The 144,179-nt window shown below is 40.8% G+C and overlaps 1 protein-coding gene across 4 annotated transcripts; it reads right to left on the bottom strand.

The window, feature by feature from the left end:
- Positions 1-36,123: 36,123 nt before the first annotated feature.
- On the bottom strand, positions 36,124-107,516 carry SLC1A3 (solute carrier family 1 member 3). Of its 4 annotated transcripts, XM_061187716.1 has the most exons (9): positions 107,336-107,516; positions 88,583-88,720; positions 51,809-52,013; positions 48,388-48,430; positions 45,291-45,583; positions 42,549-42,782; positions 41,805-41,999; positions 38,538-38,672; positions 36,124-36,558 (listed from the first exon to the last, which is right to left on the bottom strand). In XM_061187716.1, exons 1-9 carry the CDS (start codon positions 107,514-107,516, stop codon positions 36,354-36,356), a joined length of 1,629 nt encoding a protein of 542 aa, XP_061043699.1. In that variant the 3' UTR covers positions 36,124-36,353. The 4 variants fall into 4 exon arrangements, with proteins under 4 accessions (XP_061043699.1, XP_061043701.1, XP_061043700.1 ...); XM_061187718.1 differs by lacking the exon at positions 38,538-38,672; XM_061187717.1 differs by lacking the exon at positions 88,583-88,720.
- Between the last annotated feature and the right edge of the window lie 36,663 nt (positions 107,517-144,179).

The raw sequence follows: 144,179 nt of genomic DNA, 5'->3' as shown, positions 1-144,179 counted from the left end.
TTCTTCCCTTTTTAAGAATAAAAAGGAGTAGAAATGGCATCTAAATGTCCATGATTCCTTTTAAAAATAATAGCATATTAAATACCTTCCTTTGGAGCCATAAACCTCCATCCTAGCCAATAGCCCCTGGGTCCTGATGCTACTTGATAGACAAGATTTGAGAATTTTGGGTTAGACAGGAAAGTTTGGATTTGAGTGTATTTAAGGAGAGAAAGTGGAGGGTGGTTATATGTACATTGCCCAGGAACACGAAGTTTGCAGTAGGAATGTGGAAATGGGAGACTCCTCCACCTTGAAGAAGTCTCTTAAGGTCCAAGCCAGAGCAGCTACTAAGCAATAATTTAGTTTCCACTAAAGACTGAGGCAATTATTCCAGTGATTTAGAAGGAAGGGGAGCTATTGAATTACTAGAATAATTATCTCCATTTCCTTTCTTTTTTGTTCACGGAGAGAGATCTGGTCTGCTCGTGTCAATGTGTGCCACCTTGCTGGGTGAGGGCGGCCTCCTAAATCCTTCACTGTTTAGTAAAACACAGTAATCATTGAAATATCATTTTCTTGGGCCTTTATGGGCCTTGGCGAGGTCTCCTGGGTGCTTCAGAGACAAAACCTTTCCACCTTTCATTAGTTACATTTCTCTTTCAATCAGTAGCTTAGGAAGTAACAGGGGATACTTGACTTGAGAAGAAAATGGCTATTTAGTATCTCATATCATTTCCGAGTCACAGTGGGGTTCTTGTAGGTCGGGAGTGATTTTGCAAAGTTCTGACTGAAGGCAGGGGAAGGACGGGGGTGATCCTTGCTCTCCCAAATTCTGAGCAGGCTGGTGGGCTGTGCGAGGTGTGGGTTCTGGCCAGTACTTGGCACACTGTGTGACATGGGGATTTATACATCCAAATCAGTAGGTCTTGGTGCTGAGAGCAGTATTTGAAGGACGGTCAGTTGTTCCTCTGAGAAACACTCACAAAGATGTTCTCTGTTTCAGGCACAATGATTACTCCAGAGACTTGAGGAGTTTCAAGACAACTGAATGCAAGATAAGAAAGGAGATAGCTTGGGGAAGATAGACTGCTTATCCCTACTGGGACTCTTCTGGAAGGCACATTATTGATTTCAAGGCAAGAGGCTATGAAAGTGTGCCTTTCCTTAAGACAGTAAGCTCTCTGTTTTCTGAAGCGAATGGAAAAAAAGGGGTGTTTTGGTTCCCTATATCAGTTTCCAGAAATGAGTGTATTGTAAAATGTACTTGAATCTACAATGCTACCGAATATAACTTACTGTTACTCAGATGATTCAGAAGACCCTCTGGGATCTTATTAAGATAAACAGCAAATATTTTGTGCTGCAGCTGTATGGACAAGCCATTTCCCAGTGACTTCTAGCAATGAGTCAGAAAAATAAAAATAAATGCCTTTCTCTATTGTCACATATTCTAAGCCAATCATTCAATCAATTGGAATTTATAGTTTACCTCTTAACTGTCAGGGATTATACAGGTATGTGAGGAATATAAAGAAATGTCAGTGGAGGATTCATTGGTTGCAAATAGAGTTACATCTACATAGGTTCTTTGTCAGAGCTTAAGACTAGAACTCAGTATCGGGGTTTTGTGATGGGTTTGGTAGATCTGCCCCCAGTGTCCACTCCACCTGCCTTCTGCCACTTACTGCACTGTAGTGGCTGGAGAGCCAAACACCCCATTTCCCAGACTCCCCTGACCTCAGGATGTGCTCTGGATGTGATTTAAGTCCAGCTATTACTTTGCACTAGTGTAAGGTTTGGAAGGCAGAAATGAGCAGAGGCCATGCCTTTGCTGCTTCCGCTTTTTCTTTTAAAAGTCTGGTTGTAGAGGCATTTGCATTTTCTGCGGCAGCATTAGCAGAAGTTTGTGGGTGACAAGAGCCAGATCACAGGGACCCCATCCTGCAGGTGAGGATTAAAGCATGTCTGGTTTGGTGGGGAGCCAGCTTCCTGTCCCTGAGGGCCTTCACATTGCGGTGGCTTCCTGGCTTTGGCTGTCATACTGTGTAGAAGGTGGCAGGTTCCTAATCTTGGGATAACCAAGAGCTCCCTTGGTGACCCAGTTTGACTACATGGTCTGGGGAGTCATTTCTGAAATCTCAACCTCAGTCTGTTTCGCCACCTCTCCCAATGACTCAGTGAGCTTTTTAATGCCCTATGATAAACCTTTCCATGCTTCAATTTGCTAGGATGGCTTATGTTCTCTGCAGTTAAACCCTGCCCATGACTGTGATTGGTAGAGGAGAGTTACAGGCAACAGACTCTAAAGAAATTGGAAATCTGGATTTGTTTTTTCTGACTTGATTACGTTTGAGAGGAGCAACAGTGACATTAGCATTAGAATATGGAATACTGGTAGTGCGTGACATGGAGCGGTGAAATCGTTACTTAAAATATGGGTCACCTGGAATGAAGTGTACAGTGCAGGCAAGGCTTTGGTGCACTGGGTGCCTGCTGACCACTATGGTGAGAATGAGGCATACAAGCACTGTGGAGCTGGGTGGCTGTTTTCACCTACCTTAGAGAACTTAAAGAAAAAATGATCTGCTTAGGATTTTAACGTTACTGTCGTAAGGCATGATCAGAGGACAAGAAGTGCCTATGAATTTCTAGAAGAATCATTTATTTCATGTAGCTGCAGGGCTGATACATTCTAACATCAAATGCCATCTGATCCTGTGGGTTGATGATTAAAAGATAATCTGAACCCACAGAATCACTAGGTCTCTTATGCGAAAGTTTGAGTATTGATTGGGAGAGAGTGAGACCATATGAACTGGGACCATTTGGGTGGGTTCAGCTGAACCTGAGTACAAAGATCCCCAAAGCTCCATTGAACCTCTGTTGCCAGTAGAAGCATCTCCTCTTCCTCTGTTTGATGAGGCTGGTCCAGCCTTTCTTAGAGACTCTGTATTGACCTTGCTGAAGGAGTTCCTTTGCAAGGGGATGCCAGTTTTCCTCTTACCCCAATTCCTATCACTCATTGTTCTAGATCTATTACTAGAGTCAAACGCCATCATGAACTCAGAAGAACAAGTACAATGTCTATCTTAGGAGACAAAAGTTTACACACCTAGGGAATGGCAGGATTTTCTCACTTATATCAGCAAAAACCTAGGGAATATATGTGGGAATAGATTATGAGAATCTAGGCTAGAAAATAAGAAACAAATTTTAAATCTGGCTTACTTTATTGGTGTGGTTGCATTTTCTAGAGATTCTGGATTGTTCTAGTTGGAGCAGCTGGGAATGGTTGTAATTCTTGGCCTGACTGACTGGAAATGGGACTCAATGGTGGCCTAGTCGAAGGAAATTGAGGTATCAGAAACCTGTGGTATAACATAGGGGGAGGAATCCAAACACTTAGGAGAAAGGACTATCGGGGTAGGTATTTCACATATAATCCAGTAACCCAGTAAGAGGGCCAGGGGACTGACTTTTCACCAGAGCATTGAGAAACAAAACTGTGAGAAGTACATCCTTGAGAAGTGTTGCAGTGAAGTCATCTGTAAGTCAGGAATGTGAGAGATGCTGCTTTTGAAATGGACATTTTGATTGCAGTGGGTCTGCTGAGAACCTGGAGAGGCAGAGAACAAGTAGCAATACTTAAATGTTAGAAGCAAGGTGGAAACATCTTCTGGCAGCACAGCCAGAGCGGCAATCTGATCTTTGCTGGTAGTTAATTGATCATCTGCCTTCTAGGAATGAAGAGATGGCCGTTCTATCAGAATCCACTTGTTGATATATATAATCAAAAATACTGTGCATCTGGAAAGTCATAGGCCTTCACAATTTCCAGACCAGTTTATAAACCTAAAGCCATTGAATGAAGGGGAAACCAGAACCCTGAGATCCTATCAAGAAAATGTACCATAAATATTTCTCCTCTTCTTCCTCAAAGAAACCTGTAGCTATTTAATAACTTAACTCTGCACTGGGAAAAGAGAACCACCAAAACTGATGAGGGCTGATTGGATTCTAGCTTTCATTAACATGAATCCGCTAAGACTCCAAATACTACTGTGGTTCTTTAGAGGTGATAAATGAAATTTGGGTCTGAGCTTATCTCTCAGTGGTCCCACTGAATTTGTGAAGCCCTCTTGTAATTATTTCCCTTACTCTTAAATGTGTAGTTGGAGTATACATTTCAGCAACTGAAGAGTAGCCACGTTGGTTTTGTGGAGTAAAAGCTATTAACTATGAAGTGTCCAGTGGAAGCCGGAGTAACCCCTACCCATCAAAACAGTAAACCAAACCAAACCCCTGCCCCCCCCCCCAAAAAAACTACTGCAATCTTGAGGAAATCACAGAGATTAGTGTCATCATAGAAGGCTTAAAATAGTGCAGGGATGATGATTCTTCTCATATCTACATTTAACTCATAGTAGATATACAAGAAAACTATGGGTCTTGGAGAATGACAGTGGATTACTGTAAACTTAATCAGTTGGTGATTCCAATTGTATTTGCTGTTCGCCATGTCAAATTAACATAATTTCTAGCACCTGGAAGGGACCTATACATTTAGCAAATAGTATTTTTTCCTTCTAGTTCTCTACCAACAGTTATATTTTACCTCACAGAGATAGTAGTATACTTTCCCTGTTTATCTCTGGGCTGGGTCATGTATCAGATGCTCAGACATATTTTAGTTTTCAGGGAAGTTGATCATCACACCATGCTATGGAACATCATACAGGTCCACTATGTTGATGACATCATTCAATTGAGCCTGGTGAAAAAGAAGTAGCATGTGTTCTTGGTAAGATGCAGACATGACAGGATGTTTAAAAGATCATAAAAATACAAGGGTCTGTCACTTCAGTAAAATTTATGGAAGGCCAATAGTCTGGAGCATTTTGAGATATCCCATCCAAAGTGAAAGACTAACTGTTGTACCTTCTGCTAAGAAAGAGGCTCAAGCTTGGAAGCTTTCTTTTGGCTTTTGGAGACAGCACATACCACATCTGCATGTGCTACCTGGACTCATCTACTGAGTAACCTTAAGCTTCCAGCTTTATGGGGGGCCCAGAGCATAAAAAGGAATAGAAGCAGGCTACCACTTGGCCTAATAATCCAGCCGATCTAGTGGTGACTTGTAAAGGAAAAAATTCAGCTTTTTTCTAACTGCTTAGGAAAAACCCAGTTCTTCCTGACTGTGCGTTTCTTCCCTGAGAGTTTCCTTTTCTTTTACATAGACACTTCAATTCTGACACTTCTCATCACCAAATGTGTGGAAGTTTCCCCCACACCAATCAATTCTCTGCAACACCAGCTGCGTATCCTACAATTTAACTCAATTCTTACACTATCTCAGTTCCATAAGACCACCCCTCCCTTCAGATGTCAGTTATCACCTGTGCTTCTGACCAACTGGCTATAGATCAGAGGCTCCAAAAACCTCCCTTGGGTTTGATTAATTTGCTAGAGCATCTCACAGAACTCAGGAAAACACTTAATGACTACTAGTTTATTAAAGGATATGATAAAGGATACAGATGAACACCCAGATGAAGAGATACACAGGAGGAGGTCTGGGAGGGTCCTCAGGAGAAGACCTCGGGGACATAAGCTCTGGCGCTGGAATCGGGGTGCGTCACCCTTCCAGTGCGCGCGCGTGTGTGTGTGTGTGTGTGTGTGTGTTCATCAACCCGGGAGCTCTCTGAACCTTGTACTATTGGGATTTTTGGAGACTTCCTCACATAGGCACAATCAATTATTAACTCCATTTCCAGCCCCTCTCCCCATTTTGGAGAAGTGTTGGAGGGGGAGAGGTGCTGAAAATTCCAAGCTTCTAATCATGACTTGGTCTTTGTGGTGACTGGCCCCCACCCAAGAGTCATCAGAAGCCCACCCAGAGTTGCCTCATTAGAACAGAAGATACTCCTACTGTTCTTATCACTTAGGAAGTTACAAGGGCTTTAGGAGCCCTGTGTCAGGGACTGGGTCAGATATAAATACTAGAACACGAGATGATCCTAGTGTTCTTATCACTTAGGAAGTTACAAGGGCTTTAGGAGCCCTGTGTCAGGGACTGGGTCAGATATAAATACTAGAACATGAGATGATCCTAGTGTTCTTATCACTTAGGAAGTTACAAGGGTTTTAGGAGCCCTGTGTCAGGGACCCAGGGCAGAGACCAGTATATATATTTTCAACTATCTCACGTGACTGGAGTGTCTATCAGTTGAGGATGGTGCATGGAACCTATAGGAGTATGGAGCTTCTACAGGAGTGAGTGATACGGTACACATCCCTAGAGTTTGGAGCAAAGTTGTCCTCTATTTGTCAATTGATTACTCTCCCTTTGAGAAATAGGCCTGGCTTGCTTCTCATGGTCAACTGACCACGTGACCTGAGCTGTCCGTCATGGGCTGGGTGTTATCTGACTAACCAAGCTATAGGAATGGGTCTTCTCATTCTTCATTCTCCAACACTTTATGATTAAGTGGTCTTGAAGGATGAGTACATTGCATGAACAGAGGGGTCACACTGCCAGGGCATCACCCACTGCTGCATTGCCCTCTCCCTCAATCAATACCTGTAGATCCTTGGGGTGAGCCCAATATAGAGTTACCCTAGAAAGAAAAAAAGTCAAGCCTGGTTTATGAATGCATCCATATGATGTGCTTGCGTCAGCTTAAAATCAGCTTCTGTAACATTACAGCCCCACTCAGCAGTGACCTTGAAAAACAGTAGGGAAAGAAAATCTCTCTGTGGGAAGAACTTGTCAATGTTGCTTGAAAATAAAGATGTCCAGGTCAACACAGATTCATTGGTAATGGCTAATGGGCTCTGGATTAGCTGGATGGCCAGAGATTTGGAAGGAAAAAGATTGGAGGACTGGTATCAGAGGTGTGCAAATGGAACTCTTAGGATGGGTACAAAGTAGGAAGATATGTGTGACTCACATGTTTGTTCAAAATAGGGCATATTTTGAGGAGAAGTTGCTGAAAAATAAATTGGACACATTGACCTGTTTTGTGGATGTCTGTAAGCCTCTTTCCTCGGTCTGATGGATTGTTTCCTCATGATTAGATTCAGGTTATGCATTTTCAGCAGGAATACTATGTAACTAATGTTGTATCCTTCTCAAAATATCAGGAAGCACGTGATATCAATTTGTTCTGTTAAATTGGAACTTGAGATTGCTATTCACCATTTTGGCCACCACGTGAAAATGAACCAACAGGCAAAAGAGGGGTCAGTACTATGTCAAAGGAGTGTTTCAGCCCAGTTATCAAGAGGAAATAGTGTTGCTGCTTTACTATGGGAGCAGGGAGAGGTATTTTTGGAATCTGGAAGATCCTCTGGGACACTTCATAGAAGTGCCATGCCCAGTGGTAAAAGTTAAATTAAATTATATATTCAATATGTATTTTAATTTAATTTATATATTTAACAATAACTTTTAGTGGAAGACTACAGAAATCTAGTATAGTCAGGATCCCTGAGGGTTTAGATCCACTAAGAATGAAGATCCGGGTCACTCTACCAGCTAAATAACTTGGCCCAGCTGTTATGCTGACTGAGGACAAAAGTAACTTATAACAGGCTGTGGAGGAAATAAGTTGTAAATACCAACTGTAGACTTCCAGCTACCTCTGGAACTATCATGACCACAAATGATTTCTTCCTTGTTCTGTTATGTGTTTTTATATACATTAACCATTTTCCCTCCTCCCTTTCCATTTTTCTCAAAACTTTATAAATGGTCTACTGATGGTGGTTAATTTTACAAGTTAATTTATATAGCATGGAATATCATGATGGAATTGTTACTGAACTAGAGAAGGAATAAATATCGCCCAAAGATAGATACAGAGACTTATGGAACATTGGGTGTTCCCTTTTGAGGGGAGGTGAGTACATTTGTTTTTTGTTTTTTGTTTTTTTTTGGTACAGGGACAATTATGTTATTGTTTGGAAGTTTAAATATGGAGAGAGGGTAAGTATGGATGTTGAATAGCCAGAGGAAGGGTCTATGGCATTTATGGTGGATTGGTGCTCAATATCCATTCAAGTTTTCTTCTGTGAACTTTCCCAATCTGCAGAAGTTAGAAAGTTTAAAAAAAAAAAAAATTCTGTTTTATTTATTTTTTAACCTGGACTCTCTTGCAGCTAAGGTTTTGGAATTTGTTAGGCTGGGCCAATCAAATACACTTGTGCAAGATTTGGAAGGCAGAGTGGAATGGAGGCTGTATTTCTGCTGTACTTGCTTTTTTTTCTAAAAAGTACAGGAATGGAGGGATTTTTTTCCCGCTGAGGCAGCATTAACATAGATACCAGTGTCTAGGAACTCAGTTGGTTTGAGTACTAAAAGGCAGAGCATGAGGCCTCCCTGCTGGTGTGTATCAGAGCAGGGATGGTGCAACTTCCTGATGTGGCAGGTTCCTCATTGTAGCAGCTTCCTGCCACAATTCTGGAGCCAGCTTCTTCCTGACCACAGAAGAGGTAGAAGCTCCTTTGGTGACCCATTTCTGCACTGAGACTTTCTGTTCTTGAAAGCTTGTCGTGGAAGCTGTTTCTTCAGCTTTCCCAATGATTCAGTAAGCCTTTACAGTAAGCCTGTAATAAGTATTTTTCCTGCTTAAACCAGCTACAATGGATTCTGTTTTTTGCAAGTAAACCCTGATCAATATAGGGGCTTAGGAGCCCACTGTCCTGTGCCAATAGTTTACATGAGGAGCAAGCAAGGTTCAGGTGTAGCTTCTCCACTACTGCTTGTTATGCTTCTATTCTGGAGAGAAATCTATCACACCCTCTACGACAGCAATTCTTAAACTCAGCACATTAGAATTATCTGGGGAGTTTGAAAAATTCCTGGTTCATGAACTGTCCCCAGACTAATAAAAGCAGAAATCTCTATGTGTGGGACCCAGCATTCAGTGCTTTTTTTTTTTTTTAAGGTTTAATTTTATTTATTTTTGGCTGTGTTGGGTCTTCGTTGCTGCGCGTGGGCTTTCTCTGGTTGTGGCGAGCAGGGGCTACTCTTCATTGCGGTGCACAGGCTTCTCATTGCTGTGGCTTCTCTTGTTGTGGAGCATGGGCTCTAGGCACACAGGCTTCAGTAGTTGTGGCTCGCAGGCTCTAGAGCACGGGCTCAGTAGTTGTGGTGCATGGGCTTAGTTGCTCCGTGACATGTGGGATCTTCCCGGACCAGAGCTCGAACCCGTGTCCCCTGCCTTGGCAGGTGGATTCTTATCCACTGTGCCACCAGGGAAGTTCAGCATTCAGTATTTTAAAAGCTGCCCAGGTGATTCCAATGTGTGTCCAAGTTTGGAGAACCACTGCAGTCTGGGAGAGGGAGGTGAATTCTCAGGTTATGTATGAGTTGCAGTGGAGGAGAAAGAAAACACTAGTAAAGTAGCAAATTTACCATCTCACAGTCACAATACTGAAATAGGTCTTACTGGGCTAAAATCAAGGTGTCTGCAGGGTTTGTTCCTTTCTGAGTACTCTAGGGGAGAATCTGTTTCCTTGCCTTTTCCAGCTTCTAGAGGTTGCCTGCATCCCTTGTTTCTTGGCCCCCTTCCATCTTCAAAGCCAGCAAAGGCTGGCTGAGTCTTTTTCACGATGCTGTCTCCCTGGTTTTGACTTTCTGCCATCCTCTTCCGTTTTTAAGGTCCCTGTGATGACACTGGGCCCACTGAGACAATCCAGGTTAAACTTCCCATCTCAAGGTTAGTTGATTAGCGGCTTAATTCCACCTTCAATCTTAATTCCATCTTGCTATGTAACTTAACATAGTCACAGGATCTGGGGGTTAGGATCTGGATATCTTTGAGGGGACATTATCCTGCTTTTCCTAAGGAAATAAGGGACAAGATCACTGGAGAAGAGACACCCCAGGGATTCCTTCCCCACACTTTTTGAATCAGAAGAGGCAACTGGAGAGGCCAAGGAATTCAAAAGCTATTATACTATTAATTTCGACATAAGTGGGAGCCTGGTACACTGTATATTCATACTTCTGTAAGAAGCATGGTTAGCCAGAATGGACTGCTAAGACGTTAGATTATAATTTGAGATTGTTTAGTCTTGCCACTTTTCTCCTATTTGCAAAATTATATTTCAATGATTTGAAGCTTCTTTGCAATCCCCTGGTTGCCCAGCTATAGATAATGGGAAAATACAAACAGGTAAGCCTTACAGTTTGCTGACCTCTGGTTAGGAACCAAGAGGCTTACCACAAACAGGTGGTCCTGCTAGCTAATTGTTTTCCCCTCTTTAAGAGCCATTCTATAGTAACCATTCTAAAATAAAAATTATGCTTTTGGCAGATGTCCTTCAAAATTATTGCTTCATATCTGGCAACCGCTGCTGCAGGCGAATTCATCTAGTTCCTCCAGCGGCACGCTGTGCAGCTAATTCATCCAGGCAGGTTCGCTGGGAAGCTGACAGTATTTCTGATACGGTTTTTCTTTTTTTTGACCTTGCTGAATGATTGGTCACACTTTTTTAAGCGTAGTCCATGCCAAGAGCATTGGAGCCACGATCCGTAGTATAGAATGCCACAACCTTAGCCTTTGCTTGTTGCCGTGCTAGAGTAGACCCTGGTTCTCAGGAAAATTCCTGGCTTGGTCCTTGGTACCCTGCAGGTGCTGCCTTAACCATTTGCTCGTCTGATCTCAAAAGCACCTGGATCCACTTTTAACCAGCATCTTGAATTATCTGCACACTGGGTCCTTGACTGAAAACACATAATCTGTGCTTCCCTGGGGCCACACTAAATAGGAATGAGCGTGGAGTGAGGTTGCAAAAATGCAAACAAAGTTGGGCATCTCTGGCTCACCGGTTGCCCCCCATCCAGACTGGCAGGCCCGACAGCCTCACCCTTGCCTACAATGCTCTTTGTAATTCCAGCGGGCCCTGCCATTCCCTCCTCTCTGGGCCTGAGGTTGGCCTCATGGGCCCCGGCTCCTAGGTAGCTGCTCTGGCTCCCTGGAAACTTCTCTCTCAAGCTAAATTTGAGGCACAATTATAGGCCCTATATAAGCTGTCATGGGCTTTCCTCAGTCTCGACTTTCTATTTTTATTTATATTGCCTCTGCTGCTGATTCTTTATTCTAACTTTTATTACATCACAATGTTATTGTACGGGTTTTGGTGAAAAGCTCTTCAAATCCTCCACGGACTAATACAGAATACAAATTAGTATACAGAATAGTAACACTGATGTCCCTGTCCCCATCGAGAGACTGGGGATGGTGTCAGCCGTGTATTTGATGTCTCTACATTGAAAGGGCAGAGGGGATGGTGCCAATGTCGCCTATTCCACTATGTGGATCAAGGAGGTCTTGGTTGCCTGGGTCAGAAAAGGGGAGCTTTACCCAATCAGGCACTTTTTCCAGATATTCCAGATAGACAATGATCAATGAAACTATAACCCACCAGGATTTAATCTCGGGACTGAGTAGGTAGGAAAAATGATCACCTGGGCTTTTCATTTTTGTGAAACAAACACACAAACCACCCTCCGCCCTCAACAAAAACAAAAACAAAAACAAATACCACCTAAATATAGCTAACTGAATTTCAATCTTGGGAAAATGTTTTTCATAAATAAAAAGCATAAAATTTTGGCTCATTTGGCAGCATCTAATAATCAAATTTAGGAAAAGGTCATTTTGGATGGTGCATCTAGGGTAGAAGCTATCCTGAGGAAAACTTGGAAAACTTGTCTGTCTGACTCTTGGTCTCTCCTGGTCTCTCCCCTTTCTCTCCCTCCCCACCTCTTACTGCACGTTCCTCCTCACTTCTCCTCCCTTTGCCTGACACTGGATGGAGTTTCCATGCGGGCCCCACTGTGGTGCTAATAATAGCGATAGCTGCTGTTTATCAAGCCTTTACCACTTGCCAGGCGCTGTGCGAAGCGCCCTAGATACATTACCTCACTCATTCCTCCCGCGGTCCTCCCAGAGGATGGGCATACTTGTGTAATGAGCCCGGACAGACATGGTGCCTAATAGCTCCATTATATCCTTTGTCAGCACTCCAAATAACAAAGTTATTGGTATTCTTGACTTTTTCATGCTTGGTTTAAAATATATTGGTAAATATCATGCTGGCTACAGAAAGGAACTAGCAGGCGGGCTATAGGAAATTGGGGTTAGGCTTTACATATTTTTTAATCCTTTCTCTGAGCAGTAATTACTGGCGGTAGATGAGAGTACTGGGAGCTGTTGTTTCATATTGAAATTTAACTGCTTCCTTCCCTGCAGTAAAAAAAAAAAAAAAAAAAAAAAAATACTCGTACAGATGATTAAGAGCCTAAGATGTAGGAAAGTGCTAAGTTTTGAACTCAACCTCTCCTGACAGGCTCAGTATTAACCATTATTTTCAACGCTTCATCATATGAGAACAAAAAGTACCAGGTCTCCGTGCTGTATATTTTGCAGGCAAGATGTTCCAGGCTGTCTTTGGAGGGTCTGACCTTTTGGATTGGAGCAAATGAGTCTGGAGAGGATGGTAGGTCAGTAGAGGCTGAGATTTCTGTTTTTGTTTTTTCCTCCTCCTGGACCGTATATCACCTTCCTACCTTCCTCCTGTCCTAGTGATCCCACCAGAGTACAGAGTTTTCCAGAGTTCCTCTGCTTCACAGGTAGAGCCCTACAGATTGCTTTTAAAGTCAGAATCTTTGCGACTTCAGGGACTGGCAAATGTTCCCCAGTCAGGCAGCCCTGTTCTCACACAGGGGCACAGAGCCAACTTGTTGGGGCATGAGGACACCAAGGGAGCACAGTCTTGCATCAGATGCTGAAGATCTTTCATCATATTGCTCTCACAGTGAGGCTAGAAAACCACAGTTGAAAACTGATGCAACAGGATAGAAGGGGCTGGTAGCACTGAGAGTTAAGTTACCCTTGCTAAAGGGAAGACAGAAAGGAAAATTAAAAACAATATCTTGAGGCACTGAATTTAAATGACCAGCTGCATATTACCTGAGACCATTCCACATCTTTTAGGATGACCTAAGGGAATATAATTATGTCACTTAGAGGGAAAGTGATGAGTTATGTTAGAGAGTCATCAGAATGTCAGTTTTATTAACATGAATAAGATGTAGACAGCAGTTTTGTTCTTGTACTTGTCATTAATTTGTGAGTGAAAACTTCAATTAAAAAAATAAATTACTGTAGTGGGCTGAATAATAGCTCCCAAAGATATCATGTCCTAGTCCCTGGAACATGTAAATGTTTCCCTATTTCGAAAAATTCTTTGCAGGTGTGGCTGAGTTAAGAAACTTGAAATGGAGGAATTATCCTGAATTATCCAATGGGCCCTATGTAATCACAGTGTAATCCTTTTAAGAGGGAAATAAAGGGAGACTTGACATATAAGGAAGAAGAGGAGAAGGCAATGTGACCACGGAGGCAGAGATTGGAGGGATGTGGTCACAAGCCAAGGAATGCTGACAGCCACCAGAAGCTAGAAGAGGCAAGGAACAGAATCTCCCCTAGAGCCTCTGCTGACCCCTTGATATTGACTCAGTGATGCTGATTTGGATATCTCATCTCCAGAACTGTGAGAAAATAAATCTCATTGTTATAAGCCCTCAAGCTTGTGGTAATTTGTTACACCTGTCGTAGGAAACTAATACACTTAACTTGAACCTAGGGAGTTAGATTCTTAAGTCATGAACATAGGTCTCTCTACTGAAAAATATGTCTGTACCTGTATGTGCTTGTAGAGAAGGAGACACAAGAAATTGGCAGCAATGTTTGCTTCTTGGAAGGGGAACCAAGAGAGTAAGTGTCTAAAGTAAGAGACAGACTTACTGTTCATTTTATATACTCTGATTCTATTTGAATTTTTTCAAATGCATATATTTCTTTTTTAAAAAAATAAACTTTTAATTTTAGGATAGTCTTAGATTTACAGAAAAATTGCCAATATCGTACAGAGAGTTCCCATATACCTAAACCCAGTTTCCCCTATGATTAGCATCTTACATTAGTACGTTTCATTTTTCACAATTTGTCACAGTGAATCCATATTGATACATTATTATTAAGTAAACTCCATACTTTACTCAAATTTCCTTAGTTTTTACCTACTGTCCTTTTTCTGTTCCAAGATGCCACACAGAACACCACATTACATTTAATTGTCATGTCTCCTTGGGCTCATCTTGGCTGGAACAGTTTCTCAGACTTGCTTTTGATGACCTTTCAAGAGTACTGGTCAGTACTGGCTACTAGTCAGTAGAATGTCTCTTAATTGGAATTTGTCTGATGTTTTTGTCATGATTAGACTGGGGCATGTATTTCTTTTCTTTTTCAATTAAAAACTAGTTAATAAAAAAGGAAATATATTATTAGCACACTAAAAATACTTATGTAGATTACTGTGAGGATTAAAATAGTATGTGTGTGTGTGCATGTATCTTATGTAGGATAATATATACAAATATATATATTTTGGGTAGGATAATGTTGTAAAGTCAGAAGGATCAAGGTTATACTCTTAGCCCTGTCACTTCCTAGTTCTGTGATCTGGGGCAAATAACCTCTCTGAGCCTCAGTTTTGAAATCTGTAAAATGGTGATAATAATATATGCTTAATAGAGTGGTGATACATATTTAAAAATATGTGTAAAACTCAAATGCAGCTATAGTAAATTTTGTATTGTTCTTAAGTATAATATTGGAAGATAAACTATATGCAAGGAATTGTGACTAATTTGCTTGTAATACAGGGAGTGTATAAATAAAGCAGCCAAGTTATTGCTTTAAGTTAGCTGTACGTAGCTGTATAAACATCTGTGCCTTTCTCTGTTAGCTGTATAAACATCTCTGCCTTTCTAATTGTGATGTTTTATCCATGAAATACTTATTTAGTGTCTACTAGAGGTGAAATTTTGTGCAACACAGAATTATACAAGACACAGTGCTTGCTTACAATCTAACCGGGGCAGGAAAAAAATGACCCATGAGTGCAGAAGGAGAAGGGGTATTCCTGTCAACTGGGACAACTTTGTCTTGAAATATAGGTGGCTAGAATTTTATACTGTATCTTCTCTTGATTATCAACATATTGGATGTGCACTGCAGAAAATTTGGAAGAGTATAGAGAAGTAGAAGAAAAATATCCAAACATAATTCTATTTTGGCATAGTTCCTTCCAGTATTTTTAACCATGAATTTTTTTAAAAAATTGCTGAGATAATATCATATATATATATATATATATATATATATAATTTAATATCCAGTTTTTTTCCACCTAATATATGATAAACATTCTTTTGTGACATTCAAACTGCTTCTTAAAGCATCGTTTTAAATAGTTGCATACTATTTCCTTCTGCTAATAGGAAGTAGGTTTGGCTGTTGTGAAAGAGACATGGAACAATAGTGGCTTAAACAAGGTAGAAATGTGTTTCTCTGTTGTGGCATTCTGAGCTGGTGCGAAGCCCTGTGAAGTTGTCAGAGGCTCAGACTCTTTTATTGAATTGCTCTGCCATCCGGAGGTGTAGCCCTTGTCTGCATGGTCCAAGATGTCTCACCACCATGTTTATGTGAAAATCAAAAAGAGGAGGTAAAAAGGTAAAAAGAAGCATGCCTCTCGTCTTTAAGGACACAACCCAGAAAGTATGCCCATCACTTCTGCTCATATTCCATTGGCCAGATCTAGTCATATGGCTATAACCAGTTTCAAGGAAGGATGGGAATCATAGTATTCATTCTAGGTGATCATATGCCCAACTAAAATCCAGGGTTTCTACTACTTTAGAAGGAGAAGACAGATATTGAGTGTCAACTAGCAGTTTCTGCCACACTTGGCCTGGCTGTCCTCTGCTTATATAAACCACATACTATTGCTAGAGATTTTTGATATCTCCATTTTCTTTTGCTTTAATGATAAATCTTTATATTTTTGTGCTTACCAAGTTTCAAATGTTTGACATATCAGTTCATTTAAGCCTCACAATAATCTTATATATAAATACTATTATCCCTATTTTAAATTGAAGAGAGTAAAGTTAAGGAATTTGCTCAAGGTAATGTAATTAGTTAGTGGAGTGGCCAGGATTTGAACTGAGAGTCCATATTCTATAACTACCACTATGCTTCTCATTTTTTACCACGTACTGATGATCTCCTTAGAGAAGACTTCTAGAAGAGGAATTAGTGGGTCAAAGGGTATGGACTTGTTTTTTTTCGGGCTGTGTTGAGTGGCTTGTGGGATTCTAGTTCCCTGACCAGGGATTCCCTGAACCTGGACCCTCAGCAGTGAGAGCGCAGAGTCCTAACTACTGGACCACCAGGGAATTCCCAAAGGGCATGGACATTTTAAAGGCTTGTGATATATTTTTCCCAATTATTTTATACTAACTGGCCATTCCCTCCAATGAGAAGAAAAGATGTCCTCCCACTGGTCCAAAATAAATCTTCCTACTTGGTCACATAAGTCATCCTCCTAGCATTTTCCTAGAACTGGCCCCATGAATCAACTCTTCTCTGCACTTTTGCTTCAAACGTGGTAGTGGTGCTCGCAAATGGGCAGTGGTTATTTTACACACACTTATACACCCACAGTGTCCAGCCAAATGTGAAGGAGCTCATTGCATGCTTATTGAGTGGACACGGGTGACACATACTCCTGTGGAAGGTAAGCCCAGTGCCTGGCCATGGTAGGTGTTCCAAAATACTTCTTACATGAATTTACAGCCTCTTCCCATGTTAAAACGAATCTTTCCTTTTGCCCCCAGTACTTCTGTAAGCTATTACCTCATCACAACCTTTCTTTCACAGCTAAATTTCACAAAACCACAACAGTACAGCTTTCAGTCCTCCTTCCCATCTACCCTCCAACTTCCTGACATCTAGCTTCCATCCCAGTGCCCCCTCCCAAATGCCCTTTCGAAACAGAGTTCTTGGAATCCCGATGTTAATAGCAAGAGAAGGCAGTACTGTATGTTTAATCCACTTCTATATTCCCCTAGCCCAGAGTAGATCCCCAGTAATTGTTTATTAGATGAATGAATATATCTAATGGCCCCTTCCTAATTATAAAATCATGAAATCTTTGATCTAGAAGGAATCCAGCAACCCAAAACATGGTACAGGCATAAAATATAAATTGCTTCAGGGAAACACACAAACAGTTATTTGTGCTGTCAGTGGGGTGGGGAGTGAGATAAGGAGGTGAAGGCAACTTCAGTGGTTTACTCTGTATGTTTCCCTGTCATTCAAATCTTTTACAAGGGAATGAATTCATGTTCTATTTTTAAAAACATAAATGTAAGCAAAAGAATTTAATATATCTCTTAAAATAATTTAGAACAAGTAATGTCTGCAGAGTCTTAAAGGTTTTCTAGTGTATTTGTAGAATACAGTCTTGATTATTTGAGATTGGCATGATGAAGGACAGGAGTCTTCCATTAGGCTGTAATGAACCATGTGAGTCGTACCCAGTATGGCCATTTTATTGTCAAATATATGTTTATTTCAGATTTCTAACACAAACACAAGCTCCTCCCTTTTTCCTTCTTCCCCCTCTCCCTTCTTTCTGCAACAAGTGCAGGACTGTGCTAGGTACCATGTGAGATGTAAAAAACATATACTTGGCTCCTGCTTTCAAGAACATTATGTATTGGCTTGGGAGATAAGATAAATGTAAAGGAAACAGATGATCTGTTATGGAAGAGATAACACCACAAGCCCAACATGTATGTGATTAAGTTCTAAAAGTATAAAACCATAGGAAATGTTATGAGGTGTCACTGCTGATGCGGATTAAAACAGAGCTGACCATACAAGTGTAAACAAAATATAACACTGCTTAAATCTTTTCACTCACTAATTGTTCTGAGTGGTCGCTTCAGTATTGGTTACCTCCATTCTCAAATTGTTACTGTGATGTTAACTAGCAAGTGTTTATCCTTAACATCAGAAGTGTGAATGGAGTCCTACCAAGTGATTTTGCCAATAGTTCACATTTCTGCTAAAAAAGTGGTATACTCAGACTTAAGCTGTCACGTGTCCACACTCACCTGTCACTTGGGAAGGCCTCTCTCAGAATGCCATGTGCCCAATATCACACAGCCAGTAAGAGGCAGAATCAGGTGTTGAACCAAGCAGTCTGCCTCTAAAGCCTGTAGGCTTAGCCGTTGTCTTCGGGAAAGGGAAGGGAAACCTAACCCCTGTTGAGTATCTACCATGTGCCAGGCGCTCTGTTAAGCACTTTCACTTACACTATTTCATTTAATCCTCATGAAAATACTTAGAAATAGCAGTTATAATCCACAGTTCTGGAGATGAGGAAGAAGACACAGGCTCAGAGAGGTTAGGTAAGTTGTTTAAGGTTAGGTAAGTTGTTTATAGTCACACAGCTGGTAAGTAGTAGAGCTGGGATTCAAGCCCAAGTCCTTCTGACTCCAAAGCACATGCATGTTCTATCATTTCAGGTAAATGATAAACATCTTTCAAAACATAGTAGTGGGAGACTAATAAAAAACGGTGTTTGGTGATGTTGGGAATCTATACCCTCTGCTAGTCTGGCTCCATATTGGGCTTGTGTTTGTTAGCAATTCCGCTCTGACATTTCTCTCCAATCTTTATAATCTCCCTCTGGCATCCTCTCCTACCCTGTGGTCTCCTGTTTCTTCCACCCGTCAGCCACTTGATTATTCTCATCTTTAATTTCCATTAATACCCGTCTGAGCATGCCCATAGCTCTCTCATATGTCCCTTTGGCATTATAACTTGTATAAGAGTAGTTTTGTAATGTGTATTTGTTGTTTTTGTCCTACCCTGAATATCCTGAGGACAGGAACTACATCTCATTTATTCATCTCTGTTTCTCTCAGCTTTGGTGCTCACAGAGTAGGCAATCAGCGATTATTTTTTGACTTGAATCTCCCTCTGGTTGCCCATAAACGTCTACTTCAATTCCTTTTCCCTGACTGTAGTCCTCATGTACCACCTCTCCCAGTTCCCACCCTTCACTATCAACCTGCAGTGTCCTGAGCTCAGAGATAACTCAGTAAATAAGATCTTCTGCCATGATGGCCATGTCCAGTATCTGTGTTGTCCAACATGGCAGCCACTAGCCACATGGACCATTGAGCACCTGGAATGCGGTTAGTGCAACTGAAGAACTGAATTTTACATTTCATTTCATTTTAAATAAAATCGACTACTTAATTTAAATAATTGACTTATTTTATTTAAATTAATTTAAATAACCACCACCATATTAAATAGCACAGTTCTTGAAACATGGAAGACACAAGCTCCTCAGTCCAAAGCTCAGATTGGAGAACAGCCTTCTGCAAGAATTCTGTGGAAGGGTGTTCTGGAAATACAGAAATGAGGGCTGTACAATTCATTTCCAGACAGGTAGTTGCTCATGTTTGTTCTCGAGTTGTTTTGAACAAATCATCAGGCAGTCAATCTGTGGACTAAATGTGTAGATAACTACCTATTGTCTATAGAGTGGCAGCTCCATTAAAATAACATTCATGTATACAGGGTAAAATGGGGGAGACATCTAAGTGGTCTGTTACTGAATGGTCCTAAAATCCCTTCAAAGGCACTGAGATGCTAACTGGAAAAACAATTCCCTCTTTCTCCCGCTTCTCCGTTTCTGTCAAATTTAATTTTCTTGTTTTCTTTTCCTGGAACTCTAGTGGCTGTCTAGAATGTATTGCTGGGAGCCAAATTTGTCATTTTATCTTTGGCAGTTGAAGAACTTCAATTTTTCTTTCTAGGGGTAAATGCATCTCCACTTAGAGGACAGCTAAGTGAAAATGCACTCCTGAAGCAAGATTTGTTCTGCTGGTTTCCTTCAATTTGTCAAAAAGACAAAAATCTCAACAGCCTCACTTTGTAGTAATGCCCTGAAATTACTTGGAATCATCTTCCACCTACTTTTCTTGTCGCTATTACCTAATATGTGTGGCAGGGAAGACGAAAATGAACACATTTACAATTTAATGTTCTGCTTATATGTGTATTGTCAATGTTAATTGTTTTAGGCAAGGTGTCTTATCTTCGATTAAAGTGATCAGTGCCTCTGAGTATAAAAGAAATAATAGTAGAGATTCACAAATCTTTTTCATAACAGAGTCCCATACTTAACCCTTTTCTATGCTGACACCAATAACTAAGACACAAGCCCTGACTTAAGCAATGATTATCCTTCAAATAGACAAATATATGGCACGTTCATTAATGAAATTCTTTGAGGTTCCTCTGTGCTCTACCCAGTTAGAAAGAGAGGCATTAAAAAAAAAAATTGTCTCATTTGCAGAGAAGGAAGCTGAGACCACCAATCAGTTAAGAACTTTTGCTTTCCCAATTTAACCGGGTATCAGTGTTGAATATTCAGCATAGCTTTCAAGTCTCAAAATCTCAGCACCATCTTCCAAGCACATAAGGCATCTCTTGAAGCTAGCCTTTTGTTCTCGACACAGACCCGCTCCTTGCCCTGGCAACATGACCAACATTTTCTTCTTTCTAGATTCCCCCTCCCTCTTCACCCTTCATCTCTGTTGTGAGTAGACTCAACACGACAATGCTATTGCTGGACAGCTCAAGTTCACTGTCTCCCAAGAGGGCCTCAAGAGAGCCTACTAAGCACCAGGTCCTTTCCAGAGCTGATCTTCAATCCTCACGTCAACCCTGAGAGCAGGTGTTTCCATTTCACAGACAAGGAAACTGAAGCTTAGTCAAGTGCAGTGAATGGTCTGTGATCTACCTGATAAAAGGAAACGAGAGCTCAGAAGTCCTGCTATCCTTTGGCTCTAAAGCACCACACCATGTTGCTTTACTGTTGAGAGTAAAGGTTCACTTCATGCATGTGGAGCCCAGGCCTTGTAGAGCTTCCAAGTACTGCCTTGTTAGAGAAGCAGGGCCCTAACCCGCAAAACTCCTCGTGGGAGGAAACCTGACCTGGGCTTGTGTGGTAGGCTGAAGTGTGGTCACCCAACGATGTCCATGCCCAGTCCCTGGAACCTGTAAAGATGTTACCAGACATGGTAAAATGGACTTTGCTAACGGTCTTGAGATGGGGAAATTATGCTGCATTATCTGGTGGACCCGATATAGTCACAAGGGTCCTTATGAGAGGGAGGGTTAAAGTTAGTAGTAGGAGATGTGACATCAGAAGCAAGAGGTTGGAGTGATGCAAGGAAGGGGCCATCAGCCAAGGAATGTGGACAGCATCTAGAAACTGTAAAAGGCAAGGAAATAGATTCTCTCCAAAACTCCCAGAAGGAATGCAGCCAGGCCAGCATCTTGATTTGAGACTTCTGACCTCCAGAACTGTAGGAGAATAAAAACTACAAGAGAGTAAATTTGTGTTGTTTTAAGCTAGTAAGTTTGTAATAATTTGTTGTAGCAGCAATAAGAAACTAATACAGCTTATTAACAAAAAGAAAACAGTCACCCAAAGATTGGGTTGGCTGATTGCAGTCCCCATGTGTTGGCCCCAGTGATTCCTGCCTTTTCTTTTTTTTTTTGCACAACATCCCAGGAGGGCCTTTTATATCAAATGTGTCATGAAGTCCTCAATTTTTAAAAAGTTGCTAAATTGTTCTCGTGTTAAATATACCACCTGGTGAGGGAACGTCTTCTGTGGGCAAACTGCTTTGCCTTCGAGATCACAGGCTAGTTTGGGAGACTGAAACCACTTGAAAGTCTAAAGGAGAAGAGCAGTTAAGAAAGACCTAAGTCTCTAGAATCAAACTCAGTTGGAATTCCAACTTTAGCGTTTGTTAGCTTTGTGACCTCAGGCAAGTTATTTAACCTCAGCTTTCTCATCTGTAGAATGGGGATAATGAAAAAAACTATCTTATAGGGTTTTAATAGAGATTAGATAAGACAAGGTATTAAATGCGGGGTGATAATAGTTTCTATTTCAGAGGGCTAAAGTGACTTGATTTTAACCACGTAAATCTCTTAGATTTCTCTTAGAAAGCTCCTGGCACATAGTAAGCTCTCCAGAAATCTATGTTATTATTTTAATTGAGTGAGGCAAGCAAGCCATGATGGGAAAGAGGTAGGACTCTAGACTTTGAAAGACAACTAGTGAGTGCCTTACCTAAAATGCCAGAGGGGGAAGAAAACCAGTATTTTTGAGTGCTTAGTAAGTATCTGGAACTTAACATCAAAGGAGATATTTTGAGGCTTAAATAAAATAATATACCCCCGTGCCCAGTGTAGGTTGTAGCTTTCTTATCCTGATTTTGCACCTGAGTCTTGCAGAGTTTAAGTAGTTTATCCAGGATCCCATGACCCTGGTATGTTGGAAGTCTCTGTCCTTTCCCTCCACCTTGCTGCGTCTAGCTGCAGGGAGAAGGGAGGCGAGTCAAGACGGGTGTGGGGACACAAGGAATCAATTCGGCTGCAGTCAGGCTTGGTACCTGGTTCCTGCTCTGGTCCCTGGCACCGAGTAAACACTATATATACTTATATATGTAAATTTATATATATTCATATATATACATGATGAATTTCAAATGGCTGAGGTACTGGGTTGCCAGCCTCTTGACGACCACCAGATGTCAGTGCTAACAAGGCATTCCTCCCCTTGGATCTGTTTCCAGAGCTAAGTGTCAGAGTGTACTTATGTCTTCATTTGGGAAGCAGCACTGGAGGATGCGGCTGTCTAAGAGAAGTTTAAGCTGGTCGTGGAGCCCCTCTTCAAGTTCACCGGAGAGTGGAATGATTTTGGAGGACTGGGTCATATATGTTAGCAGAGCCCAGAACTGAATTTGGAACATATATGGTGGCAGAACACTTGGATCTTTAAGGTAAAAGTCTAAATCATCACATCCTAAGGAACTATTTGCACTTTTTTCTTTTTTTGGCGGCGCCGCGCTTGGCATGCGGGATTCCCCTGCAGTGGAAGCACGGAGTCCTAACCACTGGACTGCCAGGGAGTTCCCGAACTATTTGTACTTGGAAGATGAACTTTCCTGGAGGGTAGGCAGTTGTGGAAACCAAAAGGCACTCAAACCCTTAAATTCACGAGGTGAAAAAGTTATTGACTGGTGACTGGTTATTGATCAGCAAAAGCTTGGAACTGTAGCTTTAACCTTTGAAACCATGAAATGTAATTTACTCATGATGCAAACCTATACACATACTTATATAATTAAAATAAAAATTTCCCCAAACAATATTTTACTACATGTGGGGCACTCTGATATTTTCTCTTCTATTCTTTCATTAAAAAATGCTGGTTGGGACCCACCAAACTGATGACCTACAGTTTGAAAAACACTGACCTAGGAGATTATGCCATAGTATGTTTTAGATGAGGTCCTGGGTTTGCAGTGCTTTGTCAGAATTAAATTCCAGGGTTAGAGTAGTCTAGGGGGGAAACCCATGCTTTGGGTATGGATCTGGACTCAAATTGCAACCTTGCCTTGAGTAAGTTACTTATTCCCTGAACCTCTACTTTCTTGTATGTAAAATGGATATAATAATGCCTCCTCACAGGACTGTTGTGAGGTGCCTGATATATAACAGGTTTTCAACATATGCCTTGCCCTTCTGTACTTGAAGGGTTTTATATTATATGTGGTTAGAGAAATTACAATTTAAATAAATCAGGGCATTCTAAAGTGGAAGGGAGGTTAGATCCTAAAACCAGTTCCTGGAAATCCTTAAGAATAGAATAATCCGGGAGTCCCTGGTGGCCTAATGGTTAGGACTCGGTGCTTTCACTGCTGTGGCCTGGGTTCAATCCCTGGTCCGAGAACTGAGATCCTGCAAGCAACGTGGTGCAGCCAAAAAAAAAAAAAAAAAAAAAAAAATTAAAAAAAAAAAGAATAGAATAATCCTGTGCCTATAGTTCAGGCATAATCGCGCTCAGTTAGAGAGCTGGAATAATGCCTCTTAAAGTTTTGGGGAGAGGACGACATGCTCTGTTTACAGTGATGTTTCCCTGGAATTCCCCTGTTTGACCCTCTCCTAGAACTTATCACACAAATATTATTACTCATTTAATGATTTTTCCCTGCTAGGATCTGTGCTTGGCTGGTAAACAGTAGGTGCTCAAAATATTGCTGATATTAATGCAGATTTATGACTGAGCATGGGACTGTGGGTCAGACTTTCTATCCGGAGAATTCTAGCCAAGGAGCCCTGTGACATGCTGAGGGGGAGCTAGGAAGACTTTTTAATTTTCAAGGTAATAAATACTGATCACAAGTGCACTATGATTTGTTTCATAATGAAACTGCCTGTATAGATTTTTTCAGTCTGCGAAAGCCTCCAAGTTATGTCACCTGAGGAAGAGACTGATTTCCTAGCACTTCAGCTCTTCTGAACCCCTGGTGTAAGAATCCATAGCACCGTTGGCAGTGTTTTCTCGTGATGTATTTATATCTCTCCTCTCCATTGGATTATAAATTCTTTGAACCTGTTTTATGACAATAAAGCCTCTTGTTTTGTGATTACCTGCTCTTCTTGTGCAAAATCACCTACCCTCACAGCTACCACAGCAAGGTAGATGTTGTTATATCTCCATTTTACAGGTGAGGGGACTGAGGCTCAGAGAGGGTGTAAAGCTTCTCCAAGGTCACACAGTTAGCAAACAGCAGAATGAGTATTCAAACTCACCCCTCTAATGCCAGAGTTGGGGCTCATAATAAATATGTGTTGATCTCTTACACTGCTGGTGGGAATGTAAATTGGTGCAGCGCTGTGGAAAACAGTATGGAGGTTTCTCAAAAAACTTAAAATAGAACTACCATATGACCCAACAATTCCACTCCTGGGCATATATCTGAAAAAACAAAAATACTAGTTCAAAAAGACACATGCACCCCAATGTTCGTAGCAGCATTATTTACAGTAGCCAAGATATGGAAGCAACTTAAGTGTCCATCAGCAGATGAATGGATAAAGAAGACGTGGTATATATATACATATATATATATACATATATGTATATATATATATGTATATATATACACATACATATATATATATATACACACACACACGCACGCACGGAATACTACTCATCCATAAAAAGAATGAAATTTTGCCATTATGCTAAGGGAAATAAGTCAGAGAAAGACATATACTGTATGATATCACTTATATGTGGAATCTAAAGAATACAACAAACTAGTGAATGTAACAAAAAAGAAGGAGACTCACAGATGTAGAGAACAAACTAGTGGTTACCAGTGGGGAGAGGTAAGGGGGAAGGGGCAAGATAGGGGTAGGGGATTAAGAGGTACAAACTATTATGCATAAAATAAGCTACAAGGTTATATTGTACAACATGGGGAATATAGCCACGATTTTATAAGAAATATAAATGTGGTATAACCTGTAAAAATTGTGAATCACTATATTATACACCTGTAACATATAATATTGTACATCAACTATGCTTCAATAAAAACAAATAAATAAGTAAAATATGTGTTGATGGTTGATGGGCTGATAGACCCAGGACTCCGAGGTCTGATTCCCTGCAGACAAGCAGGAGCCTGTATTGCGGTGTCCAGGTTGGAACTGAGAGTTCCAGGATCTTGGACCCGGTTAGTGGGGCATGCTTCAGAGCACAGAGCCAGGGGAGTGGTGATGCAAGAGATAATGCCTTAGGGGGAATAGAAGTGAAAAACTAGCAAGCTGAGTCCTTGGTCTGAGGGCCAGGGAGAGAGAGAATGAGAAAGAGAGAGTGATTACATACAATCAAGGGAGAATAGAGGGGTAAAGAGAGGGGAAGCAGGGAGGTGGACAAGTCCTCTGAACCTCAGAACAGCCCCAGACTCTCTAAACAATGCCTGAAGATTCCCGCCTGGAGGGGAAGGAGCAGAGAAGGATGCCCCTTGTGCTCCGGCAACTGGCTTGTGTTACAATTCAGTCCTCTTTGGCCTTAGTCAATTCCAGCTATAGATCATTTTCATAGACTCATGAAACTTTCGAGCTGGGAAGGACTTTGAAGATTATCTGCTGCCATCCTGTGGTAAGATCTCTCTCTCTCTCCAGATAAAACCACCAGGGACACACAGTGTGAAAACAAGAAGAATAATAACATTAATGATAACAATAGCTGGAGGTGATAGTGAACATACATTACAATTGCTGAAGCATGGATGCTGACCAATCAGAAAGGACACAGCAGCAAATATCTGGTGTGGCTGGACCGGCCACTGATTTTCAGCTGTATTTCAGCCCTGGCACGTGTATGTGCTGGGCATGAGCTAAGCATTGCTTAATTAAATCCCCAGAAAACCCCATGAGCCCAATGATACTTCACCAGAGGAGGAAACGTTAGGTTTAGAGAAGTGACATTAGTGTCCCAGGATACAAGTGAGTCAGTGGAGGTGTCTGATTTGAACTAGGAGCTCCTGACTGCAAGGCCCAGGCTAGGCTTAACAACTCTGGGGTGACACCTGTCTCAGAAGCGCATAGCTGGGACAAGGCGGGAACAGGGAAGCATCTGCTTGGAGTTTGAGAGTTTGAGACATGTGGGTGAGGGAGTTTTTTCCATTCTGCTTAGAGAGGGTTCTTGATTTTGTCCAACAAGGGCCCCCGAGAGTGTTATAGACATTCTGGTCTCTGATTCCCATTAGGGCAGGAAATGAATAGAAAATGCTGACCTCTTTCCTATGTCAAGGCTTTCCTTGGACTTTTGGGGAGTGGATTGGGAAAGCATGTCCATTATTTTTACTTCAAGCTTCCTTTCCACTTCAAGAGGGCTCTTACCTGAGAAAAATGGCTGGGCTTGGTTTAGGCGTGACCCTGCACTGGAAAAATCCCTTGAATGAAAGAACCTCAGTGAAATTTCCCTGCCACTAGGCCTCATCTTTCTATAATAATGACTAGTATTATAATAATTACATAATATTTTGGCGGGAAAAGTTGGCATGATTTTTCTCTTTTGCTTTTCTGAATATACTTTCTGCCGAGCCCAGCCAAGGGCACTCATCTGCCTCAAGAAATTAGGATAATTACAGCAGAAAGAAATCAATAGTATTCAGGTCTGATTCTCAAAACAAGATCTTATTTCAAGGCAATAGACTTGAGAGCAGGTATTGTGAAGAGAGGAGATTTTCTCAATTCCCTCATGTCCTTCCTTAGCTTATCAAAACCCAGTCCTGGTGAACCAGCCCATAGGGTTTTTGTTGCGAGACATGCAGGAAGAGTGGTGGGTGGCAGAACCCCATCCCTTCCAGTCATGGGGGTGGCTGGAAAAAGAAGGGAGGCCAGGAGAGAACTATTTTCTTCAAGAGGCAGGCGTTACATAGGCTGAGGAGAACCCCATGGGCAGAGACCTCCGACTCCCCCCCTTTACTGTGCTGGGCTGCCCTGTGCCAGCAGAGGGTAAGGTTTGCTCAGCTGAGACCTCTCTCATTTCCTGTACAGTGTGGCTATCAGGCTGAGAGCCAGCAGGTCTAAACAGGGACCCTGGCTCGGTGCGAGTGAGTTCCAGGGCTGGATGAAGAATGTGGAGAAGGGGACTTTCCTGGTGGTCCAATGGGTAAGACTCTGTGCTCCCAATGCAGGGGGCCCGGGTTCAATCACTGGTTGGGGAACTAGATCCTGCATGCATGCTGCAACTAAGAGTTCACATGCCACAACTAAAAGATCCCACATGCTGCAACTGAGAAGGCCACATGTTGCAACTGAGTCCGCATGCTGCAACTAAGAGTGCGCATGTTGCAACTAAGAAGTCCACATGCTGCCACTAAAGATCCCGCATGCCACAACAAAAAGCCCGCGTGCTGCAACGAAGACCCAGCACGGCCAAAATAAATAAATAATTAAATATAAAAAAAGAAAAAAAGAATGTGGAGAAGAGGGGAGGGAGCAGAAAGTCTAGGGACTCACACTAAGTTGCTGAGTTACCCAAAGGAGACTATTTAGATGGGCAAAGACTGGGATTGCCAACCTGGAGGATGAACAGAGAAGTTAGAGATAAAATAGAGGATCCCCTGCCTCTCTACCCCCAGTGGCATCCCCTCACACCTAGACTAAAATCCACAATCCTCCACATGGTCGGCAAGACCCCACCAGGCCAGCACTCCTTTGACCCCTCTCTGACCCCTTTGTCTTTTTCCAACCACCTTGGCCTCCTGGCTCTTGCTCCCACACAGCTCATAACTGCACCTGGTGAGGGGTGGTGTGGCATGGGAGATGGGCTGGGGGGGTTGCACTGGTTCTTTCTTCCCTTTGAAGACACAGGCTTGATCTTTCATTCCATTTAGGTATCTCCTCACATAGAGCCTCGTCAGGAAGACTTCCCTGACCAGCCTATTTAAATAGTGCTCCAACCCCTCTCCAGGCTCTTACCAGGCTTTATTATTCCTCATGACAATGCTTACAATTTGAGCCTACATTTTAACAAAACACCACATAACAAAATACCACAGACTGGGGGGCTTAAACAGCAGATATTTTATTTTTTCATAGCCTAGAGACTGGAAGTCCAAGATCAGGGTGTCAGCATGGTAGGGTTCTGGTGAGGGCTCTTCTCCTGGCTTGAAGAAGGCAGCCTTCTTTCTGTGTGCTCACATGGCCTTTCCTTGGGGGGGGTGTGTGTGTGTGTGTGTGTATGTGCAGAGAGAAGGCCACCAGTCCTGTCAGATTAGGTCCCTATCCTTATGACCTTATTTAGCCTTAATTACCTCCTAAAAGCCCTATCTCCAAATATAATTACATTGGAGGTTAGGGCTTCAACATATGAATTTTGGAGGGGACACTATTCAGTCCATGGTGCCCTTATAACTACACATTTATTAGAAAGTATTTACTAGAATAGTCTGTACATTGCTATACCTAAATTGCCCATTACTGTGCCTGGCACATAGTAGGCACTTTATAAATATCTGTGCAATAAATAGATGATCTACTCTGCTTATCCTAGTGGTAGTGTAAACAAGTTTATGACTCCATTATGATAACATCTCAAATAAGCACCATTAATCAAGCATATACATATGCCAGTGAATTTACCTTCGTTTCTGATCTAATCCTCAACAAAATCCTAGAAAATAAGAATGATTATTATTGTGATAGAGATGAGTCAATAGAGGCATGGCGAGGTTAAGTAAATGGCCCAAAGTCACACAGCTAATAGGCAAGGTCAAGATTAGGACCCTAGTCTGTCAACTCCAAAGTCCATTTCTTTTTAGACTCTAGACCAGTGGTTCTCAGACTCTGGTGTACTTCACAACCACCCGGAGGACTTGTTAAAACAGACTGCTGGGCTCTACCCTCTGAGTTTCTGATTCTATAGGTCAAGGGTTGGATCTGAGAATTTGCATTTCTAATAAGTTCCCAGGGGATACTGATAGCGCTGGTCCGGGGACCACACTTTGAGAATCACTGCTGTAGACGTACAATACTTCAAGTTCCTTTTTCTTTCAGACTTCTGAGCTATTTTCTGTCTCTAACCTTTGCTTGAGTCCATCAGAAATGAGTTTGCAGTAAATGCCTGGTGTTTCCGCATTGTCTGGAGTGGCCATCCGGAGCCTAGAGAAAGACATTTGCCACAGGGTGGCAGCAGCATCCCAGGTACAGAGAGTTTGGCTTGGAGCTGGGGACAGCTCATTAGCACACCAGCGCCTGGGTTCCCACAGAGTGTGGGCCTGACTGCCTCTCCATTTCCCCTTGGCAGGGAGGAGACAGCAGGAGGAGGCCTGGCAGAAGGGGAGGTCATTGGCACACAGAGTGGTGGTTTTGTTCTCTGGGAGACCGGGAGAAAGCTGGGTGGTCCCCTCAGAGTGTCGAATTGTGCCCTTGACAAAACCATCATGCAACGCTGGAGAGCCAGGCCTGACAAAGGCCGGGAGGAGACTGGCAGGGGTTGCCTGTACCCCGGGCGCGCGCAGTGGCCTGGGCCCCTCCGGCCTGGCAGTTTCTCAGGATGCCCGTTTCTAGGGGTGATTGACCCCGCAAAGCCTCCCTTGGAGGAGAGGTTGGTCTGTGGCCTCCTCGGTGAGTTCCTTCCTGCTCTGGTGGGCCCAGATGGAGCTGGGAACCACTCTCCCCTCCTCCAGCATCATCCCTAGGCCTCTTCTTTTTTCATTGAGACGGTTTTGTTCTAAACATCTTAAGAATCTTCCTAAGTGCCAGGAGCTGTGCTGAGAATTTTATATTATCATTTATTTAATTCTCATTACACCTCATGGTCTTATTATACCTGTTGATGATGAGGGAGTTGAAGTCTGATCCATCACGTGCCAAGCTTAGTTGACCACAGAGCCCCATTCAACCTCCTCCAATATATGGAAACCTGATATGAAAACTGGTTTGGAGACTTCGGGTTTCAGCCAAACTTCACATGTACAGATGAGGACATACAGGGAGACTGAAGGATTAGGTCAAGGTACCACAGTCGGTTAAAAGCAAGTCAGGCACTTGAACTCACATTTTCTCATCCAGGTAACTACCATCACCACGAATCCAATAGATTATGTTCCAGAGTTAACCAAGACAGTCCAGGGACCTTGATGAAACTGCTCAAGAATTTAGGGTTAATAGGTTTGGATTCAACCACCACTCTGAAGCTGAAGGCCTTTAAGTTTCAGGAAGCATGAAGGTACTTTTAGTCTAGCTGTGTTAGTTTTCTAACACACGTGTAGACATTCTGCTTCTTTGGTTAATGGCTCATCATCAGCTTACATGAAACAATACCTCACTGAGGCCCTGTAATGCCAAGGCCATGGAATTTGGTGACAGTTTTCAGACTTGTGTTGCTGACAGAACTTTTGAATGCTAAGTTCTCCCCAGGGCAGACCGATCATCATTTCCTTTTGGGGCTGAGATGACCCTTGGATGGTCTTTATTTTCTCCTGCTATGTCTGCAAGTTCCCGGCTGGCTGCCTTCAAGCTTTTTTTTTTTTTTTCTTTAATGATCCCCTGGACCTACAGACTTGGAAAGGAAATCCAAAAGTTGTCATCTGACACCCGTCTTCTGTGAGACACACTGTTGTCTTTAACCTGGCTGCACGTATGTGATTATTGGGAAAGAATTTATGATTTTAAGGGGCATATTTTGTGCTCCTTCTGCAGTACCGATTGGGCCCCGCTTTTTTATATCCTTCAGCCTCAGCTGAAAGAAGGGGCTTTTGTGGGAATGATGCCCATTCACGGAGGCTAGAGTTCCCTCAAAAGACTTTGAAAAATGCCTCCTTCCGAACTTTACAATGACTGGAAAATGATGGTCTTTGAGTAGCACAATATGAAAAGAATATGGGTGCGTTTCTAGAAAGAGCACCCCAAATGAAAAAAATATGTTCACATTGGAAAACAATATGTGAATGCCAAATTGTTCAGCCCTGTAACGGATTACAGAAAATATTTTATGTTTGGAGTTGGGGGGTGGGCAGGGGAGAACAGGAGGAAGGAGTGAGAGAAGGGAAGGGGAAAAAAAAGAGAAGAAAAGAAAAACAGATGTGAGTCTTAAAATATTTCAAGCATGGATAACTGAAACATTGTTTAATCTATTTAAGATCGTTCTGTGAAGTCTTAAAGGTGATTGATCAGGCGTTTTAAATGCAGCAACAAGATTTACAAGCACATAATGAGTGATAACATCCCCAAAACAAATAAATAGTAAGAAGAGTCCCAGATCTGGACTGCCTTTTAAAGCATGTTTTTGTCTGCAAAGAGGAATTAAAAATTAGGATGATTATTTTTAATAATCACACAAACTCTTTCACCTATAATATTCTCTTCATCGAAGCAAACATAAATTGTCTTGAATTTTTCATTTTGCTTGTACGTAGGGTTGCCAAATTAACCAAAAAAATACAGTATTTTGGAACATACACTAAAACATTATTTGTTACTATTCATATTTAACTGGTGTCTTGTATTTTATCTAACAATCCTACTTTACGTGTACGTTCGGTAAAATGAGACTGTTTCCAGATTGAAGGCTGAGACACCAGTTTTGTGGGCATGATGAGGGAAGACCAGCTAAAAATATGTTACCGAGCCACTTACTGAGAACCTGTTCTGTGCTTAGGAAACATAAGTGATAGGATGGGAAGATAATAATCTAGAGCAGGATGGCATCAAAAAAGGAGGTGGGAGGGGAGAGAGGCAGGGCACAGGGGAGAGGAAACAGAGAATACCCAGAAAGGAAGGGGCTCCTGGGAGAGAGGATTGGAGAAGCAGGATGACCAGAGGGAAAGGAGAAATGGGGCGGGGAAGAATTTGAAACCCTTTGATGGCTTTCACATACTGATTACTCCCTCTGCACGGCCGACCTTGGAATTTCATACTGAGCTCATCATCCAAGCGAGTTCTCTAAGAGGAAGTTCAGTTCCTTCCTGCGGAGAGTTCCGGGCTCCCCCCGGTGGCTGTTGTGGGTATCGCTCGCCCAGACCCTTCCTCATTTACCCCAGAGATTTCTCGTCTCTCACTTTCCCTCTTAGAACTCGGCTCATCGGCTTCCTCCGCTCTTCCTTCCCTGCTTTTTCTGATGGCTTATTCATTCGGAGCCTGCTTTCGGCATGGCATGACACCTCCCAACTGCTCTGGCCCCCGGAACAGGCCACACAGAGCTGGTCATTGTTGCCCCAGTTGTGGGACCACCCGAGCGGGAGAAGGGGCAGCGCGCCGCCGCGGAGGCCGGATGACTGACAGCAGCCTCAGGTCAAGTGCCCGGCGGGCCACCCGGAAGGAGGGCGTGTGCTCCCCTCCCCCTCCCCCCGCCCCTTCCATCGGGAAATGAACCCTTCCTTCAGACGCACGTAATTAGCGGCACCAAAACCTCTATTTTCAACACTCTGTATATGAATAAAGGCTTACCAAAAAAAAAAAAAAAAAAAAAAAAAAGGATTTTACCGGGAAAGGGAATCCTGCTTGGGGTGAGACAATGCTGCTGAAGGGATAAATATGGGAAGCACACAGACCCCCAACTTCTCACAGTGTAGGATTTTAAAAAAATTGTTAGCGTTATTTACTCATCAGAAACGTTAAAAAAAAAAAAACGTTAATCTGAAAATTTTCTAAAGTTCCATTTGTGAACAGATCTGTGACCTACCACACAGAGGGATCTCTGCTGGCTTCCCCATCACCTTAGTCACACCCTGACAGGGCTGCCACGTCCCTCCGCCCTAATGGCATCTCCAGATCTTCCACAGGCTGATGACCAGCTTCGCAGGCGTGACTGTGGGCAGAGGGAGGGTGGAGGCAAAATGCAGCTTAGGCTGCGACTGGAAGGAAACTGGTGATTGCAGGAAGAAGCACTTCCTAGGGGTGGACTCATGTTTTGGTGGCATCTCCCTGATTGCTTCTGTATCCAGAAAGTCCCATAGATCGGGATTCCCTCAGGGTGGCGAGAGCTGGTTTGATGCCCTCAGGCTGTGAGCATTTCCCCAATCAGCCATTCCAATACCATAGATGCCTTGTAAAAAGTTAGATTAATCAAACAGTGATTTGTAAATGTTTTGGTCAAAAGATCCTTTAGAGAAATTGATGGAAATTAAGGATTTCTCCCCCAGAAAAAGGCAAATGCACAAAACTCTCCCCACACTTTCAAGGGCTATTAGAACTCACTTAAGTCTTCACATGGATGATCTAGGGGTTTGTGGACCATACTTAAGAGCCCCTCCTCTAGATGGCTGCCACCTGCTAGCAGAGGGTCAGATTAAAATGTCTCTAGACACAACTTCGGTCTGGGCATTCCATGATATTGCCTCCCAGCCCTCTGTTAAAAAGCATGACAGAAAAAAAAAGCAGTTGTCGTAACTCGTGCTTTATGAATAGAACGGTTCACTAGCACATTGGCTGTTTCTGAAATATCCCTTGAGACCTTATTCAGCTCTTTTCACAAATGACAGCAGTAATCACATAGATAAATCTACCTACCTAATTTGAAGGTCAGACAGGAAATTAATTTTTTTGGAAGAACCAATGGTGGCATTACACTTTTCTAATTAATCCCAACATGGAAATGATTCAATTTATTGGAGAAATCTGAATCTGAGGTGAACAAGTAAATGCATGCTGTTACAGCAAAGTGCTTCCCTCACCTCCTCCTGTTTCCAGTTCTAGGAGTTGGGCAGGGAGAGTGTGTCCTTATTTATTTTCCTGTGGTTGGCTTCCCCAGTTGGACCTTCCAAGATTTTACCTAGTAAAATCTAAAAAAAAAAAAATCTGCGTGGCATCCTTCCCAGCATTGTCCTGAACTCATTGCAATACTTCCATGAATGAAAATTTTATTTTCCTTCAGGGAGAAGAATAATAACAACATGCAAAAGTATAATGTAAAACTAATTTTTTTCTTTATTGAAAATACATCTACAAGGTAATGCTTCTCAGTCCACACTGGGTGCATGTAATATGCAGAGCCTGTGATGGGCTGGCAAGAGGATCATCCCAGAGGACCTGCTTTCCATAAAAGATGGTTAGTATAAAAAAGATCACATTGTGTAACAGAGTTAATTTGACATGATTAATTTTTACTCTACTGGTGTCATGACAGCCATGTACATTAACTTTTGTAGTGTATTTCCCAAATAGAGCCTTGACATTAAATGGTTACTCCACCACAGCCTAATGTTAAATTTTGTACACATGTACGTAATGCTCACGATCTATATAAAAATATCTCTAATTGTATATCAGAGGATGTATGTCTAGATTTTCAATCTGTTAGCATAATTAAGTCCATTCCTCACCATTTTCAGTCAGAAACTCAAACACAGCTGGTATTGTCTGACAGCTCCCACTTCACATCTTTGACTGGATATTCCTTAGAGGGTAAAAAAATTAATCTCCATTAAACTTGGTAGCTGCCTTGCCTGAAACTAATACCCCTAGTGTTTTTTTGTTTTTTTTTTTCTTGGAACCACACTGACATGACTTCATACTGATTCATCTTCTACGGTTTCTCTCAGGGACGCAAACAAAACCAAACCAAACCCCACTTCAGCTGAAGGTTTTAAATGATTTGGTGAATGGAGTTCCAACACAAAGAAATATCTTGTTTTTCTCATTCTAAGAACTTTTGATGATAGTCAAAAACCTTTTCAAGTAAGAGACCACCCACCCGGTTCATGGACCTCTAGTGGAGAGAGAGCTCATTCATTTGACTTCTTTAAAACATATAAGAAGTGACCTTATATTTTGATCTGCAGACTTCCTTAAGGAATGATTTTTGAACTGAAAAGAAAAAGTGTTTCAGGTTAAAAAAAAAAAAAGAACCTCTCCTTTTAAAAAAAACCTTCCTTAAAGATGACTTATAATCTTGGTGTTTTCAAATCCTCTCTTTATAATGTCAACCATGCTCCGTTCTTTCCTGGCCATCTTTAGTGTTCCATAGTAAGACCGTGAGCACCCTTGCTAGTTGCTAGTCTTACATTTTATTTTCTAAAAGTCTATGGTCAGTTGAGGAGTGGTGGGAGATATCCTTCCCAGAGTAGTCCCTTTAGTTTGTGAAGAGTAGGAAAGAAGGGAATACTTCCCCTGTTGGGAAGAACTAAGCAGAGTTTCGTGAACAATTCCACTCCTGGAATGGCCTCCAGCCAGGTGACTTGTGTAACTGACATTTTGGACACAGGACCTGGTAAACCACACAGCCATCCTGCCTCCACTTAGAAATGTTCATTCCCAATCAATGTCTATTCTGAAAGTCCCATGCTCCATGGAATGATACTTGCTACAGGATGTTCTTTGGGGAAATGGAGGGCAGGCTCTTTTATGGTGCCACAGGATGTTTGGGTGAGAATCGACCATAAAGGCATCTAAGGAACTCGCTCATTTTGCAGATGGGAACACTGAGGCCTAGAGATGAGACGTAACTTGCCCATGGCCACATGGCATTTTCACTTTCTGTGCCTCCTCACAGCTGTGCTGGGTGTGTATTCATATTGTCCTGCTACTAATAAAATAAGGACACAAATCATAAGAGAAAGGGGAAAAAAAACCCTTGTAATGTCCAACTGATAACCCATTGCTGATCAGGTTGTTTTGTTTTGATACTAAAACTGAATTGTATTCTGAAGGATTTTTAAATTCTGAAAGTTGATTTAAAACCATGTTTTTAGCCTAGTATTTGTTTTGACTCTTTAATTTGTAAGAACTATCACATTTACAGGATTGCGTGCCACATAAACTTGTAAGATCTGATCAAGACTATTTTTGATCTCAGTACCTTATTAGATAAGACTAACATGAAATGACTTAAAAATTTCAAACATGGGATGAAAACTATACATTTTGGCCACTGCAAAATCCCCCCTTGTTTTTGGATGAATATTTCCCAATCCTATCAGGCAGGGAGGAAAAGGGAGGTAAGGGGCTGACTGGAGAGAATGAGTTGAAATGAGATGGAAACATTGTATAATGGTTTTCAAACACCTGGTGCTCAAGGAAGCATTTCTTTGTGTTAGTCTACATCTTGGTCTCACTATCAATGGATTTCTCAATTTCGCTTTCCTGGGCAATCAGCTGATATGGTTTCTTCATTTCATTCTCTTCAATCACTGAGTTACCCATTTCGACATCCCGGTTCTTCAGTTCATGTCGTGACAAGTGTTCAACAATGCCAGCTCCCAGGGAGTCTCCCAGCACGTTGGTGGTGGTACGAAGACGGTCCCTGGGGAAGGGAGGGGTGGAAGGAAAAGCAAGGCTCCTGTGAACATCATGGGATTTCAGCTCATATTTTGAACCAGCTGGCTAAGTCACTGGGGGCATCTCTTAAAATTCTGCTTGGTGTAGCCACCCATTGCATCATTCCATAATAGACACATAACATTCAAAATCGTAGTTACTAATATATATCCTTATAATTAATAACTTATATTAATAATTATATTATCATTAATAATTATATTATTATCCTTATAATTAATAACTTATATTAATAACTTATATTATTATTAATAATAATTATATTATTATCCTTATAATTAATAACTTAATTAATATATTATTATTAATTAATAACTTATAACTAAGGATATATATTAGTATTAATTTTCAGTTACTAATTAGAGTACCAACAGTAGGAATGACCCTCCCCTTTCTCCTTTTAAATAAATTTTAAATAAATTTTTCTTTGGTTCTCTTTCCTACCACTCACTTTCCTTTTACCAGAAGGTCTCAGAAGTGTGATCTAGAGACCCCTGGGGGTCCCTGAGGCAAAAACAATTTTCATAATAATGCTAAGATGTTATTTGCCCTTTTCCCTCTCATTTTCTCATGAATGTCTGTCTAGTGGAGTTTTTCAAACAAACAACACAGCACCAAAGATAACACAACAGATTGAATGCAGAAGCAGTTAGTCTTGTATTAAGCTAGACACTAAGGAGATTTGCAAAAATGTAAAATGGTATCATTCTTTTCCCTAAATTTTTGGTTTGGAAAATGATATTTTTCCATAAAAATGTTATATATGTGAACATGTAATGAATGGATTATTGTAACCTTTAAATGAATTTAACATTTAAAAAATGCCTAAGTTTTTCTAACATGATAAATATTGATAGATATGACCCACACAGATAAAAGCTTTGGGGGTCGTCAATTTTTAAGTGTAAAGGGGTTGTGAGACTAAAAACTTTGAGAACCACAGCTTTATACTATAAAAGTCTTCACATGAGTCAAGTAGTGACTGTGGGCCAGACAGTGAGCTGAATGCTTTCCATGTATCAATGCATTTAATCCTCACAGCACCACCGGGAGGTAGACGACATTATTGTCTTCATTCTGCAGAGAAGGAAACTAGGGTGGCTGCGTAACCTGGCCAGTGTCACACAGGGGCAGGACACAAACCCAGACACAAGTGACTGTGGAACTCATGCTCTCAATTAATTATCTTCCCCCCACTTACTGTGCCTTGAGAACACTGAACTTTTTGTGGTCATTAGATCTACCTCATGGAGTCTATGTAGACTCCAACACCTACTGTGTCCTTCTAGGCTGTCACCTTGGGCATCCTGGGGAGCAATTGTAAATGGAAGGAAAAGAAAAGAGGCAGACAATGTTAGCTGGAAGGGTGAGGGGAAAAGGGCAGAGGGGTGGGCCCTAGATATTAGGGTCTGAGGGTGATTTTCTTGAAACTTTCCCCAGAGCCAAAACTCAATTCCACTTAATGACGCCAGCTCTCTTCCCACTGTCTGCACAGCTGCCCCACTCACTGTTGGGGTCAGATGGGAACATCTGCACTGTATTACGCCATTGGAATGGGAAGCACAAGAAGAAAGCCTGAGCCAGCCTGGGAGGCCCACTGTTCGGTCCCAGCCGCCATGGGGATGTGTTGTGCAATTCAGAAATGGCTTTGCTGATTTATGTTGGCTTTGTAGACAACGGGTTTCCCAATCCCCGAATGGTTTTATAGAGTGAGAAGCGTAGCAGCCAGATGTGCCCCGCAGGCTGATAAGGGAGAGTGTGCATGGCGCCTGGGGCTTGGTGGCCAGATAACAGCAGGGATCAGGCAGGGAGGACAATTTAATTACAGGCCAAGTCTCCCCTCTTCATGGAGCCCTTTGGCAGGGGTGCCAGGCTGCCTGGTGCCCTAGGATGACAGAGGAGAGCCCCACGACAGCAAGCCGAGTGCAGTCCGAGCGTACTCACAGGAACCAGTCCACTGCGATGATGAGCGTGATGTCGTCGGTGGGCAGGCCCACAGATGTCAGCACGATGACCATGGTGACCAGGCCCGCCTGAGGAATCCCAGCTGCCCCGATACTGGCAGCCGTGGCTGTGATACTGTTAGAGGAAGTCCCCAAACAGAAAACATTTGTTTAAATCTCCCCAGATAGAGAGCAGACCCTGTAAAACATGCACAGGGGCGATGTCTGACTTGCCAAGTTAACATAAGAGGATGTGCTTTAGAAAACTGTAAGTGAGATTGTGTAAAACCCATTGAGCTAATAATCATATTAACTAATATTTATCAAATGCCTATTACGTGCCTCCTGATTTGTTAAGCATGGCTTACCTCATTTGTTTCTCACAACAACCCTTAGGAAGTTGGTTCTGTTCTTACAGCTGTTTCTAAATGAGGAAACTTGTGCCTATATACTTTTTCACGTACCTGAAAGTATTTGTAAGGTCTAAAATACTGTACAGTTACAATAACAATTTGTTTCTAATAATTCCCCTATCCAAGCAGAGGATTGTAAAGATACTGAACTTGTATGGTTACTGGGGTCAGAAAAAAAATCAAATTTATTAATTCAAAAACAAAATGATTTATGAACAAGGTTCTGTAATATTTTTTTATGGAGCAATATTTTTTATGGAGGCGGTGTGAACCTCATTTGTAGGGCACATAACCTGTCTGGGACTCAGTTTGTTAAATATCTATTTGATAGGCTTATGTGAGAATGTGAAAATGTTTTTTGAATAATAAAGTATTACCTAGTTATAAAGTGGTATTCATAAAGTAATAAGTCTGTGGAAGAGACTCTTCGTGGTTCCCCCGCATTGTTCCCCCTGTATAGTACTAGAATGTTTAGCTGGTGTATGGCCGCCCACAATGAAACTATATTTCCCAGCCTCCCTTGGAGCTTAAACTAAGTTCTGGCCAATAAGACGTAGGTGAGGGGCTTCCCTGGTGGTGCAGTGGTTAAGAATATGCCTGCCAATGCAAGGGACACAGGTTCGAGCCCTGGCCCGGGAAGATCCCACATGCCGCGGAGCAACTAAGCCCCTGTGCCACTACTACTGAGCCTGTGCTCTAGAGCCCGCAAGCCACAACTACTGAGCCCACGTGCTACAACTACTGAAGCCTGTACGCCTAGAGCCTATGCTCTGCAACAAGAGAAGCCACGACAATGAGAAGCCTGCACACTGCAACAAAGAGTAGCCCCTGCTCACCGCAACTAGAGAAAACCCACGCGCAGTAACGAAGACCCAACACAGCCAAAAATAAAAAAAAAATAAATAAATAAATTAATTAATTAAAAAAAAAAGACATAGGTGAAAGTGATCAAGCAAATTGCAGGTTGTGCCATTCCTCCTCCTCCCACTGGCTAAAATTTGGAGGTGATGTTGAGCCATCCTGGACCACCTGGATGAGAGTGATACCCCGGGGATGATGGAACCACAAGTTTTGGTCCCTTACACTGTAGAACACCTACCAGCCTGGAGGGCTTTGTGGGGTGGAGCTGCTCCGCATGAGAGAGAAGTACAGTTCTATCTTGTTGAAGGCACTGTAATTGTTATTATGATTTTTAACTCTGACACACGCAACTGAAACTTTTTCAAAACGCAGGGCTTTTCAACCAGTATGCCAAGGTATGCCCAAGAATAGGTTATAGTGAACTGAGATATTGAGCTCCCAGCCCCAGTTTAGCTAGACTGGGCCTGGGGCTCCCAGAACCTCTAGGTCCGTCACCTCTGGTCATGATCAGCCCCATCTTTTTTTATACCAATGCATCCCACAACTATTATCATTTCCCGATAGTACAAAATATGTATACAGAGTCTGACATAAATTATTTCTAAATAAACATAGATAGACATACACACACAAATGTGAGGGAACTGATAGAGATTTAAAAAGACTAAAGTGACATAAAAACCAAATACAAGCCATAAACCTGGATTTGATCCTAGTCTGGGGAAAAAGCTATACAAGATATTTTGAAACAACTGGGGAAATTTGAATATAGGCTGAATATTCCAGAAATTTTTTTAAGAATCTTACTATTGTGGTTATGTAGAAAACTATCCTTATTCTTAGGTGATGCATGCTGAACTATGTACAATGAAGTGTCATGAAGGCGGGGGGGAGGTGGGAAAGAAGCAAAAATGGCAAAATGTTAACAATTGTTGGTTCTAGGTAGAAGATGTGTGTTGTAATATTCTTTCAACTTTCCTATGTGTAAGACAATGTAAGACAATTTATAATAAAAATGTTGTGAAAAGACTGATTTATTTTGATTTCCAAATTAAATTGTTAATAATAATTAACACACACACACACACACACACACACACACTAAAGAGCAGGGTCGGATCTGGATTGTGAGATTTTGTCTCCATTATACTCATTGGTCTGTTGTGCACGATGACTTTCATTAAGCAAAAAGAAGGGACGATATTCACATGTGCACATGGATATGCCTGAACTGTCTCCAGAAGGATACAAAAGAAACTAGCAAGCAACAGTGGTTGCCTCTGGAGAAGGAAACTAAGAGATTAGCGGAAGGTAGGAGAGGGAAAATTACCTATCACTAGACAGCTCAAATAATAGTTAAAAAATAGTCCACAAAAGGAAAATTCTCAGCCTATTTGTCAGTGTGCTCTGTCATATATACTGCCTAAAAATTAACCCAGGAGAAAATGTTAATCCAGTTTTTCAAATGTATTTTTATTTTCTAATTTTTTCAATAAAAGCTAATGAATAATAAAAGCTAAAATTTCAATGCCTTTTATTGAAGTTTAACATTTTTTAAAAAGAGAAATATCCATACTATGTATTCTACAGATTTTAAAAAGAAAGAGCTGGATATGTTTATAGATGGTATACGGATGAGTAAATCAATCAAGTGGCAAGCAGTATGTATGGTATGATTCCATTAATTAAAAAAAAAAAAAATGTGTGTATGTCTGTGCATTGGAAAAGGTCTTTGTACACCAAACAGTAACCCTGGTCACCTATAGAAAGATGAGGAGTCATGGTGGCAGACAAGTTTCACTTTTTACTTTATACATTTCTGTATTATTAGAAATTCATTATTTATAAATATGCACATCTGTAGTTTAAAAAAAATAAAAATCTCTCAATATCAAAAAGGAGTCCCCTCTCCCAGTTTCTTCACTCAAGCCCTGATCACCGCTCATCATTTAAAGTCGTTCTTAAGAAAAGGTTGTATAGAATGTTCCTTGTACCTGATTGTAATAATCTGTCCAAAGTTCAGGTCGAAGTTGTTAACTTGAGCAATGAAAATGGCAGCCAAAGCCTCATAGAGGGCGGTCCCATCCATGTTAATGGTGGCCCCTACTGGGAGCACGAATCTGGTGACACGTTTGTCCACGCCATTGTTCTCTTCCAGGCACTTGAAGGTGATGGGTAGGGTGGCAGAGCTGAGCACAGTAAAACAGGACATGTCAGCTGACCATCCTCACAGCTCAGACTGTCTGTCCGTTTTGGTATTTTGGACAGAGAGTTCCTTCCTTCCCCACATCCTAAGTGAAAGGGAACTAAGTCAGCACTAGTATAAATAGCGGAGCAGGGCTAGGGACAGTGGGTCCCCTCACTGGGTCATTTGGCAGCTCTCCTGCTTCTGGGTTCCTCTGTGAGGCATCACTTGTGATTACTCCCCATCCCCCAACAAGAGCCTGTGCCAACGCTCGGCCATCTCTCCCTTAGGCAAATGGCAACTGGACGAGGAAGATGAGAACGGGCAGGAAAGGATAGCTGATTTCCATTTTGTCCCCTGAAAGGGTATATAGCCAGCTAGTCTTTGAATCCCAACTAGGTCTGACTAGCATTGGAGTCAAAAAGCCAATTCCTATGTCTGGACATTTAAAACCTGGAAAAACACACCCCCGCCCCTCAATCTGAAGGTTCTGGTTCAAAGTAAAGTTTGAGATACATTTTCTGATAGAAATAAGCCACGAATATATGCGTACCTGGAGGAGGTTCCCAGAGCCGTGATGAGCGCTTGCAGCAACCCGCCGATGAAAACCCAGGGGTTTTTCCGCGTTACCAAGAAGTAGAGGAGGGGCAGGACAATGACGGCATGGATGAGTAAGCCCACGATGACTGTCACTGTGTACATGGCAAGCTGCCCACCAATGACTCCCATGTCTTCCATCTCAACAATTTTCCCTGCAATCAGGAAGAGGATGCCCAGAGGGGCGTACCTATGTAGAAGCAACACACGCACAGTTGGAAGTCTGATTTCCAACAAGCTATTCCACAGAAATTACCAAGTGATAAGAAAAAGTCAGAGTTGACTTCCAAACTTTTCTGCGCAGAATACTATGAGGACTTGCAGAAACTGTGAACGTCTTTCTTTTCTTTTTTAAAATATAAATTTAAATATAACTAGTGCATAATTAGGCTTTTCTCTCACTCAGAATTTCTCTAGGTCACAATTCTTTTTTTCTCCTAAACCAGGAAAAAAAGGCAGGTTCAGAGGTTTTGTTACTCGCCTCTCTTTTTCCTAAATAACTGTCATTTCACCACACCTGGGTCACTTTGGGGGTCCTCAGATGCCATCCACCCCCCCCCCCCACATCCCATCCTGCTGTCTCCTGCTCCCCTGCTAAGTACTCTGAACAGTCAGAATCCAGTGAACCAATATCCAGACTTCTGGGAGCATTTCCCACGTCGGAGCCTGACTCCCAAGCTAAAGCAAGATGCACACGATGGCATTTCAGTGTTTTAGATTTGCAGACAGCGCTCTTAATCAAGGACAACTTTTATTAGTTTTTCCCATATTACACACTACTTACAATATTACTTAGTATTAATCTTTTTTTATTTAAATAAATGTACTCTAAGAGGAAATTGTATGTTACAATGCAAATGAAAAACTAGCACCATTTGCCATAAGTAGAAGGCAATCATAAAATAAATTTAGAGCTATCAAAGTTAATAACATGCATGTTTGTACTACCACAATCAGGTTATGGGTGTTCTAGTTAAGCAGTTATTACCCACAGGCTGCTACTGCCATTTGTGATCTTTCGCCTGTAGACTCGAAAGAGTGAACAACGGAGACATGAAATGTCTTGTACACATTGAATCAAGGCCCCACTCTCTTTGTCCAATGTGTGCTGTAAACTACAACCCAACTCACATTACCCAAAACAGAGAAGCCGATCACCCTTCAGGAGAAGGGTCTGCTGGGAACTGTGGAGGACTTATTTCATATTGAAAAATACAATGGTTCTTTTAAAAGTCCTTTAAAAACACAGTCCAGGAAATTATAAGAGTACCTGTTTTCAGAAATGTAATAACTCAATGTTGAATGTACAGGCAAACGTACAGCTAGAAAAGCTACATGTGAGGTTCATTCAGCAGCCTTGAATAGGCTTCTTTCATAAAAGAGGTGAAAGGTGGAGGCATTTTAATAATATGAAGATAAATGTCCACTTTCAGCTCTGCCAAGATTTCCAAGGAGGGCCCCCAGCATTTCAATGGGGACTCTTGGGGAGATGACATTCTGATCATCTTTGTGCCCCCAAGTTCATATCCATCTTGAACAAACTCCTGAAAAATGGATTTCTCTGGGCTTTGGGGGCAATAAAGACAAAGGATATTTTTAATCATGATGGTGAGGGCTTTTCTTAGAAATGGATGTCTTCCTGCCTCAGGTGCCAAGAGGGAGTCTGGATTTAAAACAAAGGAAAAAGGGAAAGCAACCCTCACAGGAGGCTTAAACCAATCACAGGGTTCTCTCCCTGCTGGGGAGAATTTACTTTCCAAGGTCAGTGTTCCTCTGTGGATTTAGTCTTTTCCTTTGTCTCCTGCTCTCAACTTTCTTTGAAGGAAGTTGTGTTATAAATTGTGGCTTGGCCTTCTATAATACTTCCCATGAGTCCTTCAGGCTTGATGCAGAATGGCCATTTACACTTCTTTCTTAGGACTGAAATGGAGGAGAGGAGAGCTCGGTTTTTCTGATGGTCTAGGGGTTTTTCCCTCTCCTGGGAATGCTCTTCTCTCAGTACTTTGTATGGCTAGCTTCTGCTGATCACCCACCTCCTCAGAGGCCTTTCTGTCCCATCCAAGGCAAATTTTAAGCCTCTGCCCCATTCACTTTTTATCACATCACATCATATTACGTGAAAGAAAACCTCATATTTTATTTTATTTTATTTTTTTTCCACAGCACTTGTGACTAAAGCACATGGATGATTTGTTTGTTTGTTTAAGAATGTAAGATCCACACAAGGTCCTACTGTATAGCACAGGGAACTATATTCAATATCTTGTCATAAACTGTAATGGAAAAGATTTTAAAAAAAAGAGAATGTAAGATCCAGGACATGCTTGTCTATTTTCTTCATTGCTATACCCATAGTACCTGGCATTAAATGCTTGGTATATAGGAGCCAATCAATAAATATGTATTGAATGAATAACTAATTAGTTATCAAATGGAGGAATGAGGAGTGGGATCCCATCAGTGCTGGAGTAAGGGAGTTGACACCTTTCAAAAACAAGGAAGCAAACTTATGCAGACAGGCTTGCAGATATGTTCAAGGCCACTACCAGCCCAGAAAGTTACTGATTTTCTTGTGCTTACCCGAATGAGATCATTGCAATTGGCCATCCTGCCTGGTGGCATCTTCCTCAGTACAGAACACAAGTTGATGGCAATAAGCATCTTCTAGATAGCATACATAGCAAATGGAAATACATACCACATTATCACCGCTACCAATCTCATGATGGCTTCGTTAAGAGAATCAAAGAACTCTCTCAGGGCCTGGCCCTGCTCCTTCATGTTTCCAATCACAAATCCGAAGCACATGGAGAAGACAACTAGTCCCAGGGCATTGACCCCATTCACAGACCCTGGCACTGGGACTAACTCCTCTGTGATCCTCGTCAGAGTCTCCATGGCCTCTGACACATTATTTATCACGGCACCCACAAGTGTTTCATTGGACTGGATGGGCACTTTAAAGCTTCTCTTCTCATAGTTGGTTTTAAACTTAAAAAGAAAAGGCACAACAGGGATTAAAGGTAATTTTTGTTTTCTTCTTTTGTACTTTTTGCTCGGATTTTCTATAATGATATACATTACCCCGAATTCAGAGAAAAGCGTTATACAAAGTATCTATCTACCCTGTCTGTCTGTCTATCTATCTATCTATCTATTTATCTTCTATCTATTTACTTATCATCTATCTAATCTGTGACAAACCTCTACTACTTCCTCAGCACAAACACACACACACACTCAAATACACAACAAACCATAATAGGAAAGAGGTTGAAGATGGAGTAAAGAGATACATGCGCTTCTGCTTTTTTCTGAAACCCTAATAAAATGACTATAAATTCAAATATTCACAATAATCCCTTTACCCTCTATGGGTTCATGTTAGGGGATCATGGACAAATCACCTAACATCCCCTTGCTCATATTCCACAGCTGTGAAACAGGGATAACTGTGCTGGTTCTACCTCACAGTGTTGTTGTAATGATCAAATTAAACAGAATATATGAGAACATCTGGTAAATTTTAAAGCACTATACTAACGTTGGCTGGTGGTGCTCAATAACAAAGCCCTTCAGGGACTAGACTTAGTTGGAGACTTCGGTGAATATTAAACAATTTAAAATCCCCAAAACAACATTCTTCAAAGTATTCCTGAGAGTATTAGTTCTTAAGAATAGTTGTGTGAATAACAGTTGAGGATGACAACCCAGTTCTCAAGTCTATAGAAGAGTCTCCTCTTATTCAAGAGATGGTCTTTTCCCCGTAGCTTCTGCATAGATGCCCCAGACAGAAGATGTTGCGTGTATTACTGTGGCCATTTGAAACAATTAAGCCCATCTCTCTATGATTTTAACGAGAGCAGAATTTCTGGCCTTCACATTGATGGGAGTAAAGCACCAGAGAGAGTAATAATCTATGGATGTTGACTGGATCTAGAGTCTAGGTGAAGAAAGCACAGCTGTACATGAAGTGTTGGGCCACTTCTTTACCAAGAGTAAATGGGAGACTTTTTTGTCCAGTGGGAAAGCACTGTTCCCAAACAAGGACATGGCCAGCTGTCAATACTGTAGACATATTCCCTAAACAATCAGTGGCACTGCTCATAATTTTAACAAAGAAACTGACACCTTTTTGTCAGTCAGCTCTCAAATCTCTATTCTACTGGGGTGCTTATGCATTTTATGGATTGTCTAGGGTGAATTTTCAATCCCAATTAGCCTTTCCTACGCTTCCAACTCTTTCCCCTTAGACACAGTTTGCAGCCTACACAGAAATTGCAACCTCATTTGCATTCTGATCTAAGACAAATAGATCTGGGATGATACATTTGCTTCCCTTTCAAAATCCTGTAAATGCAATCCAAAACCAAATACAATAAATCTTCATGAGTCAGCACATTTCCCAGCGTTGCTAGAAATCCGCATTTTTTATGTCACCTAGTGCCAGCTGACTAACTGGAATAGTCAGCTCCATGGTGCTGGGGTTGGCTGGTTGGGTTGAAAGGGGTTTATTATTTATGATTACAGTTGTTTTGAATAAAGAGAGTTAGATTTTGCCCTCGCAGGCTTTTTTTTTTTTTTAAATAAAGAAGGAATTCTGTTTGAATTTTGCAGTGTGCACATGCATTACCTATTAAAAATGGTCAATACAAATTTTAAAAAGGGAAAAAAGCAAAGAGTGTAAAACTTGGTCCTCCATGAGTTTGGGGTTTGATTTTGTTTGTTTTACAGATCCCAAGCACAAGGGTTAGGGAATTACAACAAGGGTGAAGTGACACCATCTGGAGAAATGTTTGGGAGCTATAATTTAACAACTAGAATGTCTAATTGTTTCCCTTTTAATATCTTGGGCAACAAAGCTTTTTTGTTCAGGTGAGGTTAGAATGAACTTTACTAATTTTATCCCCTAATAGTAAAATGTATTTGTGTCTTCAACACAGAGAGCCAAGAGTTGCTTGGATTTGGGGCTGAAGGGAACTGGATTTCACTGTGGCCTCCTGCTAGGTGTCTCATCAGCCTGGATACCCCTTCCCAGGAAGCAGAACAGAATGTAGAAGCAGAAAGAGGATGGAATTTGAAATCAACACAATGGATTTGAATTCGGGTCTGCCATTTACTACTTGTGAAATCTTACACCTACTACATAACCTCTCTGAATTATCATAGATAAGTTGTCTCATCAATGAAATGAAGACAACGATACCCATCATATTTATGTGAAGAGTAAATATAACATTAGTGCTTGGTACAGAGCGGACATTCAGTACATTCAGTACATTCAGTACATTCAGTGCATTCAGTACATTCAGTGCTTTCTGATGTGGTTCCTCCTTTAGAATCTATAAGGCCCTTAGTAGACTTTTAAAAAAACAACCCATTGATTTTTAAAATCAAACCCAGAAACTTGAATAATCTCCCTAATCTTTAAAGCAAGTTGTAAATATATCTTATACTGGAGTTTGCTTGCTTGGTGAACTTTTGTGTATGGGCTATGGAGGAGAGGAGAGAGAGTCTCCTGATTAGCCTTCTTAATAATTAACAGAGACTTAATGAGTCATTTGTATGCAAGACATATAGTGTCTGGCAACTAATAAAGCCTTCAGTACAGGGAAGACCACCCCCCCTCCTCTCCCAATTCCCCAGAAAACGCTAGTGCTTTCCATCCGCTTGGCAAGAGAAGTGTTTCTTACTACAGAGAAATGGGGAAAAATTAAATTAAATTAAAAAGAGAACCCTACTCTGTTTGGTACACCAAAGAGGAATTTTAAAGGTGAATTAGTGGCTGTGTTTACCTGTTTAAAGCAAGCTTCCACCAGATTTGGAGGGAACATATTCCTGTAAAGAAAATAATGGTCACTTGAAAAATTCCCAAATAATAAATTAGTTCCTTAAATACTTTTTCATTGTGTCTAAGGTAAAGATTGCACTGGAATAAGCAGCAAATGGAAAAAGAGAAAGATTTTGGTGGATCTTATGAAATGGGACATAGGTCATCCCTTAGCGTGGCCCATGTAGTTCATATTTTTCAAGGAAGTCCCAAATTCAACTCATCTGTCCTTTTGTCAGACAATGGGATTTTTTATTCCGACATCAAACCCTGCTCCTAGGAAAAACCCAAGCGAGAATGGAAATGCCTTTTATCATAAGCATTCTGGTTAACTGAGGTATTATTCAATAATGGCCATTTTGGTATCATGCCATGTTTAAGGACCAAGTGTTCAGAATCAAATGTCACAGTCAGACTGTTCTCCACAGAGTCCTCCCAAAGGCCCTCTGGGGGATGAGATATTGACTCTGAATTGCTAGAGCTTCTGAGGCTCTTTGGTGACCAACAGGGAGATGGCCCACAAAATTTGAACTTGAGGCCCATGTGGCAGGGTTTGTTACTGCCTCAGTGCAGCGTTTGTGTTCATGGTGGGGAAGAAGTAAGAGGCAACACTCTCGCTGGGGAATCTCTAGCCAGCTGTATGACCTTGGCTAATTCATGGCACCCATGTAGGTCTCAGCTGACTCATCTGTTAAAGAGGAGATTGGATTAAACTATCACTAGGGCTCCAAGACTAAAGACTGCGGGAGAAGGAGACATGACCCAGGCAGCTAGAGAGTCTGAGATTCCAGCAGATGTATGTCATCAATCAGATTTTAAGGTTATAAACTCTTGTCTCTTCCTACTGCCTAGACCAGGGGTCCCCAGCCACCGGGCTGTGGAGCAGGAGGTGAGCGGCAGGCTAGCCAGCAAAGCTCCACCTGCCTCTCCCCATCGCTCGCATTACTGCCTGAACTATCCCCACTCCCCAGCCCCCGTCCGTGGAAAAACTGTCTTCCACGAAACTGGTCCCTGGTGCCAAAAAGTTGGGGATCGCTGGCCTAGACCATCCTGTTTCTTTGTCCTTCCCATCTATGCTCTATGGGTCTGTTTCTACAAACCCTGAGAGAAAAGTGAGTTTAGGAGATTCCAAGATAAATGCTCGAACCAGGTGTCTGGGTGGGGACAGGTTAGTCTTACACTTGTCACTGGGGCAAGGAGGGGCAGAAACACACCAGATAGAGAATGACAAGATCCCAATTCTTTAAACAAGGAGTAGAAATTATACAGAAAGAAAATACAATAAAATACCCCTAATCCAAACTCCCTGAGGGTAAAGTTCCTCAAAAGAAAATGGTGAAAAGCCTTAATAATTGTACGAACTAAATAAAATCATTATCATTGGGTGCCAACTTGGTATGAAATAATACAGAGTGGCTTGTTACCTTCAGATAATTGCGATTAACTCCCTGAAGAGGGCTTTCAGGGAGGCACCGTGGGGCTGCCTTGTGCTTACATACAGATAATACAAAGTCACTCATGGTCGGAATTGAGAGGTGTTGCTGAAGAGACCCTTTGTTGCCCAAATCACTCTTGAATCTACTGGCCACAGACCCATTCCTTGAGATGGCACGTGAACTCAAGTCCCTAGGAGGAGTTTCTCTCAGATGGTCGGTGGGGAATCCTTTAGAGTAGGCATCTAGGATTGGTAAGCCAGTCACTCTGCAAGTACGTTGTAGAGAAGGGAGGAAAGGGCTAGGTTTGGGGAGGACAGCCTGGGTGGGCTACTTGCTGGAGGAATGCTAAGCAGGTGGGGCATTGAGAGGTCCGTGCTGGGATATCTTCCATTTGCCTTTCTCCATCCACTCTCCAACCTGCTCTGTGCCTGGAAGGCTGACCCCTCACCTTCCGGCTTCCTGTTGGGTTTGTCCAGTGGGAGGCGCTGACAGATCACAGGGCAGTGGGAGGAGAGAAGTGGATGTATATATTCTTCCTGCTCTCCCTCTGGCAGGTTGGGCAACAGCTCCCTCCCTCCAAATTAGAGCTGTAGCCCCTATCCTGAGGGCCCTTTCCCTCAGGACACAGCCCGTCCTGACTTCCAGTAACGGCTCCCTTCCTTTCCTCAGAGCCACAGGTGGTAACAAAACAGCTTCCTATTGCTGTTAGTCCTCTAGAGTCTCACCATCACTTGTAGGTTCCCTTTACCCTGCCCACACCTTTGCAAACCCTGTTCAGTGATCCTTTTGGGCTTGCAATACACTTCCTGCCAGCAACTGACCGATGCAAAGGCAAGTGTGGAGAGAGAGCAGGCAGGGAGGTGCCAGGCTCAAACTTGGGCTTACTTCTCAGTTCTGTGTCCAACATATTCTATCCTCAAGTCTGTTTCAAGTATTAGATAAGCTAATTTGTAATCAGTGTACGGTTTGCGTATAAAACAATGCTAAAGAAGCCATCCTTTAGTCTTACTATTGATCTGCCAAATCCTTTCTTCATAAATAGTACAAAAGGAAAACCTTGGGACAGGTATGATCAGATGATCTCTAAAGTCCCTTTTGGAGATAAACTGTCGTGTACAATGGATGATGATACAGATCACAAGTTCCAAATTAAAAGAGTCCAATGAACAGGCTATACTTGAAAAAAAAAAAAAAAAGTAGCCTTAAAGAGCAAGACTTGAGAAAAGTAGGTCAAGAATTATTGAAAGGCATGATGCTAAGTGAGATAAATCAGACAGAGAGAGACAAATACTATATGATTATCACATATGTGGAATCTAAAAAATACAACTAATTAGTGATTATAACAAAAAAAGAAGCAGATGTATATAGATATAGAGAACAGATATAGAGAACAAACTAGTGGTTACCAGTGGGGAGAGGGAAGGAAGGGGCAATATAGGGGTAGGGGAGTAAGAGGTACAAACTATTAGGTATAAAATAAGCCACAAGGATATATTGTACAACACAGGGAATAAAGCCAATATTTTATAATAACTATAAATGGAGGATAACCTGTAAAAGTTGTGAATCACTATATTGTACACCTGTAACATATGTAATTGTACAGCAATATACTTCAGTAAAAAAATCACACACACAAAAGAACTATTAATATTGCAAGGTGAGCTGCACAGCTGAGAGGATGACTGAGTGCTCAGATTCTGAATCCTAAAAGCAGGGCTCTTAAATCCATATCTTCTCCTTGCTCTTCTCACCTCTTTCACATGAGATCAGAAAACGGACCCTTACTTCAATTTCTGTTAGAAAGAGGTAAAAGATGTGACCTTCATTTCAAGCCCAGCGGGACTGGTTCAGTCAGATACCTCTTCTAGGGTTTGATCAGCTCCCCCAACAAGAGGGGTTGGGTGGTCAAAATATACCCAAAAGGATGGGCTTGCAAGGACGTACCTGATCAAGTCCAGGAAGGCGTCTGCAGCTGTCACTTGTACAATTTTGCCTTCTCTGTGCATGTTTTCCTTTGTGCCCTTCCCAGGATGGATGATGATGACAACGATTATGCCAATCACCACGGCAATGATGGTCGTAGTCATGTAATAGACTACAGCTCGCATCCCCATCTTCCCTGACGCCTTACTATCTAGGGCCGCCATTCCTGGGGAAGGCAAACAGAAGGAGATTTTCAGCGAACCAGTTCAGGGAATTCTCCAGTGGAAGGTCACGGGAAGAGCATTTCCTTCACCACTCCCCTACCCTCTCCCACCCAGCAATGGGATTTTATACATGTTATGAGAACTTGGCACCAAATTTAATCAGGCCATCAACAAAAGGTGAAGGGAAAAAGCCATGGAATGGCTAAGCATCAGTTGTGTCAGCAAACTCATGATCACCTATTTTCTGCCCCAAGAATTGATATCATGTGGCTCTCTGATGGTTTGAAGGGACAATCAAATTCTTTCCTAGGTTGCTACTAGTTGGGGAAGTTATGAGTGTTAATTAGTGAGTAGTGTGTGTGTGTGTGTGTGTGTGTGTGTGTGTGTGTATGTGTGAAGCGATACCTTAAAAGATTTCTGGCAGAATAATCTAAGCATATCTCAGGTTTTGAGCACTGTGCAGACTCACACAGATTAACTGTCATTAAGTTCTTTTATAAGAATTATTATTTTATTTATGTACTTGGGTATCTTTTTTTTGGATATTTTTACGTAAAATTTCAGCTATTATTCTAATCACCTACTGATTTATCTTCAATTTACATTTAAAGTAGGCCAAAGTTCTCGAATAGCTTCTCTGTTGTTTCATTTTATCTCATCTCATCACAATTTTTTAAAAAGAATCATTTTGGTGGGGTTCTTCTCATTTTTGCACTCTGCCTTCCTCCACCTTGTCCCATAGGCCTGGAGTATCTTATCTCATGTGAAACATTCTTTCCCTCATTTTTAGGACATCTTCAAAATCTACCTCAGGCAAGGCATTATCCCCTGTGAGAGAGGAGGTATGACTTTGAAGGTTTCCTTAACTGCTCTAGCCAATGGAACACATCTCCATGCCTCTTGGGATGGAAAAAAATTGGAAATGACCCAAAACTCTCAAGAGGTTAAGTCATCTTAATAATAATATGGGCTCTTCTGTTTCATTAACCATTTCCTCACTTCTCTTCCTTCTTTCTCCTCCCCAAACCCGCTAAAACACTAAAATCCAATTATAGCATCATCCAATTATAGTTAATCAAACTATTTTCTTTACTATTTAAAATCATGATTCTATAAATGTATTAAAAGTTTATATTGTATTTCAATGATCAGTATCAGATTCTAATAGTGGTTCAACATGTAGGTAGTGACCCTGTTCATACCAATGTATTGATATTTAGAGTAAGGTAAAGTATTGAAAAAAATAGTGTCCATGATTGCCAGATACCTTGCTGGGTTTGCCCCAAAATCTTGATACAATGGTAATGAGCTCTATGGGAACTGAAGCCATGACCTTCAACTTATAATTTCATGTGTATTTGAATCATATCATTCATAATTTTCATAATAAGCACTTAGTACCTGCTACGTTCTTATTTTTAACAATTTATAAGGCAGATTAAAAAACAAATAAGTAACTTTCTAAGGTCTTAGTTAACACCAAATAAAGTGAAGGGGGAACTTGAACCCAGATCTTGTGTAACTGAATTTAACGTACTTTCTCCCCCTGAGAAAACCAACTACAGTTCCTACAAACAAGGAGGCCAATTTTGACTTTAATGCATGAACTTGGCTTCTTTTATCCTTGCCCTGGGTTTCTTGAAACCCAGGATTAATACCCACTTACGGGGGTGGAGCCACTTCTACACTTCACCATCATTAAAAATGGGCTAATCTGTTCTCAGTCCAAGTGGTCCCATCCCCCCAGGTTCATTCTCAGGTCTCCATCATATCTCAAAACATCTTGGCTTTCCTGTGCTTGAAATCATTTCTCCCAGAAGGGGCCCACTCTCTTTCCCATCATTGCCTGAGCTTGTCACCACTGAAGCCTGCAATTCTTCGGTGGGCGAGTGGTGTGGGCACAAAAGGCCGGATATCTCTGCTAGGGGTACCAGGCGGCAGTATTTTCTTCCTCCGAGATGCTTTCTTTCCCTCTCGCCTTCTATTCTGTGGTGCTGTTCCGTTCTCTCGCCAACTCTTCTCTGCCGCTCCTGCCCACTATTCTCGACCTATAGCTATTCAGAGAGAGCGCTAAGTGGTCAAGGCAGAGCACTGGAAACCAACGTGGCAGACAAAGGAGGAGGCTTAAATCTCCCTCCCTCCCACCATGGGGGAGGGATGGGGAAAATTACACCAGAATCCACAGCTACAGGGCCATCGGCTCTAGGAAACAAAGTCTATAGGTGTTTTTTTTTTAAAGAAATAAAGTTTAAAAAAAATGAAAACCAATAAGAAAGTATTTTCTCCATATGCTCTAATTCTGAAATAGATGAAGACAAACATTGAGGCATTTTTTAGCAATGAGCCCAGAAGGAGAATCAACAGTCAAACGAGAGGCCTCACCAACCTCTGCATATTGACGTTGTTCCTCTGAAAGAGAATAAAGCAGCAGCTCCGATTGTTCCAGCGGAAGAAGGAATGTGTGGGAGTATCTTCATTAACTGATTCTCCATGTAGGTCCTTCCCCTAAAAGGGTTCTGGTGTCCCACAGTGGGGCTGCTTGCCCACTTCTGCTCAGGGTACCCCAGCATCCCCTCTCCTCCTTCCAATTCTAACCACTCCCCTTTTCTCTGAGGCAGGCTTGTAAAACTAAAGGGACCACTAGAAGCAAAGCCACACACTGTCATCAGGGCAACAGCAGGATGGATGTGGACGATCTGTCACAACACTGGGCCTGAAAGAGAATAGCCTTGATGCTGGTGGAGCCAAGAAAATGGAGGAAGAGCTCTGGAAGGCGAAACCCCACATAAGCCAGCTGTCATTCTTCCTGTCTCTTACCCAGACTCTGTGACCATCTTCTTTCCCCAGCCTCCTGAAATTCCAGACAAAGCTCTACACTAGAGATAACACGCGTCTGGGCACAAGGGTAAAGTACTAAATCACTTTGTAGAAAAGGGAACTCTGGTAGGAAGTGCCCTAAATGTTTGAGAAGGGAAAAGTTTGCATTGAGCCTTGTCACTTTAAAATATATGGAAGAAAAGGGCACTGTGGTGAGGGGGAAAGAGGTCCCTTGGGTATGTAGGTACTTGCGGGAGTATGTTATGACAACTATGTGTTCATCTAAATACGTATTTGAGAAACACATTCCAGAGCAAGTAGTAAAGATAATGATCTTGACTGGTCCCTTTCGCTTCATTTGATCTGGGCTTAGCTAAACCAGCCCCATTCAAGACATCCTGACATCTTTATTATGAAAACAATCTGTCATCAGAATTGAGATCCTCTTGAAACCCAAAGAAATACTATACTGTCTTACATGTTTGTAAGTTTATATGTTTTGTAAATATTCAGTTAACTTTTGTGCTGGTTCACTAACTCACCAAATTCGCCGTCTGATCAATGGCACATATTCATCTAATTTCATGACAACTGTATGTTGTAGATATTGTTGACACCATTTTAAAGGTAAAGAGACGAGGCCAGAGATGTTAAGTAACTTGCCCAGTGTTGCACAGCTAGTAAACAGCAGTGGCAGGATTCGTACCCACAATCTCAAGGGAGTACCCTTTCCACTATACCTCAATTCTAATGGACAAGCTAGGAGTCACCCACATTTCATTTCCTTGTTATCCATGCTAACTTTCTTGCTTTTGAGATCAATATTGAAATGAGCCACCTGACTGGAAGAAAATTTCACGAAGGGAGGTAACTGTGGAAAAACTCTGACATTCCCCACCTTGAGGGGAAGTGAGTAACACTGGTCACCAGAAGGACCAGCCAGAGAGCTGATCAATCAGTTCAAATTCCTCTCTATGCCTAGAAAAACAGCCCAGAGCGTGTTCTGATGGAGGGTGGAGGGTCATGGATATTTGCTGACTGTGGGCACATGGGTCTTACTTTCTTTTCTAAAAATCAACCTGTCAATAACTGGTCATCAAGAAACTAATCAATCATTCATTCCTGCAAACCTATTATATGTTTACCAATGAGTCTGGCATCTAAGAAAGATTGAACAAGACATTTTCTAGAATGTAAAAGATTTAGACTTTGCTTCAAAACACCTGGGTATTTTAGGCAGCAGTCACTTTGAAGAGAGAGGAAAGGAAGAGAAGAGAGTTTCTTGATACAAATGGGTCAATATGCATTTACCTCTTTATTTATGAAGACAGTCTTTAGGTAATCAGTTCAGCACAACAGATATGCACCAAATTCACGTTTTGGGGGTGGGGTGGGGAGGGAGTGTTCCCTAAATATGTGTATGGAACTCTGTAAGTCTATTGTAAATTAGATTTCTTCTGGTATAATATTTGGTATGACTTCTCAGATAAATGAAATATGTATTCAGTCAAGTATTAGAGGGTAACATAAATAATGTCAAGTTCCCAAGGCTCTATTATTTGCATGGATTTTATTCTCCCATCAGCTAAAAATCTGTCTTATACATTAATGTGTCTCAGTCTCTTCCCCCAATAACTCCTATTTCTGGTTTGAAATGTGAAATCTAAAGAAGAAGCCGTCTGTTATGAATTGTCTTTCTACTCGTCCTCGTGGCGTTTCATTGTTCTTCCAGGGCCACTGGATCAGCCCAGAAAGAACGGAAAAGGGGGGATGGCAACTGCTGATTCAAGAATATTGTTCTGTTTCAGTTGTTATTTTATTTTACATATACTCCTTCTCCACGATGGGCTTCTCAAACACTCATCTAATGAAAGCCGCCTGTTCTCAACCTTCCTAGAATTTCAAGATGGGCAACCTTACAACAAGGAAATCAAGGATGAGCTCTAGTATGTATCGTATTCATTTGAATAAAAGGTAATGATTTTTAATAAGAAAGTTAAGCTCTAGAAATACAATATACTTCATATTTACAGACTGAAAAATGAGCTCTTGTGTCCTAAAGCAGCTGCGCATTGCTGGAGCAAGGGCACACTGGAACCCTCAGCAATGGACAATGAACAGGAGAGTCACAAATCTCCGAGGAAAGGCGGTGAGGGGGAGGGAGGGAGTGTGAAACAAATCACTTTAAATCTCTGTCTAAAACTATGCGAAGGTTTTTTTCACTGAAATATTGTCTTCCGGCTTCTTTATAGACTAGATTGGAAAAAAAAAAGTTCTATGATTCTAGGGGTTCTGGAACAGAAGGCAAATCTTTAAAAGTTAGGTTAGAAACTGTATCATAGGGGGCGTCCCTGGAGGCGCAGTGGTTAAGAATCCACCTGCCAATGCAGGGGACACGAGTTCGAACCCTGGTCCAGGAAAATCCCACATGCCGTGGAGCAACTAAGCCCGTGCACCACAACTACTGAGCCTGTGCTCTACAGCCCGTGAGCCACAACTACCGAGCCCCCGTGTGCTGCAACTATTGAAGCCCGTGTGCCTAGAGCCCGTGCTCCGCAACAAGAGAAGCCACTGCAATGAGAAGCCCGCGCACCGCAACGAAGAGTAGCCCCCGCTCACCGCAACTAGAGAACCGCAATTAGAGAACTGCAACTAGAGAAAGCCTGTGCGCAGCAACGAAAACCCAATGCACCCAAAAATAAAATAAATAAATTTTAAAAAAACACGAAAAAAAAGAATTCTTAAAAAAAACTGTATCATAATTTTGCATCACAATGAATACGCTGGTTATAGCCTCAGAATTTCATCGAAGAGACAATATTTCAAACTACTTGAGGCCAACCTCAGGCATTTTTAGAAGCACATTCTTCTTAAAAAATGGTGGCACAGTGATTAAGAGTTCCGGCCGTGAGGTTAGAATACCTGGATTCCACTTCTAGCTCTGGTACCATGTGACCTCTGTAAGCCTCAGCTTCCTCATCTATAGAATGGGAATAAGGAAAGCTCTCTCACAGGGTTTTCATGGCATTAAAGGGACTTCTATACAGAAAGCACTTAGCATAGTGCTTGGCACATAGTAAGCATTCAAGAAACATTAGCTGTTATTATTATTAATTAATCAGATAAATAATAAGCTACTCTCTAAGTGTTATTTGACCTCTCTGAGCCTCCATTTCACCTAGACAAGAAGATAATAATACCTACATTGCAAGTGTAGGGAAAACTTACATAAAGAATCTGTACAAAATAGGCCCTTGATAAATGTTAGTTATGATTATTATATGACTCCCTCTACTAGAATTTTAGTGCCAAGAGAGCAGAACCATATGTCTTATTCATTGATGTAGCCTCCTTGCCCAAAACAGTGCCTGCACAGGAAGGCGCCCAATAAATGTTTGTTGAATAGTCATTCTTACCACCACTGCGGCTGTTATGCCCGAAGAAGGCCACACACTTTTAAAAAAAGCATTTAGATTAGGCTCCTGTTCAAATGACGAGCACTAAAGTTGCTTTTGTTTAAAGCACTCTGAAATGCGGACTCACCAATTTTGATTGCTCTTCCCGCCAATTAATTCAAAATAGTGAGGTTCCTTCTATCTTGAAGAAGGAGAGACAGACCTTGTGGGGAGTGACCCGGTATCACCTGGAGCTTTATCTCCAGAGCTGGGAGGTCATCAGAGCAGGGCAGGAGGGGCAGGAGGCTGGCACATCTCCATGCAGAGAAGGGAATGGAAGAGGGGGTGGGGTCTAACACGTGCTTAAGTGGGTCATGGCTAGTATTTTTATTCATTAATGAAAGAGGATAGAAAACAATAGAGTGCATACATGGGGTAAATGTACTGTTTTGTGAAACTTTTTTCAGCTGTGTGTGTGTATGTCTGTGTGTATCCAGGTCACAGTGTAAAATACATCTGTATCCTCTTTGCAGGTTCTGGTAAAAAAAAAAGAAAAAAAAGGTTTGCAAACACTGGTATCTACCTCCTTTCAGTTAATAGTAGAGGCTTTAACAAGGAGGCACGAGCTATGGGCTTCCCTTCCTCTCACCTTGCTTCTGATGCCCTCGGGCTGCACACCCACCATACCCAAGACCTCATCCCATCTCGCTAGCAGAGACCAAGGACATGACGGTGCTGATTTCTGGAATCTGGGCAACTCATTTGAACAGAAATTCTACAGACATTGTAACGAGGGAAAAAGTTTTAGAAAAGGTTTGTTTTGTGGAATATTGAGCCAAGAAAATTCTTTTACTTTAATCAGTGATTCTTTTACTCTAATCAGTGATTCTTAGTGAAGAGAGTTAAACCATCTCCACAAAGAGCTGAGAATGATTTTGTGGAATTCACAGTCAATTAAATCACAAGTATTCTCACATGGGTTTTCACCCTGGCCAACTTTTCCTTCCCGTTATGGCTGTTCACAGTCTCACAAAACTTGGCATTTCATTCACCTATAACACCACTTAGTTTTATGAAGTTATATTGCATGAGAATGACAAGGAAGCTTCCTTACAAATTTACCACTTGTGATGGCATTTGTCAGGCAAGTTGATTTTTTAACTTGACCCTTACAACTTGTCAACGAGTCTTTTTTGAGCTCTAGTGTGCATTAGTAGAACGCAGTGTGGAAAGGTAAAAGGGAAACTTTCTCTTTCAAAAGACTGTTAAATAGAAAAACTAGCAGAGCAGACACTAGTACCATTGGCAGAAAAAGTCCTATCATAAATCACCTTTTATTCTCAGTCTGGTAGGACTGAGCAAACGATCCCTTTTCCCTGGCCATAGACATCCTTGAAAATGAACTTTCACAGAAGGAAGCAGTGAGGGGAAGCAGAGGCCCAGCTTCAACGGCTGCTACCTCTCATGTCCAAGAGCTTCTGGGTCCTTCCCCTTAACCTTTGGCGGGGGCTGGGCAGGGAGGGGGACTGCTTCTCCGGGGTACCAGCTGGTGAAGCCCTCTGAGTGGTCAAGCTTTGCTCTTCTCTACACTGGTCTTAACCATCCAATAGCCTCATCACAGCCTGACACAGCCCTGCCATGAATGGTTCCAGTAACGCGGGAACCCACCACGCCGACTCCCTCTCTCTCTCAGCAAGGTCCCAGGAAACTCTCAGAAGGGCCAGCTCTGAGTTTCACGTCTCACAGGCCATCGCTGCCGGCGCGAGCCCCACGGAGAGGTGACCGTTCACCCCACACACTAGCCCATCCTTCGCTCACGGTATTGGAATGTGCCACACAATATGCTTTTCTTGAAGAGGAACCAGGGAGTCGTTCATCTTCTTTATGTGTGCTAAGCAGAGCAAGAGGGAGAGGCGAGTGGGACCCACGATGAGCTGGGGAGTAGTGATTAGTAACAGCTGACAGCCTCAGACCGAGACCCTTTCTTTGGTTACCTCATTGTGTAGCAGCGGAGCACAAAGGAATGACTGTCTTCTCGCCAAGACTTAGAAACCCAGGACCACAGAAAATAGCAGCTAAAAGAAAAAGTGTGGGTTGGGTGGTCGGAGCAAGGGCCGATCAGACGACTCTTGGTTATACCTGTGAAGCCTGGCTTTGAAAAGAGACCCCTATGATGTGGAAAGTCACACCCACAGGCGGTGGACCTTCAACCAGCCCCCGCCAGGAGCACTGATGTGAGTGGGGAAAGTAGGTGACTTCACTCCTGACGGAAAGAGCACGCAGAGAGCAGCAAATTGCTCTGGTTTAATGAGAGGAAGTTCTTTGAGGGCCAGAGCTCTAGCCCCCTCTGCCTTTGCAAAAGAATCACGATTTACAACCAACCGCCGGATGAGTTGCTCGCAATTTCCGTAACAGCCCTCTTTATTCCGGGTTGTCTAACTTGCCATGAAAAAGACCTTTATGTTCTGGGCCTCGTGCAACTTTCTTAAGAAGGTGGTGATCAAAAGAGCACATTTTCTAAAATAGCTAGTGGGAAGCAGCCGCATAGCACAGGGAGATCAACCCTAGAGGGGTGGGATAGGGAGGATAGGAGGGAGATGCAAGAGGGAGGGGATATGGGGATATATGTATACATATAGCTGATTTACTTTGTTATACAGCAAAAACTAACACACCATTGTAATGCAATTATACTCCAATAAAGATGTTAAAAAAAAAAAAAGCACATTTTCTAGCAGGCAGGATGCTGAATGGGACTGAGTTCTACCACTGGGCCAGACTTGTCCCAAGTTAATCAAAGGGCGTTGCGAGTTGACTGCAGAACATGTCAGACTCAAGGGGTGCTCTTTCTTCCCATGGAAGGCCTGTCCCTTGCAGGAAAAAAAGGAATTGAAAGCCTCATAGAAACTGAAAGCGACATATGGACGTTAAAACCCAAATCCATCTGGCCCAGATTCCCAGAACAGTTGAAGCAGGAGTGTGACTCCAGGCCTTGAGGAGGCTGGGAAGCAGCAGAGATTCCTGGGGCCAAAAGTGTCATACAAACTATGTGACCCAAGGTCCACCCCACCCCTCCAATTCCTTGCCATCAGAAGATTCTGGAACCATAACCCAACCTGAAAACTCTGAAATGAACTGAGGTTAAGTTCTGTTGCCTGAAACTGAAATTAAGATATTTTTAAAAGGTATATTTCTTAAAAAAAAAAAAAAAAAGAAAGAAATAGTTGATAGTAAAACATGTTCACCTCAGCTATTTTCTGAATTAAATCCAGAATACAGAATCTTACATACTACATAAAAGAATAAATTTTTAAAAATTCAAGTCCACATAGTATGAGTGTGTTTCGTGTTTTGTAATTGCAATCATTGTTGCTTTTGTTGTGGTCATCTGTTTACAGTGCTTGGTGTCAGTTTATTTATCTCTTGTAAAAATAAAATACAGTGTGTGTGAGTGAAAAAAAAAAAAAAATTCAAGTCCATGTTTTGACCAGTTAAGAGAGTGTACAAAATTAAGTCTTTGGGGATAGAGTTGGGGTTGAGGAGAAGAGGAAGCTAGTGAGAGTTGAGGAATGACAGATAAGAAAGGGGAGAGAGAAAAGAGAAGAAAGAAAGGGAGACTTAAAGCAGAGAAGTATGGGATGGGGAAACAGTTCAGAAGGTGCTTTTATCTCAGTCAGCATGTTTCTTGGGCTATGGCCAACACACCTCCTTTCAGTTCTGATTAGTTTTCCCAGCATTTAAAAGTTCATCAATTGTTCTTATCTAATCTATAAAGGAATAGTTGCACCCAGGGAGTGGGAGATTATGCTCCCAACTACCTGACCCTAACAATAAAGCAGTATCACTTCGCAGAGTGAAAAAGACTGTAAACTCTAGAATTGGTTGGCTTCCCTCATCTCTGCCTTACACATAAGTCAGAGAACATTCCCTCCTTGGAACAGGAAAAGCTGCATTTTTGCCCCCAGGGCTAAGGGCAACAATGGAATTGAATTATTCCTGATATATTCCACTAGAAGTGGTGCAACACTTTACAGCTTTTTTCCTTCTACACAAGGGAGTTAGTTTTGCAGCATCAGTTTCATATTTTGATGTTTTTTTCCATGGGGTATTTAGGAATTCCAAAAAATTCTCCAAAGAAAATTACAGGCAGCCCCTTACATTGAATTTCACTTATCCTGAGTAGACTTCAAGGAGCTGGAGGATGTCAAAGAAAAGATGTGGAAATGACATTTGGTTGATTTTTTTTTTTTTTTTTTTTTTAAATTTAAATTTTATTTTCTTATTTATTTATTTATTTATTATTTATGGCTGTGTTGGGTCTTCGTTTCTGTGCGAGGGCTTTCTCCAGTTGCGGCAAGTGGGGGCCACTCTTCATCGCGGTGCGCGGGCCTCTCACTATCGCGGCCTCTCTTGTTGCGGAGAACAGGCTCCAGACGCGCAGGCTCAGTAGTTGTGGCTCACGGGCCTAGTTGCTCCGCGGCATGTGGGATCCTCCCAGACCAGGGCTCGAACCCGTGTTCCCTGCCTTGGCAGGCAGATTCTCAACCACTGCGCCACCAGGGAAGCCCCATTTGGTTGATTTTGAGACTGATGGTGCATGCGTGGGATTGGTAATAATATTCTTTAACTTGGAATTTAGGGAGAGGGTGGGTAACGATACAGTCACCAGTGTTTGGAAAAAAACACAACTAGTGGATGGGCACATTGGAGTAAAATTTGGTAACACAAAATGGCAAAGAGTGAGGGGGAGGGAGAGAGAGAGAGAATATGAACTGGGGACATTGTCTTTAACAAGGAATATGGGATAAAAGATTTATAAATAAGGTAAAGAAAAGCAGGTACAAAACATTGATTTCAAATGACTAATTCAAATGACTATGACTGCCCCATCACAAATAATGGAAAGCGGCAGTAAGGAAGTGAAGTTATATTAAGGGTAACTTACTTCTTTTGAAAGTGGCTTGCTTTCATAATTAAAAATTTCTCACTTACGTGTTCACTCACATTTCATTAAGGACCTTCTCAATGCTCTGCCCAAAGACATGATCATTAAGGCCCTCATGTATTTAGTAAGAAGTAAGACTTAAAAATATATTATTGTGAAACAGCCCTGAACAAATGAAATGCATAAAATTATCCAGCAGAATGATTTGAGATGGAATTGGGAGGAAAATAGGGAAATTTGTTGGCATATACTGGACGGAAATGATTGTAATAAACTGAAGGGTTTGCTTGATTTGAATCCTGGCTCCCTTACTTATTAGCTTGTGACTGGTCAAGATATGCAACCTCTCTGTGTCTCAGTAAATGAGGGATAATAATAGTATTTACTTCATAGGATTGTTCTGAGAATTAAATAAATTCCACATGTGATGCCTTAGGACAATATCTGGCACATATCTTAGCCATGATGATGGTCATTTTTTTTGTTTGTTTTTAAAAAATGTTTTAGGTCTGAAAGACTCCTTGGAACACTACTGTAAAATGTGAGATCTCAGTAAGTAAAATTAGACCTTATATTTCTAGGCACATGCTAAGTGCTTTATCTGATTTAATCCTCTCAAATGACCTGCGTGGTTGGGACTTAACAATGGTCAATAACCATTTACAGATTAGGAAACAGGGAGGTGACACCACGTGCTCAGATCACACAGCTAGTAAGTGGCTATTGTTGGCATCTGAACTCAAATCTTTCTACCCCCAGAACTGCCCTGGAGATTCTTTGTAAAATAAAGTCTTCTTTGCACCAGACTTGTATCAATTGTTGATTTGCATTTGATTGGTCTAATGGGGAATTCTGACAAAAATCTGTTAAATTCGTATTTGAAAGGATGCCTTATATCATAGTAAAAAAGTCTTGGTGCATGTGATGAAAAGGAAAGCGGTGATAATGAGTGGCTACGGTCAAAGCAGTGGGCAGCCTGCACTAGAATTAGTCCGATACCTTGTTGAACTGGAGAGTCATAACATGCCAGCTTTATTCAGAAGTTGATATACTAACAGATATCCTAAATCAAAGAGAAAAAAGAAACCTCAACCATGGGTAACTGCACATTGCAAAGGGCTTTGGGTAATTTCTGGAACTCCCAGGTCTCTTGGTGAAGCTGCAGTATTCCCTCCACCCCATACCCTTCAGAGCGGCAGTTATCAAACTTTCTCTGACCCCATCCATGATGGCACTCACCACCTCCTAGGCTAACTCTTCATTTTTGGGCAGCTTTGATTTTTAAAAACCGGTGCTTAAAAAGAACTGAAATCTGGTTCTTTATATTGCCCCTGAGATACATTTTTGCTTCTGGAGGAACACAGAGCAAGTCCAGTTCACATTTACCAGAGAGACCTCGGTCTTCTTTTCTCCAGACTAAATGCACGTCATTTCTCCAACTGATCCTCATGTATCACTGTTTTCAGAGGTTCATCAACCTGTAATCCTTCCCACTGCCTACCAGTCGGGGCCAATTCTACCGTATTCTTCTGGGCAACCTAGACTACTCAGTATTCCCTAGACACACCTTGAGTTTTCCTGTCTCTGCATCTTTGCTTTTAAGGCTTCTTCTGCTCTTGTCCTCATTTCCTGTGGAAATCCTCCCGCCGGTCCAGCTCCTGAATTCCCAGAGCACTCTTTCTGTGCTTCTTGGCTTCAGAGCCGGCTTTGTTTTACAGTCATGTCTGTACCTGTTGGGCTCTCCATTAATATTTTCAACTCCTTGAGGCTAGAGACATGTAATGTCTTACATAGGTAATGTCTCTTCACATCTTTATTCTGCACACTGGTTAGCACATCACCTGCCCCAAATAGATGTCCAATAAATGTGTCTTGGATTGGATTCAACACCCTCTTAGTAGATACCCTGCTTTGTCAAAGGTGCTCCCGAATGTGCTAGGCACTAAACAAATACTCCCAAGGCATTGTGACCACTGCAGAGTACAGTGAACTATTCATAATTCTACCGAGGAAGCACACGACTATATTCATTCATTTTTAGCCACCACATCCTACTGTTGGTTCACATTAAGCTTTTAGTCACATTAATGGCTGCCAAGCTCAGTCGCTCCCCATCCTGTGATTGAATCTTTTGAATCTAAAAGCAGAAATGTGCATTTATCCTCTGCTCAACTTCATTTTGTTGGTTTCCATGCAGCACTGCAGCCCACTGAAGTCATTTTGACTCATGCTCAGAGGCATATGTGGTTGAAGCCATTCTTTGGGGGCTTATATCATCTCAAAACACAGTGTAGGTGCCTTCTAGGTCTTTAAGTTGTTGATTAAAAAAAAAAAAGGAACAGGACAGGGTTTTTTTAATAAGTGCACTAGGGTACTTTACCAGATATCTTTTCAGGTTGTCGTGGAGCCCTAAACACTCTTTAGATCTAAATGTTCAGTCAGTTTCAAGTCCACACCACCGTTTCATTAGGCTCTATTTTATTGTCAAAGGTATTATAGAAGACTCTAAAATTTCAGAATAACCAAAATAAATTGTATCAGGAATTCCACAGCCAAATGTTATTATAGGAAGGGAGTATTTTTAAAACATAAGAAGATTCCTTGTAGTACAGGGAACTGTCACAAGATGTTTTGTGAGAACGCCTGACTTTGTAACTTTAGGAAATAACTCTCTTTTCCTAAAAGAACCAGTAGTATCAATCTAGAAAATTATACACTGATAAATATTTTTCTCTATTAAATGGGAATGTAATATCATTGGGTAGATACGTAAATACGTCAAGGATTAATACAAACATAAGTTTTTCAGGACTTCCTTGGTGGCGCAGTGGTTAAGAGTCTGCATGCCAGTGCAGGGGACACGGGTTCGAGCCCTGGTCCAGGAGGATCCCACATGCTGCGGAGCAACTGAGCCCGCGCGCCACAACTACTGAGCCCACGTGCCGAAACTGCTGAGCCTGAGTGCTGCAACTACTGAAGCCCGTGCACCTAGAGCCCGTGCTCCGCAACAAAACAAGCCACCACAATGAGAAACCCGTGCACCGCAACGAAGAGTAGCGCCCACTCGCCGCAACTACAGAGAAAGCCCGAGCGTAGCAACGAAGACCCAGTGCAGCCAAAAATAAACAAAATTTAAAAACAAAACAAAAAAAGTAAGTTATTCATATGAGAAAGAAATAGCATAATAATTATTTTAGGCTTCAGGAAAGTTCACTGGATAACTCATTGGCAAACAATTCTGAATGTGTTACGTTTATCGTTAAAAAGTCCATTATTTAAGTGTATGCCTTTAATTCATCTTTACTTTTACTCCTTCCACCAGTAACATATCAGCTTGTGGTTTTCCAGGTTGTAGACCTTCAGTTCTAAACATACCTGATGGTCTGTATTTATTGCTATATGTCCAGTGGCTATCACAGTAGGGACCCAATAGATATTTTGTTGAACGAATGATGAGTGACAAAGCCTGCAAATTCAGCAGGTAGGAATAACTAAGCAACTGTACTCAATCCACAAATCAATTAGTTATTTATGTAATATCTACTATAACTCGTCACTGTAACTAGGGCTGAGATGTAAATGTCCAAACAGTAGTTCCTACTCTCAAGGAGTTCTTTCGTTGAGTAGACAAGTCATATTCTCACCAAATAATCAAATGATCAACCACACGTGACATAAAAAGTTAAGTGCACAAGTATGGGAAAATTGTGGAGAATATTTAGCTCATGTGGAGAAAAGACTTTATCATAGGCAGTAAAATTAAGGCAACAAATGTACTTTAGCATTATAAATCGATCCAGTACAAATCTAGTGGCCACACCGCATGACACTACAGAGAGGGGGCTTTTGTAACAAATAGATCTGAGTTTGAACACAGGTTTGGCCACTTGCTGCCAGGGACACCTTGGGAAGTTTCCTCATCTGAAAATGGGGATAATAATAATGATCTTGCAGAAGGAATAACAAGTATATGTGTTCAATGCCCAGCATGTCTTTTATACTCAGTAACTGCTAGCAATTAATATGCAGGTGAAATTTTAAAAGTCACTGACCAATCAAAGAATAAATCTGCAGTCAAGATCATCACTTCACCATTTTAAGGTAGAAGAGGGTAAACTTGATCTGAATGGCAATACCAGTGTTCTCATATATTTTCAGCTTCAGATGTAAATGACACATTATTTAGCCAATTTTTGAGGAATTACCATGTGCCAGGCTCTGTCCCAGACTAAGTAAACCATGTAGCACTGTCTCTAATTTGCACACATCTTAATGCTATGGAAACTTGATTGTAGAGAACATATTCCCACGGGAGAATCTGCAAACACCCTTGGAAACCAAGTCTGTTATCAAAAAGCCAAAATTAAGTGCTTAAAACTGGGGCTAGGTCATGGCTAAGGAAAGTGAGTCCAAGAAACCAAGAGGCTCAATAATGTACAAAATGACACCACTAGTTAGCGGTGAGGCTAGGACAGAACAAAAGCTTCACCACGAACTTTGCAAAGTAGTTTAAAGCTTTGTGTTAGCACACCAATTTGAAACCGGTTAAGTTTACAACAAATAAAGTTTTCCCAATCCTGGAAGGTCATGAGCTTTTTTGGCAAATGGGTTTTTTATTCTAACGTAGAAAGTAAAGTGATTTTAATTGTTTACTCAGGGTCATCTACAAGCAGTTTCCTTGCTCAGAAACATTGACAAGCTGCAGCGAGCATGTCTTAGGAAGGAGCAAATCAGCTGAAAGGAGGTGGAGTAACAGACAACACGATGTCTGAAACTGGCTTCCAATTAGTGACAGCCCAGGCATGGGCCCAGGCATGGTCACTGATGAGACCCACACCAAGGCTGAGGAAATGATCCTCTCTGGGCAGACGCGAGATGCACAAGCAAGGAAGGGCCTTTCACCGAATACTCTCCAGCAAGGAAGCCAAAGGGCCTTTGAATTTGATGTTTACGGTATCAAAGCAGAATCCGAAAGTGGCTGTAATCACTAACATTAGTCCTGTGCCTGCAATTCACACAGAGTACCCTCACAGCCACGATCTCAGCTGGGCTCACCTCAGGGTCCCCCCACGTGGCATGGACAACAAATATTTCTATTACTATCACTACCGTTATTTCCACTCCATTGATAAGCCTTGAATGCCAAAGCAAAGACTTCCCCCATAGCTAACCAGTGCTGAAAACCTAGTCTGGTATGAAAACTAGTCGGAGAGTTCCAAAGTTTGTGTTCTTAAGAACCAAACAGGGATTACCACGGATACATGCAGCCGGAGGGAGCCGCCTCTTCTTTGATCCTATACCCTGCATTGCTCAGCTGGCCCCTCTTCAAGTTTTCAGAATTAAACATCTCATCTCTCCACAGAGGAAGGACATCCAGAGCCCGGGGTCCCTGTTTAACAGCTCTGTGACTTCCTTCTTCAGCACCTAACACAGCTGACTGGAGGAGCTCAATACTGAATGAATTAACAGCCTCACCTAGACAGTAGCCACGGTGCATGACTCAGAGCACAAAAGCAGTGAGGACACGGAAGGGAATGAAGCATGAAAACATATGGCAGATGCTGTCAGGACTATTTACCGAGTATCCGGTGAAAGCACAGAGTTAGACGAGGTTTGACAGGGAACATAAAGGAAGTAGTAGAGCCCGTGCTCCCTGAGAAGTGTATCGACAGTCTTGCTGAGGCCGCAGCACATGAAAATGCCTCACGAGGGCTTGTGGAATAACTTCCAAATGAGTAGAGATGTAAAATATTTCAAGGAGGGAGATAAACGTGTAAAGAAGGTGAACAGAATAACCATTCACTGGGAATCAGCACGCAGGATACACAAACATGCTCCTTAATCCACCACTGAGTGTTTGGAAGCATGAGAACATTTCCACTGGCTTATCCAATGCACTGAGGGTTTTCTGTCTGCACAAAGTTTTCTTTACGCTCCTGGAGGGGCATAGGAACCGCTTCCGAGGAAGATTCTGACATTGAAGCTGATTAAGAAGGAAACAGGAACATTTTGCTTTTTTCTTGGCGAACCATCCTTGGCTCATTTGAAAGAAATTTATTGAGCACTTATTGTATGCCAGGCCCAGAGCTACAGACAGAGCTACAACCCAGGGCTGGTCTTAATGCTCACAGGCTGGCAGGCAGAGCAGTGCTGGGGGAGCCACGTTCTGGCAGAAGAAAAGAGGAGCACTGGGGAAGGGAAGCTGGGGCACTGTGATAACCTGTAAGCTGGGGTCCTGGCAACGCTTGACTTTGCTGTCAGGACAACTGGAAAAGCACATTTAGAAAGAAGGAGCAATTTTAGTGCCAAATCAGATCTGCCTGTGCATGTTTACCAGATTGGACTCTGACAGCCAAGGATTTAGCAGTGATGTCGTCAGAACTAATAAAATAGGTTAAGAGAGCTCATGAGGGCTAAGTGCGGAGTCAGGTTAGGTATTTCTGTGAACGCTGGAGCACATCAAAGGCATAAAGGCTGTTGAAATTCTAATTCGGAGACATGAAATAACCCAAAATTTGAAAACTAGTACCCCTCCCCATGCTGCCAAACACCTAGCATCTGTTCAAATCTATTATAAACCATTTCCTAGGGCAGGAAGTGAAAGAATTGCATGCAGCTGCCCAGAAGTGTGCTAGTGGGGGATGCCGCTTCCACGCTGTAAATTTATGTGTGAACTTATTCATTAAGTAATGCCATTACTGACCACGGACATGCTGCAAAATGGACGAGGACTTCAGTCACAGAGCACATGTGAGGTCAATGCCCCTAAGACATCATAAAACAACTTAGGAAGCACATCTTAGAAAAATGCATTAAAAAGCAAACTAGCAAACTAATCTCACATCTCACATTTGGTTTGTGAAGCTGTAGCTATGCTCTCCAGTGGAAGCATTTCAATTTTCAGCACCCTCTCCCTAACCATTTCAAAGCCTGCAATTTTACAGTAGCCGAGTCAGTTGTTCTAATCTGACTTTTCAAGGTTTTAAGTTTATATGGTTTACTGGTACCTAAAAATTGTTCTTGGTGAAATTTTCTTCCACTGGGCATTTACCTCCTAGAGTCACTATGGGAGGAGAATAATAAAGTCATGTGATACGGCAGCGTTAGTAACACACAGCTGTATTGGGTTACTTTCATTTTACTAAACATTTTAGGCCAGTTCTTGCTCCCTGGATAACTCTGGGAATTCTCCAGAGGCACGCAGAAGACGTGAATCTAGCTCTTTGTGTCTGTAACTGTACACCTGCTATTGATGCAAAGGATGAAAAGAAAAACACCCAAAACACATTGTTCTATTTTTAAGCTGTTGTACTCAGTTCCTGGGGAAGGAAAGATGCCCTTTCTCCCCTTGAAAATTACTGAGAGCCAGCTACTCTGCTGTAGTGTAAATTCAATTTCCAAATGTTGAAGAGAGATGATCTTAAGCACTGAGGGAGAAAGTATGGTGTGTGTGTGTATGTGTGTGTGTGTGTGTTTGTGTGTAGATGTGTGCGCATACCAGTTGGAGCTGGGGATGCCAAAATAAATCTTTCCTCAAATCCGGAAATGCCTATCAGGGAAGCAAACTAGCTGGCAATCAGAAACTCCCATGTAATGTTCACTGTTTTAAACGGCACACACTCTCATGTCCTAGGGCAGAATTGCATGCCACGGCTTTAGAAGGCACTCCACCAAATATTAACTGAAAGATTGAATCAGTGAATCTTTCCAGGAAAAGCATGTTAAAGCTCTCTTTGCCTGTTTAAAAAAAAAAACAAACACGCCAACTGCATAAATTGGCAGTAGGGTGCAATATTTCTCTAAGTCAGGAGTCCAAATGTTGGCTGTTCTGGTCTGATGCTACTCAAGGACACAGTGGAATAGTTTCAGGAGGAGCTGGGTCACCTTGGAACTTTGATGCTTCTTCCCTCCTGTATTAACCTCTCTGAAAAATGGTATGCAGGGTATAACACTTTTTTACATCCAAAAGGAGACTTTCATGAATTTTTCTAAAATAACTGAAGACTCTCTGGGATCTCAAAAAATGATTGCTAGGGATGGAGTGCCAAACAAAATGGTCCCTCACTTTCCTGAAACTTACAGTTGGCTGCAGGAGGTGGAAAATGACAATGGGACCACCTGGTGACACAGCACGGGTAGGAAAGGTTTCCTGGAGGAAGTGACATTAAAGTAAGAACTGAAGGGAAAGGCGGGGTTTCAGGTAAAGAGTCAAGGCAGACATGGGGGGAAGACAGTGAGAAATGAGATGGAAAGAGAAAAGCAGGAGCCATGCTCAGAGTTCTGACCTTTATTTCAAAAGCAAAGTGGGGAATTTTAGCAAGATCATACAGTCTTCATGTAAAAAAGCAGGTCAGAAAACGGCAAGTCCCCATGGGGAGTGGGGGGAAGGCGGGGAGACTAGCGATGGTGTTGCGGCTGCAGATTAGGTTTGAGACGGTGCTGTCTGGACTTGGTGGAGGGGTGGCCACAGTCAGAAGTCAGAGTTAAGGAGGTAGAATCAACAAGCCTGGGGGTGGGGAGGAGTGGGAGAAGGGTCGAAGTTTCTGATTTAGCCCCTCCTTTCTGCATTTCCTTTGATTGAAAAACAACAACAAATTTTCAATAGTTTCCTACTGTTTCTAAATCTAAAATAGCTGAATTCTCCTCCACGTTTACGTCCTTTCACCAGGAATAAATTTATTTTACGTGCACTCACCATCTTCATAATAATGAACCAGCTCTGTAAAATCTTAGTAACTTGAAAGGGACCAGTGGGTCCCTTTCAGGCGGGGAAGCAGGCTCAGAATGATGAAGGCTTTACTGTGTCTTTAAGTTTATTTTGCAGATAATTCTAGTTTGCATACACCTGGGAACACATCCAATAGCTCTCTCCCATCTTGAAACAAAAGAAGAATTTTTGAATCTAAAGAAGTAGCAATCACATTGTCAAAGCTGGCCTAACTCAGGAGCCTTTGGCCAGCTGAGTTTTACCAGCTTCTGAAAGCTGTGGATCCTAAGGCTCTTCAAGGCCTCTTTCCAATACAGACTTCTACTGCTTGTATCTATCTGTGACTCTCTTGACCAAAAAACCATGGTCTGAGGGACAGAGGAAGATGTTAAGCAACACTAGGGAGATGTAATCAGCAAAATCCAGAATGTGGAAAACTAATTTTACGTGACAAACAATCTGGTCTCTTCAATAAACTGCAAAAGAAAAGGATGGGAAAGAGAGGGGTAGAGACAGAGAAATAGAGACAGAGACAGAGAGACAGAGAAAGAACCTATAGATTACAAGATTTAAGCGATATGCAAAACAAATTCAATTTATGAATGTGGCTTGATTCAAACCGACACACTGTAAAAAGAGAGGGAGAAAAGAAATGGGGAGTTTTGAAACCGATTGGATGATATTAAGAGGTCATTGTTAATTTTTAAACAAATGATCATGGACATTATGGTTATGTTTAGGGAAAATAATTTTTCTCTTTTTAGACATAAATGACTCCTACGGAAACCACACTTTCCCTCAGACTATAGAAAGTCCCTAGCCTGTATCCAGGAAAGATGATTTTCACTTTCATCCCAGAGCTAGAGGTCAGGGTAGAAACAGTGGACAAGTTTCCCCAACAGTGAATCTACTTTCCCCACCTGCTTCTACACTAAGAGTTGGATACTCCAGATAAAAACGGTAAGGTAGACTGACATTCCCAAACTCTACTTTCACATCTGCCTAGCAATTTAATCCTGAAAGTGAACTGAAAGTGAAATCAATGTTCCTAAAAGCTTGAGTCAGATTTTAAATATACTAAAATAATCCACGGTGAGTCATTTTATAATTTATTATTTTTGGAAAACACACACTTATTCTCAATAGAGAAGGCACATCTCCCTCAAGAGTTGGGGAGTGGGGAAAAATGAGTGTCTGAGCATATATCTTTAGAGCCCTTTTAAACAATACTTACAAGGCTCCTTCTGTTCCTCCCCATACCAATAAAAACAAAAACAAGAGATTATATTAGCTACTATTAATCACTAGGAAGAGTGATTTTTCTCTCTCAAGTAAGTTGGGACTGGAAAAATTTTGAGAACCATTGATCTGGACTTCCCTTTTGGGTATTTTCGCAAAGTGAAGTCTACCTTGATCTTTCAACACAGTCAGGAATTGTTCTAGAACAAATCTGTTGGAATGAAGTTCCTGAAAGAGATAGGAATACCTTTCTTTTTAACAGACAAATAAGCTGCAGAAAGGCCAGAGCCTTGTTATTTATGCCACTTTTCCATCGTGATCCTGTCGACCAACAGAAGTTAGGATTGTGTTTTTATTTTGGGAAGTCTAAAAATAGGAATTTAAACCAACTGTCCATTCTTCATGATAGAGAAAATGAAATCCTCAGAGAACCTTTTACCCCTGAGCCAATCAGATAAATTTATTCAGCTAGGATAGACTGTGACTTTCATAATTCAACATACATAAGGAATATAATAACTGTACTGTACTATTAGGACTGCTCATCATACTGATATGTAGCACCAAAAAAAGTGTATCTGTGGTGTTTTCTTAAAACAGTTTTTGTTTTCATATTTTTTTCTTTTATTGAAACCTTAGCAACTCTTGGACCGTAGGTCATCAATGCAGTTAGAGTCAAGAGAGATCAAATCCTACTCTTTTCTCCACTGAGTCTTTTCACAATGTCTGTGGTTAGAAAGAAAAACAGAGCGATTCACTATCTCTAAAGACCAGTCACACAGGGGGTCTGCTCATGTTTAAGAAGTCCTTTCCAAGCCTCTCTCCTGGTGAGGCTGCACTTTTTGAAAGTGGATTTTGACTGGACATGTGGGAAGTTGGGATCAGTAGCTCAGTGTCACAAGAAAGCCAAGGGGTTTTATCTACAAGAACACTGTGATTGTGAACAAAGCCCATTAAAGCCATAAATACCTTCCAAGGGCAATCGAAGGTTGTAAGAGCCAAACTCTCAAACTACACAGAGGAGACAGCATGAAGTGTGGTACAGACTGCATTTGGAGGTTGTCCAAAGAGCTGATGAACTATGGGGGCAAAAACGGTAGATTTAATTTAAGAACTGTGTTCCAACTTATATTAGTCATCAGTAAGAAAAGGTTTATTGACACAAATCTCAAATTTCCTTGAGAAGTTCCCAAGTTAAAATTTTGAAACCTAAGTTTGTTGCTCAGAGTGGCACAGTCCTGGCTGTAGATAAAATAATCGAACATACAAACCTTAAAAATTTCCTTTTGACGTTCAGACAGTGCAATCATTTAAAAAAATTTAATAATGGAAAGATATTTGGCAGAATAAAATACAATTTCTTGCACACTTATGTGGTTGGTCCTCAAAAACAAAAAAAAGGAAAAAAAGGAAAAAAAACAAAAAAAGAAAAAGAGCCAAATGGTAAGTTTAATGCTGATTAATGCTTTAATTAAAAGAAAATTCTAAGTGATCACATAGAAATGCAGAGAATGCTCACTACAAACTCACAGCACCCAGAGCCCATTTTAGCCTCCTCCACATAAGGGTTGGGATAAATTAAAAGCAAGGAATAAAAAAGCCATGAAGTTACTCTGATAAATTTCGATAAAAGAAACTGATGTCTTTTAAAGAATAATAATTGTTGGAATGGCTACCTTTTCTCAAAAAATGATTTCAGTTATAAAAATAAAATAAAATGGATGATCAGAGTCTGGATATTTAAGGAAATAGCCTTGCAGTCAGAATTTCACCAAAATCTGACTTTTTCTAGTGTTGACAAAAATCTCTTTCCATGAAAGAATCACGGAGTCTATCTTAACTTTTATATGTACTCTTTGGTGTAAGTAAACCAATGAGTACATTGGCAGGAATGTGCCAAGTAAAATTGATTAAATTTCCTTAATACATCTGCTCTCTCTCTCTCTTTCTCTTTCTCTTTTCTGAGCAAAGTTTGGAATCATTTTGAATGCAAAAGGAAATACTCTACTTAACAAAAGATACATTTGAATTTGAGTGTATCTTGATTGAATGTCAAAAATGAACACTTATTTGGAAGGATCGAGTATGCTTTGCTCCAGAGAAATTCATGGCAGCTAATTTTGCCTTTTGTATATTGAAAATAATTAAATTATTTCATTCAAGTCCTTGTAATAAATTGCATTATGAGTGGCATGTGGCTGAGAATAGAAATTGGTTAACAGTGAGTGTTAGTTGAGTACCACAGGACTCATAAAGTATTTTAAGCGGAAAATGGTCAAATTAGATTCTTACTTGAAACTACAAAAGAAGAACTACGTATTTCCAATAGGGTAATTAATGAAAACCTAAAACTTAGTTATGTAGAATCATGCAACTTTCTCTGCACTGCCTGTGTGTATGAGGTGGGCAGAGTCTAATTCCATTGCAACTCTCACAAATATATATTTTATAATGATATGGTGTCATACGGAACCTATATTTTATTAGAATAGATGCATTTTGGCTGGTAACACCAAGGCCGTGGACAGAAATGATTTCAACAAGAAACATCCCAAGGGACCAATTCTGCCTCTGACCCTTACATCCCAATACTGTAGCACAATAAACATGGGTGGATGTAATGTACTTTTAAATTCCTGCCCACGCCTCTGCTTCCTTCATATAACACTATTTGTACTCCACCGAGGCAGGAACTTTTGTACTTGCAAAACTTCAAGAAATCTTTTTTTTTCCTCAAAAATACCCCTTTGAGCATTATTTGGGAGGACTCTTGAAATACTGAAATAGAAAGTTTTCCAAGACTTAGCAACCACTTAGAATTTTCTCCTTTAAGAGACCACAAATATGAGACCACAAATTGTTTTCCTACTAATATCCAAATCCCATTTCCCAGCCGGGAGGTTAAATTGTCATTGTCAACGTGTACACACAGTTGCACAGCACCGCGTCAGTGTGGCGCCTTTGGGGGAGCTTGGCTGCAAAGCTTAATCAGAACGGAGACACGCTGTCTGCCTTCATGCAGCTTGCACTTGGAGAGGACACTGGCCCAGAGCCACTGACAGCAGATCACAGGGCTGGAGGATAAAGCCGACCCACATACCACAGTGTGGTTTGTCCAACGATGGAGGGGGCAGACATGACTGAACAATGTCTAATATTTAGACTTACAAAAAGCTTGGGATATTTTGTTTATTTTTTGAGGGTTTTAAGCTCATGCCCCTTGTGTGGATTTCAACACAGAAAGGATAATCTGAAACAGCAGCATAAACAGAGGAAACCAACTGTTAGTGAAAAAAAGCCAGCCCTTGTTATCAAGGATAGTGCTTGTAATACTCGATCAGTGTTCTTTAAAATTCCAGACTTCCCTTGGTCAGACCAATAATCCATCCTGTCTCTGGCACCAGTGCTGCCCTCCGTGACATCAACTTCAAAAGACCCAACCACCTTTAGTTTTCCCTTAGCGATATAGCTTTGTTTCTTTAAAGAGTGGTCAGTGGCTTACATTTTGCTTACACCAAAGGGTCTTTGGGATTTTCTTTAATAAACACAAATGAATGATTTATAATTAGCCTGTACATTACTTATACATTTGTAAGAGGATATCACCATCAATGCAAGAGGTTGCTTGGGCTATAGTCCTCTTCAGGCATACAAATGAGCAATAATCAGTACCACAATAAACTAGCTCATCAAGCAGAGGTACAACTCACAGCTGGCAATTCAAGAAATGAGATGGAAGCTGAACGAAACAACCCGCAAATTACTGAGAATGGTCAGTTGGCAAGCTTCACTTTGGCTTACTGATGGTCAAAAGGCAGTAGAAGCCATTCTACAAAGACACAGTCCAAGATTTGGATTGGAGGTCTTACGAGTGCTTTAAAAAGTGGAGGGTCCTAAAAGAACAGAACTTTAGGGACTCTTCTGGAATTACCCAAATGCAGACACCTAAGGAAGCAAACCCTTTCCTTCTGAGTTGAAAATAACTGACCTGGAATTATAGCTCATAATGCAGAGAATTATAATGAATATATAATTCAGTAGTATTGTAAAAGATCTGAACAGAACTTTCAGCAACGGGGAACATTCTGTAAATTAAGATGCACCAGGCCACTGAAGCAGCTCATAAAGGCCACTTCATACCAGTGAGATTTGTACCAGCACTCCAGTCTTAGCATCCACATTCCTTGGAGGAAACTCGAGTATGTAATCCAGAGGTCCCCTTGCTTCGGTCTGTCTCTTCCCACACCCCTACCCTGACCCCCAACCACTCCTCAGGGAAACCACAGGGACCTGTGAGGAATGTCTCAATTTGGAGAGATTATCCGATCACTGCCCTCAAGACTTAACATTCTGGATACCTCAAGCATCTATACTATACATTTCCAAAAGTGAATTCCCGGCACAGGGAGAAAGCTATCTGATTTAAGCAGTGTATGATGTCCTTTGAAAGCTATGTGTAAGAACTCTAGCTGTGGTAGGTTAGATTAATAAGCAAACAAGCATTTAGAATGCCCCTTTCAAAAGAACTGACATTAAAATATTACATCTACCTTATTTTTGAAAATGTCTAATTGTGTTAAAGATCATACAACATAAAATTTACCAACTTAACCATTTTTAAAGGTACAGTTCAGTGGTGTTAAGTATATTCACATTGTTGTGTCACCTGTCATTTTTTTAATTAAGCTGATTTTTATTCACTATAGCTGAAGAAGGTAACACATTATATTCTAACATAACAAAAAGTTATAATTGATGAGTCTACCTACATTTCAAAGGATTTCAACAATTATTTTAGTATAACCAAAGATGTAACATTTGAATTTTATCTTTTTTGAAAGGTAAAATGCACAGTTATAATACCCAGACTACATATCTTATGACTTTGAAAGTTTTAGCTAAAGCATACATCTTCTACAGGTAAAAGCAAAGCAAAAAAAAAAAAAGAAGACATGGTAAGTGTTGGCAAGAATGTGGAAAAATTAGAACCCTCATATGCTGCCGGTGGGGATGAAAATTACAATTACAAGTGCAATTACAAAAGTCTGGCAGTTCTTCAAAAGGTTAAGCAGAGTTATCGTATGACCCAGAAATTCCACTCCAAGGTATATACCCAAGAGAAATGAAAACATAGGCCCATGAAAGTCCACAGCAGCATTATTCATAAGAGCACCCTGCCTGCAATGTAAAAAATCCCCCAAGTCCACCAACAGATGAATGGATAAATAAAATATGGGATGGCCAAACAATGAAATATTATTTGGCCATAAAAGGGAATGAAGTACTAACACATGCCACAACAGGGATGAACCTTGAAAACATGAACCTTGAAAGAGACCAGTAACAAAGGACCATGTATTGTATGATTCCATTTATATGAAATGTCCAGGATAGACAGGTCTATACAGAAAGGAAGAAGACTGATGTTTGCCTAGGGCTAGAGGAATGGGGTAATTCGGGGGTGATGGCTAGGAAGTGTGGGGTTTTTTGGGGGTTAGTAATAATGTTCTAAAATTTACTGTGATGATGCATGCACAACTCCGTGAATACACTAAAAGCCATTGAATTATACACTTAATATGGGTAAACTGTATGCACGTGAATTATATTTCAATAAAACTGTTAAAAAAATAAAAACCATCTTGAAAATAAGATAAACCTAAGTCTACCAATACCAAGAAATAATTTTAGGGACTTCATATAAATAAAAGCCCCTCTCTTTCTATTGTAAAATAGATTTCTATCATTCCAAGGAACAAGGAACAAGGGGAAGTTAGTGGTAGAGGGCAAAGTCTGGCAACAAGGATGTCTCTAGCAGTTGAAAGTCTGATACACACTGCTATATATCCAAATATGCTTATGTGATTTATACAGCACTTTTCAGGCCCTTGACCTCACTTTGTAGGTGTTAAGTTAGTGTTCAGGTGTTTATTTAATGGGAAATGATATACTGACATTAGCCATCTTTCCATAGAATATCTGTTTTCTGCTAAAATCAAATAATGATGCCACGTGTCCAATTCAGAGGGAGAAAAATGAATAAAGTCAATAGATTGAATTCTTTCAATTTTAAGATTTTCCCCTATAAATTTTTCATAAGTGTTTCTTGCCTCTACTCATATGAATACTGGCAAAAAAGGGGCTAAAAGTTATGAAATATAATGCCTAAGTGATATTAGAAATTTTGAAATTGTCAATCATGCTTAGATTTAATAGCTTATACTATTCATGGAAATATGCTTATAGTTTTGTTCTTATACTAAGTCATATTCTCTCACAGTAAATGTGTTCCTACATCATTTAAAATGTAAACATTTTGTATTACCCATGAGTGTTATTGTTATGAATTTCCAGTTTATTATTTTTAAATACGTTTAAGAACTACTACATTAATGTCTGGCTCTAAGCCTAAGCATGCCAAAGGAATGCTTTCAGATATGTTATTAAGCACAGGTCCCAAGATAAGACTGCCAAATTATATTCTAAGATTTAAAAATACAGCAAGATTCCAGTATAGAAGCTACTAATGTTTCCATCTTTTTTAAAAAATAAATACTTAGTGTGTAGGTAGGGTATGCTGATATTAAGGATTTTATGGTATGTATCAATTTAGGAAAATTTTGCAATATTCTTTAGGAAAGTTAGTTTTAAAATAATGAAACTTCAGCTCTTAGCACAAACTCCTTTGAGAACAGTGCATTCAAATTACAGGTGAAGGAGACATGATCTAGTTGAGAAACCTTAAAGTACAGAAAGAAATTCTGGAAAAGTTGCAAATTAAAAAGAGTAGAGGCAACAGTCAGACTGTACTTTTCAGAGTCAGAAGAACTTTGGAAAAAACAAACATGCAAAGCTATGTGAGCACATACACATACTCCTATTGTGCTATAATGAAAAATTGTGTTCCCAAATTTCATAGCATCAACATTTTATTGCATTATCTCCTACTAGATAGAGATGCACCATGCTCTCCGGAAGCATTGGTAATTAATGTAAAACACTGGTAGAGAAGTTTATACCACAAACAGAAAGAAAGTAAAGAGCTTGGTTGGCAACACTTTCTTTAAGTGACTGACAGCTCTTGGTGTGTGTGTGTGGGGGGGGGTGTGTGTAGAACATTAAAGAAACATGAAACAAGTTAAAATCATCTTAAAATATTATTCCTGTCTTATGTGTTCTTTGCTTTTAGAAACATAATGAAGTATGTCGTATTTGCTTCAAAATAATCCAGTGGTGGGAAGGAGTATAGGCAGGGGACAGGGTCCGGGGGTATTATAGATGAGACAAGATTGTGTGTGTGTGTGTGTGTGTTTATTTTTTTTCCCCCCCAACAGCACTGACAGGTCCTGGTAATATAAATATCATCTCAACAGGCTGGATCTAGAAGGCCTACAATCATCTTGCCATCATGCTCTTCTTACAGAACTCTTTCTAAATGATTAGCCAGGAGATTCTTCTGACTTGTTTACTTGTCCCCAGCACCACAGAGCTCAGACACTGGCCTCCCTTCATCCAGTGGCCTGTGAGAGGAAACCCCCTTGGTAATTTAGGGGAAGTTTCTTCCCTCTGAGGAAAACTCAGATGGAAACTCAAGTAATTGTTTAAAAAATTAAATAGAAAGACAGCAAAACCTATTTCCCCATACGAGGGAGTCCAGGAAATGGACATTTGAAAGCAGTACTAACTGATAATGTAGATGTTGCTGGGTTAGCAAAACAAGTGCAATTACGGGTAGTGCGCTGGCCTCCAGCCTGGGGGATCTGGGGTTATTATAAAGATCTCCATGAAGAAGCTAAAAAGAAGATTATCTTGCCTAGAGAAATAAATCTACACAAACATAAGGCTTGAGAACCTAGATTCTACCCAGACTCAAAATCGGCTGGATCATTCCAGCAGATCAATCCTTCAGCAGAGAATACCGTCACCCCAAAGCCTTCTTTCTGCTTATCATGAAATACCCACTAAACACGGAACAGAGGGAAGATGGCATACTGTCCCCTGCAGACATACAACCCATGGCATTGCCACAGAAAGCCTTGTCTGGCTACAGAACCTTCTCTCTTTCTCTCTATCTCTATGTCTGTCTCTTTCTGCTGGTAGAAACTCCAGCATCTTTTTACTTGGCTTTATGGGACACACAGAAGTCTTTTGTAATGGAATGCAGGTTCCTAGTCATTCCCAAGGTGAGCAGTTCTCCTAGCAGAAGTCCATTCAAATCAAAGTCAATAGACTGGGTGTCTGTGTGTGTCCTTAAGCACAAATCTCCAGTCAGAATTCATCAGGATTCATCATTGCTCTACTGAAAACCATTATCATATGAGCAGAAGAAAAGCATCTCTTTCCAACACGGCCCGCAGACCTGTAGTTCCACAGTAGTTTGAAAGAAATCACCAAATTGGTAATATAAGGGGAAAAAAGTCTTATGTTTCTTAGAGAATAATTTAATTTTAAAAGAAGTTTTAAATTTTTCTTTCTTGTTAATTTTATTAAAGAAACTTTCAAAAATGTCTTACAAACCAGAACCGATCAAAACCACAGGCTACCTTGAAGCTGCTGAAATTCACAGATAAAAATTCCCAGGAATTCCCCGACAGTCCAGTGGTTAAGACTCCGTGCTTTCACTGCTGAGGGCCTGGGTTCAATCTCTGGTTGGGTAACTAAGATCCCACAGAAGTGTGGCCAAAAAAAAAAAAAAAAAAAAAAAATCCCAACTTGGGCTTCCCTGGTGGTGCAGTGGTTGAGAATCTGCCTGCCAATGCAGGGGACACGGGTTCGAGCCCTGGTCTGGGAAGATCCCACATGCCGCGGAGCAACTAGGCCCGTGAGCCACGATTACTGAGCCTGCGCGCCTGGAGCCTGTGCTCCGCAACAAGAGAGGCCGCGATAGTGAGAGGCCCGCGCACCGTGATGAAGAGTGGCCCCCACTTGCCGCAACTAGAGAAAGCCCTCGCACAGAAACGAAGACCCAACACAGCCAAAAATAAATAAATGAATAAATAAATAAATAAATAAAGGAGTTCCTTTAAAAAAAAAAAGTACCCTTTTATTAAAAAAAAAAAAAAAAAAAAAATCCCAACTCATAGAACCCCAAGCCTTCTGGAAAGTCAAACCTCACACAAAGCCTTGAGCCTGGGGCTTCTGATCTTTCAATTCAAGAACTGTTCCATTTTTACCACAAAAGTTTTTCCATAAACATTCAGTTCTGAGGGGTTAGGTTACCACAGGCTGAACCCCTCTGAGCCAGTGGTTTGTTGCAGCTGATAGGACAGCTGACCCAACCCCAGCTGGTATTAGCAGAGAATTGGTTCCTGGTGATGCTTCCTACCCAGTCATGTGACACTTGGAGCTCTGGGTTCAATTCTGGGAAAACAGTGGGATTCGGGGGAGGACAACCCAGTTGGTAAGGGGCCTAGAAGGACTGGGCACATGAGAAGAATTGGGAGAGAAATTCTAGGCTGTGCTCAGATGCCCTCCTGAAACTGGCTGAAGAACTGTGCTCCATGGGGCACAATTAGCACCACTAAGTGGGCCTCACAGGAGACAAGTGCAGCTCAAGTTCGGACCGCGTAAGCATGAAACTTTCAGGAGGCAGCTGATGGCCACCCTCCGGGGTGCTGGAGAGGGGACTCCCATTCTGGGTGCCGGGATGCACAGCATCACCTCTCTCTGCCTTCCAGCTTGGACAGCCTCAGTCTCCTGTCTCTCCTCCTGAAAGCTGAGTGGCTCTGCTCTGAAAGGGAAAGTTTCTGTGGCTGAAACCCTGTCAGGTGCCTCTTCCCTCTGACTTCCCATCTGTGAGGCTATGTTTCCCGGGGTTACTTTTGCTGCGTATGTCACGGGGCCCCCCCTCTGGCTCTTACCATGTTTAATGGTGAGCCAGGTGTGAGGAAAGCAACAACAAGCTGCTGACTGGGGAGCCTGAAAACTGGAGACTCAGGAAGAGGGATGGCCTGATACTCAGTCCCTGCTTTGTCCTCCACTGGGCTCTTCTTCCCTGGGTCACTGTTCCCGTGACACTGCAATCATGAGTCTATCTCCCAACCAGACTCTGAACTCCTTGAGGTCAGGGGCCTTGTCTTCCTCCTTTGGGATCCTCAGGTCCTAGAAAAGTGGCTGGTACGTAAAAAAACTCAACAAGTGCTTAGTGAATGAAATTGTCTGCAACAGAAAGGTAGACATTTTCTGGGACAGCTAGACTTAAATAAATTTGTCTACACTTTACCAAAACCCAAATCCACTAAAAATAAATAAAAAGCGTTTAATTTCCAGGATTTCCTTTCTATAGGATGCAAAAAAGTCAGGTGATCTCTTTAGCCCTCAGATGGGTCTTCCCATTAGATCTTACAACCTCTCCCTCTAGATGGATGTTATTTAGCCTCCCTTCCCATGTTTGTAAACAGATGGAGATAGAAAATAAAGCGGGGCCTCGGTTGGCTTCAAATGAGCTGGGCTGAAGCTGCTTTCTCGGTGCCTTGTTTCCAGGCTGCCATGAAGTGTGTTCGAGTGTTGAGACAGACTCAGTTTGTCTAAGTTTTGATTAGCCGGGAAGGCTCCGCTTTCGGCATGTAAGCAGCACGTAGAATTTGCTGCCCTGTGGATTCCAGGGTGCCACACACTGGGGCTAAGTTTCTCAGGAAAGACTGGGCAGTTGTATAACCAATGATAATATTTAGAATTATGCAGCTGTGATAAGGTCATCCCATCCCTCACTGCAGGGCAAAAACCAATCCCTTCCAAGGGAGAGGAAGGAATTTTCCCGTGTTGTTACTCCATTACTCATGGTTTCTTTAATTTACCTTTAATAGGAAACTGATTGCTGTAAGGATCACAGACATATGAGACGTGAGGAATGTGGAGGCTCAGTTACATGCCCCTGAACTGAAGCTCTCTTCTTCTTCTAGAATTTTCACTTATACAATGTGGACCAGGACAGCTCTCACTGCTGCTACTCTGACTGCCAATAGCTACCATTAATTGAGCACATACTGTGTGCCAGGCATAAATCCTCAGAACAGACCCACGACATAGGTACCATTAACACCTTCGTTTTACAGAGAATGAAAAGGAGGCCCAAAGAAACTCCTCCCCACTCGAGATGGATACTTTTTTCCCCTTCTTCAGTGAAATATATGTGTGGGGGAAGAAAGGAAAGAAATCTACAGTCTCTTTTGTTGTACATAAGTGCCTGGGGTATTTCACAAAGGCCTCAGCTATATCCCTGAGCCATGACAATGAATAGTTTAAAATATTAAATTTTTCTTGTGTGATTTTGGCTTTCATTTTTGCAAGGCCTTCACAAACCTTTCACATGTCCAAATACTAAGAATTGTCTAGCTCATTTTTTTGCCATCTTGTGTTAAAGGAAATGACAAAATTTTAGATTATCTTTATTGTAACTGTCATTTCTCTGACACTAAGGGTCATACTTTGAGGTACGCCATTTGTTGCCTGTACTTTTATTTTCTCAGGTAAGAGAGCCTTTTGCTGAGTGTAGCTTGTTGGCTTCAACTACAGTTAAGTCCCACATTCCACTGAATTCATTGGTCTATAGATTTGGAAGATGTTTGTCAAAAGGGATGCATCCCCCTTCCAGAAAACTGGAGACACGGAAGATTCCTTTCAAGGTAAGTGATTGAGAAGGAATGCACACTTAGAATGAGAAAAGAAGAAAGCACTAGTTTTCTGAAAAAATTCCAAAGTAAGGAGCAGGTGATAGTTAACGTCTACACAGAGCAAACTGAAATGGAGTTTAATTATTATTTAGTGAATTTAATCAGGGTTAAGTCAGCCGAGCCAACTCATAATTCTGGCATGAAATATCTAGTCTGGCTGCCTATCTTGACCAAATCAGTAGAAATTGGTGCCAACCCCCTATTTCATTGTGCGGTATGTTGGCATACAAGTATTCTTGTTCAAAAAAATAGGTACTTGAGTACAAATCTAGCCATTAGGCTTTCTCCAGCTTCTCTCTGGCAGCTTCTGGAATGCTAATACACACCAAGGATGTTTGGAAGGATTGAAATTTCAAATTCAGAAAAAGGAGAACATGGCTTACAGGGGGTCTAGTGCCACAATTCACCAACAGGGATGTTCCAACTATGAAAACCTAACTTAAATGTCTCAGAGTTTAAATGTGACTAAATGTACAGAAAATTCTAAAACAAAATGCCAATTGAAATTTCAAATTCAGAAAAAGGAGAACATGGCTTACAGGGGGTCTAGTGCCACAATTCACCAACAGGGATGTTCCAACTATGAAAACCTAACTTAAATGTCTCAGAGTTTAAATGTGACTAAATGTACAGAAACTTCTAAAACAAAATGCCAAATGGAAGTAATGCAATAAGGGTTTCATGCATTTCAGCTTCTGTCTGTACAGACCCTGGGACTTCTGAACTTAAGAGTGCTGAGTTCTTGTGTTCCTGTCGGGTGCAGAAAAGGCCAACATGGCTAGGACACAACATGGTAATATCCAGAAGGTGGAGGAGAAGTTTTCCAACAGTTATTTGTTTAGTAGACAATAAATGTGGTGTTCAGTAGCTGATTCCATGTTGAGTTAAGCTTTGATATGGAACTGTCAACAGTGGAATGAGGCAACATATGAAACCCAGCGATAGCCTGATGGGTGCACAAATCTATCAGTGCATTTCTTATAATTAATAGCACTGACACTGAAACCTGAGTTCCAATATTGGTAGCCCAAGAGTTGGATTGAGCCTGCAGATGTGCTTTGTTTGGCTGGCTCTGTTTTTGTTCTGTTGATTATGTCAGTGTTTGAAAATCTAGGTTCTTATCAATTTTTGGATTTCTGGATTCTTTTGAAAAATTGGAAGATTTGGCCCTTGTTGACACATGGCAACAATTGGCTGGAGGTGATAGTTTTCAGGTCACAATCTCCTCCTTGCCTCCCTTTGTCTACGCTATTCTGCAGCGGGTCAGTTTCCATTTATCATCACACTCATCCCTGTTACCTCTCCTGTCAAAGAGAAATATTTCTCTGTATCCATGACTCTATTAAGTAGGAAAACAAAAAGTAGCCTGAAAGGGCAGCTTCATATATATACATCACCTGCTTGGCCACTGGAGGCATCTGAGTTTGCTTTTCCATTCTAAAATAGTGGACCCTGACTTTGTTCTCTCCCAGCACATTCTCCAATAATGCTTCCCAACACACACAGGGATCCTCTGGGGTGTGTGTACTTTGCAAAAGTCCCCCCACCTCCTCATTCACACTGAGTCACACCCTGCTTTGGTTTAGAATCCCTGTACTTAAAACCATGAAAGAAATTTTATTGAATCTGTCACTCATTCCAGTTGATCATGAATATCTAAATTACCATGTAGCTTGGAAATTATTCCTTTGAGACCAACACCTTAAAAAGATCTTTGGCAAGCTAAATTAAGCCCTTTCTCTTAACAGTCCTGGAAAAGAGCTGACACTCTTTTAATGGTCCCTAGTGGCAGCATTCCCAACTTGCAGTTAGGTTACATTTTAAAAGTTCATTTTATACTGGTTGTTTGCAGCTTATAATTCCTTTCTCTTTAACACCAATATTATAAATGTTGATAATTTCTCCAAGGTTTACGCACAGTTTCTTTTTAACCATGCAGAGGGATTGCATCATAGTGGTTTCTTTTTTTTTCCCAGAAAAATTACTCAACGAAAGCTCTTATTCCTTCAACAAATTTGATGTATTAAGTATTAGAAAATACCAGGAAATTCCACTTCAAATAACTGTTAACTAGGATTGCTACTAAAGGGAGCTAATATTTTCTCTAGTTGTACCAAACGAGGGCTTTCCTCTTATAAAACCCACTGTAGCACAATTACCAGAAAGCAGAAACCTCTAAACACTGTTCTTACCCTTGAAGAGACAGTATAAAGGAACCCCAAACCCCACAGGTTGCATCCACGAAAACTGCAGGTACTCAATTCAGACTCCAGCCAGTAGGGATGGTGGGAAGGGACTCCCTGTACCATTAAACAAAATAGTGGATGTGAGTTCTGTCCCCTAAGTGCTTCTGCAAGAACTTGTTTCCCAGGAAAATGGCAGCACACGGATAATGAGGATGTGCCCTCACATCAGCACGAATTTAGCTTCTGTGATAAGAATCGTGGCTGCTATGATTACCTCTGGTCAGCAATGGGCCAGGCCAGTTTCAAAAACAAGTGCCCCAAATCATCCTGTCTACTTGATTGTTTTATGGGCAATTCATCCTCCAATGGAAGCTTTATGTACATGCAATCACTTGTTTGAAGACCTGAACAAGTAGAAGCCAGCAGAGATCTGCAAGGCGCTGAAAAAAAACAAACTGACATAGTTTCTGTCCAAGTAATGGCCAGCCCTCCAAGGCATAGAGTAGTCAGAATCTTGCCCCAAGACTTTTGAGTTGTTCTATGTTGTTCTTATTACACAGAGATCTTGAAAGGAGATTATAAATATCCTTGAGAACTCCCTGGGAGGGGAAAAGATGCTCAGAGCCAGCTCATAGAATGATCTGCCTAAGGGTGGGCAGTAAGCCAAGGACGGAAGAGAAAACAGGGCCAGTAATACCTGAGTTCTGGGTTTTAGCTACAAACTCAGAAACCATCCTGCTGGGGCAGTGTCTATGGACATTCCTTCTCCAAGTCAGAGATGTGCTGTGGGGAAAGAGAAGAGTGGGCAAGGAGGAATGTACAGCAACATTTTTCTAAAACTTCTTGGTTCTGTTTGTATTCTCCAATCACAGGTACCAGTGACTCTTCAACCGTTTCCCATGCAGGAGTAAATCATTATTTCGCGTTCATAGAAAATAAGAATCCTATCCTGCAAAGCTTCCATGCCTTGAAAATCCAAGTGTCAACTGACAAAATATCTGGATGGGGAAAATCTCCCACCCCCTCCCCATTCTCCCACCAGCGTAAAAGGCAACGGGGGTGGGGGACAATGGAGAAGGGAACGAAATCATGCGGGTTCACCAGGAAAAGATACAGTGTTGGTGGCAGCAGAGTTGCTGAGTGTGTTGTGGGCATTACCTCTTGATGAGGCTTCCAAGAAGGCTCCCGCTCAAGTCGTGGTGGCTCTGAGAACAAGCATTCTTGCATCAATAGCTAATAGGCTGTCCAACCAGATGTTATCTGGGTGGGATAAGAGGGTGAGAAAACAGACCTGTTGTACGCTGTTGTCAACTACATCGCTGTGGGCAGAGAAGGCTGGTTGTGTAGTGTTTAGCAGTGCGCCTCTTTTGTAGTGAGGCAGACCAGATTACGTGGCGGTTCAAATCCGTTTCCTCTTGTGATTGGTAAAATACGAGAGTTATAATCATTCATGCATTACTAAAGCCTCCTTTCCATCATTTTGAAGGGACTTTTATTTTCTAGAACAGAGCATGCATCCAGCAGAAACCTAAAGCGTTTGTTTTTCTAAGCGATCTTTTGCAATAAGCACACATGAAAAAAACAAAACAAAACAAAACTGCATAGGGTACCTGTGACAAGACTGGAGATGATTAGTGGTAACACCAGCATCTGTAACATCCTCATCAGAAGTTCCCCGGGAAAGGAGAAGTACTTGACTTCCCGGTAGCTCATTTTGTATGGTCGGAGGGTAAATCCAAGGATTGTACCTGCAGGAGGAAAAAAAAAAAAAAAAAAACACAAAGAAGAAAAGTTGATTCTTTTTTGAAACTGTAACAATCATAGAAAAATAAGCAAGCATTTGGCTGATTATCACTCCTGTCTAACGAGAGTTGATTTATTTAAGCAGCAAATATTTGTGCTGCTTTGGAGCAAGGGATATGCCTATCTTTTCAATCATAGTCTGGAAGGGTCTAGCTGAATTCACGGCTTCAAGTAGAACTTAGAGAAAAAATGTTCCTGGTCTTAGCAAATGAAAAATTTCTTTGTCTAACTTGCATGTAGGGGAACCAATTTTGACATGGCCCAGGACACAGTCATAAAGATTGGGGCATACCTAGGAAACAAATCATGTATCCACACACAAGGCAGTATAGGAAAAAAAAAAAAGGCTTATTATAATGAAGTTCTTTTGTAACAACAGATGTTAGAACTGCTGGCATAACCACTTATAAAGGGTAGTGTAATTTTATGTTTTACAATTAAAAAAAACTCCTCTTGTTCACACTGTTAATCCATTTTCATCATCTCCCTGTCTGCACACCACACTTTCTGTCTACATGGTCCCGATATTGCCTTGGCAACTATATTGTACAGACTTGCTAGTTGCTGGCAAAAGAAGACTATAAAATTAGCAGAGACTTTTTCCAAAAGTTTTCCCTGAAAACTTAGGGGATAATAAGGGAAAGAGAAAGCAATTTTCCCCTTAATTTGATTCTGCTCCTGGAACTTTAAAAAATATTTAAATGATAACTCTATACGTAAATCAAATTATGCATGGTACCTTTGGAAATGTTCAGAAATTAACAAATGTACTGAATAATTTACTCCTTCTCCCCTTTCCCTAATAAACTTTCTTTGCCCCCCCAAATTTGCTTATTCCATTATTGTAAATATTTTCAAAAATTTTACTAAAACATGTGAGTTATAGAGAAGTACTGAGTAGTCTAGAGGCTAGAGGTTGGGGGGAGGAGAGAGAACACTGTGTAGACACAAGTTTTTCCAAAGGAAGCAAGCAGTCCTTTAAGGAAACTGAACCATCCTAACTTCTTATGAAATGAGACACAAAGTTCATTTCAATTGTTACTGCAACTCCAATTTCAATTCTTGGATTCCAACAACATGAAGTATCCATTCTTTGATTACATACCGTGATATCCCAATTATGAGTTGAATCTACATGACTAGAAAATCCAGCTGACCCTGTTTTCAAGACCTTCAGAAAAATATTTATTGCTTTTTCCCAACGTAACAGTAATATGTTCGGGAGAGAAAGGTTGATCTGGAAAATGTAGAAAAGAGGAAGCAAAAGCCTGCCTTTATTGGTTCTACCATTTAAATAGCAAATAGCTACTACCGACTGAGAGCTCTTTCTATTTGCCAGGCATTGTTGTTAGTGCTTTACCTGTATTAGTATCAATATATTTAATCCTCACAAAACTCCCAGGACATAGGTACTAATTTACCACCAATTTACTGATGGAGAAATCTAATCATAGTGAAGTTAAAACATGCCCAATTTCAACAGCTCTCCCATATCAAAGTCAAATAGCCGTCCATTCAAGTGGCAGAGCTGGGATTTAAACCCAGGCAGTTTGGACTCAGATCTCACATTCTTGACTACTTTTCATACTTCCTGTCTCTTCAGTAGAGCAAAGACAACTACTGTTAGTTCTTCCCTGAGCTTCTTTCCAGAATGTTCTCTTACAGAGTTAAATACACGGAGATCACGCAGACTATACTTTTCCATATATAGTCACCATAAACATCACTTTTAAGCCTCATGATAGCAGATCCAGTGATTGTATCAAAATTTACTTACTACCCTTTTTGTTGTTGAACACTTGGTTGTTTCACAGATTGTTTACTTTTATGAAAAACACCATTATGAATATATGAAGATTGGTTTTTACCTAGGAATATTTTGTTTAGTGTAGTTCAGGGAAAGGGAACCAGTGCATTAAAGAATCTGGTTACCAGCTCGGGGGAGGAGAGAAATAGGTGAGGGAGATTAAGAGGTATAAACTTGCAGTTACAGAATAAATGAGTCATGGGTATGAAATGTACAGTGTGGGGAATATAGTCAATAATTATGTAATATCTTTGTAGCATGACAAATGGTAACTATACTTATCATGAAGATCATTTGGAAATGTATAGAAACATGGAATCACTATGTTGTACACCAGGAACTAAAATAGTGTTGTAGGTCAATTATACTTCAAAAACAAACAAACAAACTCATAGAGATCAGAATTGTGGTTACAAGAGGGGGTGTGTGTGGGGAAAGGAATTGGATAAGGCAGTCAAAAGGTATAAACTTCCAGTTATAAGACAAATAAGTACTAGGGGTGTAATGGACAACATGACAAATTAACACTGCTGTACGTTGTATATGAAAGTTGTTGGGAATTCCCTGGTGGTCCAGTGGTTAGGACTCCGTGTTTCCACTGCAGGGGGCATGGGTTCAATCCCTGGTCGATGGACTTTCACTAAACTTTTTGTGATAATCACTTCATGATGTATGCAAGTCAAATAATTATGCTGTACATCTTTGTGTGTGTGTGTGTGTGTGTTTTGGCCGAGCTGCAAGACTTGCGGGATCTTTGTTCCCAGACCAGGGATTGAACCCTGGCCCTCAGCAGTGAAAGCTCAGAGTCCTAACCACTGGGCTGCCAGGGAATTCCCAATGCCGTACATCTTAAACTTATACAGTGCTGTATGTCAATTACACCTCAATAAAACTGGAAGAAAAAAAAATAAAGCATATGACTACCTCAACTCATGCTATCAAATTGCTTTCCCAATGGATTGGCCCAGCAGTTTAATAACCCATTAGTGAATGAGAAGGCTTTATTTCCCATACCTCTAGGAACAGAATATTATCATAAAAACTTGTTAAAAGAAGCAGAATTTTTGAATGAGTAAATAGTCTGTGTATTTGTTTTCTTTTGAATTTACTTAATATCTAATGATGTTGACCATTCCTCCTAATTGTATTTTCACCAGTCATTTACTAAATCCTGATAGTTTAAGAGTTTACATATGTGTGTGTATATTTGGTATAGACTCTTTATATAATAGAGATAATTACCCTTTGCCTATGTTTAAAATAATATTTGCTATAGTTTTTTTCTAATTTGCTTGCCATATATTATTACTTAAAATATACAGGTGTTCTACAAATAATGTCTACACATCTTTTTTATTAAGTGATTTCTTCAAGAGTTATAAACTTTAATTTCCCTCACCCTCTTAAGTTTGAGAAACCTTTAATACACTTTTCCTTTTTTGATAGTTTGCTTGGTTTTAAAATCTTAAATCTTTAATCTCCCTGGAACTCGGTTTGGGGTAAGGTATTTAACTGCAATTTTCAGTGTGCATTATTCAATACAACAGTATTAACAGCACATAGGAATTATAAAAAGCTCTGGTTATATCTGGTTCTTTCCTACTTGTTCATATAAAGGTCAAGTTACTAAAATCTGTGCTTTATCTTATAATAAGTATGCAAGTAATAAAATAAATATTATAAAGTTTACTTCCAATCAAATGTATTTTCACTGGTATTGGTTATGTTTTGTGACTTTTATTTACATGCATTTAAACGTTTGTCATTCAATTATAACAAAAAATATGCACAGTAAGCCCAAGAAACTCATTTTGGTCTTCTGAAATTTGACCATACCAAGCTAGTAGGAATTTTAGATATCCTTCAAATAACAATTTAAGAACAAGCTTGGTTTTACAAGACCCTTTCTAAATACATTTTTAGAAGCGTATTTACTCATGTACAACAATATTTTCAAGGGTGGGTAGGATCCTGCCTAGTCCAGAAATACCCATTTAAATTATAATTCAGAAAAAATTGGTAAAATAGCTGCTCTACTAATGATACAGGTTCTAGGGGCAAGAGACAAGCCACTGTAGATGAAAGAAGGGACTATTCTTTCTAAATACTAGGTGCATTTGATCCCTTTTCCCAGAGCCCAGCCTTTGCCAACATTGACTCTACTCCCCTGTCTACAAGCACACCAGCTGTATGCAGCCTCTTTCTCTCCCTGAGTGCTCCTCGCACCTTCCCTTCCCTTCCCCCATCAAAGCCCACATTCACTTCGTGCAACCAATTTTCATCTAAATGTTAGGAGGGAAAGCAAGCCAGCTCAGTGAATGAATTCTGGGCAATACATGAATGACAAAGTCTCTTAACTCTCCAATATGCCAAAAAGATGTCTACCAGAGCAACAGAAAGACAGTCAAGGAGGCAAAGTCTCAAGAGGTGGTGAAATTTTTCGTCTGTCTCCTTCCAGTCAAGCTGGTCTTGCTTGGAAGTGTAGTCCTGGCATCTACCCTAGAATGTCTGTGTTTCTTTACCGTCTCCAATACGGAAACCACACTTTCTAAAAGCTCTTCTTTATAGTAGGAACTGCAGAAAGATGACATCATTTATTTATAAGGGATAGTTTTAAGTCAAGTGCTTTGAAGAGAGGAGTTGTTTAGAGTGATGGCACATTGCAAATACACTTTGAATCAGTTTTGTCCCTGACTGTGCTTTGGTCTATTTACTGTCTCTGGGTTTATCAAGTGAGCCATTTCTACTCTTAGGAAAGATTATGTGGGGAAGGGCAATTTTTATTGAGCTCTTACTATGTGTTAATGGTGGTGTGATCCTCATCACAACTTTATGAGATAGGTATTATCATATCTATTTTAAAGATGAATATGCTGATGCTCAGAAGTTAGTTAACTTGCTCAAGGTTACAGAGCTAGTAAGTGGTTGACCGGGGGCTTCCAAACAAAAGGCAGTGCTCTTTCTACTAGCTTGCTTGAAGACAGTTCTCAAATGCACCTGGCCTCTGGGTCTTCAGCATCTCTAACCCCCAAAATTGTAGAAGCACTTGAGTACTAACCTTGGATCTGCTAGAGATGTCCCAGAGGCACCTTCGGAACCTTCCACAGGTCCTCTTACTTTTTGAGGATCCCACAATATGGTTATTAGTATCAAGTCACTGTTTAAAATGGTTACACCAAGTCCCTTTGCATGGAATAATTTAACTAAATGTATATAGAATTTATTAATTAAAGTAGCCTGCTTTTTCCCTCCAGTGCACACATTTTCATCCTTGGAAACCATCAGTAACAAAGGTGGGAAAGACATTAAGTGAAAACATGCTTCAGGTTCTCATGCTTAATGACAACAGCTAACAGTCTTCAGCACGTGTAAGATGCCAAGTTCTCACAAGCACAGATGCCACGGAGGCCAGGAATAGTACTACCCGTATCTCACAGATGGAGAACCAGTCACTGACGGAGGGTAAACTGCCAAAACCACAAACCTGTATAGGTTGGAGCCATAGTCAGCGTAGAGAGGGGTCAAGCTCTTCTCAAGGTCAGCTGAGTGGCTGAGGTGGACTTCATACCCAGCTCCAGGGCCCAGACCCTCACCCACTATGCGGTACTCACGGCCTTTCAGTAGACATGGTACTAATTTAAAGAGCCTAAGTTAGTACAAAATATTTTATCTACATTTTCATTCTATTTTGAATTAGGTTAACTAAATATAGAGCTTAAGTTGAAAGATTAAGAGGAAAGATTTTGTTGATTTTACTTAATGAAGTCCACATCTAGCTTTTTTTCAGTTCATTTTTAAATGAATAAACAAAAGCCATTTTTTTCTTTAGCTTTCTGCTGGGACAGGCAGCGTTAGAGGTGAAGCCAGTGTGCTGAGGTCAGCCAGCTATCAGCATCAAGTCAAGAGGAGATGCCCTGCATATGCAAAGATGGCTTTTCTGGGTAAGCAATTCAGGTTTCTGATTACAGAGCCCAGCGACGAAAAGAGTCTTCCCTGAAAACAAGTTCTCACAGCCTGATACATAGACTTCTCAGACCCCTCTCCACTCTGCCCTTCTGACCAGTTAGAGGGAGAGGGGTTGGGGGAAGCCTGCTTCCCTTCAGTAAAGCAACTCACTGCCTCTGCAGAGCTGAGTTCCATTAGTGGGCACTTATTTAAGCACATTGATTGATATTCCCAGAACTAATAAAAACTTTTATGGCTACCAGATCTTTAGTGCAAGAGAACAGATCCTTTATTATTGATTACTCTGCAAAAATAACCATAAAAACCAGAAGAACTTCCTAACAGGATTTGTCAGATCCGAAGCAAACTTTGCAAAGTTGGCATCTTGGTGACATTATGTAATACATAGATGTCACGAGCAATATCAAAATTGTTCATTCTCGGCCAACAATCTCATAGTATTCTTATTTTGGTATTTTAACAAGATTTCTAGAATCTAGGAAATATCTTTAACAAAAATGTTTACGGTGATCAAAATTAACTGTGCTTGTTGAATGCTACAAACAAAGATGCATTTTTTAAAAATACTTTTTCTCCCCTAATGTGGAAAGCTCAAGAAAAGAGTCCTTCAGGGGTTCACTGTTTCTCCCTGGGGAGTCTATACAACAAACACTTCTTTGGAAGATTAAATATCACTTCACTTTCTAAACTAAGACACGACGTGCACCCTGGAGCCTCAGAAAGAACACATACCTGGCTCACTTTTGAAGGCCAGACACTCACAAGTTAAAGCTAAAGACCTGTTTTAAGAATTTGGTTCATATCTAATCTGAAAAAATTTATTGAAAATATTAAGAAGCCAGAAAATATTTAAGAGTAAAAGAATGAAGCACAATCTGAAGTAAACTTTAGACCAAATCACCCACTTTAACTTTTGGTGGATGTTGGCGTTTGGAATAATAAAGTTTTACTAACGTTCCCTCCCTATCTCCAAACTCTGTCATGAACAGATCGGCAGACCAAAGCCTTCTAGAATTATTATTCACAATGCAAAATTCTCCAGAAAAAGAGACGATGCCCCCCAAAGAGCTCAGATGTCAAAAGAGAATCTAAAAGTGATAGTGGCATTGATCTTGAGAGGAAGACCTCACATTCTGAGGCCAGCTGTAAGAAAACTACCAAAGGCCCACCCAAGGTGAGCTAACTAGCTCTTCTAGCATTTACATTGCAAACCAGTCAAAGCCCATTCAAACTCCTACCGGGAAAAAGCTTGGCCTGTAGATCTTCACCCAGAAAGGAGGCCATGCTGTCTGCTTGAATGCAAGATGGCTCAAGGATATAATAGTATCAAATATTTTTGTTGATAGCGCACCACTGGTTTTATGTGACAAAATACTATTCTTTCTCAGCTAGGGTCTTTTCATTTTTGTAGTAAAAAACCAAACACACAAACAAAAAACTAGCACTACTTTGCCTCAAGTTTACAACAATCTAATGTATGATGTAATAAAATCACAGGAGTGGCATCCATTGCCTTTGCCATGTTCTATTGGTTAAAAGCAAGGTCACAGTTTCCACCACACCAACAAGTGAGCTGCACAGGATGATAAGGACTTTGTCTGACCTGCACAGTCTCTAGGCCTGGCCCCCAGCTGCTGTTGAACAGTTTCCCGAGCAGAGGAATCGCTTAGTTGCACCGTGAATCCGATTCCCTACTGCACTCCGTGAGTGTAGGAGCCTACCCTTAGGGACATCCCTTCTCTACCAAACTGTGATTTCTCTCATGATTTGGGAAACTGGTTCTTGACTGAACTATGATTTCTCATATGCTTAGGTTTCTAGATTCACAAACTAGGAGTGACAGCTCTCGATTCCTAATTCTCTCACTAGGCAGGTTTTTTTGAGTATGAAAGACAGCAGGTGTGATGCTGTAGAAAGATCATAGTCTGGGAGTCAGAGATGAGGGTTCTGGGCCTGATGCTGCCAGTGAATTACGCTAGTAGATACTTCACTTAAATGACTGAATCTTCATAGCAAACCTACAGGACTTAATATCACCATCTTATAGATGAAGAGACTGAGCCCTAGAAAAAATAAGCCATCTGTCCAGGATTACATGGCCAGTAACTGATGTTGGCAAAATGGGGTTTCAAACTTAGATCTGCCTATTTCCACAGCTAATATCTTCAAGTCACATAATCTCTTTGCCCTCCCTGCCCCCTTCTTAATCTGAATAATGGGAGAAATAGATCAGAAAGGCAGTATCTACGATCTTCTTGAACTTTAATATTCTCTGCTACATATTCTGAGCATTATCTTAGCTGCTTTATATGCATTCATCTTGTTTCTTCTAATGAATTCTAAAGTCCTTGATAATGCATACGAAAGCTTGTAGTAAGTCATAAAATGCTTTATCAATTTGACCATTACTGTTATTATGGCAGGTACTCAATAATTATTTGAGAGATCAAATAAAAGTTTCTATTTCAGAACTTGGCTAGATTGTGGCCCAATCTGGAGAAGTTAAAAGCCTGTCTCATGCCAGCCTGATGAAGCTGCTAGACGTAAAGTTCCATTAACTCATTTTTATAAAGAAGCCAAGGGCAAAATGGAGAATTTACCTGCCCAAGAGGTCTGCTGGTCCCTGGCCTTTTGTTTCAGCCCAAACTTCCAGGCATTTCCTGATGAGAAGCTACTCTGTGTTTGAGTCAACCTTTCCACCCTCCCCCACTCCTCTGTTCCCACATCCTTCAGAGATCTGGGCCCTGGCTTGGCTCATTCTTTTGTCCTTTGGTATTTCCTGTTGCTGGAGGTGGGAAATACCTGTTCCAGCCTTGTTCCACCAGTGGTGCCCAGATAACCAGCCGTGGGTGACTGATGACCAGGCAGGGTACAGATGCAGACTCAAATCAGCACGGCGTGCAACACTGAGAGACAACTGAATTGGAAGAACCTTGGAGTTCTGAAAAGCCTGGTGCTTTTCTTCTTAAAACTGCGCTAACATAGACTATGTGAAATGGTAATATAATTTATAAATAATCCTACAGGTCTTTAAATGTCCAATCTACTGTCATTTAAAAAAATCTATTTTAGAAATAGTAACTGAAATCACCAGAATCTGTTGCCTTCCTTTCTGGTTAATATATATAGTTGTGAGTAGAAACTGGAAATGAAATATATTTAAAAATTTCCAAGTTCTCCCTGTGCCTTTGCTTGTGTGTCATATGCTTGCCAGCCCACACAAACTTCAAAGTCCACTCATCTCTACCTGTGGCAGCAGCCCCATTGGGGCAAACTCTTTTAAATCTCACAATTTGGAAGAGTAAATGACTACAACCTCTATGGGGTATAAATTAGCTATACAAAATCACAAATGGGTATACCCTTAGTCTCAGCAATTTCACTTTTAGGGATGTATCCCACAGATATACTTTACCAGAGTGAAATAACTTTTATCCAAGATTATTCACTATACCATTTGAAAAATGATATCAAAGGGTTGGAAACAACCTAAGTGTCCCATCAATTGGGAATTGCTTAAATAAAGTGTGGTTCACCCATACAATGCAGCCTCGAGAGAATAAGGAGGTTCTTTATGTGCTAGTAAGGAACGACATCCAAGGAATATTGTAAAGTGAAAAAAGCAAAGTATGAAGTGAGCTATATATACTATGGTACAATTTGCAAAAGGCAAAAAAAAAAAAATTAAATAAATATGAATTTATTTTCATGCTTATAAAATAACTCTAAAGTCACAGAAGAAACTGATAACAAAGCAAATTGGACCCCTGGGGGATCTGGGTGAGTGTGACACTTTCATTTTACTTTTGTTCTTTTTGATTTGGGGCAATGTAGATTTATTTATTTCATAAGTAAAATAACAAAATAAATACACACACAAAAATGGCCCACAATTTAAAAAAAAATCTGACTGAATTCTATTTTACATCTTTTCTGCTAAATGCCTGAATCTTTCTAAAAACTCACTCTGGGTCTGGGTTGGTTGGTCCTCCATCTGCTTTAATTTGCTTTAACAATGAGTTTCCTTAATTTGGGTCATGGAGAGGGGGGACACTAGTGTGCTCAGATTTATAGTTGAGTGGATCACTTTCTGACCAAAAGGCTTTTTTTCTGGAGACAAGGAAGTGAATCTGAAAAAACTTTGAACTCAGTCGTTATAGGCTCATGTGCTGCTTCACCCAATTAGCCGGAGTTACAAGTATACCAGAGCTGAAAACTCACATTGTAAACCACTGAGCAAAGGTATGCTCTTTCCTCATCTGTCATGTTGTGTAAAGCATCCCGATGCCAGAACTTACAAAGCCCTGGCAAGTTTATTGAGTCGCAGCTTTATGTACAGGACTACTTCATTTGCCTTAAAAAAGCAAATCTAAGACAAAAGTAAATAAATAAGAAAAAAAAAAAAGAAAACAACTTGGGTCATAGGCAGTCTCTTCAAAGACTCATAATTTCCCTCTTGATGCCTTTACCTTCACATTCATCAACACGCTGAAGACAGCAGCAAGCACATGGATCCCTGGGGTTTTGCCTTCCTTGCTTTAAAAATGGAATTTCCAGTGATGCAATGTGTCTAAAAGAAGAGGCCATCTTTTCAGGGTGAGAAGGGCAGTAATTGTCCATCTCTACTCTCATTAGGGACAAATGAGCTTCATCTTACAAGATTTTGAATAGAAAGTCTCTCACTAATAGCCCACTGTTTTCTCTCTGGGAAGCAAGAGCAGTTTGTGGCCTGGAATCATTGCTGGAGAACTGGAGAAATCTCTCTGGGGACAAGAAGAATGAAGTTGTCCTCTCAGGAGACAGGGACTCAGTCTTGAAATTCAAAACTTAAGTGTACCTTTCAACTCGCTGCTCCTAAATTTACCTTCAACTCTTTGATAAGATACACAGAGGAAAAAAAGGAGTGCCTTTCCCCGACATTGACTTAATTCAGCCAGGGTATATCTTCCTTTATCTAGCCTTGGGGGTTTTATTCTTCTCTTTTTGGTTTCAAAACCACTTGAGTGCATTTTTTTTTTTTTTTTTTTTTTTTTTTTTTTTGGCTGCGTTGGGTCTTCGTTGCTGTGTGCCGGCTTTTCTCTAGTTGCGGCGAGCGGGGGGCTACTCTTTGTTGCGGTGCGCGGGCTTCTTATTGTGGTGGCCTCTCTTGTTGCAGAGCACGGGCTCTAGGCGCGCAGGCTTCAGTAGTTGTGGCACATGGGCTCAGTAGTTGTGGCTCATGGGCTTAGTTGCTCCGTGGCATGTGGGATCTTCCCGGACCAGGGCTCGAACCCGTGTCCCCTGCATTGGCAGGTGGATTCTTAACCACTGCGCCACCAGGGAAGCCCTTGAGTGCATTTTTGATTGGGTCTAGTGCTGGGAATATTCTTGGTCTAGGGAATAAGCTCTGGGCCATTTTGATAGCACTGAAGCTTGACATAAAACTCATAATTTTTATCCTCGGTGAGCACAATGGCTAAACTGTGTGCCCTGAAGTGCTCTGTGTGTTTCCACATCTCACAGCAATGATACAGCTCACCTAGCTGTCAGACCAAATACTTGGTGAATGATGGCACCCCAGCATTCCATAAATATCAAGAACTCTTAACACCTGGAATGTATAGCTTGGAAAAGACGGTGCTTAAATTCCAGTTGCCTCTTCCAAATAGCGTAGGCTCTTCACAACCTTGTTTACTCTATAGCAAAAACAAAGGCCTGCAATTTTCATCCCCTGATTTATAAGAGGTGGGCAGAAGATGGAAGGGCAGAAGTGGCTCTGCAGAGGTGTGCCTCAGTTGTGTCCTCAAACATTGCTTAGGAAACATTGGTCACCACACCCAGAGTCAAGAACTTGACAGTCAAGAATTCAAAGCAAGAGAAGGCAGCTGCTTCATAGATTTGAGAGACTGGCTAGAATGAGTTGGGAGATCATGAGTTCAGGAAAAAAGTCCTTACAATGGTACAGCATCATGGGCTGAAAAGAAAACCCTCATGTATCTTATTCCGTATTTTCGGCTTTAGAGGAAGACAAATTAGACTTCAAATGATAGAATTTTGGAGTTGGAGGCAGACATTAGTCCAAATGTATTTTGTTGATGAGGAAATATGAGGTCCAGAGATTTGTCTTAAATCATAAAGGGAGCTGACGGCAGAGCTGTGTCTGTAAGCAGGACCTTTAGACTCTCAGCGCTTTCTCAGCTGTGTTCCAGACATTCACAGATACTAATCAGAAGGGGGGATGAACTGGCCATGGACTTACATTGCTATAGAGGGCAATGGGAAAGCACTCTGTAAACTGTAACACAGCAACAATGGAAGGTATTATTATTGCAGGTAATTGTCCTGAACACACATACTTATTTGATTACCTACTTGAAAAAGAAACAAATTTGAAATTGCCTGCTCAGTTTTCTCATTATGTGAATTAACAGGAAGAAAATAGAGCAAAATAAAACCCAGAGACAATCTTAGAACAACATTAAGCGTTCTACCCCCTACTTCAAAATAACCTTTACCAACTCTGTTAGAAACCAGCAACATTTTCTCCAAGTTTCCAGAAACCCTCATCTTGCTTGGCTCCACTCTGATGGGGGCGACAATTAATGAACAGTAGACACCAAAATGCTGGCGAAAAGGAGAAACCAGGGAGGTGGTGAACTCTGATGGGTCCTGAGTGGTATGAACAAAAATGCACTATTGAGTATGTTACAACATTTATTGAAAGCATTTTCTCAGCAACTTCCCATTTTCCTGAAACATCACTCCCTCCCTTGAGCAGTCTGTGTTGTGATAACAGCTGCCTGGGGATTACTTTCTGCTTGGCTCAAGAGGCCAGGTAGGTAAGGGACAGATAATGACGGTGTCACTTACACTGAGGCTTTCATCTCTGCCTCTCAAAGCCCTTTACAACTATTAAGTCTCTTCCTATGACTCTCTTGGCTCCCTCCTCTAGCCAAGGACATAGAAGACACTTCCAGACCTAAACCAGGTGACCATCTTCTCCCCTTCCCACACCCGGTCCTCCCTCATCCTTGGCTCTCAGTCCTCTGGCCGAGCAGCATCATCAAACCCGCGTGTATCTTCACTTGACGCCCTAGCACAGATGGAAGCCAAAGACGAAGGGTTGACAGTTTCTTCGGACACTTTGCCTGCCAAGCATTTAAGGAAATTATTTAAGGTTACATGGTCGTAAGTGGCAGAACTGGGATAGAATCTTGGCAGAGAGGTGTTATAATTATTCCATTTTACACATGAAGAAACAGAGGCTCAGTTCCAGAAAGGGGACATAAACCTAAGCATCTGACTCCAGAATCCGTGGCTCTGATCTACTCCCCTATTCCGTCCTGGACTCTATCCCCAGGACAGGAGGCAGCTCTCTGGAATGCTTTTGGAGAAGGTGGGAGGGAGGGCTGGGATCTAATGCAAGTCAGCTATTTGCTATGGCTGTCCCCAACAATTTTTCTGTAGTTCTGCTCCCTGGGGAAGACAATGAAGCAGAGGAAAACAAAAAAACAAAAACAGACTCTAGTCCTTACACCCTATCCCTATGTCACTTCTCCAGAGCAGGGCATTATGAATCCACTGCTTCTTAGCTCACCCTCCAGCCCAGCCCTCTGCCCAGGGAGTCTCTGTGAGTGACAGTGACTAGCTGGGCTCTGGTAACACCAGGGGAGGGCCTGCCTCAGGAGCCATCCTCCCCCGAGCTTCTGGAAGCTCCTTCTCTTCTTCTCTTTTCCAGGAAGTGTTGAAGAAACTGGAAATCTGAACCCAGAAATCTGTGCACCATTCTTTGGATTCTTGTTGTTCAACCTGGGTGGAGATGCCGTTCTCTTAGTAAGCTGAAAGGTGTCAGCATGGGGGCCACTAACTCAAGCAGTTGGCTAGTTTGGTCCAGGCAGCAGCTGATAGTTCACTGCATTGATGAACCTGCTTGGCTGAACTAACTGACTCTGCTGGATATTGTATTACATGTCCAAGGCTCAGAATACCACTACAGCATCTCTGGGAGATTATTGCTTCTAGTTATAAAGACGGGCCCTAGAGTTAATACTGCTCTCAGAATAGACTCACTTACAGAGTAGCTTATGCAGTAGGATAACCCGATTCATTGATCGTTATTCGTTTACCTTCAAAGACAGAACCTGTCTTCGTTCAGTCTGGAGATGGTAAGGCTACCTTCCAAATCTTTATTTATGGTGAGCCTCTTGCACTGTATCTCCACTGCAGTGGCAGCCCGCATCTCAAACTCAACATGTCCGAAACTGAAATTATTACTTCCCCCGTCTTCCTGTGTTCCACCATGACTGACGGTACCAACACCACTCGGTCACCCAAGCCAGAAATCAGACCATCGACCTGCAATCCACTTTCTCTGTCAACTCACATGCAATCAGCCACCAGGACTCAGGAGTGACCCTTGTTCTGAATTCTCAATTCAATCTCTCCTTTCCACCCCTCCTGTTGATGTGTCAGTGCACATCCTTAGCTAACTGGGGTAATAAAACAAGAATGAACATTTCCTGAGAGGAGGGACCAAGCATCCAGAACACTGTGGTGGGTAAGAGCATGAACTTGGAGCCAGAATGATGGATTTGAATCCCGGTCAAAATGCATCAACTGTGGGATAAGTATCTGAGCTTCGGTCTCCTCATCTATAAAATGAGAATAAAAATACCTCCCTCCTTGGCTTGTTGTGAGGATTAAATAAAGCTAACATACTAACAACACTTACAACACTGCTTGGCACCACATAAGTGTCCACAATATATATTATACATGTAACGATAGATGAGGAAAACTGAGACTTCAGAACAGGTGAACACCTTCTTTAGGATCACACGGTGATTAAGTACGGCCGGCATATGAATCCAGATCTATCCTTCATCAAAAGCCACACTTTAAAAATGTTACCACATGGCACATCTATGGTTCCACATGTGGTTGTTAATAACAAAGTAGAACATCTAAAGTACCAACACAGAAAGACATCATATACGATATAGAACTGTATATACAATATGATCTCATTTCAAAAAATGTTACGAATTTCTCTATTACTACCTCTGAACCCCATATATTCCTTTGTCATCTCATTTTTCATCCATCTCTCCTACTAAACGACGTGAGGGCAGAGATGCCACATTGTGTAGCATAGAGCCAGATACACAACATCCAATATTTGTTAAATTGCTGAATAGCATTGAATCTTTAAAAAAAAAAAAGTATTTATTTAGCAGATAATAGATGAGTGACATTCTGTGACTTGAACATGACAAAGGATTTTTCTTTCTTTCAGGGAGATGTCTGAGGTCCCTCTGACACAACTGACCACAGTATGAAGTAGAAAGTGCTTCCCGGAGGAAGAAAGTCAGTGACCACTCTTCTCAGTGTGTTTTTTGTCAGACAGCTGTCTGCAATAGCCCTGGAAGACACTTCATCTAATGCTTTAATGATGAACTATCTTAAAGGGACTTAGCACTTGCCACTGCCTCCTCTCAAGTTGCTAGTCTGCTCCCGTTACATAGGCTTTGCAGCCTGGCACTTTCAGACTTTGACATGGCTTAGAAATGACATTAGAAATGTCATTGCATAGAAATGACATCACATTGCACATGTGGTTCTATGCCTGTGTTTGTAGAGGAATTGGTAGTGCAATATCTACAATTCCCTACTTTTTTTGAATATATGGATTCACATGTCTCTACTCCTCCTCTGTATTTCTAGTTTCTATTTCCACACACTAAATGCACATTTATTTTATTTCAAAAAGATGAAAGAAAACAGACTGAACAAAAAATTCACCCCACTATGTAGATTTTCCCAGTCTTTTTTAGTAAAAGTGATCAAAACCTAAGAATTTGAAAACTAAGTAATTGAGACTTCCTTGGCGGTCCAGTGGTTAAGACTTCACCTTTCAGTGCAGGGGACATGGGTTTGATCCCTGGTCGGGGAACTAAGATCCCACATGCCGCAGGGCAACTAAGCCTGCGTGCTCTAGAGTCCACGCGCCACAACTAGAAAGAAGCCTGTGCACCACAACGAAGATCATGCATGCCACAACTAAGACCCAATGCAGCCTAAATAAATAAATAAATAATTTTAAAAATAAATACATAAAAATGAAATTAAAAAAAGAAAACTAAGTAATATCTATAGTTCTTTCTTGTCATTTCATCTTTGGAGAAAATAACTATTTTCTTCTTCCTTCCTAGCATCTTTCCAGTTTTTCCTTGTGCTGCAGCAAATAAATTTGAGAGCTGATGTCCCAGACATGTCCTTTTCCTATTATTTCTTTTAGGGTTGATGTAGACATGGTACCCAGTGGCAAGCTAAATGAGCCTTTGTTTTCACTGGGCCCTCAGTGCAAGAGGCACCAAGAGATAGCTGAAGGCTTCTTCCTTCTCTCCTAAATCTGTTTGCTACTAAGTTGCGATTCCAAGTCTTTGGTGTAGACTCAGTGGTCTGACTGTCAATGAGATCTCTTTATTTGTTTCTTTGTTAGTGCCTTCTTCTTGTTACTTCTACCTCCTCAGTTTCCATTAGTAAAGCCAACCCTGAGGGTATCCTGCCAAGTTATCTACCCCAGCTCAGCCAACTCATCACAATTCTCACAAATCTTAGGAAAAGTCCTCATTGGGCTAGGAAATGATCCCAGAACTCACAGAGAAAATGGACTCTTAAATCCTGGCACTATCTTCCTTCTATCAGAGATGTTATTTCTTTGTAATCACTTAAGAACTTCCTTCTCCATTGATCTGCTTTCCATGTTCAGGTTTTATCACTTTCCATTTCTGTGTTCTTCACCTGAAACATTTCTGTCCTAGAAATGGAACTCTTGTGTTTAGAACACCATTTTGAATCAATGTTTCTGCATCTTTTCCAAACATACTCCAGTATCACTGAGTTCTATTATTATATGTATAGGGTTGCAAAATAAATGGGTATTTGTTAAATGAATGAAAGGAATGCAGCTTAATCATTTGTAGGAGAATTATACATTTTCTGCTGAGTTTAACTGAGTAAATCATAGAGCAAAATGACAAAGCTATGTGAATGCATGTAGCATTGCTTGGTAATTGGCCTCTACCAAAACATGGCAGCATTTTTCTTCCTGGCAACTGTCACAAGATGTCAGCTAGTCAGGAGAGCACTGAGGCGGGATGGCAGAGTGGTTAAGGGAATGGCCTCTGGCACTAGACAGCCTGAGTTTGACTTTCACCTCTAGCATTCACTAGCTGCGTGACTTTGGGCAAGTTGCTTGATCTTTCCGTGCTCAGTCTCCTCAGCTATGAAATGAGGATCAGAGTAATCATACCTACCCACTGCCTTCATAAGCTTGTTTAAGGATTAAGTGAGCTAATATAAGCAAAACACCTAGAAAGTAGCTGGAATAGTGCTGTATAATCGCTCACAATTATTACACAGCCATTACTTGGCTTGACAACGACTGTAATTCAAAGAAAAAAACCGAGATGAGAATACTGTATTTTACATCAACTTCCAAGACAATGATACAGCACTGAAATACTTCTTCCGGAAAGGTATTCAAACCTGGAGACCTAAAGAAAGCCATTACTTCTCTGAGTCAATCAGGAAACTTTCTTTTTGAACATCTCTGGAATTAATTGAACAGTCATTAATCACCAACAATTACTAAAAGGAGCCAAAGGTGTTGAAATGGAATATATCTAAAGTCGTGTGACAAACTACTCTTCTGCTATATTCCTATTTGTCTGCAATCTAAGAATCCTATTTTTGGAGATAGTTATAATTATATTTACATGCTACAGAATTTTCTTAGTTTTTATTGTCATTATCTCTTATATTTGATGGTGATCTTGGCAAACTCCAAGGTAGAGATTAAAGCCCTTTTTTTGGTGGCAGATTAGTAGAAATTTAAGTTATAGCATTTTTTACAGCATGACATTGGCTTATCTGTTTACCAGCCTAAGGATTTCTATATTGGTTCAAAAATTCCAAGTAAGTAGATTTTTCAGCTATATTTTAAAGGAAGATTAATGCTACCTACAAGTAGCAGATATAATTGCTAATTATAATGAACTATAATTTCAGATACCAATAAATCAAACAAAACAATAATGTTTTATTTGTACAGATTGCTGTCAACAATGCTAAATTAGTAAGAGACTGAAATGTTTCAAAAAAGGTTTAGCTATTTATGGCAGATACTTAGAGGCAATGAATGAGGGATCTGTGTTTACATTTCCCCTAATTTGCCTTTCCCAGTCACTGAACGAGACAGTGTACAAACAGAAAAGATTTGGCCACTATGTCTGTGTTGATATTCAGCTGTAAGCACCAGTTAGAATATAATCACTATTAGGGATCTGTGTCTCGTTCTCGGTGTACCAATAGTGTACATTAGTTTTACGTGAAAGTGACATTGCATAATGATCACATTTTGGCCAAATCTAGAGTACTTGCTTGTTTCTATTGTTACTTAACTGCTCAGGTTTTAAGATTAAATTATCCTCTTTTATCCTTACATGAGATGGAGAAACATTTGATTTATTTCCCTTCTCCACACAATCAATTGATTTGCATAGTGCCTAATGAGATTCTTTCAGATTCCCACGTGTTTACCACATGTTGTTCCAAATGTGCCAACAGACTGTCATTTAAAGGAAAAAAAGAATCTTCAAATTCAGAGGAAAGCCTGGACTATCCTTTTGAATACCTACAATCAGTTCATCTGATAATATTCCCAGGCAGTCAGATGCCCCCGAGAAACAAGATCCAGTTGTTTTTTTTGTTTTTTGTTTTTTTTGCTTGTTATCAAATGACTTACCCACAATGACTGCGGTGACAGTAAGCAGCACAAAAGCATTCCGAAACAGGTAACTTTTAACATCTTCCTTTGTGATGTTCTGCACTTTCTTCTTGGCCAAGAGTGTGCGTTTACGGACCCCTTGCTGGAATCTCTCCATCCTGCCTCCCATCCTGGCCTCTTCTCCATTGCTTTTAGTCATGTTTTACTTCTGCAGCGTGTCTCTTCTCTGAACTTCAATGTCACGGAATCAGCTCCAGAAAGCCAGTCCTCTTTGGTGTTCAAGAACACAACTAGACGAGAGAGAAAGAGACAAGAATTACAGCCTCCAGGGGTGAGAGATCAGGGCTGCCCGACACCAGGGGAAGCTGTTGGCAAACTGCATAATCTCAGTAGGAATCAAGGGCTGGAGAGTGGCAATGCCAGATCTTAAGGCTAGAATGTGCATATTTTACTGCACCACGTGTGAGACATGTGCATAAATCCAGAATATATGAGCAGGTACTTGTGTTACATTTTTAAACATTTGTCCTTCCCTCTCCAGTGAAGCTATAAAAGGGCTCATCAGAGCTGCGTGTGACTGAGCACCCTTACCCCCACCCGATCCCCCAGAACCTAGCCAAGTACTTTGCACAATGTTCGCCCTCAATAAATGTCCAATTGAATTAAACGCACAGGAAACGCTCAGTAATTATACTTAATGGCTCATGTTGTATACATGGCAAAGGCATAACCAGGTCAATGAAATGAATTAAGATACTGAGATTTCACAGTCAGAGGTTGCTGTTATATATAATAAAGTAACTATTTTCTGCATTAAGAAAAAAACCATGATAATATCAACTAGTAAATATGCTTATGAAAAGAACACAAGTACCCACAGGCCCTGGGAAATACATTTGACTCTTTCACGTGGTAACTTTTTTTTTTTTCATAAAATAAGCTAAGTGAGCTGGGCACATTTATAAATTATCTGAAATCATAATTCATCTTCATTTTGGTCCCAAGTAGAAGTACAAAGTAGCATTTGTCTTTGTGGCAAACATGCTGGAGTCTTCTGAGGAAACTATCACCCACTTCTCAGTATTTTAAAATTTAGGATCTCTAGAATAGGTGAGATGAATTCAATTTTCATTCCAAACGTTACAGCGTGTGGTTTCTAGTTTCTTTAAAGTGCTCCTAGGTTATTCAAATATATCTAAGTAAATCTCTCCTTGGTGGAAATCAGCTGTTTTGAAAGATCAAGGGATTCCTTCTGCTGTTTTACAAGATTTCTAATCCGTAACCTTTCCCATGATAAATCCAAGTAAAAAATCAAGTCGTGCCTGTGGACGTGTGTATCTGGCAACGCGAAAAGCCAGTGTGTGCGTCCGTGGAGGAGGTAACTAGAAAGCAAGAAGCTTTTGGCAAATCCAAGTGAGGAAAAAAAGACTAGTCTTAACAGTTTTGACTTTTAAATAAAATTGCAGGCTGGGGTCAGTGATAATAAGACGTACAACTCGTTCAAGACTTCACAGCAGATTAAAAGTTTAGGGAGAAGTAAAGAAGAGGAGACTCGAGAGACCAAATTTTTTTCCCTCCTACTAATCTCTGATTCCCTTTCCCAGTCACTTTAAAACAGACCAGCTCAGCCTTGATTCTTTTCTAGAGCTCCAACCACAATCTGCCCCCAATCCACCCTGAATGACTCAACTCCAGATTAAGAGAGGACACGGCGTAAATAGACACCACACGCTCAATGCATTAAATTATTAACAGGGACTTTATCTACCAAAATGGCTAGCTTTTACTCTCGCTACTCCTCTGCTCGGGAAACAAAATACACTGGCAGAGAAATGGAACGAGAAATGTAGCCCAGCAGGAATACAGGACGTCAGACTTACCTTTTCTGATTTTGTAACGGGTGGAAGATACCCCAGGCAATGACAAGGTGAATTCCCAGCAGGTACAGCGGAGCAACAAAACGCAGCGAGCAAGGCGTGCATGTGCTCTGAAACTGCAAATTACTATCGGGGCAACTTAAGAAAATGGGCGGAGTCTGTGCCCGGGAAAGGGGGAGTGGGGAAAAATGAAAACACTACAGGGAAGGAGGGGGGAAACCCGAGGTTTCTGGAATATTGATTAATCTTGGCGCACCAGAAGCATGCTTGCTGGCTTTGTTTTGCTCCTTAGACCACTTTTCCAGCTTTGTCAGTTCACTTTCATTAGAAATGCAAAACCGGGACCAGGAAGAATTGAAGAATAAAGCGCACACAACACTCAGAAAGCTTGAAGTCTTGATTAGAACGTTTCAAAGAAGACTTTTCTGAGGCTAAAGTTAATTATCTCACATTATGGCAGGTTTCCTCCCCTTAAGGAAACACGAGAGTGTGCTCTTTTGCCTGGTTGTACAACTGTTATGAAAGAGTCCCTCTTTTTAGAATTGGGGAAATAACTGACATTTCTTGGGAAGACCCGGAAAGCAATCAAGTATAGAGAAAAAAAATACTTACTATAATTCTCTAACCTTGCCTAAACTTACTCAAAACACAAGCTGAGACATGCCTCTATTTTAGCAGTTTAAACTCTATTATAGCAAATCTAATTTAGCTCACCGTCTGAGTTGCAAAGATTCAAAAAGGTAAGAAACACAAAGATGCCAGGATCTTTGCTAAACTACTAAAGTAAAAAGCATTTTAAGACCAAGAGTATAAATGCACACTTGAAGTTTGGTAATTTCAAAAGATAAGTTGCTGTGCAGACAGATGCCTCAATTTTAAAGGAGGCCAAATGTCCCCCACACCCCCTCCTGCCCCATCATTTTTAGCAACTAGAAAATTCTCATTGCCTTGAGCATATAACTTGCACTTCTGGTCCACCTTTCTTAAGAAGAAAATAGATTGTGAAATCGATTTTTAAAAATTAAAAAAAAAATTTTTTTGAGCCTGACTCAACTCCAAAACTTAGAACTTGTTTAGTATGAAGAAAAATGTTTAATAGAAACAAAACTCATACCAAAAATTACAGCCAGAGTTCTGTATTCCTGTTTATTAAATCTCATATTCCCCATGCAAAATCTGCTTAATTCTTGTGTCTGTTTTCCAGCAAGAAAGTATGTCTTTTCCCCTTATTAGCAAATCCAGGGAGATTCTAAAGGTATGTCTCCTGCCAAGCTTCAACTGTTGCATGTATATACTCTTTTGAACAGCTCCTGGTTGGAAAGCAATGGTGAATCATGTAAATGCTAAAATTATAAATGAACAGCAATTATAACAAGTTTTAAACTTGCATCATTTTAAGAGTTTATTGAGAATACCTACTCCTGACATCCCACCCCTCAGCAATCTTTCTCTTCCTCTTATCTCCTAGGTCACTTAGCATCCATATCACATAGTTTAACATAGAGTTACACTGTCTCCTATTGCTCCTTTCTTTTAAAAAATCCTGTTAAATTTTGGCTTCTCAACTAAATTGTAAGTTCTTTGAGGACAAGAATGGGTCTTATACCTGATACACAGTAAACATTAAATTCGACTCCTATGAATGAATGACATAATATAAGAGTATTAAACAAAACACTTTGCAAACTGCTGTGTTAAAACAAAGTCACTTATTTTTATGTTCGCGCTTCTGGCCTAGGTACATGGAGCAGATGTCATTTCTCAATGCCATGACTACATTTTAAAGCATTTATTTACTACACTAAGTCCTCTCTGAGCCATGGGTTTAAGACTAATTTGTTCACATTTCTTGTGGAAGTGACCTGTATTTCAAGAGAACTTAAAAGAGAAATCTTTATATGATTTTCAATGGAGTTTCAAGCCAAGTGGCATTTTTGTTTTTTAATTCTGTTTTTTTTAAAGGCAAGAAAAAGCACTAGAAAAACCACACTTTGGTTAGCATAGAGATGAGAAGTCCCTAGTACCCCTTCTTTTTTCCTTTTTTCTAATCCCCAGAGCTTGGTTAAAAACCATTTCGTTATTTTAGTTTGCACAGACATTATGGGAGTCCGGTGAACCCCGGAGAAGGGAAATAATTCACCACTGAAAGTTTTGTTGGCTGTAATAAAAACCCAATGAGAAAATGAGATGCAAAGAGTTTCAGTTCAGAGTTCATCTGAATTACAAGGTTTTAGTCTGGGGGAAATATTGGGAACTACTTCTTTTAAGTACCGCTTTCTCTTTTGGAAAGCTATAGCAATAATGCCCTCAGGACAACTTGGGTTTACTCAACACATATTTCTTCCTTTTCCTCTATTTTATAAATAAGACCCATGAGCATTCAAACATGTTTTCCTTCTTAGAAATACTAAATAAGTGAAACAGCAAGAAATTATGAACATGTCTCTATATGTCTCTATATGTATTTCATTTAAAGCTACTCTGGGTAGGAGACACAGAGCTAGGAAACCATATTAATTTTGGTATTCCAGAGTTTAAAAAAAAAAAAAAAAAGATGTGGCAAATGCTCCTTTTGAAAAATTTTCCGAGAATTTTCTTTGAACATGCTATTATAAAGTATGCTGTAGGTAAATTCATTTGGGGGGTGGGGGATGTCACCATAACAGGAAACAACCAAATCCAACCTATCCTTGAACTCCATTAGTTTGAAGTATGAGGGATCGTGATTAACAAGTAAGTGTTGTAACATAGTACAGAACAATCACATTTCAGCAGTCAAGATAAGGGAATTCTGGAATTTGAGGAAGAATATGATTAGAAATCCTTTTAACATTTATTGAATATTTTCCACTTTTATTTGTAATTTCGTGGGAGATTTTGTCCTTCCTTGCTCAAATAGTTTACATTTTAGGATCACCATAAGGAATGTCAATTTTCCTTCTACAACTTGGAAATTGTAGAATGTTAAGACAATGAAGGGGACTTGATTTAACCCCAGGGGAAGTACTAGAGGTAACAGGAGTAGACACAGTACTTGTGGTAGTTGGTCTTTCATTTTGTCTTAATTTTTTTCCTTCTTATGAATGTAAAAAGCAAAACAGCAAAAAATCGATGGTGAATTCTGGTTAGGTTTTTAATGATTTGGGTTTATCTTAAACCTATGTGAAGCCTGAAAAACCCAACTATAGAGGTGAACTATAATTAACCTTTATCCTACTCACTCGTTCAACAAACCTTGAGCAAGTCCTGAGCTCCAAATACCAGCCCCTTTTCTCTAGGAGCCCACAGACACATCTGTAACTATTACACAGTGGGCAGTAAGGGGGCCCTACAGAAAGTTATGGGAACTCTGTGCTGGAGCCTATTTACCAGGTCTCCCTACGAGGACGCAGAGCTCCTTGGAGAACCTGTGCCTGGCTCAACCTTGTACGTACAGAGGACCAAAAACAGCAAATGAAAAAACCTTGAACTCTATTCCTAGGCAAGAGGGAACCACAGGATTTAAGCACTGGAGTGATTTTAGTTTTAGGTTGATGCAAACCCTTTGAGGGAACAAGACTTGAGTTAGGAAGCCAAAGGGGCAGAGGAGCATTTACAAACTGGGATAGTTCACGCTCACATTAAAAAAAAAAAAAAAAAAGATTCCATTGAACAGTACAGACAACCTCATGGTATTGAGGCCTGAGGGATAGGCTGGCATTGAGTTGAGACCACCTCCGCTAGAGGTGCTACCTCTCCAGGTCACCTGACCCACCCACCTCACTTGTTTTAGTCCGCAGTGTGTTCCTCTAGCACATTCTAATGTTGTGACCTCTGAATGGCTTTAAGAAGTGGTCTGAGTAAGGGTAGAGGCCTAGGGAACCACAACATAAGAGGTAAGGAGAAAAACAGGACCCCCCTCAATAGATCTGCAGGTGGTGAGAAATTATACCAACCATTTTATCCCAAGTTAGCTAAGAGTTGGACATAATGGCGGTTTAAAGCAATGTAACACATTTTCTTCATACTAAAACTAAAGAGGGTCTGCTTTTTAATGAATATTTCACAAGTGTTATTGCTATTAATTATGACTCATATTGTGAAATGGCTCTTTTCCCAGTTCTTCAAAACGAGCCAAACCTCCGCAGGACCAGAATCTTAGTGTAGCTGGGAAAGATCGGGTAGGTTAGTGGGAATGAAAGGTTTTGGCACAGTGTGAGCAGTAACGATGGTCAACATTTTTATAAGGCTTAATAGTTTCAGAAACACTTTTACACACACTATCTAATTTGATCTTTGTGACAGTGCTTTGAGGAACATGCTATTATCACTGGCCCTGTATATCCAGATGTTGACATGGAGTTCCAAGGGATTGAGCAATTTGCCCAGCATTACAGTCAGTGAGTGACAAGAGTTCCTAACAGTTCACGGAACTTTGGTTTCTCATCTTTTTCCAAAAGAAGTCCCCAGTAGCTTTTATTAAGACAAAGAGAAAAAAGAGTAAAGAACATTAAAAGGAAGGCCTACCATCTGTTATTTCTTCTGGAAAGTCAACCCTAAACTTCTCCTGTTCCCTCTCCTCCTCCAATCCCTGACAGGGTTGATTGCCCTTCCTATGTGCTCCCAAGACTCCTTGGGTTTAAATTTCCAGAGTGATTACCACCCTGTTCTGTAACTCTCTCTTTCTAGACTGTGGGCCCTTTGAGAGCAGAGCCTGACTTTATAACTACTGCATACCCAGTCACCGGTACAGAAGGTTGCTTGGTTAAGTAAGAGTTGCTGCATGAATAAATGGACACATCACAGCCACAAATATGAGAAATTGTATCAGTCCATCTCCAATCCTAAAACTTGGAGAAAGGACATCAGTAAACATCAAACTTAAAAAAGGGGAGAAAAACTAATGGATTCCTTTTTCAATCATTACAATATAAAAGAGATCCAAGTGGAGCTGCTCTAATGGAATGGGTGGGAGGTGGCGGTCAGAAGCTATCTCAGTGTCCCCCTCTTCTCTCCCTCAGGGGGCTCCCTCATCAATCCATGGATTCCACCCATCATCCTTGAGAACAAAGATGTGTTTTGTTTTGTTTTTTTGGCTGCGCGGCATGTGGGATCTTAGTCCCCCGACCAGGGATTGAACCTGCGCCCCCCTGCAGTGGAAGCGTGGAATCTCAACGACTGGACCACCAGGGAAGTCCCAGAACAAGGATGAATGAGGAAGTCATGTCAGCTTGTGCCAGGATTCCTTAGTACTAGGTCCAGGTTTAGAACTTAGGTCCCCCCATTCCTGCCCCCATCATGTTTTCAATCACTAAACCACAAGTTCCTCCTCTCCCAAATTTGAATGTCATCTGTAAAATGAGGTTAGGCTACGTTATTTTGCTCAAGTCGCTTTCTCTTTCAACAGTCTATGATTCTAAATCATGTCATGCCAATAATAGGCTTGCCCCATCCACTTCGGTATATTTAGTTAGTGTCACAAATTTTTATATGCACTCAGTGATTAATGGCTTCTCATTAGATTCCTCTGCCACAAATTGAACACAGACATATAAACAGTCACCAGAGGAAGCTTATTGAAGGGCACGGGTTTTATGAAGCACAGCGATGACATGAATTTTTTATACTTGTTTACTGGTATAGAATCATAATTACAGCAATCAAGACAGATACACATCTTTTGTAAGGAAAAAAAGTGATTATAATTTAAAAGCGCACAGCTCAAAGTTGCCATCACAAAAACGACTATTATAGCAACTATTTCGCCTTTGGACATTTTTTTGGCAGGAGCTCTGGGCATTGTTTATTGTGAGTCAGAAACAGGCACTGAGAAAATATGCAAATTTTTTAAGCAAGAGAAAATGCAGCTTTGAGTTGAGAAAACAGGGTGAATGGTGCAAACTGTCTGGGTCTTGCACACAAATCAATCTTAGAGGCTGAAATAATTTTTGGTCATCGGATGCTGTGAGAGTAATTTGGGGTAAGGTCAGAATAAAGTTATTTTATGCTTTAAAATGTACATTCAAGATTTGTGCTGTACTCTGGAATCAAAATCCATCTTCTGCTAATGCCACATCTATAGCTTGATTCTAAATTGAAAGACCAAGGAAAAAACCTCCGGAATGCTACCGATCCCATTTTCCTCGGCTGGGCAGAGGAATGGCTCTGGCCTCGTGAGGCAGCTCACCTCTGGGTCACAGAAGTGGCAAAGCCAAGTGTCCTCCCTCACCCTGCTGCCTCCTCACACAGGATCACACCTGAAGAAATGAAATTCACTAGGGGTGACCAGTTCACTCCTGTCGCTAGACCTCAGTTGTAAATGGGGGTTTCTATCAGAGTTGCGTGAGTCCAGTACCAAAATCTCTTAATATCAACAGATGAAACTAGGGGAGATAATATAGCCTTGGAGAAAAATACACTGAGGTTGGGGTCTGGTGGTGGAAGCTTGGGTAAATATTGGGAGCCTCCCGCCACTCCAAACAAAAGGTGAGACAAGAACTAAGTTTCAAACTTTTTTTAACCTGATAAAGTTAATTCGTATATGGGCCGATGTCACAAATCGAAACCTCAGACAGCCTGCACTGTCAAGGAAACCTAACACACTAACTCCAGTCCTCCCACTCTGCTTTAGCTAGCTTACCTTACCCTAGAAAATAGGACCTGCCAGCCTTATAAGGACCTCTAGCCAATCATGCCCTGTTTCAGCGTGGCCTCTTCAAAAGCTCTACAAAGTCACTCTGGCCCCAAATCCCTCGGGACGGGTGCTCCACTGCCTGTGAGGGACTGTGCTTCCCCAGTCCATGGGTTGTTTTCACTGAATAAAGGACATCAAACTCATTTCAAAATTGTATTATTTTTGTCGTTAGATTAAACCCTTTGTTCAAATAAAATCTCATGATGAAACAAACGGTAATACAGCACATCAGGGATAAGCCTAATGTCCGGGTGGGATGCCCAGAGCCACTAGATTTATCCTTCCTCTGGTGTCCCCTCCCTTCTCCCCACCACCAGCATCTGGACCCTGAGTGGGTTCCCAGGGCAAGATACGGAAATGACTGGATCAGGTAACTCGAAGTACTCAGATTCTGAGAATAACGTTCTCATAATCTAGAATAATCTCAGAGGAAAAGACAAAAGGCTTAAAGTAAACTCTAAGGACCCCACAGTGCTAGTGATGCTTCAGTGAATAAATCTTATAGAGGCATGGTTTGTTTTAGTAAATTCAACCACAGGTAAGATGTATGGGAGTATGTTTTTCAGGTCTCACGCCCAGGCCTGGGGTGGGTGGAGGGGATGGTGGGTGGTGATGAGACGGACTGAACTGAGCAATGGGTCATAATTTTTATGTCCTTGTGACCTAGCTAAGCTCCAGGATAGATGCAGGAAATGCAACCCAGCCAAATTAATGGTTTGCCCAAAGTCAACTAAGTGAATGTCAAAGTCAGCACCAGAACCCGGTGTTCACACTCCCAGCCCTGATCATTTTCAGACAAACATACAGTGAAAGCCTGGTAAGACGTGATTCACTTATGAGGCAGATATTTTCAACTCCAATGTTATAAAGCTATTGTTGTCCAATATGGTAGCCGTTAGCCGCATGTATTGGAGTGCTTGAATGTGGCTAGTGCAAATTGAGATGGGCTGAAAGTGTGAAGTATATATTGGATTTTGAAAACTTGATCCAAAAAAATGTTAAGTATCCCATTAATAATTATTCATATTGATTACATGATTGTAATGATAATATTTTAGATATTGGGTTAAGTAAAATATATTAAAACTATGCTAAAGACAGTTTCACCTGTTTCTTTTTTGCTTCTTTTAACGTGGCTAATAGAAAACTTAAAATCACAAATGTGACTCGCATTGTCTTTCTATTGGAAAGACAACACCGTTATAAAGTGATTACTCTTTATAGAGGCGTTCTTGGACTTGGTAGAGCTGGCAAGACCCCCTCTCCAGTCCGTTCTCTCCCAATTTATTTAAATAGATTAGCATGTGGTGAGAATATTTTGGTCTCTGCCAGAGGTTTAATGCTAATGGTCATAGTAATAATAATAAAACAGCTACCATTTATTAAATCTTTTCTATGGGCCAGGCACTGTGCCAAGTGCTTTACATTTGCCTCCTTTACTTGTCACAGCAAACCTGTTGTTACTAAATTTCATCATTCCCACTTTACCAGTGAAGGAATTGAGGTTCTGAGAGGATTAGCAACCAGCCAAGGTCACAAGCTGGTTAAATGGCTGGACTGAGATTCCACCGCAGGCCGCTTGCTTTCAAAGCTCAGGCACTTGAGTGCCACACAGCTCTGCTCTGCGAACGAACACTCCCAAGGAAAATACTGTCCTCCGAATTGCACAAATTCCCACTAGGTTTGAAGGCACTGGAGGGAAGGTGGGATACACAGAGAAGGGCAAAACGGTTGCGGTCCTCAAGGATCTTCCAGGGCTGTAGGGAAAACATATGCACAGTGAGGTAGATGACCAAATAAGACCTGATGAAGTTGAAAAATAAAACTCTCTACACAGTTTGCAGGGAAAAGGGAGGGTTGCACGGAAGAAGCAGCATTTCAGAAGAGTTCTGCGGGTGAAGTTTTTTGGACACTTAGGAATAGCTAGGGAGAGTCTTCCAGGTGGAAGGACCCAGGAGCAAAGACACAGCACAGACTCAAAAGCGGCTATTAAAACAAGGCGCAGCCGAAAGAAAAGACCGAAGAGGTTGAGCGCACCGTGTTTTAGACAAGTAGAGAGTAAGAAGGTAGAAACTGCTTGGATACCTTGCTTTCTTCTTTTTTTTTAAATTGAAGTGTAGCTGATTTACAATATTGTGTTGGTTTCAGGTGCACAGCAAAGTGATTTGGCTACACATACGTGTGTGTGTGTGTGTATGTATTCTTTTTTTGGATTCTTTTCCATTGTAGGTTATTACAAGATATTGACTATAGTTCCCTGTGCTATACAGTAAATCCCTGTAGTTTATATATGTTTTATATATGGTAGTGTATATCTGTTAATCCTAAACTCTTAATTTATCCCTCCCCCACCTTTGCTTTCTTGACAAGCATTTCTTGGGTTGAAAAAAATTCTTTGGGTGCGACTTTCAGAATCAAAGATAGCTTTGTATTAATGCAGTGTGTAAAATGCTCAAGTCTTTTCTCTGGAATCTGGCCAAATAAGCAATCACACCTACCACCACAAAATCAGCCCCTAAAACCTTTGGAGAACTACCCAATCGTCATGAACCAAAAGGAACAGGGTATCCAAATGTAACAAAGACGCCACAGGAGTGATCCCCTGGTGGCTCATGTTCTTTCATATTCCAGGATCTTTATCAGCAGAAACGAAATGCCTTCTCATCCACACCCCTGCCTCAGCCCCACCCCAAATCCACACTCGGGTCAAAATCCTCGTTTTCTTCAACTCCATTATGGGAAGGTATGTCTCGGAGGCAGTAGATCCACAAAAGGATAATAATTGCTAACATTTATGAGGCAGACAGAGAAGACTAGAAAAAGCAGCTTTCACCAGCATGTAGAAGAGAGTGAATAATTTTATTAGATATCTATTGGGATCCCTCTTTAGATGTCTGTTAAGTTTTTCAAATGTAATTTTAAAGACAGAACTCACTCCTCACATCCTTGGCAAGGTAACCTTCCTCTGCTTATATTTTTTTTCACAAAATCCAATGTGACTCAGAACTACCGGTCCAGCTTTCAAATCCTTCCAGGAAATTGGAGCCACCAGGTGAGGCCTATTGTTATGGAACAGTTTAGTGACTAAAAAGTAGTCCCAATCTAATTTCAGCCCAGGGTTTGTCTCCAGGTTAAAATGTGTGGGGTGGAATTAGGGAAAGGAGGCCTGCCAAAGGGTAAATTTACCCCTGGTTAACTACCCTTTGCACCAGTCTTTTACTGCAAATTCAGTACCAGAGCCAGGACCGAGCAAATCCTACTCTGGGAATACAGTCAGTATATGTATATGTGTCTATCCTGGAGCTACGCCTCTGGCATTCCTTTTACCCACCTGGCATGTCTGGTCTTCTCAACTTCTTATCACAGAGAATTCATTGCTTCCTTGCTGGCCTTTCAGAACTCTTCTCTTGGGTCTGCTGGATGAGATTGCAATCTTTATTTGATACTGGGGCTTTATGGAAGAAGGTCCATCCTTCAGGCTAGTCTTGAGTTGCTGAGAGCTGCTTGGAGATTTAGAAATGCACGTTTGACTGTATGAATTAAAACTGGTGTGATCAGGGTTATGAAAAAGGAAAAGAACAAACAAGAAAAGGGAGTGGGCAAGGGCACAAATAATCCTCAAAAGGGGAGGAAGAGGCTATGGTGCAGCTGGGATTCTGATTCTCATTAGGAAGTCAGTGTAGACTAGAGGAAGGCTCCTCTCTGACCTTTCTCTTGAGGCTGATGTGACATGTTCAGCTTGCTCAGCGTCACCAGCATGGGCCCTGAAGATTTCTCCATCTAATTCTAGTGCCCCTTCAGTGCTTATGGAGAGCTTAGATTTGTTAACATGTTTACATAAATTTCCCCCCCCCTAAAATTTTTGAGGATTTAGGTCTTCAAAATGTTTTTTCTTTACAGAAGAGTAAAAATTATAAAGTAAAATGTGTTTCCCTTCTACACTTCTTCACACCCACAACCTTTGCTCCACAGTAAGCAATGTATTTTTACCCTTTTTTAAAAAAATTGAAATATAGTTGATTTACAATGTTGTGTTAATTTCTGCTGTACAGCAAGGTGATTCAGTTATACATATGTACACATTCTTTTTTATATTCTTTTCCATTATGATGTACCACAGGACATTGAATACAGTTCTGTGCTGTACCATAGGACCTTGTTGTTTATCCATTCTTTATATATTAGTTTGCATCTGCTAACCCCAAACTCCCACTCCAAGTTTATTTACACTTCATGCAACAAATTTCTGAGTCGCTACTCTGTGCGCGACACTGTTTAAGGCACTGTGGGTAGAGTGGTGAAGAAAGGAGAGGAGGTCTGGACTCTCCTGGAGCTTATATTCTAGTGGGGGAGACAGACCCTAAACAAAGAAATGCGCATGGCTTCAGGAAAGGGCTCTGGATCTCACTGACTGGGCTAGGAAGCCACTGTAGGGCTTAGCTTAGCGCAGAGGGGTAAAGTGGCCTTTTTAAAGAGTGAACTCTAAGACTTCCCTGGAGGTCCAGTGGTTAAGACTCTGCGCTTCCACTGTAGGGGGCACGGGTTCGATCCCTGGCTGGGTCCTGCATGCCGTGTGGCGTTGATCTCCGATGACCTCGGCCTGCAGCGGCTTGAAGCAGGGTTTCGGTTCCCGCTCAGTGATTGAGGTCAGGTCGCGGGGGTGAGAGCACCGAATCCTAGCCACTAGATCAGTGGCCAGTGACAAGGCCCTGGCCCTATGGCTTTGCAGAAAAAGAATTCCCACAAAGACAGAAAGTAGTGAAACAAGTAAAGTATTTATTAGGAAAAAAAGAAGTACAGTACGTGTGGATAGACACAGGGGCGGGCTCATAGAGAGAGTCATGCCCTCGTGGCAGTTTGAATCACTTTTATGGGGCATTTCTTCCAGGTTTCCTTGGGCCAATCATTTTGATTTGCCTGGCTTAAAGTCCGTATTTGGTGTATCTCAGGATTTTCCCATGTGTGTGCATGCACTTCTTAGCCAAGATGGATTCTACCGAAGAGGCCTGTGGGTAGTGAGCGTTAGTTGGCATCAGTTAGCATCACTTCCCCTTTGACCCCCAAGGAGCCTTTCTGTGCATGTGTATTCGGGGATGTCTCCTGCCTTCGAGAATGAGGAATATGTGGTCTCTTATCTTCTATCTGGGCAGGACCCAGCCTCCTCTCTCAGTTGTCCTGTTATTCCCATCTCGGAGTATCGGTCCACAGGGAACGAACTCAAACTGTTTGCCCTGAGGGCCCATCTATCTCTTGCCTCAGTGTGGCCAAAAAACAAACAAACAAACAAAAATAAAAAAGTAAACTCTGGCTGCTGCATGGAGAATGGTTAGTAGGGGTGAGAGACTAGTTAGGAGGCTACTGGAAAAGCCCCAAGGAGAGATGATGGTGACCTGGATTAAGGTGACTAACCAGAGAGGTGATGAGCAGTAGTCCTATGAGAGGATGTCTTTTGAAAGAAGACCTGCCACGATTTGGTGCTATTTGGACAAAGGGTGTGAAAGAAAGAGTAGTGAAGGATGGGACTAAAGTTTTAGGCTTGAGGAACTAGGTAAGTAGAGTTTAACTGAAATGGGGTTGAAAGCCTAAGGTTCAGGTTAGGTGTAGGTGAATGAAGAGCTTTTGGATCCTCTCAAATCTCCAAATGGAGATGGCCAGGTGGCAAGGGCATTCAAGAGAGATGGAAAGCTGGAATTCCATGTTTGGGACTTGCCACACAAAAGCTCCAGCTGCAAGGGCATGCCAAGGGAGTGCACAAGTGTGCATAGAGACAGAGCAGAAGATTCATAACGGAAATGGAATGGAATCACTAAAAATTAAATAGTCCAGTTTATTTTGCTTAATATCATACATGTTCAAACACTATTACAAAGGCTGAAATTATATCTAATGGAATCTCTATTATTCTGCCTCATAGTGTTAGCCAAATTTTTTGTAAGCATGTATTGGCTCAAAAAGGATGACACCAAGGTTTTTGGCCTGAGAAACTGGAAGACTGTGGTTGTAATTTACTGATTTGGGGAAGAGTGGGAACAGACTTGTGTGGGGTGTGGGCAGGGCAGGAAATCAAAAGATAATCAAGTGGAGATGTTGAATAGGCTGTTAGACATAAGAGAAGGAATTCAGGGGAGACGTCTGGTTGGAGATTAGATTTGGTGTTATCAACCTCTAGACAGTGTTTAAAGCTAGGGCACAGTTTAATATTAACAACACGTATTTCCTCTCCACAGGGTGTTAGTGTAGCTAGAGATATATAATCAAGAAGTGATCATAAAAAAAAAAAAAAAAAAAAAAAAAAAAAAAAAAAAAGAAGTGATCATCAAGGAATGGGCCGGGGGCTCTCCAATTCCTAGACATGGAAAAACTATGGAGGAATTGGAAAGGAGACCACGTGGTAAGCAAGGAAAAAGCAGAAGTGTTGTCTAACATGCCACATTATTTTAAACATTACAGGTACTTAAAATATCAGAGTCAGAGACTCTTATGAAATTTAATGCAAACATAGAATACCATAGGTGTTAATTACATGGCCTCTGTATTTAATTCTAAATCTCCCCAGGATTATACATACTTGCCTGCTTAGAAAATAATTATGTTAGCCAAAGGATTGGGGGGCTGCTTTCCCAAAGGAATATTTTGAAATTATGTTTCCAGCTGTACATTCCCAGCTAATCAGCGTGGCACATTGACCAGAGATTTTGGCTGGGTGTGATATGTGAAGCAGCAGACAGTAGGGCATGGCTTCTCAACTCCTGACTGCCATGCTGTGAGATGCTCTTTAAGTCTCTCTGTCATGAATTTGAAGTGTAGAGAGTGGGGTGGTCACATAAGTCAACTCCCAGGGGATGAGGTGGGAGTCTTTAAGCAACCACAGGGGAGCCACATCACTTGACTGGACTTTGCATTTCTTTATTTTTTGAGGTTGTGTCAAGATCTTTCTGTGGAATTCTGAACCTGGGGTTGGAGGAGTTGTCCAAAGGGTCTGCTGCAGATAGAACCCAGGCATCTGTGAACTTGGATGTGAAAAATATTACAACTTTATTTTCATTAACTTTTCATTGAAATTCAGCAATTCTTTTACTTATGAATGTAGGCAACAAACCATATTAATATTAGCAGTATTTGGACTTTGTCACCAATAGAAAGAATAGATGTTATTATATCGCCTTACAGTTGTTTCAGATATCTCAACAGTACTTCAAAACTGCAGTAGTTATTAGACCTGACACTGTATTTTTTTTATTGTGTTAGTAAAGAAGCATATATACATATAACTGTATTTCAAGATAATTGTTTCCCTTTGTAATCTTTTGCTTTATACTTACATATTTTTTATCTTATTGTGAGAAGGGACTTGTTAGATTGCCGAAGGGAACAATTGTGCAGAAAGGTGGAGAACCCCTGCTGTCTCTCAACTTGTATCTTGAATTCTTGCCATGTACTTCCCACTTCTTGGCACCATACCACTCCTAAAGACACTGTAATGATATTCTACTGGACATCTTGAGGCTTTGGTCAATGACATTATCATTACTTATGGTGTCTTTTCTCATCTGAGGTTTGAAATTTTAGGCAGTGAAGTCTGCTATTGTTACACTTTTCTTCACGGCTTCTGGTTTTGAGTATTTCTTGAAAAGACATTACCCACTCTAAAGTTATAAAAGTACTGTACTCGCCAATGTTTTCTTCCAGCATTTTAATAGGGCTTTTATTTTGTCTTTCATCTAGGACTTTAATCTAATTGGAATTTCTTTTTATGTCTTCTGTGATGTAAGAATCTAACTTTTTAATTTGTTCTCCTAAAATGGTAGCCAAATATTCCAACACCATTTATTGAATAGTCAACCTTTTCTTCACTTACCATGTATTTTTAACAGCTTTATTGAGAGACACAAGGTGTTAGGTTGTAAAAAGTTTTTTTATTACTCATATCTAATCCCAGGCCCAATTGTTCATTGCCCTCTCTGGAGGGCAATCAGTGTCATTAGTTTCTTTTGTATCCTTACAGAGATATTTACTTATGTGTATATTTATTATTTTATATCAATTATACCTCAGTAAAAGTATTAAAAATATGATAAATGAGGAAAAGATCGACTCTTCAAAAATAGAAATATTTATGCATATATAAGCAAATACATGTACACACACACACAATAATATATAATATACATTGTTTTTCCTTATCAATATATTTTGGACATTATTCCATATCTGTATTTAAAAAGATTCTTCATTCTCTTTTACTTCAACTTAGAATTCTATTGTATTGATATGCTCAACAAATATGTATTGAAAACATACTATGTGTGAAGTACTTTTCTTTTTTTTTTAATAAATTTATTTATTTTATTTATTTATTTTTGTCTGTGTTGGGTCTTCGTTGCTGCGCACCAGCTTTCTCTAGTTGTGGCGAGTGGGATCTACTCTTCGTTGCAGCGCGCGGGTTTCTCATTGCGGTGGCTTCTCTTGCTGCAGAGCATGGGCTCTAGGCACGTGGGCTTCAGTAGTGGTGGCACGTAGGCTCAGTAGTTGTGGCTCATGGGCTCCAGAGCACAGGCTCAGCAGTTGTGGCACACGGGCTCAGTTGCTCCGCGGCATGTGGTATCGTCCCAGACCAGGGATCAAACCCGTGTCCCCTGCATTGGCAGACGGATTCTTAACCACTGTGCCACCAGGGAAGCCCTGAAGTACTTTTCTAAGCTCTGACATATCAGTGAACAAAACAAACACTAATCTTTTCCCTCATAGAGCTTACCTTCTGAGATTGATCATAGTTTATTTAACCAGGTTCCCAATAATGGATATTTAATTTTCAATCTGTTGCTATTATAAACAGTGCTCTAATAAATACCTTATATATGTCATTTTGCACATATGCAAATATATTGATAGAATACAATTCTAGAAGAGGAATTTCTGGGTCAAAGGGTGCGTACATTTGTAACTGATATGATCAAATTATTCTTGGTAGAGGATGAATCAATTTATACTCCCAATGATAATGTATTGACAGTGCTGGTTCCTCCATGCATTATTCTATGCAGGTTTTTTTTTTTTTTTTTGTCTATTTAATAGACAAAAAAAATGACAAGTCATTGTAGAGTTATCTACATGTTTCTTCTGAAGAATGTTACTGGGTGTCTTTTCATATTTTTAAGAGCCATTTTTGTTTCATATCCTTTGCCTGTTTATCTATTGAGTTGTTAGCCTTTTCTTGCCGTATAGATTGTATGTATTAGGAAATGTTGACCTTTTTTTCTGTGATTTAAGTTTCTAATACTTTGACCAGTTTGTCATTTATTTTGATATTTGATGGGTTTTGCTATATATAAATTTTGATTTTTATGTAACTGAAATGATCAATCTTTCCTTTTGTGGTTTCTGGGAAGTTCTATGGTACTTAGGATTATAAAAAGACTCCAGTGATTTCTTCTTGAATTTATAATATTTCATTTTTTGAATTTAAATATTTAATCTATCTGGAATTATCTTGCCATAAAGTAAGGACTCAATTTTTTCCCAGATGACAGCTCCAACACAATTTATTAAATACTTTTTCTTTTCTCTATTGATATTAAATATCATCTTTATAATTACTAAATTTCCACATATATCTATGTCTATGTCTTGCCTTTCTACTCTAATCCATTGATCTGTCTGCATACTCAGTGTGCCAATACCACAGTTTTAATTATTGTAGCATTATACTGTAAAGACGTTCTTTCATTACTTTTGCTTTTCACAATTGTCTTAGCTATTCTTCTTTTTTTAAAATAAATTTATTTTATTTTATTTTGTTTATTTATTTTTGGCTGCGTTGGGTCTTCGTTGCTGCGCCCGGGCTTTTCTCTGGTTGCGGCGAGTGGGGGTTACTTTTCGTTGTGGTGCGCGGGCTTCTCATTGCGGTGGCTTCTCTTGTTGCAGAGCATGGGCTCTAGGTGCGCAGGCTTCAGTAGTTGTGGCACGCGGGCTTAGTTGCTCCGTGGCATGTGGGATTTTCCCGGAGCCAGACTCGAACCTGTGTCCCCTGCATTGGCAGGCAGATTCTTAACCACTGTGCTACCAGGAAAGCCTGTCTTGGCTATTCTTGCTTGCTTATTTTTCCACATGTACTTTAGAATCAGCTTATACATTGCAATATCTCATTATTTTGTTGAGATTTCCCAGGGAGCCCAATATATAGCATTTTCTTCTCTGTCCAGGTTACGAACAAAGTGAGAAAAAAGGTAAAGAATTAAGCATGTGGGAAATCAAATATAACTGTTATTAGAGACACGGCTGAGTTGGATAGCTAAGTATACTTCCAAATGGCCTTGTGAACTGAATCTCAGGATTAGGCAGATATGTTCCTGAGCCACAGGCAACCTTGGTCTGGGGATGGCCTCTTGAGGTGGGAGATGTCCAGGTGAGGCTCTTGAAACCATGATCCTTGCGGCCCGCTCACTTCCAAGAAAAAGGAAGGAATAAAGCCAAGAAAGTCTACTTTATTCTTCCCAAATTTGCTAGAGAAGGAGAAGGAGGAGTGAGTGAGAAGTGTAAAAGAGGCCTTAAAAATCCTCTGCAGGAAAGAAAACTGAGCCTTTCCCTTCTAACAATTTGATGTTGGGTAGAGTAAATTATTATTCCACTTTTTTAGGTGAGATACATAGTACACAGAAATGTTAAGAAGAGACACAGAAACCTCCATCTTCTACTTCAGTTCACTCCTTATGCAAAGCCTTTGTGGCCTTCAACAGATCCCCTCAACAATCCCCTACATTAATTACATTGGTATCTTCTCTCAGCCCAATGTAAACATGACAGAAATCATAAAGATAAATTTCTCCATTATTTTTTCTTCATTGACATGGTTTACAAATAATACTTAATACAGTCTCACAGTCAAATAATCCTCAATCCAACCTTGAACTGCTTCCATTTGGAATTCTGACATAGAGTTCAATTTTTTTCACTTTCAGGACAGCATCATCTATCTTTCTTGGCATCTACCACATAGCTTCTTTCTGTCTGACTCTTAGCTCAAATTAATTAACCCTGAAGTGATGTCAACTTCCATGCTCAGTTCCCTCTACAAGGTGAGTTTTTCATATCCTTGATGCTATCTATGGGATTATTGCTGTGGACCCTAAAACTAAAGGAGAAATACCCTCAAATCATCTCTGATTTTCTGAAGTTGAAGCTAGAATCACCTACCTTACATCCATTCTACTCCTATCCCCTGGGATCTGGCTGCACTAAGACTGATCAAACATGGTGGATCAAACATGCCTTTTCAATGATCACTTAGCTCTTCCTAATCCACAGATTCCTTTGGGTGATAGATCCATCTTAGCCCTGAAACGCCTGCACCCCACCCCTGAGACACATGACTCTGTGGAATTCCAGGGCAGGGACATTATTACCCAAACCTATGTTCTGAAACAAAGTAATGCTTACTTTTAAATAGATATGTTAATATGGTGGGTCCCCATTGGAAGAGAAAGAATAATCTTAAATGTACATCATTATTGGAATCAAAAGAGAAGAATGTACTGATGAAAAAGAATTCAGCTTAACCTGCTAAAGAACTAATGCAAGTCCTGATTGATTACAACAAGCTTTTATGGTGTTTCTCTCTGTGTTTGGTGGGGTTTTGTTTGTTTGTTTGTTTTTAGTTTTAAAAATCATTCTCTGTCTTAGTGCTGCTGAGTCCAAGCACGCTCCACTGAAGAGCATGTTGCTAAGGTTCGTCGTGGCATCTGTGCTGTATTTTGGGAGGTCCATGGAACTTAATTAGAAAGAAAGTTGGCTTTAATTTCTTCTTTTAGTCCCCCCACTTGAAAAAATAAAGCCTGGTTGTCTGAAGACCCATTTCAGAAAATCATTCTTCAGTTTCCTCTTGATCTGTGTTTATTGCTTAAAGTTTTCCCAGGGGAGGGCTGAAAGCAACCTTAGAACAGTTCAGGCGTTCTCTTCTATTCCTTTTCTATCGCAGGGCTCCAGATAAGAGCCCTGAAGAAGGGAACACATTCAACCCTTACAGCAGGATGTCAGTACTTTATAATAACCTCTTCCACAGCCCCAAGCTCTCAGCACTAATCACTTTGTACTAGTACCCTTAACACAGCACAAAGGAAGACTTTGCACGTCCCTGAACCCCACATCCCTGCTGAGACCCCGGGATCCAGGATACTGCACAGCAGTCTTCAAAAATCCCCCTAATTTTATTTCTGTCTCTGATTTCTGGGCAGGAGTCTTCTGCTTGAACAAGGGGAAGAACAGCTGTGTAAATAAATACAGATGACTACAACTGGCTGCATGCTTTCCCCAATTTCCTGCTACACTCACATAGGCTCTCTGTTGATTGTGTGTAGGATAGATAAGGACATGGACCCAAAGTGTGGCACTATATGGTATTCTTTTTTTAAAAAATTAATTAATTAATTAATTAATTAATTAATTTTTGGCTGCACTGGGTCTTCGTTGCTGTGCACGGGCTTTCTCTAGTTGTGGCGAGCGGGGACTACTCTTCCTTGCAGTGTGCGGGCTTCTCATTGCGGTGGCTTCTCTTGTTGCGGAGCACGGGCTCTAGGCGTGCGGGCTTCGGTAGTTGTGGCACTCAGCCTCAGTAGTTGTGGCTCTCGGGGTCTAGAGCTCAAGCTCAGTAGTTGTGACGCACAGGCTTAGTTGCTCCGTGGCATGTGGGATCTTCCCGGAGCAGGGCTCGAACCCGTGTCCCCTGCATTGGCAGGCGGATTCGTAACCACTGCGCCACCAGAGATGTCCACTATATGGTATTCTTCAGAGAGAAAATTGTCTGGTATTAAGCAACTGGGAGAGTGTTCTATATAAAATAGGGATGCAGGGCTGCTGGCTCACCAGAAACAGTTAACTGTATCATATGATTGTAGTTAGGAACTTCCAGAAAAGCCTGTTTTCCTAAAACCAATTGATCATTCATTTAACAAACATTTATCGAGTGTCTACTACATACGAAACATTTTTCTAAGTATTCATGGGGACACTTGGCAAACCTTGGTGAGGTCTGTCTATGCCTTTAAGGCCGTGAATCAGAGCAAAGGGATAAGTAGTGATTAAAGGTATAGTTTCTGAAAGCAACTGGTCTAGGTTTGAGTTCTAACTCCATTACCTACTAGCCGTGTGGCCTTGGGCACATTGCAAACCCTTTCCGAGCTTCAGTTTCCTCATCTCTAATACTATTTTCCTCATGATATCATTGTGAGGATTAAATGATGTGATGCACAGTGTCTGCTACATGATAAACTCTCAATATAAAGATTAGCTATCATAGTAGATAGGATATGGACTAAGCTACTGTAACAAGGAGACCCCCAAATCCAGTAGCACAGCATAATAGAAACTGATTTTCTCTGTTCATAGCTAAGAGGTCTAGAATATCTCTGCCATTTTCAAAATGTAGTTTCATCTCTAAGGCCAAGATGGTTGCTCCAGCCCTTATCACATCCTCGCCAGCAAGAAAGGAAAAAAGCAAGGTGGGTGTTGGGGGGACATGCTTATTCCTTTTAAGGGAATAACTTAGAAGTGGCACATTCTGTTTCTGGTTACATCCCACGTGCCAGAACTTAGTCATATGACTGTGTCAAGCTGCATTAGAAGGGCGGGAATTGTAGCGTCTAGCTGGCCGCATTGCTCAGCGAAAACTCATAGCTTCTGCTGTGCAAAATGGTTGGCCACGAACAGTCTCAGCCACAACTATCACTGTTACCTAGCCATAGGACCAATGACAATCATGCTGTGGGAGCCTCAGAAGATCACAGGACACATGAGGTAAGAAAAAAAACATTTTCAATGGAGGGAGAGAGAGCTCGGAGGCATCTAAGAGGGGGCATGATCAGAGCATATTGAGAAGTTCAGATTATCTGGAGTGTAGCATGTAATAGCAGCATCCTGTGGGAAACGAAGCCAGAGCAAAGGTTAGCAGCAGACCATGAAGGGCCTGAGATATTTGGACTGTACTTTTCAGGCAGTGAAGAGATAGTACAGTTTTTTTTTTTAACAGGGGAGGGGAAGATAGGAGATGTAGTTTAAGAACATATATCTGACAGTGGTGAATAGGCAAGGAGGTGAATGACCAATTGGGGAAGTCGTTTCAATAAACCAGCGATGAAATTTTGAGGGCCTGAACTGGGCCAAGGTGGTGGTGGGATTGGTCAGATGCAGCCAGGTGGGAGGCACATTTGGAAATAGAATCAACAGGATATCATAACTGATTGAGCATGGGTATGAGGAAAATGGGTCAAGAATGACTCAAATTTTTCATGCTTCGTTTTTGTCAGGCTGATGATGCCATTAACAAGGACAGGGAAGCTGGGAAAAGGGGAGATATCAGCTAGGAAGGGGTAGTGTTTTGTGAGCCAGGAAAGGAGGAAACTTTGTGGTACCCTTATAGTTGAATTTATGTTTTTGGATAATTGTTTGATGTCTGCTCTAGACATTAGCACATATGACTATAAACCCATTTATAGGTGCATAAAAAACCAGCTCAAACTTTGTAGCATAAAACAAAAAATTATTTATTATTATTGTCCTTCATGGTTCCGAAGGTTGACTGGGCTCAGCTAGGTGATTATCACTCAGGATCTCTCACTCAGTTATAGCCAAACAAGGGCTGGAGTTGGAATCATCTCAAAAACTCACATGTCTGATGGCTGACGGTGGCTATCCACTGAGACTTCAGCTGGGATTATTGGCCAGAACACCTCCATGTGACTGTAACCTCTCCACGTGGCCTGGGTCCTTCACAGCATGGTGACTGGGTTCCAAGGACACACATCCTAGAGAAAGTCAAGGAGAAGCTGAACAGTATTTCTGCTAATGACGGAGTCACACAGTGGCATTTCCACTGCATTCAATTCATTAGAAGTGAATTGCTAAGACGAGCTCATGTTAAGGGCTTGATGGGAGGACTGTTGAATCTGTGGACATGTTTTAGGCCATCACACTCTGTGAGGACAGGGACCTGACCTGTCTTTTTTTAAACCATTATATTGTTCATGCTTAGGGAAAAAGTCACATATTGGGTGGTCGATGAAAGTTTGTTGAACAAGTAAATGAAGAGAAAAATTAATGTTTCAGTGCCACAGAGGATCCCGGCTAAGGACTACGGAATGTTGGCTCTTACTGTTTATTACTAGCTGGTCACCTGTGTGGCCATAATTTCTACACTGGGAACTTCATTTTTTAGCAGCTGCCACTAATACAATGGGGAGAGTGAGAACACCACAATCCCTTTTTATTGGGCCACTGGTTCTTGAGTATGGCACAAATGGATCTGAGAGGTGTTAAAAATAAAATGAAGCGTATTTAAAAATTTTTAAGTTTATTTGAGCAAAAATTGATTCGAATCAGGCAGCATGCAATCTAGCAGATACAAAGGAACTCCAATTAGCTGTACAAAACAAAAGACTTTTACAGGCAAAAGGCAGTAGGAAGAAGTTATATGAGGCAAAAAGTAGGTTGGTTATTGCAAAGTTACTTTCCTTTAGGGGATGACAGTAGTCTATGAGCCAGATTACCTGACTGGTGCTACATCAGGTGATTCCTGGTTGACTGGTTTAAGATTCCACTTCTGGGAGAGCTGAGGCTATAATTATGTCTCAGTTTGGTGACATGGGTAAACCTGTGTTTAGCAGTTAATGTTTCACTATTTTATCTTTTTTGGAAATGATCTAGTCAATGAATACCCATCATTTAATTTATCTCACTGTAACTTTAAGGTTTCAAGTTATCAAAAGATTTTGGAAACTATTTTCAAGTAGTCTTATGAAACGGAGCAGGACCCTGTGGGGCCCTCTCAGGCACAAATCCTTTCTATGTCCCCCATTTCTCATTTGTAGGAAAAAGGCTTCAGCCACCTAGACCTTCCTGAATACCAAAGAGCAGATTCAACAGTTGTTAATCAGGGAAGTAAGGGAATGCAGAAACAAAGGAGGAGCAGTCAAGAAACAATACTGCAGGAAATTCCCTGGCGGTCCAGTGGTTAGGACTCTGTGCTTTCACTGCCAAGGGTCTGAGTTCAATCCCAGGTCAGGGAACTAAAATCCTGCAAGCTGCTCAGCCAAAGGAAAAAAAAATTAATAGAATTCTAGTGATGGGCAAGGTCCAGGTTCCTCCTCAAGGGATATGCATAACAATACCTTTGAGTTCTTCTCCTAGAACTAAGGTACCCCACCCAGGTTGAGGCTGGTAACTTCAGGCTAAGCCCAAGGTTCCTGGAGCACCATCCTGTTACCACACCACCAACTAATTAGAAGAAAGTCACACACCCTGCAGCCTTCATACCAAATTTTGCCTATAAAAACTTCTCCCCCAGAACCATGGAGGAGCTTGGGGTTTTTGAGAACGAGCCACCCATTATCCTTGCTTGGCCCTACAATAAACCTTTCTCTGCTCCAAACTCTGACATTTCGGTTTGTTTGGCCTCACTCTGCATCAGGCACAAGAACTTGCATTTGATTAGGTAGAATAAAAGTATTATACTTAATGCTGATAACTCTAAAGACATACCTGTTTTAATTAAACTAACAAACTTAAACTTGCTTTTATTTACTGAAGATTATCGTAGATCACATGAACTTGAAAAACATTTGAATTAGTTTCTACATTTCTGAGAGTATACTTGATTTATATAAATGCTTGCTTGTCTTTAAGCCTATTAAATGGAGGTCTTTACAAATTAATTTTGGCAATATCTTCCCCGGGTAGAAAATTTCACACATCTATAAATACATACATAGACATACATAAACATATAGACTCAGAGATATTATAGCTGTTGTTTTGAAATTTTAAGCATGAGATGGGTATGATAATACAAAACTCACTAGTTTAAAAAAGAACAATTAGATCTAAACTGTGTTTCTGGCAGGCAGATGGAATAAGTTAAGATTACCTGTTTTTTACTAATTTTTGTGAAAGAGATTTTTAGTTTTTTATTGGCCTACTTTGTAAAATACACTTTCCTCTTTTTTTCTCCTTCTGATAAGAATTACCCTGGTTCCTGGAGAAGACCAGTAGAATACTTACATATCAAAAGACACAGAGAAAGAATGCAAGTTCCACCAGGAAGGACTTTCGTTTCCTAAGTTCAATTTTTTTACAATATCTGCAAGTCTTTTAAGATGAATAGAGGAGGTTTGGGGATGGAGAAAAAGGATAGATGGGCTTTGAGTTGTTTCTAGAGTCACACTTCTGTTCTTGTAAAGACTCAATTTGTAAGATAAGTGCTGTTGTTTTTAATTCCTTAAAGAACTGGGTTGCAACCTGAATGATATGGAGGCTGCCCCACCCATTCAACTAGTCATCTTCAATTTGCTTCTTTGTGTCAAGGAGAAGATCTTCAACTAAGATGAAAAACAAAAGACTCCTATGTTCCAAATTTAGAGCTGTGTCTAGATTTAGTGTTTTTGGAATGTTTTAGTAAATCCTTCCACAAAGGCTTCAGAAAGTTTTTCCTTCCGTCAGAGTACATAGTTTGATTTTACCTTAGGGGAGAAAGCCTCAAAAAAAGTTCCTATCAGGCGCTCAATATCAGCTTCCAACATGGCCAGCTTCTGAACATAGAGATCATTAAAAAAAAAAAAAAAAAAGAGACAGAGAGAGAAAGAAAAACATCCTTTCAAATATCTTGTCCGGTTTCACCTGGTAAAAAGAGCAAATATTCCTGGCTGTATTAAATGACTCCATGAACACAGAGGAGTTACTGAAGAGGGTGCAAAAGACACTACCTTTCCAAGATTTAGAGCTGTTAACGAAATTCCGTGTGCCCGATGCACAGTGAGGCCAAACAAACTGAAACATCAGAGTTTGGAACAGAGAAAGGTTTATTGCAAGGTCATGCAAGGAGAGAGGTGGCTCATGCCCTAAAAGCCCCAAACTCCCCAAAGGGTTTCGGCAAAGCACTTTTAAAACCAGGTGAAGGACGGGGGGGTCGCAGGGTATGTGATCAGCTTGTGCACAATTCTCTGATTGGCTGATGGTGAGGTAGCAGGGCGGTGTCACAGGGGTTAACATTATTAGTCCTTAGGCTCCAGGAGGCCTGGGGCCATGTGCTCATGGTCGTCAAGTAGTTAACATCTTCCATTTGTCGGGGGTGGGGGTTCACATCTGCAAAACAACTCAGGAAATGTGCATCAAATACTATTATATAGGTACATCAGAGGAGCTAAAGCATAGGATATGGGGGAAGACCTGTCCCAGGAAGGCCCCATGGGGTCCTGCTGGGTTACACTTCCCCCCTTTTCTTTGATACTCCTCAATCTCAAGGAGAACAAATTTTGAACAAGAAAAGGAATAAAGGTTCAGAAAGGAGGTTAATCATAAACTTGACAGAGGTACCCACATTCCGGCAGACACTGATTTGAGAATGGCTGGTGGTGTCTGAGTCTGACACAGCTGCTCCATTTTTACTTCCAAATGCATTTCTCTCCTCAACGGCCAAAGCATATGTCACCATTAGTGATTTTAATGCTTTTCTAGATATGAGAAGATGCAAGAATTTGGGCTCCTAAAATCTTCTGAAAATATCTAACTATATGAAGGCCTGTTCTGCCAGTTTTTCCCAGAGCACAGAGTGCCTCATTCCCGATCTCCACCCTGAACTCCTTTCAGGGGGTGTTGAAGGTCAGCAGCTGCAGAGGAGAGGTAGATGGCAAATGCCAATTTTCAGCCAGCAGGGCCCTTTCATGGTCATAAATTTGACCATGGTTTTGGGGGGCATTTCATGACCATTTTGTGCTAGGAATGCACATTCCCAGGTCTGATGAAGATCTCGATAGGCCACTCAATGTGCTATCACTGGACTAGGCCTTATTAACAGCACAAAAATCTCTGGACCACCTATCTTGTTAGTCTCTTATTGTCCAGGAAAGATTCCCTCTTGTTGCTTCTTCCCATATCTAGAGTTACATTATTACAATCATTGATCTCATATGAAACTACATATTATCATTTTATCAGAGACTCAGTCACACATTTGTTAATGCAAGAAACAACAACAAAAAAAGACAATATAGGTTATAAGTTGTTGCAAATATCTCCTGGTTTCGGCCAGACCCAGGAGGGGATGTGTTAATTTCTTCTTTCCTGCAACAATTCACAGGTGGGCTGGGTCAGGATGTTCCCTGTGAGCTGAACAAAGGTATTTTAGTTTAACATTCAAGCATGTGGGCAGGGTTCCTGAGATGGGCCATTACATATACTTTAAGCTATAGGCAACATTCCTTTAGTGATTAACTTGTGGAAAAGCAATAGAATACAAAGGTTAAAGTAAAAGAAACAGACCTAATATGGAGTCAGATTTCTTCTTCCCTATTACAATTCCCAATGGTCAATGCCCATTCCACAGTCTTGTGGGGAAAGGGGCAACAACCACTCTTGGCTACTTCCTGCTGTACAGGGGTGATGAAGGGTGATTGTGGGATGGAATTGATCAGCCTTGGGCATGGAATATTCTTCAGAATCTTTAGTAAATAGAATAATTCTCTTCCTTTCTTTATCTATAATTATTTGAACCTGATGAAACCCCTTAGTCCTGTTGTTATCTAACTTGTAATTGGACTTAGGCTTTTGGTTCCAGTTCCCATACTTATCTATTAAATTTAACTTTCTGACTGTGTCATAACTATACTTAGGGGGAAAGATTTCCTTACATCTGGAAAAACACAGATTAAAAGCCAGTAATATTTCAGGCAAAACCAAACAATTATAACCATATTCACCAGTTTACACAGTCCTATATACTTAATCCTTTTTACTAACAGTTTTATGGAATCAGAGTTTCCATTAGACTTTTAAAATACCTTACCTAGTTTAGCAGTATGATTTAAAAGTTATCAGAAACCTGTTTTCTTCAAAACATCCTTTCTATGACTCTTCTTGAAGATGTGGCAGTTTTGCAAAGCATCAGCTTAGCTGTCTATGAATCATAAAGGTCTTAAAAAGGCGAGGTTAAAGATCTGATTACAATTCTTGGCAAAGAAGCTTATCCAAGTTGTTGTGACATACGACATTTTACAATAACAACCAAAATTATAACATTATACCAGGATGTATACAAGTTTCAGAAATTTTGCATAATTTCTGGAATGTCTATATTAATAACATTTATTTATAATGTATAATCACTCATTTGACAATGCTTTCTGTGTACTTTAGCATACCAACTAATTCTAGTCGGTTTAATATATATATATATATATATATATATATATTTTTTTTTTTTTTTTTTCCTGAGGTGCCTCAGGGGCCCTCTGAAGCATCTCAAAGCTAGCTGAAGTCAAAAGAACTTTAATTAGAATTTGATAGGAAGTTCATCAAAACTATCAGAAAGTTTTTATTTTTAAACATTTGGTCAGATAGAATCATAGGTCACTGTGAATATTTAAAAACAAATACAGATCAATGAAAGGCAAGGAAGTTCACACAATCTGTCATCAAAAGCAGCATTCTAAGTAAACTTGTTCTCTTAGCTGAGAGGAAACAAATCTAGTCCTGCACCTGTCTACTTTTAATAACAAAATTCATTTACCCAATTAAGTTTAATGTAATCTCAGCCTGACCATGCATAAAACTCCTTTTTTACTCAAAATATATATCCCACTTTCCTACTGTATAGTGAAATGTTTTATTATTTTTAGTAGCTTTAATTACATATTTAAATTAGAATCCCCAACTCTTAAAAACCTTAATTTCTAGTGAAAATCAAGAGGTAAGTAATAGTTACCAAAATCTGGAGAGTCTATTTTAGATATTTTTCAGAATGTAATTATTCCTATAGAGTTTACCTAAAAGCTCTTATCTCATTTGCATTTAATTCACTCATAAAAATTTCATCATACCAAGTTATTTTTCTTGCTGACAAATGTTCAACAGATATAACAAGATTTCATTTAACTTCTATTAAACCTAGGTTCAGTGAAAGTATTATACTTAACATTGATGACTCTAAAGACAGATCTATATTAATTAGATCAACAAACAAACTAACCTTAATACCAGGTATTAACTTAATAGAGTATTTCCCCTTTCACATGAACTTAAAACTCATTTTTAAAAGATTATTTATGTATTTATTTATTTATTTGGCTGCTCTGGGTCTTGGTTGTGGCACGCGGGGTCTTTAGCGCGGCATGTGGGATCTAGTTCCCTGACCAGTGATTGAACCGCCTGCATTGGGAGTGTGGAATCTTAGCCGATGGACCACCAGGGAAGTCCCTTGAAACTCATTTTGTCTAGTTTCTTTTATATTTAATTAGTACGTGCTTAAAGTCAATTAAATAGAGGTCTTTATAAATTCAATTTTTAAAAATATTTATTTATTTATCTTTGGCTGCATCAGTTCTTAGTTGTGGCATGTGGGATCTTTCATTGCAGTGAGCGGGCTTCTCTCTAGTTTTGGCACATGGGGTCTCTAGAACTCCTGTCACTTTTTGGGCTCAGTCAGTAAAAAAAAAAAAAAAAAGCTTAAATAAAGTCTGAAAACTCATAATTCAAAAGCTGGGGAGGTAGGACCTGAGAGGGACTTACCTACCACCTCCAGGGGCTGCAAGAAAGCAGCAAGGTCAAGGGGCTCCATGGGTACCTATGTCTGTTTGCTCCTGGGGGGCTCCTCATGGGGGGGGATCTCCTTTGATTCCCTCTTCTGATACCAGAACGGTTAAAAGATAAACTGAGGCATATTAAAAATTTTAAGAGATTATTTGAACAAAAATTGATTTGAATCAGGCAGCATGCAATCTAGCAGGTAGAAACGAGCTCCAAGGAGTTGTACAAAATGAAAGACTTTATAGGCAGAAGGGAGCAGGAAGAAGGAAGTTGTAGGAAGCAAAAAAAGCAGGTTAGTTATTGCAGTTACTTTCCTTTAGGAGATGGCAGATGTCTATCAGGCAGATTGTCTAACTAATGCAGATCATGATTCTTGATTGACTGGTTTAAGATTCCATTTCTGGGATAGCCAAGACCATAATTAAAATTAAGTCTTAGTCTGGTTACATGGGGCTTAGCATAAGTGACTCCATTTTGGGCCTGTTGTCTTATTTTTAATAGAGGTAAACCTAAACCATATGTCTTCATCCTGCAAGGGATTGATTTCTGCTTTTACCCAAAGGTAAAAGGAGGGTGTAGTGGTTTCTTTCTGCTTTGGAACAAATTACCACAGACTTAGTGGCTTAAAACAACACTCTTAGCTCATTGTTCTGTAGGTCAGAAATCTTGGGATCTCTGCTCAGGGTCTTACAAGACTCAAGTCAAGGTGTTGGTCAGACCGCATTCTCAGCTAGAGCTCGGGGTCCTCTTCCAAACTCATGTGGTTGTAGAACGTGCAGTTCCTTGTGGTTTCCTTGCTGGCTGTCCAGGGGTCACTCTCAGAGGCTGGAGACTGCCTACATTCCTTGTCAAGTGGCCCCTCCATCTTCAAAGCCAGCAACGGAGAGTTTCTCCCTCATTGAATCCCTCTCTTATGCTTCACATCTCTCTGACTATCTCTGTCCCTGACCACCAGACCCAGATTTAAAGGGCTACTGTGATTAGGTCAGACTCATCTGGCTAATCTCCCTATTTTAAGGCCAGTTGATCTGAGAACTTGATTATGTCTGAAAATCATGTTTGAATAACTGGGAGTTCACAGCAGTAGTGTCTGAATAACAGGGAGAAGGTGCAGGTACACCAGGGCTAGCAATCTTGGAGGCTATTTTAGAAATCTGCCTCCCACAATGGGAAATTCCCCAAACATAGGAAGGTGTACAGGTGATTCAAATGTTGGGAAAGTCAAAACCTTACAATGTCCACCGCAGGAAGAAAGAAGACAAACGCAGACATAGGAAAACTAAATGGTAAGCATCTGAGGGGAATTACCTGGCGGTCCAGTGGTTAGGACTCTGCATTCTCACTGCCCAGGGCCCGGGTTCGATTCCTGGTCAGGGAACTAAGATCCCACAAGCTGCGTGGTGTGGCCAAAAAAAAAAAAAAAAAAGAAGAAGAAAGTAAGTTTCTAAAATTGAAATTATAAATTCTACTAGGGAACTAAATAGAGATGGACAAAAAGAATGTGGAGCAGTACTGAAAGCCTGGCTGAGATTAGATGCAGAAAATGGCAATAGAAGCTCTTGATATGATTAATGATTTCTTAAGCAATTAACTGCATCAGTGAGTATAAAAAGATGAAGTTGGAGAAATTAAATGGAGGCATTTGCATAGCACGGGAATTAGCAAGACAAACAGAACACTGGTCATGGAAGCAAAGGATCATGGTAAGAGCATCACTGAAGGGAAAGGAGCTGGAGGTCTGAATTCTCTTTCTTTATCTATACAGTGAGGGTGCAATGGATAATGGCTGACCTTTAGCACTGTAGCATCTATGATTCTATGTTGTGGCCACAGGGTCCTGCTGAGTTGGAAGGCAAGGGAATGATTCTAGTAACATTGAAGAGTAGGAACTGAAAGTCATGATGAGGACAAAGATCGGGTTCTTTAGGATTTGATGGAATGAGAAAGTGTAAGTGTAAGAGAGTTAGGTAAAAAGTTGGTTTTATGCTACTTCCCATAGAATTTTAAACTTTACAGCAATATACTTCTTTTCCTCCCTCCCTTTCTTTGTTCTATTATTGTGATAGATTTTACTTCTTCATATGTTATAAATCTCACAGCACTTTTTTTTGGTTTGTTTTTAAAGTCAATTATTACTTAAAAGACTTAAAAAATGAGAAATAAATATGTTTTATATTTATCTCCAGTGGTTTAAATTCCCATCTGAAACTATTGTCCTTTAGCCTGAAGCACTTCTTTAACAATGGCAATGAATTTTCTCAGTTTCTGTTTGCCTGAAAATGTCTTTATTTCAACTTCACTTTTGAAGGTTTGTTTTTTTTTTAAATATAGAATTCTAGGTTGAATTTTTTTTTTAACCCTTTAAACTTGAAAAAATGTTGGTCAATTTCCTCCTGGCTGGATCTTTTCATCTTCCTCTAATGGAAGAGTGGATAGATTTGTTCTGTCATGTAATTAATTTACTGGCAAATTATCTTCACCATTTTGAGGATTGTTTTTAAGCTTTATTAACATAAGTCTGGAGTAGATTTTACTCTAGGGTTAGTTTGGCCTTAATGCTATGGGAGTCTTCAGTGAAATAAAATATCCAGAGTATTTGGTGGAGTTTCTGTTTTTCTTTGATTGGACTCGTTTTGTATTACCCTATGCCTGCACGGACTAATATCCAGTCAAAGACTCAAGGAGATATCTATGCAGATTCCTAAAGCTACATCTCTGCATAGCTCCCTCCTCTCTGCCCTGCAAATTTCAGCCACCTCAGCTCACTTAAACTTCAACTAATGTCTCTTGCACTCAGTGAGACAACTGTGCTGTACTTACTTTACTTTCCACTTCTGTGGTCTGGAGTCTGGCAAATACCTTCAGAGAGAAATACGCGGTCATAATAGGGATCATTTCATTTATTTCTCTTCTCTCAGGGGTTACAGTTCTCTGATGCTGGTTGTCCAACATCTAAAAATAATTGTTTCACACATATTGTTTTCTTTTCTTGGTTATTTGAGGCCTGAGCACTGGTCTGGTACTACTTAATCTGTCATTATCAGTGGTAGAATGACCACATTAAAAAATATTTTAAATAATATTTATCTATTATTTCCTTTTGATGTGATGGGGTAGAATTAGGCTTGTGCTTCTTCTATTATGTCAACTAGAAATTCTATGGGAGGTTATTTGATAGAGACAAAGGCATACTCAGACTTGTGTGGTGTTACTGGGGGTTGGATTGGAAGAGAAGGAAACTGGAGCAGAGAGACATTTTGGATATTTTAGACATTTTATTCTGCAATAATCCAAGTAGAACACAAAGCCTGAACAAGTTGTAAAATGTGCATAGGAAAGAGGAGTTGAAGATAACTCTGAGGTTTCTAGGTGATTAAATGATCTCAGAGAAAATAAACAGCCCTAGGTATTCAAAGATAGCACAGAATTTCTTCCCTTTCACGGTGGCATATAATATTGTCATGGACTGAAAAATTTGTTAGTTTAAAAATAAAAAGTGTCACCTAGGTATAAATGTATAACTCTGGAATCATCTTAGAACTGCTGTATTTCTTCTTTTATAATTCATTCTTTATTTTTCAGATTATTATTTTTTTTTTTTTATTGGAGTATAATTGCTTTACCATGTTGTGTTAGTTTCTGTCGCACAGTGAAGTGAATCAGCCATACGCATACACACATACCCTCCCTCTTGGACCTCCCTCCCCTTTCCCCATCCCACCAAACTAGGCCATCACAGAGCACTGGGCTGAGCTCCCTGTGCTATACAGCAGGTTCCCACTAGCTATTTATTTTACACTTGGTAGTGTATTTATGTCAAACCTAATCTCCCAATTCATCCCACCCTGCCTTCCCCCCCGTGTCCACATGTCTGTCCTCTACATCTGCCTTTCTATTCCTGCCCTGCAAATAGGTTCATCTGTACCATTTTTCTACATTCCACATATATGCGTTAATATACAATATTTGTTTTTCTCTTTCTGACTTACTTCACTCTGTAGGACACATTCTGTGTCCACCCACATCTCTACAAATGACCCAATTTCATTTCTTTTTATGGCTGAGTAATATTTCATTTTATATATATATATATATATATATATACACACACACACACATATATATATATGTATATATATGTGCCACATCTTCTTTATCCATTCATCTGTCGATGGACATTTAGGTTGTTTCCATGTCCTGGCTATTGTAAATAGTGCTGCAATTCAGATTTCTGGGGTCATCTTAACCTAACTAGAAAACAAGAACTAAATATTCTTTAGGTAGAAATACTATGTAAGTGGGCAAATGATGTGGAGGAATGTTAAGTGTGCAGACACAAAGCCTATGTAATAATACACTTAGAAGTAGGCAGGTCCAGAATACCAGGTCCAGTGGGAACACCACATACCAAGTCCTGAGTATACACAGAAGCAGAGGCCACCTGGGCACCATGTAGGCTTAGGCACATTTATACACAAGTAGCACGTGTACACTAGCACCGCATACCCTAAGGAATGGAGTACACTCAGGTTTTCTGATGACTGCAGAGTGATTTAGAAGAGCTATCAGGTCAGTGGTCCACAGCTATGCATTTGAAGTCATAGATGGGAGTGGGAAACAACATTACCTGTCACAAACACAGTCCTGCTGCATAGGCCTTATTTTCTAGTTGCGGTGATTGATAATTATGGGGTTTTTGTTTTTGTTTTGGCTATAACATGTAGTATAATATCAAACACTTTTATGAAAGGATAAGAAAGGCTACACAGTGGCAACAAAATATGCTAAAAAGTAAAATTTGACAAGAAGCCAGATGGTGTTAAGCTTTAATGCATTTAAGGCAATTTCATCTTCTCCTAAATTGTGCCAAAGTTGATGGATAAATGCGCAGTAGGTGCTTTGAAGGTAGGAATAGGGGTTGGGGAGTGGGAGGAGAGGTAAGTGTTGGATTAGGGGTTTTTAAAATAGGAGGCCAAATTTTTCTCAGTCCTCAGTTGAATACAATTAGGTGACCGATTGCTTTCCAATATCTATTCTCCCCTTATTAATGGAACTATAATTTTTAGGTGGGAACTGGACACTTAGAACATAGACTGTTTCCAGCCTTTCCTATGGCTTGGTTTGGCTATGTGATAAAGTTTTGTTTAAAGAAATCTAAATGGAAGGGCTGTAGGACACTTTTTGAAATTTTTAAAAGGAAGGAGAAGGTGGCCCTATAGCTTTCCCCTGCTTCCTTCTGATGTCAGGCTGGAATGTGCACTTGATGGCTAGAGCACCAGCTGCCAACTTGGACCAATGCTTCTCAGAAGCTTGCCTATCTACCTGCCTTCCTCCATGTACAGGCTTTTATGAGTATCTCTGGGGTGCCCTGCCCTGGGGATATGTGCTGGTGATTGTGGCTGTGGCTCTGCCAGTGCACCTCCGTGTGTCTGTGAGTGTGTGCACAAGCATGTTCCTGCAAGGGGTGGACATCAGAAGTACATGTTCTGAAAGAAAGCGAGCAGCATAATTCTAGTGCTTCAGAAAGAAGCGTGTGGCTGTCCAAGCTGCAAACTGGGGGAAGTCAGAGAGAGGTACATTTCAAATTGGCCCTTTTTATGCCATTCCCCAAACTCCAGATAATTCTTGGAAAACTGGGCAGAACTGACCCAGAGAAGGAGATGGGCAAGGGACTCTGGGGTCCACTTCTGGCCTTCCTGGCCTCCTCCATAATATCCCTTGTGCTATCGTGTGAAATGCTGAGCACAGGGGCTGGTTGATTTCACTGAGTTAAGAAGTCTGAGGTGGGTTTTTACTTTCTAATGGAAAATACAGCTCAGAGCAGGGGACTTCCCTTCTGAGGGAAATTTTTTGGGCGATGGCCAAGGTAGGAGTTTGGGTAGTTGGTACTATGAGGCAAGCAGCTCCTGTCTCCCTACTCCAGGTCCTGAGTTGGGGCAGTTCTTATGGGTGAAAGCAGGACCTGAACTAGATCTTGGGGAGGAGGTTTGGAGGAGGTGGGAATGGGGTGCAGGCAGCAGGATGGCTCAGCCTCTCATTTGCCCATGAGCTTTTTCTGAGGTATCCTCTCTTTTTCTCCTTTGGAAATTCTGGTGATGTAGCTGCCATTTCCCTGGGAGCAATACTTTTACAAGAGCTTTTTTTTTTTCTTAAATAAATTTATTTATTTTATTTTTGGCTGCATTGGGTCTTCATTGCTGCGCGCAGGCTCTCCCTAGTTGCGGTGAGCCAGGGCTACTCTTCATTGTGCTGCATGGGCTTCTCATCACAGTGGCTTCTCTTGTTGCGGAGCACAGGCTCTAGGCACAGGCTTCGGTAGTTGTGGCCCATGGGCTTAGTTGCTCCACGGCATGTGGGTTCTTCTCGGACCAGGGCTTGAACCCGTGTCCCCTGCATTGGCAGGTGGATTCTTAACCACTGCGCCACCAGGGAAGCCCTACGAGAGCTTTTATTGCATCTTTAAATACATAAACTAAACAAACAAATAAGAGAAATCGTTATTCATTGTGGAACGCTTGAAAAATATTGAGCATCCTTAGGAAATAAAAGCTATGCTTACTTCCAGTGGCTGTGGACAACTACCTTAGATGGTATTTCCTTTTAAGAAAAAGGTTAGGTAGTTGGAATAATCCATAAAGTTTTGCATCTGATTTTTAAAACCTAACGTTATAATGAAAACATTTTTCTGAAATTTCTAGCTCTTCTTTTACTTGTTGTGTTAGCTTGGGTGAGTCACTTAACCTCTATA

The sequence above is a fragment of the Eubalaena glacialis genome, chromosome 4 (assembly GCF_028564815.1).
Source record: "Eubalaena glacialis isolate mEubGla1 chromosome 4, mEubGla1.1.hap2.+ XY, whole genome shotgun sequence".
Lineage (NCBI taxonomy): Eukaryota > Metazoa > Chordata > Mammalia > Artiodactyla > Balaenidae > Eubalaena > Eubalaena glacialis.
Note: the sequence above shows the minus strand (reverse complement) of the source record. Positions and strands in the feature narration are given on the sequence as shown.

What these genes read in the sequence shown, in the direction of transcription:
- SLC1A3 (XM_061187716.1), bottom strand. Translation starts at nt 107,516, where the DNA reads ATGACTAAAAGCAATGGAGAAGAGGCCAGGATGGGAGGCAGGATGGAG. An exon ending in TGTCACCGCAGTCATTGTGG is followed by an intron (nt 88,721 to 107,335) that starts GTAAGTCATTTG and finishes TTCCTCCTGCAG; the next exon opens with GTACAATCCTTGGATTTACC. An exon ending in TGGAAGCTTGCTTTAAACAG is followed by an intron (nt 45,584 to 48,387) that starts GTAAACACAGCC and finishes TTTCTTTTTAAG; the next exon opens with TTTAAAACCAACTATGAGAA.